Consider the following 144,179-nt stretch of genomic DNA (forward strand, 5'->3'; position numbering starts at 1 on the left):
GTTCCTCACACATTTTATTTGTTGAACGGTCAAATGCCATTAAAAAAAATTACATTTTTTTCTTATATAAATACAACCCCGTATACTTTTTACACACAACTCATGTTATATATATATTTTTATCTTTCCATATAAATTTCCTAACAAACATTTGTATGGATTCGTTTAACTCGTCGTTCGATGATTATATGTTTATTATCAATGATGTATGAGTATTACACTAACGAACTACTAGAAGAAGATGTAACCCCTCGACTAATAAGAATTGTGATGTTAAATAGAAATCATGAGGAAGGGCATGAACGTTACTTTGCGAATATTCATAATTGTGTACACCGGTCAAAGGATTTCAAACGAATGATTTATTGAATAGGAATATATTTGTACGAATAATAAACCCCTTGGAAAACAAATATTGTTACTTTCATTTTTATACATATTAAGTATATCTTTATATAAAATAAATACATTTTTTACCGATTAAATATATGTTTAGGTATCGCTTTTTTCCAACTGAGATATGATACTAGAAGTATGCGATGATTTACAGGGCTGTGGAAAATGTGTTGCGGAAATTCGTTTAAGATATGATACTAGAAGTCACTCGATTCCATTGACAATCATATGAGAATGTTTGAAAGAATTGCAAGAAAAATTTTGTATAGATTATCAAAAGGTGTTGTTGAAACATTCGGTGACGTTTATTTGTGAAAACATTCGTTGAATGATATGCAACAACTATATGTTGCACATGAAAAGAGACATGGTTTTCCTAGTATACTTGGAAGCATTGATTACATACATTGAGATTAGAGAAATTGTCCCAAACGTGGAGAAGGCAGTTTGCAAGTGGTCATCAAGGAACGTTGTAACATCCGTCTCTCGAGGTATTATTTAATTTATGTAATTAATATTAGTTTGAACTAATAATGGGACAAGTGGATTTTTGGAGTGGACCTTAGCATGTGGGCCAAGTAGTTGGGCTGCCCATAAGTCGTACGTTGGGTGTAACCTGGCGTACGCGGGGTGTAGAAGCACTTAGGATTCGGGGGGAGCATGCACCTACGCGCAGCGTACATGAGCTGACTCAAAACCCTAATTTTGAGGGTTTAAGCCATATAAATGCCCCATTATGGCTCAAATCCTAGCCTCCTTACCAGTCCCTCGCCCTTAGAAAACCCTAATATGCCCTCATACTCCATTATTGTGTGTGTTTGACCTTTTTAGCTCATTTTGGTGAAGAAAATCTTGGGGAAGAGAATGGGAGTTGATGAAGAAGAACTTGAGTATCTTGAGCTCACTGATTTGGAACCATTTCACCTTTTGGCACTCATAGGAGGTATAAAGCTTCCATCTTTCCTCTTAGAAGGTTAGATTTAGGATTATGGAGCTTTGGACCTTTTGAGGTCCAAAGGTTGGATCTTTTTCATGCAACTTCGTTTCTGAGCTTAGGGTTGCCACCCTTGGAGCTCAAAGCATTCCTTTAGCAGTAAAGTTTCAACATTTAAGGACTTTATGTAACCATGCATGAGATCTAGCCATATCCATGGAAGTTTATTGCTATTTTTCCAAGTTGGGTTCATTTGGTGATTTGCAAGCCACCAAGTGATCGACTTTATGGATCAAGACATTGAAGAGGACTCAGATCTGTGTTTTTAGCCTCTAGATTAAAGTATTAAGCACTTGATGGGAAAAGTGACTTAACAGTGAAGTACGTTGGGCGTACAAGAAGGTACGCGTAGCGTACATGCCATTAAGCCAGTACGCTTAGCATACATAGGAGTACGCCCCGCGTACTCAACAGGTGTGAGCTTGGTGTTTTGGGCCTCAGTTTGGCCCATACTTTGGGTCTTTGGGCCTTAGTGGGCAATCAGAAGTCAGATAATTTGGGTTACGAATATGTTTGGGCTTAAGGAAGGCCCTTTTGAGAAGTTGGGCCCAATTTAGAAAAATTGGTCAATTAATGGGCCTTTAATGGGCCATTAGTGGACTTAGAAAGATTAGATGGAATTGGGCCTTGTTTATGGTACAAATCAGAGTAGGGGTAAAATGGTCATTTTACCCTTAGAAGGATTCTCAGTTTGTCTAACTAAGTATTATTGTATAGAGTTAGCCTAGGATTCGTGGGAGTAGCTAGCAGAGATTCCTCACGCACGAGTTCAGCATTCAGTTTGAGAGGTGAGTCTTCTCTTATAGGAACGGGTCTAAGGTACCAAGGCCCGCCCGTTTATGTGTGATTGTATGTGTTGGGGTTAGCCCGATGTAAGTTTTATATTCCGGACTTTGGTCTGATGTCGGGCGGGACCCGATGTAGTTAGGTAGTGTTTGTTTTTTGTCTGCAAATCTGCGAGATGTCTTCTGTCTGCGCCGCGCAGACCACGCGCAGACATTAGTCTTCGTAGACTGTTTGTTTTTTTGAAGACTGCAGACCTAAAAATGTCTGCGCACCCTCTTCTTGGCGCAGATGTGGACCAGAGTCTTCTAACATCTTCAAACATCTTCTAGCTTAAAAAAACATATATATCTTTATTTTTTTTAAGTTTTTTTTTTAATTTATATTTTTTCCAACTTTATTAATGATAAACAATATGAAAAAAAAAATTACAAAACTTAAAAAAAAAAACATTTGACGATACAAACATGATATTTTTAACAAATTTATAAATAAAAATTTATTATAATAATAGTCGTTGAAGTTGTTTATATAAATATGAAAAAAAAAATCATAATATATTCTTATATTTTTTTGCCAAAATTTTGTAAAACTTTATTTAATAGAGTATCATCAATTTCTCGAGAAAATATTTATCGTATGTTTTTAATAGATTTATTTGAAAAAATCGAAGTTTATTTCCATCTATTTATGTATCAAATTCTTTGATCACTAATTATAATGTTTAGTTATAACTTTACAATCAAAGTTGTTGGTTTTTATCAAATATGTATATGAATTAATACCATTTTTATTTTTATTTTTTATATAATAATACATAAAAGTTGATCTAGATTCGTTATATATTTATAAGAAAGTCGTAAAAATATATAAAAAATTCGCTTTGAAATTTTAAAAAATCAGTTTATTTTAATAGCCCGCAGATGTTAAAAAAACAAACAATCTTCTTTTTTCAGACTGCAGACATTTGGTCCACCTCTTCTACTGCAGAGGTCTACAGATGTGGTCCGCAGACTGCAGACATTTTGCCTCAGAAAAAACAAACAGCGCCTTAGTATGCTTGATGTCTTCGAGATTATTGCATGTGTATGACTATGTCTTCGGACATTGGTTCGATGTCGGGGTAATCCCAAGGAATGTTAGCTTTCTTGTTAAGCTTATGTTTATGTTTATGCTATGTTGCTCATGATATGTATACCAAACTTCAGTCTGATGTCGGGCGGGGCCCAATGCAAGGGCTAGGCCCAAGTTATGCCGAACCTCGATCTGATGCCAGGCGGGGCCCGATGTCGGACTCGTCCGATGCCGGATGGGGCCCGAAGCAGTGGGCTAGGCCTAATTTATGATTTATGTGCATAGTATGTGGTGGCTTGGGGAGACTCACTAAGCTTTGTGCTTATAGTTTTTAGTTATGGTTTCAGGTACTTCCACTAGCAAAGGGAAGGACTCGGGATGATCGCATGGCACACACCACAGTTTCAGCCTAGGATTGTTTTAGACTCTGATGATTACTTATATGATTTTTATACAGTTTTTGACATGATGTTTTTGAGATACATGGTTCTTGATTTTTATTATGATGATGGATGATTTATGGTTTTATTAATGATTTAAAAAGGAAATTTTTGGTTTGTATTTTTGGGATGTTTCAAGTTGGTATCAGAGCCTTGGTTTGAGGGATTCGGGTACACTTCCAGGTGTGTCTGAACTCAAACTAAGAAATTGGTATATAAATTTTCAAAAGAAAAACCATTTGAACAAAAAGAATTTGAGAAAAGAAAAAGAGTTTTGTAAAAAGAGAAAAGAACTTAAAAAAAAAAAAAGAATAAGAAAAAGGGTGTGGTGCATGCAATCTGCCGAGCTCAAGTAAGTACTCCCAAATTACCCATACAAGATTATGTTATGATTGAAGGGATTTGAGCATTCTAACACACCTAAGGTGTACATGCAACCCTAGAAACCTTGGATCTATGTTTTACTAAGATACATGCAAATTTGATTTTCCAAGGTTCTTAACCTAACTAGCATGGCATGGGGAACTTTGAAACATAAAAGCTAATAAGAAAACATACCTTTCTTATTGCTTGGATTCCTTGAGAACCTTATGATCCTAGCACCTCGAGTGTGATGCCTCAAATGTTTCACACAACACCACAACTCTTGTAATAACTTTGAGAGAAGTTCAGTAACACTCAAAATCGACTATCCCTCTTGATATTCACTTAGTGACCGATTTTGCTAACCATGGAGCTTCTTATATAGTGTGCCACAAGTAGGGTTACTCCATGTAAACCCTAATGTGCATGGCTTTTCATATTCCATGATCTATGGGTTTATAACCTCCATGGACTATCAATGGAGCACCTTATGGGTTTTAGCCCAATTCAATAAACCATGGATCATTAGCCCACTATACAATAATTGATGATTTACAAAATCAACCCCATCTATTTAATTAGTCTCATTTTGATCACCTAATTAGTTCCATATTAATTCTTGATCAATACTAATTAAATAATATTATTAATATATTAGAACTTATAATATATTAATAAACCTTAGGTGTCCTTTCTCCCATTTAGTCTATCCAAGTGTTGCAATGCCATGCAACCCAAATGGACCATGCCAACCGGGTCAAGTACATCCTACAAATAGTTATGAACTTAGACACCTAATCCAACAGTCTCCCACTTGGATAAGTCTAGTAACTATAATTTCAAGAATAACTTCAGGAACCGATCAACAATCGTAGCTCTTTCAAGGTCTCGCGGAACTGAGATGATGATGATATGCCATTTAAGATAAGTGATCATATAATCATTTGTTCTAGATATTAGTCGGACAAATACATGGAACAATATCTTACTTATTGTCCAACAGTTTGTTTCCCGATTTCCCATTTGTTCGACATAGAACTTAATCGAACACATCGATTTAGTTCTGACCGGGCCCGGTACATAAGTCAAAACAAAATCATCGAGGGGCTCAGATATCGCTTCTAATCCAAGAAGGAACAGACAAACTTCGACTCATATTCTTGTTCTACTACTTGTTGAACTATATGCAAAGGCATGTTTTATAACATCGAATTACCAATACGTTTTTCGTGCAATCAATGTATAACCAACTCATAGTCAACAACTCATATCTCTAGGTTTGAAGACTTATATGATAATATCGTCTCACGATCACTCGAGATAAATTTCATGAAGTGATACAAGTGAGCGTGGATTGAATCCAATACTCATAACGTATGAGCACTCATGAGTGTTGTAGCAACTCTTGCTATGTCCAATACCTTAGACATCTACAAGCCAACTCATGATAGTCTTGATTCATATCTACTTCCAACATATTACCGACTGTGGAGAATTTGAATAATATGATTGTAACGACCCAATTTTTCAAGTCCAAAAATTTCATTTTTCAATTAAACACTTTGTAAAACATTTGTAAATAAACAACATTCGACCATATCATTTCTTAAAACATATTTCGTGTCTGTAACCCAAAACATAAATCATAATAATGTTAGAGTACAAATCACATAATATCTCATGATGCGGAAAACGGGAGTGTGTGTATGATGTGTCGCTACCACGCCAGCTCCTTCCCCTTCGCTGAAGAGGTACCTGAAACCAAATATGTAAACTGTAAGCACAAAGCTTAATGAGTTCCCCCATCATACCACATACCATACAATCATATAGCATACATACTATCGGGAAATTTTGGGGTGCCCGACCTACCCGGTACGGCCATTCTGGGGTACCCGACCTACCTGTGCGGCCAATCTGGGGTGCCGTCCTACCCGTGTCAAACCATTATGGGGTGTTGACCTACCCATGTCAGGCTATTATGAGGTGCTGACCTACCCGTCGGTCCTAACAACCGCACTTAGGGACTATTCCCCTCCTACTACCACTATCACATATAACATATCATGTCAGCATACAAACATACCATCACATACTGTCAGACATATCTCGGGTGCCTGACCTACCCTTCGGTCCTAACAACCGAAATCTACTGCTATCACATATAACATATCATGCCAGTATTTAACATATCAGGGTAAAATCCTAAGAAATAAAAAAGATAATGGGGATGGGTAATTGGGTTGATTGTTTGATGGTTGAATATAATAATTATATTATTGTGGGTCGAAAACCCTATATGCTCACCAGGCTCCTAAGCCTGACCCACTCAGTTTTCTTTGTATCACATGTATCAATACGAAGACATATTTCACTGAGAGATTAAAAGAGATGTAAATCATTAATGTAAATAAATGTAAGTTCTGCTTATGCTTATGTGTCTGTATCAGAACATGATATCCCGAGATTTTGTTATATAATGAAAACACATTTCTTTAAAGGAATGCTTTGATAAATTCTTATCATATTTTGTTTTGGGAACAAATTCCGCAACTGTTTTCTTTAAAAGATTAGTCTGATTTTAAAAAACAAAGCATAAACAAATCGGTCTTTTCTCGCCGTAAAATTGGAGATATCATATCATAGTCTTGGCTAAGGATCTTAAAGGGGACCAACATCTCATCTACTATGTAAGTAAAAGTCTCTTGGATCCTAAGACCAGGTACTCCCACCTTAAAAAACTCATAGTACTTGTTTTAGTAACTGCTTCTACTAAATTAAGACACTATTTTGAAACGGTGGCATCCCAGGATCAGTGGATTTGACATGCTTTTTTTTGGCTCTCCTGGATCCCTCAACGACATTAATGTTCTTAATCGGTCACCTATATTTAACAACATATACAATGGATCTGCACCAGATTCTTCTTTCCACTTGCGTGGAACACCATATAAATATGGTTATTATCTAGTTGATGAGATCTATCCTGAGTATGAAGTCTTTGTTAAATCGTTTATGTGTCCGAATGGTACACATCGGAAAAAATTCAAGAAAGCTCAAGAAAGAGCTATGAAGGATGTCGAGCGGGCTTTTGGAGCTCTCAAGAAACGTTGGTTTATATTGAAAAAACCAACAATTTTTTCAGCGAGGAAAAAATGTATGAAATCATGTATGCATGTATAATACTGCATAATATGATTATCGGAAATGAAGGAAGAGCGATATGTGATTATGATGAAGAAGAAACCATTCCCGCAACACAAGCAATATAAATTGGGGGCGATGAGTACATTGAAAAGAGAGCAGAGGTTCATTGCAATGAAACATTTCACTATCTTCTAATGGATTTGGTGGAACACATCTACGGGATGCAACACATTAACCTCAATTTAGATCCGGATGAGGACCCGGAAGACGAGTTCTCGGAGGACGACTTCATGTAGTGCATTTATTTTAAATCGTTTAATGTATGTTTTTTTGAGTTTGAAGGTTTAAAATTTCAAGTTTTTTTTTTTTTTTTTTTTTGAAGTTTGTAGGATTTTTATTTGGGCAATGGAATGTAATGTTATTTTTATTTTGAAGTAATGAAATGAATGGTTTTTATTAAAAATATAGTTTTTATTTAATTAAAAAAAAAGTGACACCACTCCTTGGGTGTGGTATGAGACCACACTTTTGTGGTATTGGGTGAGATGGCGCCTACGATTTCATGTAGTGCGTTTATTTTAAATCGTTTAATGTATGTTTTTTTGAGTTTGTAGGTTTAAAATTTCAAGGTTTTTTTTTTTTTTTTTTTTGAAGTTTGTAGGATTTTTATTTGGGCAATGGAATGTAATGTCCCATTATGGCTCAAACCCTAGCCTCCTTACGAGTCCCTCGCCATCAGAAAACCCTAATATGCCCTCATACTCCATTATTGTGTGTGTTTGACCTTTTTAGCTCATTTTGGTGAAGAAAAGCTTGGGGAAGAGAATAGGAGTTGATGAAGAAGAACTTGAGTATCTTGAGCTCACTGATTTGGAACCATTTCACCTTTTTGGCACTCATAGGAGGTATAAAGCTTCCATCTTTCCTCTTAGAAGGTTAGATTTAGGATTATGGAGCTTTGGACCTTTTGAGGTCCAAAGGTTGGATCTTTTTCATGCAACTTCGTTTCTGAGCTTAGGGTTGCCACCCTTGGAGCTCAAAGCATTCCTTTAGCAGTAAAGTTTCAACATTTAAGGACTTTATGTAACCATGCATGAGATCTAGCCATATCCATGGAAGTTTATTGCTATTTTTCCAAGTTGGGTTCATTTGGTGGGTTGCAAGCCACCAAGTGATCGACTTTATGGATCAAGACATTGAAGAGGACTTAGATCTGTGTTTGTAGCCTTTAGATTAAAGTATTAAGCACTTGATGGGAAAAGTGACTTAACAGTGAAGTACGTTGGGCGTACAAGAAGGTACGCGTAGCGTACATGCCATTAAGCCAGTACGCTTAGCATACATAGGAGTACGCCTCGCGTACTCAACAGATGTGGGCTTGGTGTTTTGGGCCTCAGTTTGGCCCATACTTTGGGTCTTTGGGCCTTAGTGGGCAATCAGAAGTCAGATAATTTGGGTTAAGAATATGTTTGGGCTTAAGGAAGGCCCATTTGAGAAGTTGGGCCCAATTTAGAAAAATTGGTCAATTAATGGGCCTTTAATGGGCCATTAGTGGACTTAGAAAGATTAGATGGAATTGGGCCTTGTTTATGGTACAAATCAGAGTAGGGGTAAAATGGTCATTTTACCCTTAGAATGATTCTCAGTTTGTCTGACTAAGTATTATTGTATAGAGTTAGCCTAGGATTCGTGGGAGTAGCTAGCAGAGATTCCTCACGCACGAGTTCAGCATTCAGTTTGAGAGGTGAGTCTTCTCTTATAGGAACGGGTCTAAGGTAACAAGGCCCGCCCGTTTATGTGTGATTGTATGTGTTGGGGTTAGCCCGATGTAAGTTTTATATTCCGGACATCGGTCTGATGTCGGGCGGGACCCGATGTAGTTAGTATGCTTGATGTCTTTGAGATTATTGCATGTGTATGACTATGTCTTCGGACTTTGGTTCGATGTCGGGGTAATCCCAAGGAATGTTAGCTTTCTTGTTAAGCTTATGTTTATGTTTATGCTATGTTGCTCATGATATGTATACCGAACTTCAGTCTGATGTCGGGCGGGGCCCAATGCAAGGGCTAGGCCCAAGTTATGCCGAACCTCGATCTGATGCCAGGCGGGGCCCGATGTCGGACTCGTCCGATGCCGGATGGGGCCCGATGCAGTGGGCTAGGCCTAATTTATGATTTATGTGCATAGTATGTGGTGGCTTGGGGAGACTCACTAAGCTTTGTGCTTATAGTTTTTAGTTATGGTTTCAGGTACTTCCACTAGCAAAGGGAAGGACTCGGGATGATCGCATGGCACACACCACAGTTTCAGCCTAGGATTGTTTTAGACTCTGATGATTACTTATATGATTTTTATACAGTTTTTGACATGATGTTTTTGAGATACATGGTTCTTGATTTTTATTATGATGATGGATGATTTATGGTTTTATTAATGATTTAAAAAGGAAATTTTTGGTTTGTATTTTTGGGATGTTTCAAGTTGGTATCAGAGCCTTGGTTTGAGGGATTCGGGTACACTTCCAGGTGTGTCTGAACTCAAACTAAGAAATTGGTATATAAATTTTCAAAAGAAAAACCATTTGAACAAAAAGAATTTGAGAAAAGAAAAAGAGTTTTGTAAAAAGAGAAAAGAACTTAAAAAAAAAAAAGAATAAGAAAAAGGGTGTGGTGCATGCAATCTGCCGAGCTCAAGTAAGTACTCCCAAATTACCCATACAAGATTATGTTATGATTGAAGGGATTTGAGCATTCTAACACACCTAAGGTGTACATGCAACCCTAGAAACCTTGGATCTATGTTTTACTAAGATACATGCAAATTTGATTTTCCAAGGTTCTTAACCTAACTAGCATGGCATGGGGAACTTTGAAACATAAAAGCTAATAAGAAAACATACCTTTCTTATTGCTTGGATTCCTTGAGAACCTTATGATCCTAGCACCTCGAGTGTGATGCCTCAAATGTTTCACACAACACCACAACTCTTGTAATAACTTTGAGAGAAGTTCAGTAACACTCAAAATCGACTATCCCTCTTGATATTCACTTAGTGACCGATTTTGCTAACCATGGAGCTTCTTATATAGTGTGCCACAAGTAGGGTTACTCCATGTAAACCCTAATGTGCATGGCTTTTCATATTCCATGATCTATGGGTTTATAACCTCCATGGACTATCAATGGAGCACCTTATGGGTTTTAGCCCAATTCAATAAACCATGGATCATTAGCCCACTATACAAGAATTGATGATTTACAAAATCAACCTCATATATTTAATTAGTCTCATTTTGATCACCTAATTAGTTCCATATTAATTCTTGATCAATACTAATTAAATAATATTATTAATATATTAGAACTTATAATATATTAATAAACCTTAGGTGTCCTTTCTCCCATTTAGTCTATCCAAGTGTTGCAATTCCATGCAACCCAAATGGACCATGCCAACCGGGTCAAGTACATCCTACAAATAGTTATGAACTTAGACACCTAATCCAACAGTCTCCCACTTGGATAAGTCTAGTAACTATAATTTCAAGAATAACTTCAGGAACCGATCAACAATCGTAGCTCTTTCAAGGTCTCGCGGAACTGAGATGATGATGATATGCCATTTAAGATAAGTGATCATATAATCATTTGTTCTAGATATTAGTCGGACAAATACATGGAACAATATCTTACTTATTGTCCAACAGTTTGTTTCCCGATTTCCCATTTGCTCGACATAGAACTTAATCGAACACATCGATTTAGTTCTGACCGGGCCCGGTACATAAGTCAAAACAAAATCATCGAGGGGCTCAGATATCGCTTCTAATCCAAGAAGGAACAGACAAACTTCGACTCATATTCTTGTTCTACTACTTGTTGAACTATATGCAAAGGCATGTTTTATAACATCGAATTACCAATACGTTTTCGTGCAATCAATGTATAACCAACTCATAGTCAACAACTCATATCTCTAGGTTTGAAGACTTATATGATAATATCGTCTCACGATCACTCGAGATAAATTTCATGAAGTGATACAAGTGAGCGTGGATTGAATCCAATACTCATAACGTATGAGCACTCATGAGTGTTGTAGCAACTCTTGCTATGTCCAATACCTTAGACATCTACAAGCCAACTCATTATAGTATTGATTCATATCTACTTCCAACATATTACCGACTGTGGAGAATTTGAATAATATGATTGTAACGACCCAATTTTTCAAGTCCAAAAATTTCATTTTTCAATTAAACACTTTGTAAAACATTTGTAAATAAACAATATTCGACCATATCATTTCTTAAAACATATTTCGTGTCTGTAACCCAAAACATAAATCATAATAATGTCATAGTACAAATCCCATAATATCTCATGATGCGGAAAACGGGAGTGTGTGTATGATGTGTCGCTACCATGCCAGCTCCTTCCCCTTCGCTGAAGAGGTACCTGAAACCAAATCTGTAAACTGTAAGCACAAAGCTTAATGAGTTCCCCCATCATACCATATACCATACAATCATATACCATACATACTATCGGGAAATTATGGGGTGCCCGACCTACCCGGTACGGCCATTCTGGGGTGCCCGACCTACCTGTGCGGCCAATCTGGGGTGCCGTCCTACCCGTGTCAAACCATTCTGGGGTATTGACCTACCCATGTCAAGCTATTATGGGGTGCTGACCTACCCGTCGGTCCTAACAACCGCACTTAGGGACTATTCCCCTCCTATTACCCCTATCACATATAACATATCATGTCAGCATACAAACATACCATCACATACTGTCAGACATATCTCGGGTGCCTGACCTACCCTTCGGTCCTAACAACCGAAATCTACTGCTATCACATATAACATATCATGCCAGTATTTAACATATCAGGTAGTAGCAAACCTAGATGATATCACAAAGACAATCATCTACCATACAACTCCTACTGGTGGGTTGGCATTATGGTCGTAGACCCATCGCTACTGGAAGGTAACTCACCTCGAAAAGTAGTTGCTGAAAGTCTGCTTGCTAGACGACTGATTGTTGCACCGGCAATCCTCCGGCTATAAATCCATAAGCATAGATTAGTTACTCCCAAACACCCTTAGGTCAAATAACTGACCTACCCCTGTTCCAAGGTCAACTCCTTGGTCAAAGTCAACTTCCAATTGATTGGACTCGCTGAGTCATGGCACAGACTCGCCGAGTCCCTCTCCTACTCGCTTCCAAATCCTCACCAGAGCATCCATCTTGAGGATTTGGGTTTCTGGGACTAATTCTACACGTTAAATTGCTCATCCCGCGTACAGCTACGAAGGGTTGGACCTTCTACACTTAAACCCCTCTTAACTCAGTAACAGTTCATATGACTCACCGAGTTTGAAGAACAACTCGTCGAGTTCCAGGCAATCTTCAAAGGATTCGCCGAGTTGTTCATCCAACTCATCGAGTCTAAGACCATCTTCATAGAACTCGCCGAGTCCAATTTGGAACTTGTCGAGTCCCTCCAACCCTCCTCCCATACATACCAAATTTGAGACGTGCAACAGTTCCAAACCATAGATCTAAGCTCCTAGAGTATGCTCATCACGTAAAGTTACAAACTTTACGTGCATGCATGGCCCTATGAGCTCCAAAAGGCAATTCCAAGCTCTTTATGAGGTCATACACTCAGTAGGGACCTCAATCACTTCAACCACAGAGACTTTACACTTCTAAGGTGTCCATAAGGTCCAGATCTGAAGTCCTTTCAGAACATAGAGCATAACTACATGGGGTTTGAGGTTTTAGGGCTTGAAAACCATCAATTAGGGACAAAAAGGGGATCTAATGAACTAGTGAATAAGGTAGGAACTTTTCTACCTGAATGGAAGCTTCTCACAGTGTAGATTTCGGATCTACTTCCCCTCCTTTCACTCTTCAACCTCCTCCTTTTTCTTCTAAGATCCAAACTTCCTTCACCAAGCCAAAAGTCACTCACAAGAAAAATATGGGGGCTAGGGTTTCGCTCTACAGCTCTCTGGAAATGTTAGGGACAAGGGAGGCCGAGTTAGAGTGTTTAAATAGGGTGCAAACACCCTGGTTAGGGTTTTACTCGTCCAACATGGACTCGTCGAGTCTAAGACCCGACTCGCCGAGTCCCTCACTTAAATCCAGTGCCAAAATCGCTCCTACTCGGCGAGTCGGGCCTCCAACTCGCTGAGTCCAAGGCAAAATGAGAAAAATACATAAACAGGAATCGTACCAGGAATCCGGTGTTACAAATCTCCCCTACTTATCTTAGACTTCGTCCTCGAAGTCTGCTGCTTGTTCCCGGAACTATTCCGGGTAATGCACCATCATTTCATCCACCGGCTCCCAAGTCCATTCCGAGCCCTTCTGGTGCTGCCATTGCACCTTCACCAGCTCCACTCTTTTGTTCCTCAGATCATTCGACTTCCTGTCGAGGATAGCCACAGGTCACTCGATGTAATTCAGGTTGTCATCAACCTGAATGTCCTCCAAAGGTATCATCGCTGAGTCGTACACCTGATGTAATTCAGAGTGTTCAAATTTGGGTCCATTGTTACCTATAAATGGATAGCAAAGAATTTCATGAATCATATACTTCAGAAACCAAAGATGTGTATACGGAAGTTGAAAGCTAAAGTCAACAAGAAATTTAATTTGATTGCAAGTGTTGGTCAATGTAGAAATGCAAGGAAGTATGCATTTCAGGAGATAGAGGGTACTTTAAAAGAGCATTATGCAAAAAACATGGAGCCATGCAAAAGAGATAAGAAGGACTAACCCTGGATCAATAGTGAAGATGGATGTAGATGTCATGCCTGATGGAACCACATATTTCTCGAAGTTTTATGTATGTTTCAAGGGATTGAAGGATAGATGGATTGAAGGTTGTAGGAGGGTAATTGGACTAGATGGTTGCTTCCTAAAGGGCATATGCAGAGGTCAGTTGCTCTCTACTATAGGTAGAGATGCAAATAACCATATATATATATATATATATATATATATATATATATATATATATATATATATATATATATATATATATCCCATTGCTTAGGCTGTTGTATCAATGGAAAGTAAATAAACATGAAAGTGGTTTATTGACCTTCTAATTGAGGACCTTGGAATGGGAGTTGGGCATGGACTAACCTTAATATCAGACCAATACAAAGTAATCAATTTCTATTATTTCCATATTTATTTTAGCTTATGTTATGTTTTTGTTGTTTAAGTTTTGTGTCTATTGCTAACAGGGATTACTTGAGGCTGTGAAGGAAAGGGTCCCAACAACAGAGCATAGACAATGTGCTAGGCACATATGTGCTAACTTCATGAAAAGGTTTAAGGGCCAACTGTTTAGAAAGCTTTTCTGGTATGCTGTTGCAGCTACTACCCCTGAAAAATTTGAACAACACATGAATGAAATCAAGAAATTAGAGCCACTAGCTTATGACCATAGCTTATGACCATTTGATGGAAAAGGACCCTAAAACTTGCAGTAAAACATTTTTTCAGACTGATAGGGCTTGTGATGCATATGAAAATGGTATATCTGAGAGTTTCAACTCTGTGATTGGAGTTGCCAGGAAGAGACCACTAATCACCATGTTAAAAGAAATTCGAATTTATATGATGGAGAGGCTTTATAGACAGAAGATTAAGGGGAAATCTTGGGATTTAACCATATGTCCTACCATTAGGCTGAAGTTGTCCAAGCTTAAGGATCTTCAAAGGTAAGTGCTTAAAAATGTTTGTCCTTATGCCTTTTAACATGTGTATATGGACAAGTTTTGGAAAGTAATACCATCTGGTTATCAATAGTATGAAGTCAAACTTGGGTATGATGCATATGTTGTGGATATTGGTAGCAGGACATGTGTCTGCAGAACTTGGCAGTTAACAGGTTACCCTTGTGTGCATGGGTATGCTTGCATTGCAAGCCTCAATAGGGATGTAGAGGAGTATCTGTCACCATGGTTTACCACATTAACGTACCTAAACTGTTACTGGTATACCATTAACCCACTAAATAGTAGTGACATGTGGCCTCATGTAGACTACATCAGCCCATTGCCCCCCAAAAGGAGAAGGCTACCAGGAAGACCATCAACAAAAAGGAAAGGGATTAGAATGAGAGGGAAAACCAATGAAAAAGCCATTCAATCACAAAAAGAGGTAATGTGATGAAATGCAACATATGTAGTGAAAGTGGACATAATAGAATAACCTGTCCTCAGAAACCAATTGGGGAATCATCAAATGCAAGTTCAAAGAAAAAGAAATCCAAGAAAGCTGGTATGTTTGATATATTTATTTATATATAACTTGTATAACTTAACATATTTGGCATAACTTAACTTTTCAAGTAATGCAAAACATGTAAAGTGAAGGTTGCATTGGCACATGAAGTTGATATTGATAGTGACAGTGAAGTTGAAATAGAACCTGAAAGTGATGTTGACTATTTTGATCTTGAATTTGAAGATGATGTGCAACTTGAAGTTGAAGATGGAGTAGAACCTGAAGTCCAAGATGGAGTGCAACATGAAGTTCAAGATGAAGTGCAAGTTGAAGTTGAACCTGAAATTCATCTTGAAGTTCATGATGCTAACCAAGTTGAAATTCACCCTGCAGTTCAAACTGAAATTGAACCTGAAGTGCAAGTTCAAGTTGAATATGCTAACCACATTGTAGTCCAAGATCAAGTGGAAATACTAGCTTTTCAAGTTGTAGTGGGAAAGAGGGCAAGGAAACCTTCAGAAAGGATTACAAAACTGAAGATAAGAAAGATGTGGGAGGGAAAATAGGGAAGCAGTGATGACCATCCGTATGAGTTGGATTAACTTCTAGCTTATTGTACTGTTGTTAATGTTTTTGGCATCTTTGACTGACATATTTTAACTTTGGAATCTTTTGGCACATCTTTTGAAAACTAGTTGGAATAGCTTAAATACATGTTTAAGTGTGTAATGTTTAACTTTTTGCACATCTTTTGGGTGTAATGAATGTTTAACTATGTTATGTAAAACTTTTGACACATCTTTTGAAGTCAATGTTCCCTGGAATGTTTATAGTGTATTACCATCTTTTGCATATCTTTCTAATACCATTTGTATTGTGTATAATTTATTACCATCTTTTAGAATATCAATTGTAATCACAATTCCATTACAATGTAATCACAATTCTATTACATTGTTTGAACAATTCCATTCCAATGATTCACAATAACATTACTAGTTTTGTACACTACCATTCCAATGATTCAATTCCAATGATTCAATTACAATGATTCAATTCCATTACAATGTTTTTTATTATCTTTTATACTACTATGTTTAATAACAATTCCATTCCAATGATAGAATATAACTTTTTTCATTGAAAACATCACAAAAGCATACATAATTTAGTCATACTACATCATAGTACATAATTTAAAACAACATTTTGACATACAAGAGAAACAAGAAAATTAATGCAAATCTATGGGCAAACAATTTCCAATTGACTTTGTCAAGTTCTTGTTTATTCATGTTCTTCTCTTCTTCAATCTCCATCCTTCATATGCTGATTTCATTCTCCAAGGTCCAAATTTTCAAGGTAAGATTACAGCTTTCTTTTGCTTTCATCTTGTAATGCCCTCTTCCATCCTTCCTCCCTTCATCATCATCCAACCATTGCCAAAATTTACAGCTTGAACTTTTTTCATTATTCAAGAAATTTATAAAAACATATTAAATTGAAGGATGAAGAAGAAGTAAAAATATGAATTACCAGTGAGTTTTGACAAACTCTGGATTTCCTTCCAGGATTGTCTGGGGTTCTTGATGTCTTCACACGAGATGGCAAGGCGCAATCACATGGATGATCCGGTTGCAATTCGTCTTGTCGTTTGGAAGAAAAAGGATGAGGAAGAAGATGCCATCGATCGATCTAGGGTTTTAATTAATAAGTAGTCGTATCTTACCCTTCTTATAATGTAAACACTTCTCAATGCCACGTAGGTGATGAGTATTGCAGCGTACAAGCCACGTAGATGTCACATCACCCAAAACCTACAATGGTCGGTAAAGTTGGTTATTTGTGAACGACTGAAATAAATTAGTTGGGTAAATGAGTAAAAAAAAAACAATATTACCAATATGTGAACATTTGAAATACTTAATTACCTTAATAAATCAAATTCCCTTATTTATACGGAACATTCATCTTCCTCGTTCTTCTCATTAAGGCATCACTTCTCATACTCGTATTAAGATTTCTTATATGAATCACCCGTCAAAATAATACGTTGATATGGGATCCTAGTAGGTCACACGAAGGTTTAAATTAAACATCATAAAATAATATATAAAATCAACAAAGTTGTACATGTATACTATATGGACGAAAACTGTAAATTACTATTTTTTTTTAAGGAATAGAAAAAACAAGATAATAATAAAACAGATCCTATCATGTAACTTTTAAAAAAGGGGTCTCTGTTAAAAAGTAAATATTTATTAAAATACATTAACTTTTCCAAAGTGTTTTTCATTCTAGAAGTATATAAACGTGGAGGCCACATGGCAACCTAGCTATTGGTTGGCAAAAAATACACCAACTATGAAACTTGTAATTTGACCCTTCAACTATGAGATATCGTACACAAAACGTCTTTATTCTTATTCATCTTTATGCCTTTGTAATTGCATAGGTCTAAAGCAATACCATGATAATTTTTATTTGTTTGTTTTATATGGTTTTCAAATAATAGACGCACATAACAACTGGATTAACGTAAATGCATACAGATTTTAAATCTTTAAAAACATTCAAAGTGTTGCATTAAAGTAATGCATTGTTTTAAAGATATTAGGTAGACTTAATTATTTCATCTCATTCATTCCATGAAACTTTGATACATAGTTTGATTAACTGAAATAAGAATAGTTGTCTTGGGACTTGATGGATTTGACTCATGCGAAGAAGAGTAAATCAAAGCTAACATTATGTTGTGTTTGGTTTAACACTTGAACGCACCATTGTATCTAGACGTGACAAAATCCTCAAGTATAGAAACAAGTAAAACCTATTTCACATCAATCACTAAAATATAAAATATAAGTTCGGTAAAAACACATTTGAGTGAGGTAAATTAACCCATTATTGCTATTTTCTCCACTTAAATATAAAATATTTTAAGTTCGCTAAAAACACATTTGATTGAGGTAAATTAACTCATTATTGCAATTTTCTCCACTTATAACGTTAAAAGTAAACAATACAAATATAAGTATTTACAATTCATATTAAAACAATAATTTGTTTGTAAGAGATCAATTTAAAAGTTTGAATGCATTTGAATATAATCTAGGTCGAAATGACATTTGTCATATTTGATCATTTTCATTTATACTTAATTTTTATGTTTATAAATAACATATAAGGTTAAATATACTTTCACACACATACCATTCTTATCAATCAATCAACATAATTTTTCTTAGTAATTTGATTCATTTTTTGCATTGTTTGTAAATATCACATTAGATGGCACTAGAAGTGATTCATAAAATTGTAATTGTTGTTACATTTTAATGTTTAAACTTTGGATAAAATGATAAGTTATTATCAGGTATATAAATTATGTTGCACAGATTGATAAAATAGTGAACATATGTTGCAATTTTAACAAATAACAACTTACCCCTATATATAATATGGGTTGAATTGTATTATCATGAATAAGTTAAACTGTTACATTTGATTGCACATATAAAAATGTTTATATCTTGTAAAAATTATGCTTTATATTTACAATGTTGATAGATAAGTTGACTTGCTTGAAAGACAAATACAACTACAATCATTATAGATGTTCTCATCCACTCGTAATGGTCGCTGTGCTTCCCATTTAGCGTTTTAACCTTTGAGATAAGAGGAGAGAGAGAGAGAGTGAAAAAGACTAGTATATCAACATACTTTTTAAACAGGGACTAATCATGCTAAACCCATATCTCAAAGACTCAACTATATTTGCTGAATAGTTGAAGGGTCAATTTGGTAAATGACTAATTCCTATCTTCGTTCAAAGAATTTTCAAAGTCAAAGCAGAGTAAAGACTGGTCAGAGATTAACAACCCATTTCCCCTTCAAATCCTTCCTCCTCTCATCTGTCTGCAAGACTGCAACTCCAAATCAATCGATCAAAATTCTTTCATTTGGATCCAATTATCAATCTCTACTCTGATCTATAATCTTCTGTATTATTTATAGTTGTTAGCCATGAATAGTAATCCAGCTACGCCGATGAACGCAAATGCTCCGTCGTCAAGCTCCGGTGGCGCTGGATCCCCCGATTCAACTGCTCCAAGGAGAAATTCGAAACGACCTAAATGTATATTCATCTTTTATCCTTGTTAGGTTTACTTTTCTTTTGCTGGATACTCCAAATTTCAGATGCAGTCCGTTACCTTTTAGCTATCTGATTTATTCGTTACTTTTGGTGTACTATATTATGTTTCTTTTAATCGGGATGAACAGTTTTTAATGCTACCTTTAGGTATTTGAATTGATTCAGCGCGTAAATCTTGTTGTTGATGTTGGTTGAGCTCTTAAGAGTTAAGAATTAAGAAACCCTAGCATCTTCATCCAGCTAAGTAATAAAAGGGGGAAAAGGGAATTAATTTAGGATGGGTAAAAGCAGCATGCTGCTTATGAATCACGTTTAGATCTTTCAAACAATGTAGAATATTGAACCATTTAGGGTTTGCTATTCGGTTTATGCTCTGTGTGCGTGTGTCTATTTGGTTTAAGATTTCTGTTTCTGTGCCTAATTTGATGCAAATACTAATTTCCTTTCTTATGCATCCCTTTCAGATTCTAGGTTTACACAACAGGAGCTTCCGGCATGTAAGCCAATTCTGACTCCAAAATGGGTGAGCATCTTCGTTTACCCTACCTTTATGCTTTTTCTCCTTCAATATATCAAAAATCAACAAGCTTTAATTCTCTTTATGTTTCGTACTACAGGTGATTTCAGCTTTCATGCTTGTAACCATTGTCTTCATACCAATAGGACTTGCTTCCCTCTTTGCTTCTCGTGATGTATGATTCAAATTTCAATCCCTCTAAATTCATGAACATTTCCTTTCTTTCTTTTTTTCTTTCTTGTATTGTTTATTGTTTATTAATTTTGGATTTTTGTTCATTCAAATAGGTAGTTGAAATCATTGACCGATACGATAATGCCTGCGTACAAGGGTCAAAAAGTCAAAAGGTGGAATATATACAATCCAATGCAAGTAAGACCTGCACAAGAACCTTGACAGTAAGTTCAAATCAACTACTTTCTTGATCATTGATGCATTTCTGCATGATTGCATACATATACAATTCAAATTCACATCTATAAGTCTTTCTTTTAGTGATATTTCTCAAATGAATGGAATTTTAGGTCACAAAGCGTATGAAGCAGCCTATATACGTGTACTACCAACTGGACAATTACTACCAGAATCATCGGAGGTATGTGAAGAGCCGAAGTGATCAGCAATTAAGAAACCGTGGTGATGAAAATGACACAAGTTCATGTAAGCCTGAACATAATGCAAATGGGATGCCAATTGTGCCATGTGGACTTGTAGCATGGAGTTTATTCAATGACACCTATGCATTCTCCACCAGAAACAACCAATCATTACCCGTAAACAAGAGACATATTTCATGGAAAAGTGACAGAGAGGACAAATTTGGCAGTGATGTTTTCCCAAAAAACTTCCAAAATGGAAGTCTTATTGGTGGTGCACATCTCAACGAGTCCATACCAGTAAGATCCTGTTTTTTACTTTTGTTTTTGACTTAATGGGTTAAGCACTTAATTTTGACAGCTATAAATGGCTGTTTCTAATGACTCAGCTGATTAAGCAAAAAACCTAGCTTAAGGTAAAATGATCATTTAGTATCATTCAGTGCTTGATCCTCTTTTCTAGACTGAATAAACTGTCTGAATGAGACTAAATTACCATTTTACTCTTTATTACCTATTTACCCAAAGTCTCACAAGCTCTATACAGTTTACTAATTACAAATGTAAAAATACCTGATGGGAATCTTTTTTTTTTTTTTATATAGTTAAGTGAGCAGGAAGACCTTATTGTGTGGATGAGAACTGCAGCTCTCCCAACTTTTAGAAAATTGTATGGAAAAATAGAAGTGGATATTGAAGCAGGAGAAACTATAACTGTTGTATTAGAGAACAACTACAACACTTATAGCTTTAGTGGCAAGAAGAAACTTGTGCTTTCAACCACAAGTTGGCTTGGAGGAAAGAATAACTTTATTGGCATCGCGTATCTTGCTGTTGGTGGATTGTGCTTCATACTAGCTACAACTTTCACTCTCATATATTTAGTTAAACCAAGGTAATATTAATTTATTAATTATATTTTTGGGGTGTTCACAAAATCATAAAATAGCATACTTTATACAATTATGACACTAATTTTTATTTCTATTTCAGGCATCTTGGAGATCCGAATTATTTGTCATGGAACAGAAACCCAGGTGGTCATTGATGTGGGATTCTGATGTTGTATGTATGTATGTAATCTATTGTTTTTTTGTTTAATTTTTTGTTTTTTGAGATAAGACTTGAAGATAGATAATTATTTGTATCATTGAGCACAAAATGAAACTTGTATTGATGTTATCTGAGAGTATACACTGAATGCTACTGTTGCCCATTTCTTGAATAATCCTCACAACTTCCATTGCATTTATTTCAAACATAGAAATTCTTGAGATACGAACATATTCTATCTCTATTTTGATTAGTTATACTTACAAAAAGCTGTCTCTAATCATGTAAAAGAAAACCCATTAGAAGTAGATGAAATGGCAGCCGTCATAACCTGTTACCACAAATCAACAAGTAAAGAGTTAGTGTCTTTATACATTAAGTCTATTTTTTTCTTCAATAAACCCACTAAGTGATTAAATCCAGATTAAGTAAAAAAAAGGAAACAACCCTATATAACTGTCCAGATTAAGTGTTTAACTCATTAAGCTTGTTAAGTAAAAAAGAAACAGTTTCTTACTTGGATCAGCGGTGACGAGCATGGCTGAGCCGCCAAATTCACAGGTGCCTCCGGCGACTTTTGTTCTTTGCCAGTAGCTATTAAACGCATAAGAAGCATGTGCAAACAATGTATCCGGTTGAAAACATTCACCATTTGGTTGCAATGACTCACAATCCGCCCCTGAACCACACGCGTAATTCATAGCTTCTTGGATGATTGGATCTGGTACAGACGGTTTAGCCACACACCACAGGGCGGATTCCGGCGAACTATGAGCTGGCGGTGATCGTGTCGGAGGTGGGTACACAATTGGTGGTTCGAAAAGTGGCGGTGCGGGTATGAACCCTGTAGGAGACGGAAACGTGAAAGTTGGTGGGCTCGGTTCGTATGAACCGGAAGGTGGATTGTTGTAAGATCCACTAGGGGTGGGTTCGTAGGTGGCGGGTGGGTTGGAAGATCCACTAGGGGTGGGTTCGTAGGTGGCGGGTGGGTTGGAAGATCCGCTAGGGGTGGGTTCGTAGGTGGCGGGTGGGTTATTAGATCCGCTAGGTGTGGGTTGATAGGTGGCAGGTGAGCCTGGGGTGCTGGTGGTGGTGGGTGGTGTGGGGAAAGTGAAAGGTGGTGTAGGGTAGGAGGAAGATGATGTGGCAGGCGGTGATGGGTTGTAAGATCCAATAGTTGGCGGCAGAGTGGTGGAGGAAGGTGGTGAAAAACCAGGGGGGCTTGAGCAATATGCCTCGGGTAAAACCGGAGTAAGTGGATCAACAGGTGGCAATGGTAGATCATCGTGATTAACAATATGATATCCATCTATATCCGTATCTGCAAACACATATGCATAATCAACCAACATTATAGCATAGAGAAATACTAGTAACATGTTGTTCGTGTTCATGTTTATGAGTGTTGTGTATACATACATACGCTTATGAGTTATGTAATTATGTATACGTGTATTAATTTGTGTGTATATATATGAGTGAGAAACGGGGGGAGATGGAGGTTTGGATACTTGGGAGATGGTGGTGGAAATGGGTATGTAAGAGATTCTTGGCTTAAGAATGGATTAAAGAACCATTTGGCATTTGCATTTGCCATGTAATGTAAAATGTAAAGTGGGACCTTTTATTTTGCTTGCTTTCTACTCAAAGCTACGTGACAGGCTCGTAGTAGTAGCAGTAACATACATGCTAGGCTAAAAGTGTCATACAACACCACAATCCACGATACTTTTAATGGAATGTAGGTTTCGGATCCATGGATGATGGGTATACTTGTTTCATAGTCAAAGACTTTCTTGGATTTGAATCTTTTAATAATTTATCAAATGTCTCTGTGAAAGTTGATAATGTGATATTGGAAAATTGAAATCAGATAATAACCGTAATAAAACTTTTCCAGGTTTCTTTATCATTGTTATTATTATTTTTTATCTTATTATTTTTTATAAAATAGCTAACACACGCACCGCAATTTTTTTATTATTGTTATTACTTTTTTGGATGGTCTCTATAAAATGGACAACTTTTTTCAATATACGGATCAATCAATCTTGCATTGAATACGATGAAGCCCGAATCAATATTCTTTGGATTGGATTAAGCCTAGTTCGAAAGTATTTTTTTTTTCCGACTTTTCAATCTACAATATTTTTTGATAATCATGTAATTTTGTTTGTTTGCTTTTTTTAAAAGCACATGATTATTGAAGTTTTTCATTTCTTGTACAAAATTCAAATTTAACATAAACTATATGAGATCAGTGAGACTAACGATATGGTTTGGATCTTATATTAGACCTTGAAAGTTTTGGATTGAGTTCACCCATAGTGGTAGATCTTATATTAGACTCTAAGGCTTGAGGGCGTGATCACGGTTTGGCCCTCGGTTTGCAACATTCGATCAGGGGAACACCGCCCCACCCTATGGTTTGGCTCCATGAGGTTAAAACTAGCTGAATCCTCTATTTCTCTATTCTTTATTCTTTTTCTTTTTTTTTCCAATGCTTTGAACGGTCAATATGTTTTTTTCCCAACAATCCAAACAACCAAAAAACATCCGCATGAAACACCTCAAATCATTCTTTTGATCAACCGACTTTTTTGTCTCTCATTTATCACTATGGCGGTATACTACCTTATTATCCATAACACTCACAACAATACCCACAACCACAAATCCTAACCGACACCAAATTTAATCCATTTGATTTTTTACCTCAACCTGAATTCATTCAAGAAAGTCAAGAGCAATTTGATTCCAAACCCGAATTCGTTTAAGAAACCAGATCCACCAAAGCACATAATAAAAGAAAATAGAAAGTGAATGCCAAAACATGGGAACCATGTGAATGCTAGCATTGGCACATGCATGGATCGATGTTTCTGAAAATGTGAAGGTTGGAAATGACCAAAAACATAATCATTTTTTTTAGGCGAGTTACAAAAAGGTTTCACAAAGGAATGAAGCAAGGAGAATATCATACAAAAGACCAAGTATATTCCAAATGGTGGAAGACAAACAAGGAAGCCATGTTGTTTAATGATTTGTATAACAACATGAAACATCAATGACAAAGTGGAGAAAATGATGATGTAATTTGAAGAAAACTCTAACAGTGTACCAACAAGAAAATAAGAAGGATTTTAAGTTTATTGAGTTTTGGAATGTCATGAAAGACAACCATAAATGGAAAAAGAGCAAAACATCCAATGAGCATATCGATAGTGGTTCTAAACACTCAAGAACATTCAAATGCGAATACTCTACATCAAATGCTCGTATTAGAATCGACCTCACCAGTGATGAACCCGTTTAAGTTACACCACCTTCCTGACGAATGGGAATGGAGAAAGTAAAACCCAAAGATAAGAGACAAAGCGATAGATTTAGATGACTTGAAAGTAATGCGAGAAAATATAAAGGGTTTAAACGAAAGAATTGATATGAAATAGAGCGTAGGCAACAAAGTGATAGTGACATGAAAATACAAACGCTCCACACAAGTCACATGACCATGAATGAGCTTGAAATTGTGTTGGCGATTAAAGCCGACCTTAAAAAACGTTATGTTAATTAGTTTTTTTAATCGCTTGCTGTGTATTTTTTTATGTTTGCATGTTTTAAAATTTATAGTTATTTTTATTTTTCTAGTTTTTTTAGGAGTTTTTTAATGTCATATTATGTTTTTTTCTAAGTTGTTTAGGAGTTTTTTTAATGTCATGTTATGTTCAATTTTTTATTTTTTAAGTAAAGAAATTTATGTTTTTTTTATTAAATTGAATTATTTAATAAAATTTTAGAAAATAATATGTTTGTCATGGTACCCACACCTAATGTGCGACAAGAAACCTTGGTTTGGTGGTAAAAATGAAGTGGCAAAGACAAAATATGTAGTAAAGATGACACTACATTCTGCAACCTAACACTATATACATCATCGTCAGTAAAATAAGACATATCCTAAATGGTCCCACGCTGTATCCATGACCCCCTTTAAACTTTCTCCCACGTCTACTTCCAATTCCCTTCGGTCCAGTCGGTCGCGATGTTGGCCCAAGAAGTCGTTAAACGCTTCTTGGGGTTGTAAGGGGCCTGAGAGGCCAATATAGGATTCTGGGTTAAGACTTTTTGAAAAAGTCGTAGACACTCATGTTTGCAATTCGTGAGATGGACATCTTGGTCATATAAATGTCTTGACACCCTGATTTTCTTTTCTCATTTTCGAACTTAAATCATAGAACTGATGGGTTTTAGTCATAAAAACATCCTATGTGCTCATACAAACCCTAATGCTTGGATCTAGGTTTCTCTATTGTACATGCAAGTTATCCAAGACTATAAACCCTAATTCTAGCATACAAGTAATCATATTAACATAAGAATGGGTTTAATACATTACCTTGATTGTTATGTAGCAATAACAATCCAATTCACCTTGTATTGACTTTAGAAAGCTTAGAGTCACAAATGTCACCCCTCTAATGGTTCACAAACACCAAGAGCAAGAGGATGAAGAGGAGAGAGGATGGAGGCTGCTCTAAAAGCTGTGAAACCCTAGAAGGATGCTTAGCCACGTTTTTAGGTCATAAGGGATGTATATATAGTTAGGCTATTAGGGTTATCTAACAAGGAAACCCTAAATTGGATGCTTAAGCCCTAAGCAACCCACAGATTCATTTCCTTAAGGCCTTGGACGATTTCTGTGACAACCTGATACTTCAACTCTTTGTAACGACCAAAGTGGGTCAAGTATTGTAACCGCTTCTGAGTAATAAAATTTACTTTCATAATAAAATGTACAAATAAGTCCTATTTAATTTCCTTCTATGATTAAATGTCTTTGAACCATGATCGTACGTGAAAAGAACGCCCAAATCCGACTTCATTTAGCGAAGTTATGATTTTTCCAAGTTCGACTTAGCAACAGACAGCTAAAAACTCGAATCAGAAATCGAGCGACTTTTGGCCGGAATGACCTAAACGAGAATCGAAGGTCTCGACAATGGTATTCCAGCGGTAAAAAGTCTGGCAAAACCGACATCAGATAAAGAAGTTACGAATTTTCAAAGAAATTCCTTAAACACGATAGATTTTTAATATTTAATAAAAAAATAATTTCGGAATTTGCCGACGGAGTCTAAACGAAAGTTGAAGAGCGTAGTCTCACCTACGCGAGGATATAAAGACCATCAAAAACGGAGTTCGTATGAAGAAGATATGAATTTTTAAAGTTTATTAAATAAATTAGTTATTTATTTTATTCAAAATTCGGATATTATCCGAAGGGGAGTCAGCATCCGAGTTACGCGCTGCGTACTCCTGTACGCCCCGCGTACCCGAGGAGCTCGGCCTCAAACCGTCCACGTCGCACGATCCGGAGAACCCGACCCGCTGTCCCATCCGACCCGCGTACCCAGGGACCCGTCCCATCTGAGGCCGAGGCAGTCGAGGCTTCGGTCATGCATGACGTACGCGTACGCGCTGCGTACGAGCGTACGCCCCGCGTACTGAGGCAGACCAGCCTCACTATAAAATAGGCTACGAGGGTTTCCAAAGAAAGGGCTCATTTCTCTCCTCTCTCTCACAACCTTGCCTCGTTTTCCGTGTCCGTTCAAACCCGAAGCTCTGGTCTTCTTGGCTCAAGTCCCGAAGGTCGATTTTACTCCCGAGATTCCCGAGAATCCCGAGGAAAATCCGTTTCCCAAGACGAAACTCTGCCCGGTTTTCCATCTCGCTATCTCCAAAACTTTCAAGTGAGTTTCATACCCCTTAATCAACCGTTTTAATTATTCTAAATACTTTTATATGCTTTCAAAGGGGGGGATTACAAGTAAAACACACGAATATTATCGTGTGTTACATAAAGAAACTCTTTTATATAATGTTAAATATTCAAATCACATTCGATTTATAAACTTTTAAAGGGACTTTTATATATAAATATATAACATATGTTACAATAGCATTCGATCTTTTAAAATATAAAGTTGTTGTAATACATGTATAAAACTAAACTATTCTTAAATTATTCTGTTCTATCTTAGACTCTACACCAAAAATATATGTTTTCATAAACAAATTATTCTTTTCCTAAGTATTTCTAAACAAACAAAGCACACTTTTTAAAACTATAATAGGTATAGTTTTACGAACAGATTTCTAACTCTTAGGTACTAGAAACATATATTTTCAAGAAGTTTACTTTTGTATACAAGAACAAACGTTACATTTTAACAAGTAGATCTGTTTTTATACCACGGATTTGTGAGACACTAACTTCATGTACGTGCGAGTACACATTTCAAGTCCTGTATTATATACTAGAATCCCTTGGAGGGGGAGCATGGTGTTTGTGTATAGATCTATACGGGCTTGACAACCCGCGCCTTGACTGTTAGCTGCAGTCCACCGTTTGGGGTGACAAACATCATAACATTCCAACGCCTGAAGAACGTTGTGTATAGGCATTTCGAGTCAATAGTATGGTTATAAAACTCACAAGGGGTATTAAAAACGCATTGATTTACAAGGTTTTCAAACTCATTTATTATTTTACCTTTACATACATTTTGGAAACAAACATTGGTCTTGAATGAAGGCTACTTTTATGCTAGTAGAAAATATAGGATTTTCTAAACACATACAAACAAAGATAAAACATTTCATTTCATTTAAACATTGTCATTTAAATACTTATGAAATTCACCAGCTTAAATGCTGATCTACTCTTTCAAAATTACTTGTATGTCCCAGGAATTCAGTAATTTCAGGTACTAATATGCTTTTGAAGAAGAGATGCTGCGGCGCCAGTTTAAATCTCATATTTTTGACATCATATTGTAATTGGTTTTGAACATGTAACTTTTGACAAATGTAAACTTTCAATTATATATATGATGGTTGTATTGCTTTCTTTACTATGTATTCATTTGTTACGCTACCACATGAAATCATCCGCCCCCGAACGTTTCCGCCGTTCAGGTTTGGGGGTGTGACAATTTCCTCATGGGATTTCCCATAGAATTCGTCCACTCCTTAATATAAGGCAATCCATAGCCCAAATTGCAATTATCTTATAATTACAATTCCATTCCCTTAAGTTTAATTAATCTCTTTTAGTCACAAAACTAATTACCAATTAATTCTTGACTAATATTAATTAAACAATATGATTTCTCCTTTAATATGTTATTCTCATAATATATTAATAAATCATATTTAATCCTTTCTCTCCATAATTCATCCTATCGAGTTGCTTTGGTAAAGGCAATCCAAAAAGACCATACACCATCGGGTCAAGTAAATACCAAAATAGTTATGGATTTAAACACTAATCCAACAAAAACACCAATAATCAAAACAATGTACCTAATTTTCAAAACACGACTTTCATTATAGAATTTTGTTTCCAACTGATTCACTCTCATTTAATGGTCTGTCGATCCTTCATTTAAACTCTTTCTAGATATGAGATTTTTTCCACATTTTCCAGCTAAACAAAATAGTTAAAGTATGTAGTTTTCTAAATTACATTATCCATAAAACCAAAATGAAATAACAAATGCATGAAATAATAATAAAGATAAATAGATAAACTAACTTAAATAGATAAACTAACTTAAATGTTGTGATTATAAATTTCAACAAATTATAACTTTAAGAGTACTCAAATATTATACAAAACAATTCTCATTTATTCATAATGGGCAAGCTCTATTTATATACACATCTAGACTCTTGGAGAGTCTGGTACACTTATGATAACAAACGATAAATTTACATTATTACAATTTATTATTACAAACTATTATTTTAAAACCACAAACATAATTATTCTTCTCACATTATTATAATTACAACAAAATGATTCACATGACTCTTACCCCCACTTTGTGCTACAAGGCGCTAGAGAGAGCTTGCCAAGGAGGTTACAAGAGGAGAGATGAAAGATAAAATAGGTAGTTGAGGTCTTATTTTTTGTATTCTTTTTTATTTTTTATTTTTTTTGCAAAAAAAAAAAATCTTATTAAAACAACTCCTTTCGTTATAAAACTCTTAATCGTACAAAAACCACTATAAATTGAAATTTATCGAGTTAAACCACCATGTTTTTTATAATACAACCATTTAAATTTTGAATTTAAAAAAGAAAACAAATTTAATCCACATGAACAAGAAAAAAGCCTAAGACTCCAACTCACAGCCTAGAAGCAAAATTGCAGCACATAACATCCCATGACTATTTGAGCCTTTTTAATTTTTTTTTAAGTATTTAATTATATTAAATTTATCCTTTTTGAAAAAAAATGGTAAATTCAAACAAAATAATAGTAAGAGTTTGAGACTACCACTAATTTTTAATTTGGGTAAATTACACCAATCGTCCCTCGTGCATATGCCAGAAAGCGTGTTCAGTCCATATTTTCAAAAATTAACTCGGACCGTCCCTCGTATCGTTAAAAGTTATACGTTTGATCCCTCATTAGTTTAAATTTGCACGTTTAATCCCTTATGACACATAAAAAGACTAAAATGCCCTTTTCCTTTACCTTTTCATTTATTTTTAACATTTTTGACATTTTCAATTATTAAATTTTATTTTAATTATTTTTCTGTTTTGTTGAAGACATGACCACCACCACCACATGTAATTTACACCACCTTCGGAAATTATAGCACCATCACTAACCCTTACTGGAAAATAGAGCATCACTGCCACCCCTCACTTCATCCCATCCACTCCTTCGTTCAAAGTAAGTGTTTCACTAAAAATAACTAAAAACTTCCACCTTATTCACTGAACTAGCAACCTATACTCAAACCACCATTGAACCATCCACATTTACTGTTAACACCACCAGCAGCCTCCATCGGAAAATCCATCAACAAATTAGGAAAGAATAATCAAGGCAGATAAAGAAGGAAGAATCAGGGTATGACAATGTTAAATTCGAAATCAGGAAAGGATTTAGGGTTCTTAACCTGAAAGCAGGCGGCGACAGAGATGGAGGAGGAGGAGATGAGCGACGGTGATGCAAATCTGATTACTACTGGATTGTCTTTGGTAAGGCTTCAACGAGACCTTCTTTGTTGCCACCATCATCATCTTCTTCCCTATCGATATTCGTATATGCCACCACCGTCTTAAACGAGTTTGAATAAAATAACCATACGCTCCTTTCTTTGATTTCAAATGACTCAATCTCGATTTCTGAAATGCCCCAATCAATGTGAGATAAAGAACCGTGACATAGGGTGTCGGAACCACCGTCTATGTAAAATTGGAGCTCTATTTGGGGATTTCATGTGTGATGGTACGAGAGAGAGGGTAAAAGAGATAGAAATTAAGGTTGGTGGTTGTTAGAAGATTGACGGAGATGAAGTCGTCATTGCCACTTTTGTGCTCTCATCTACACTCCTCCTGGTGGCCGGCAAAGGTGAAAGGGGATGTCGGGAAACTGAAAGGAAGCAGTAGGGTTGAACGCGTAATTAAGGCGGGGGGGGGGGGGGGGGTATTTATTTTATTTTATTCCCTTTTTAATTCTAAAAAATGATAAACAAATAATAAGAATATAAAAAAGAAATTACTAAGGGTAAAATAGTCATTTTATGTTTTCAGGGACTGCCCGAGTGAAAAAAACATAATACAGGGACGATCCGAGTTAATTTTTGAAAATAGGGACTAAACACGCTTTTTGGCATATACACAAGGGACGATTGGTGTAATTTACCCTTTTAATTTTTTATCTTTGCAAAATGGGAACTAATAAAAAAACAAATAAGAAAAGCCTAATTGGATATTCACCATACTAGGGTTTAAGCAATTTGGGTTCCGTTTAACTGCAACCACCGGCTACACGACGGTCGGTGAGTAAAACCCTTAAACCTCAGATCGGAGAACTAATTATTCTTCTTACTTCCGCCATGGACGTGATTTTTATCTTCTAGTACTTCTTTAATTCGCGTGTGTGGTGTTATTCGACTTAAGAATGAGTGCTCGCACGCGTTCGTTCTCCAGGTACGTCTTCAACAATCTTCAGTTACTCAGTTTACGTTCATCGAATTCCGGACTTAGGACGTATCCGGACCGCCGTTTTGTATCGATTCCCGGAAGAATTGATTCTGTTTTTGTACCAACTAATCAAAACCCTCATTTTTGTGTTCGGAGCTACTGTTCTGGGAAGAACAGCAAAGGGAATAATGAGTTCACCGATGAAATAGAGTATTTAGATGAATCAGGCAGTGTTATTTACACTGGTAAGGGTATAAGATCTGTCGAGCCAGGAGTGGATAACCATGTAATGGTTGGTGGCTTAAAACAGCCATTTTCGAACGCTTCAGCAGTTGCTAAGATTGTTGAGATTGTCAAAAGGTGGAAATGGGGTCCTGAAATGGAGACTCAGCTGGATAAGCTTCAGTTCGTTCCAAACATGATTCATATCACCCAAGCTTTGAAGATCACCGGAGATGGTGATGCATCCTTGAGTCTGTTCAGATGGGCAAAAAGGCAATCCTGGTATTCACCCAGTGATGAATGTTATCTTGCATTGATTGATAGGTTAAACCAGAGTAGAGATTTTGAAGGGATTCATTCGGTGTTCGATGATCTCATTTGTGATTCAACCAAAACAAAAGTTCCTGAATTCAATGCTTTCAGTAGAATCGTTCAATACCTTGCAAAAGCCGAAAAGTTAGAAGTTTCCTTTTGTTGTTTCAAGAAGATTCAAGAATCCGGTTGTAAAGTCGACACGAAAACCTACAACTCTCTTATAACCTTGTTCTTAGACAAGGGTTTGCCTTTTAAAGCATTTGAGATATACGAAAACATGGAAGATTCTAATTGTTCATTAGATAAATCAACCTATGAGTTAATGATCCCAAACTTAGCCAAATCAGGTCGAATCGATGCAGCATTGAAGCTTTTCCAACAAATGAAAGAGAAATCTCTCCAACCAGGTTTTACAATCTTTTCATCACTTATTGATTCTTTAGGAAAAGCTGGGAGATTAGACATGGCCATGAAAGTCTACATGGAAATGCAAGGTCTTGGAATCAAACCATCTGCAACCATGTTTGTTTCCATGATTGAATCCTATATAAAAGCTGGTAAGCTAGACACAGCTTTGAAGATTTGGGATGAAATGAAAAGAGCCCGATTTAGACCTAATTATGGTCTCTACACCATGGTTGTAGAATCCCATGCTAAATCAGGAAAGCTTGAAACTGCAATGTCAATCTTTCTAGAAATGGAAAAATCCGGTTTTTTACCTACCCCAAGTACTTACTCTTGCTTACTAGAAATGCATGCTGCTAATGGTCAACTTGATTCAGCCATGAAACTATACAACTCAATGAACAACGCAGGGGTAAAACCGGGAATGACCACATACACTTCTTTACTAACCCTCTTAGCGAAAAAGAAACTTCTAGATGTTTCCGCCAAGATTCTTCTCGAAATGAAAGCAATCGGATACTCTGTAGATATAACTGCTAGTGATGTTCTTATGGTTTTTATCAAAGATTCTTCCGTTGATCTTGCTTTAAAATGGTTAAGATTCATGGGTTCTTCCGGAATCCGAACGAATAATTTCATAATCAGACAACTTTTCGAATCTTGCATGAAGAACGGTTTCTACGAGTCAGCAAAACCGCTTCTAGAAACTTACGTTGACTCATCTGCTAAAGTTGACCTCATTCTCTACACTTCAATTCTAGCCCATCTTGTAAGATGTCAAGAAGAACAAAAAGAAAAACATTTAATGTCGATTTTAAGTGCAACAAATCACAAAGCACATAAATTCATGTGTGGGCTATTCACGGGACCCGAGAAAAGAAAACAACCCGTGTTGGCTTTCGTCCGTGAGTTTTTCCAAGGTATCGACTACGAAAACGAAGAAGGGCAAACTCGGTATTTTGTAAATGTTCTTTTGAACTATCTTGTGCTCATGGGTCAGATAAATCGGGCGCGTTGTGTGTGGAAAGTTTCATATGAAAACAAGCTTTTTCCTAAAGCGATTGTGTTTGATCAACATATCGCGTGGTCACTTGATGTTAGGAATTTGTCGGTTGGAGCTGCTCTTGTGGCAGTTGTTCATACGCTTCATAGGTTTAGGAAAAGGATGTTGTATTATGGGGTTGTGCCACGTAGGATTAAGTTGGTGACGGGGCCCACTTTGAAGATTGTGGTGGCACAGATGTTGAGTTCGGTGGAATCACCTTTTGAGGTTAGTAAAGTGGTTTTGAGGGCACCGGGGGATTCGGTGTCTGAATGGTTTAAGAAGCCGATTGTTCAGCAGTTTCTTTTGAATGAGATTCCATCAAGAGGTGATATTTTGATGCATAAGCTTAATATACTTTTTCCTAGCTCTGCCCCTGAGATTAGGTCGGTGACCCCACCGAAACCGCTTGTTGGTGGGAGGGCAATGTAGTAATAATGAGCATGCATATGTGTATGTATATGTATTGTGTTTTGTTGCTGGAAGGGCAATGTGGTAGTTTTATCATATTGGCATTTGTGTTTTTCAAGTTAAAGAATAGATTACAGATGATAGTTGTGTTCATATAATAAAGTGACCATCCTTTTGACCATTTTAACATCAAACTTACAATATGGATTTTGTGGTTTGCGATTTCTTTCAAATGGTTTTTATCATATAAAACCTTGGGAAAACGTTCACGTTTTGCAAAACGTATCATTTGTGTGAAGTGATGATTTCATATTGCAAAAAAAAATGTTAGTCTTGTTATAGATTAGATGAAATGATGATTTCATATTGCAAAAAAAAAAAAAAATGTTAGTCTTGTTATAGATTAGATGATGAAAAATAATATTTGCAATTGACCCGGTTGCAAAAATGGTGATATTTTGTGAAAGGGGAAATGATCTGTGGCCCATCGAATTTTCGACTTGTGGTTTAAATGGTCTCTAAATTATTTTTCTTATTGGGACTTGAATTTTCGACTTTATGTTTAAATGGTCCCTAAACTATTTATCTTATTGGGGCATAAGGTGAGTTTTGCCCTGCTTATTTGATCATTCTAACCTATAATAATCATAATCATTCTAACTTAGAATAATCAGTTTCATGTGCCTCGTCAGCAAGTTATCTCGAAAGTCAACATTTTGGACCTTAATTTTTGTTGGTTGACTAATTTTTAAGTCAACACAAGCTTCACACCTACAAATCACTTTCAAACCTGCAACCAAATGGATCACACTAACTTCAAAACTCATTTCAATCTTTCATACAAAATCAAAAGCCAAAATCCATTAAGTTGTATTTCTGTCAAAATCATTAAACTAGTTTCAAGACCCGTTCCTTCGAAAGCAACAAAAAAAAAAGTCAAACAAATTAAAGTCTGCGGATCACATCTGCAACCCTCTGCAAGTTGCAGAAAATGTGGATCAAATGGCTACACAATATAATAAGAAGTCTGTTTGTTTTTTAATGTTTGCAGATCGTTGTAATAAATTGAAATTATCATATAATAGTTATAAATATTCTAAATCATAAATTTATTACGTGGAATTATAGGCAAGTCAAATATAAATAACACTGTGATAATATGACTTTTGAAAGCGTTTATATAGAATAATTAAACATAATATTTGCTAAATAACAATAAATAAAATTATTAATTTAGCGAAAATGTTCATTTTGTTAAATTTTTCAAGACGATGATTATTTTTCTGGTTACCTTTAATCAATTTGGTAATTTTAGTAATTAACTATATAATTTATTAATATTTAGTTATAGACAATGTAACACCAAAAAATATTTATATAAAATTTACCGAATGGTTTTGAAATTATATAAAATATACTCCAATTGTTTATAATACCTTTCATAATATTATTAAAATAATAAACATGTTTAAAAAATTAAAACAAATCTATGTTGAATGAATTAAAGCAAGGTGTGAAGTGGTTTGAAGAGTAGAGTCAAGTGTTAAGCCACACAGCACACGTGTAACAATTTTTAAGTCAAAATTTTTCTAAAAAACAAACAACTGCGAAAGACTAAGTGTAACATCCCAAAAACCATGATAATTTTTTTTTTCATTTTTATAAAGCATTTCCACAAAAACCATAAGATTATCAAGTATTGTTTTCAAATCAAATCTATAGAAATCAGAGTAACAAAATGGTCCCTTAGAACATAATTCAACAGGAAGATGTGTAGGATCACGTCTTCCACTTGCCTCGATCGTACGATACACCTGAAAACATTGAAATCAATAAATGTAAGCCAAAGCTTAGTGAGTTCCCCTAAAAGATCCCACATGTAACACCCAATTCGAGGTCGTGACCCGAAGATCAAGTATCATAAGGCTTCGGGCTTTGGTAACGAAAGGTTTAGACCCATTTGGATGTGGGTAATGTAGATTGTGTGATCCAATAGTTCGGCTTGTGCTTTAGAGTCAAAGGGTAAATAGGAAAGTAGTGTTTCAGACTTCTTTTATGAATTATGGATTTTATTTCGATGTGTTTTAAGTCAAAAGTAATTAGATAATGTTGTAGATCTCCTCAATACCTTTTCGTGGATATAAAGATCATCGAAATCGGAGTTGAAACGAAGAAGTTATGACCGTTTGAAGTTTTGACAATTTTGGGTTATGCTGAGTATGTTGGGCGTACAAAGGGGAGTATGTTGGGCGTAGTAAGGCATCCTGAGTACGCTGGGCGTACCAAGAGTACACAGGGGGTATGTGATCAATGCTCAAACTCTATTTTCGTGGTTTGAGCCCTATTTAAGCTCCTAAACTCCTCGAAATCATTCCATTCTCAGCCTCCACCTCTCCAACACCCCTTCCATGAAATCTTTGTTGGGTTTTGAGCATTCTAACACTCCTATGGTGTACATGCAACCCTATAAACCTTGGATCTATGTTTTCTCTATTATACATGCAAATAAGAACTTTCCAAGGCTTTAATCCTAACTAGCATATCATGAAGATCTCATACTACAAAGTAGTAGTTAGATGACATACCTTTTGATGTAACATGATGTCTTCAAGCTTTAAGAGCTTAGCCCCAATAGTGTGGAAGCCTCAAGTGGAATCACAAATCACCAAAACACCTTGGAAGACTTTAGAGAATATGGATACTTGGTTCTCTCTAGTGAAATTGGCTAGCCCTTCTTAGTGTACCACACTAGTCCCCCATTTCACCAACCAAGGACATCTTTATATAGTATGGAGGATTAGGGTTAAACCATAATACACATGACCTTTCATTTCCTAGGATCCATGGGTTAAACACTCCATGGACTATCCATGAAAGCTTAGCCCAACCTAAATGAACTTGGCCCATTCCATATATATAAGAGTCCATATTTAATTAGTTCATTTTGATCACTTAATTAATTATAAATTAATTCTTGATCAATACTAATTAAATAATATGATTCCATATTAATATATTAGAACTTATAATATATTAATATTAATCATAAACATACTATTCTCAAAAGATTATCCATATAAATTGTGCCGGTGAAGTGCAACCCAAATGGACCATGCCGGGTCGGGTCAAGTACATACCAAATATAGTTATGGACTTAGACACTAATCCAACAGTCTCCCACTTGGATAAGTCTAAAACTATTATTACGTATGACTTCAGGAACCGACTGGCAATCGTAGCTCTCAAAAGCTTCTGTCGAACTCTGACCTTGTAGATGAACTTTGACCTTGTCAATGACTTAGTCCATTAGATAAGGGATCATATATTCCTCCATTCTAGATATCATATGGACTGAGACATGGATTATAATCATTCTCTCTGTCCATTTGTTGTTTCCCGATTTCCGATTTATGACGACTGGCTAATTGAACAAATCAAATCAGTTCTGGCCCGGCCGAGCACTTCCATTTGTCATCATCAAATCATCGAGGGTCCCACAGATATCGCTTTTATCCCAAAGGTAAAAGGAATGGATAAACTTCGACTCATATGGCTTGTTCTACTACTTGTTGAATCATACACAAAGGCACGTTTTATAGCACCGAGTTACCAAATGCGTTTTCGTGCAATCAATGTACTATCAACTCATAGTAACAACTCATATCTCTAGGTTTGAAGAATATAAGATATTATCGTCTCATGATCACTCGTGATAAAATCCATGAAGTGATTCCAATGAGCACGGGTTGAATCCAATACTCAGAACTTATGAGCACTCGTGAGTGTTGTATCCCTTTGTCCAACAACTTAGACCTCTACAAGCCAACCCATGACAGTCTTAATTCATATCTACTTCCAACATATGACCGACTGTGGATGGTTTGAATAACTTAGTCATTCCGGAAGAATAACCTAGTTTATTCGGGAAGTCAAAACATGCAAAGTGAAACACAATAATAATTGAATCCAATATGGTCTCAGAACTTATGAATATAAATAAAACACTTTTTATTTATCACCATATGATTACACATTATTCATTGTATACTGTTTCAGCTATCAACTTTATTCTTGAATTTAAAACAATAGTTGTCCCATGCTCCAAGCATGTACACTATGTTTTCTAAACACTAGTCATGCCATACACCAAGTATGCATACTATGTTTGTCTATGATCTTTACTTTGTGAACTAGATCAATCGAACATAACTTCAATGATTCTCTTTTCACACTCCCAAATTCTTACTGCAAATGCACGAATTCCAAATTCATGCCATTTATGAAATCTGTTAGATTCTAAACTTATATGCATTGATCCTCTTGTAATGATTATGCACAAATTCAGAAAGACTTGACAACAAACATTACAGAGCATTCCAAAGGAGATCAACTCCTTAGAACCATCCTTCTTGCATTAAGTTTCCTAATCTTTCACAGATTAAAATTCTAACTTTGAAACATTTCAATATTCCATTTTGACTATCACTTCTGAACAAGAGTTGTCTCCTTACAGATTATGTCAATATGGTCCTTCCAGAATTATCACTATACTTCCAACTGTCCTTGAGCAACCAATCTTTGGTAAACCTTAGATTGTCCTCGGCAATTGTTTAATCCTTTTAGTCATATCCAGTTCTAAACCTTTTCCCTTCTTAATGCCCCAGGCATTTGGAAAATTTTAGAAAGGATGAATATAGCACATGTAATCGATCCTATATCCGAAGCATATGGGACACGATTCATGATGTCTCACATAAAGACCAAACCAGTCTTTTGCTATAACATTTCCATTTCTATTTGCCAAGTTCTCATAATTCAGATTATGAAAAGGGATGCCGTAACCATAATCGAATTTTAGAACGCAAATAATGGACCCATATACATAATTTCCTTATGTTGAGCCATTCCAACATAAAATTCATATATATCCTTGACTAAATGATTAAAATCTCACGATCTAAGCTTATGGATTTGAGATGAAGTATAATTTCCTCTCCCTTAATTATAGCAAAACAACTTTTCCAACCCCTGCAACCTCACGAATTGAAACTTTTTGTTTTCTATAATTAACATTGCTAACTTGCAATACTTATCATAATTATCATGCTCCCACTAACATGATGATTATTAGCATACCACTTATGCTCCCACTAGCTTTGACATGTACTCAGAAAGCTCGACTTCTAGAAATCAATACTTTATTGACTTTCATACCAAAGTTCAGATTTCTGATACTAGATTGCTTTGATAAAACTTTATCAAAATCATACACCTTCCCTTAGATAGCACACTTGTGTGTCTAAACAATTATGAAGAGGTATGCCGTAATCATAATGGTTAGACCTTTTTTCCACTTCTCACAAGTCCAGGTTAGTGTACCGGTAAACCACACACGCTCCACTAACGACTTTGAGAATGCAAATATCACAATTGCTATCTAACTAAAATCTACTTAGTGAAAGTGTTTCCTCACCATCATTTTCATGAATCGGAGAGAAACCTTATGACACTTAGATTTAATGGTGTATGTGTTCTTATCCATGTGAATTGTCAAAACCATAGTCACAAGACAAGGATAATGACAAATCCAAACTCATATGGATTGAACTCAATCTTAACTTCTTGCCACCTGGCAGCTCAAGGGACTGCCATTGCTTCCAAGTTGTTGTGCAACAAATTAAGAACTCTAAGAACTCATATGTAAAGCCAACTTTAAGTGGAATGGGCACAGAATATGTCAACACGATAGGTTATAAACCTCAAGTCGTGTGCTAGTGAAGGACTTCAGGTTTTATTCTTGATTAGTTCTTGAGACTTTCAAGACCTTTAAAACTCCCACTGTTCTCTTGACCTATAAGACTCCCTTGTCAAACATCCAAGAGATAGTGTGGATTCTAACCAAGACAAACACTTCACATAGTTGGCCTAAGTTGGTCTTTGTTTTATCCAAAACATCACAACTTACCAACTTCAAATGAACAAGAGTAGGACACTTTTACTCTTACATTTGACACGTGTTTTAAATGTTCTTAAAGACATGTCACTCAAATTACAATCTTGGAGTATGACTCTAAGACTTGTTTTTGGAACAAAGTATGACTCATCTTCTTGATTTAACCATTTCAACAATTCAAGATCCCTTCTTCTTAGTCATAAGAATGCACTAAGACTTCCTTAGAGAACTAATTTTGATATGGTTCCTTAATCATTAAGATGATCACAAAAACTGATACTAAAGTACTCTCCCATCTTTTCAGATTTGAGAAACTTTTATCCTTCTGCCTAATTTGATTCTTCTTATTCGCTCTGTCATACATTGGAGCCTTTTCCAATGTCTCGGAATTACACTTAAGCTTGTAAGTATAATCATATTTACTGAGCTTTAGTAAACTATGACGAATAGTTTTATCAATCTTTTGTGGTGGACTTGACCAGTGCACATGACTATGTACTCGATCCCTTAGTCCATTACTTGACTCACACATCCATGTGAACAAGTAATTAGTCTTAATTTTCCAATACTTGAAAGTTCTCATTCATCATGCTATACAACTTGCATGATTCCAAGTTTCGATCCAAATGAAACTTTGGGTGATGAGAATCTTTTCTTTTTTGGTAAATCTAGACATTACCACAAATGAAAGAATCAATTTCATATTTCCACTCTTGCTATTAATGTAATCATATAAGCAACAATTTTTCCTCAAATGCCATTGTAAGGATATTTTAAAATAAATAAAATCAAAAATTTTCTTTTATTTTAAAACTTTGCGGAAAAACTTATCCTTACAATCCCTATGAAAACTTGTTGTTATCTATTCCTAAGCAATATCTCATAACTCCTAAAAAGTAGCTCAAGAATCCGATCTTCAAACTGTGCGATAGAAATCCATCTACGCGATCAGATTCAGCATATTCTTTCTTTAAGTTTCTTCACTTTTTCTTTGATTCTTAAAACGTCACCATGTGACCCAGTCACATCATGTATCAAGAATCTCATAATAGAAACTTAATAGAGTTAGATAGTGGACTTTACCTGAAGTAGAGTCAAACTTATTGACTTTAACATCCTTAGGTAAATCTGGCAGCTTCGCAACCAATGCCCCTTTCTTTGGAAATATAAACATATGGACCCTTTGATAATGGTACACGGGACTATCACAGACTTAGATTTTTCTCTTTACCATTTGGTCAACCGAGTTGAATATGGCCAATCCCTTTCCATTGGGAAGAGAATGCTTTACTAGATATCCAATGTCATCATTGTCAATGTCCATAAAGTTTTAGGAAGTTGATCTTAGCAAATAGATAAGATCATTAAGGGTCATGTCATAGTCTGTTTCATAGGTGTTCCAAAAGAACTCACTATGTGACTTAGAAAGTAGTTGAACCACCAACTTTCTCAAGACTTTGACACCCAACTCTCCCGGCTTGTCAATATGTGACTACATCTCCAAGATGTGATCACACCTAGACCTTGCCTTGCCAATAGGGCTTGAGTGACCTTAAACTTTTCAAGAACTTGTGGGTTTGGGAGAATAATTGGAGGAGGAGAAAGAAGTATGATATCCATGGGACATCATCTTCATTAGGAAAGCTTGTTTCAAGAGATTTGGGAAGATCATAAATGTCTAAACCAGACATGTTTTGGGAGATATTCAAGATAGTTGATCTTAAAGTCCTTAATATGACACCCAATATGAAATATTAAGGCTAGGACCCAACAAACTATTTTATAACTTAGAAGAGGTATGTCGTAATCCAAGCTATAAAACAATTTGAAGGTAGGTGAATGACGATTCACCAATTCCCACCAAGATAAACGAAATGTATAATTAGGTTTTAATTGGCTTTGAAACTCCTAGATCTTTGAGATTCATTGAACTGTTCAATAGCATGTTTCAATCTCGAGTGTGCCCTTCAGTTTTTGTGACTGGGATGCCGAGGATCACAAAACAAGGTGTGAAGTAACCACGCAAATTACTGGGTACCCTTAAGTGTTTACCCCTCAATCGATGTGCCGGTTAACCACACACGCTCCATCGATACTATGATAAACATTAAGTTACCCTTTGCCTACCTTGTTAAATACGAGTTAGTGTGCCGGTTAACCACACACGCTCCACTAACCGACTTAAACAAAGTGCAAAGTGTAATTTCATGGATTAGCACCTTATTAACATTTTTCCTAAGTAACTAAGATTGGGAATTATTAAGAGTTTAGTTACTTAGTATTTATCATTAATACTTTTAATGAAGGGAGAATTATAGTCCTGTCAAACCCGTTCAGCTAACGACCCTCCACCAATCAAGCAAGCGGTGGGTGAGAGTGGACACCCATTAAGTTGCCATTTTATAGGCAACAACCTTATACCCACCTTATAGACTGGCTTCGTGAATGAGGCGTACTAGCGGTAAGACTGACTTTACTCTTATACATATATATATATATATATATATATATATATATATATATATATATATATATATATATATATATATATATATATATATATATACTTATAATATTATAAAGTATAAGGGTTGAATTTTAACTTTTTAAAATTCTAAGGGCTAACTTGGAATTAAAGTATTCATAAGTGAAAACTTTTCAAATTCCAAAACTTGAGGGCAAGTTTTGAAACTATTCAAAACTAATTAATTCCATAACTTATGTGTTTAAAGTAGTTTTAATCCAAAAACTCTTCAAGTTCCATAACTTGAGGACAAGTTATGGAAGACTTTAAACTAATAAAAGAATTAACTTTTCTTTATTTTATAACTAATGGATTTAATTATGGTTACATATTTTATTTATTTATTTATTAATGAAGTGACTCTTGAACCTCCATAACTTAAGGACAAGACTCTTCATCTTTTGTAACCATTGCCAACTTTTATGAGTTTTATGAAACTTAAATGTGACTTTTCAAATAACTTGAGGACAAGTTACAAAAACACATTTTATAATCAACTCTTAGATTAATTTGGATTGAAAACAACTATTTCACTCAACTTATCTATTAATCTAAGCAACTCATAAGAACAAGATAATTCAAATCAAACTTTTTCATGTAATTAGTCTAAACCTTAAACTAATACAAAACATGAATCTATTGACAATTATCTTTGAAAATGGATTAGCATGAACATTACCAAATTAAAAAACAAGTTTATAAGTTCAAAAAACAACTTAGGGTAATGTTCCTAGTCCATTTCTAGCCAAAAACCTCGAAAATATGTTGTCTGGGGGTCCAACTCGTCGAGTGCATGAACCAACTCGGCGAGTTGGATCGAATTGATCACATTTTAGGCATGGACTCGCCGAGTCTCCTGATGGACTCGCCGAGTCTGATGATCAGACAGCAACAAATTCGTTTTTTCAGCTTCTATTGCAGGTATAACAAGAAAACAAGCCTAGGCTCTGATACCACTGTTGGGTTTTGAGCATTCTAACACTCCTATGGTGTAAATGCAACCCTATAAACCTTGGATCTATGTTTTCTCTATTATACATGCAAATAAGAACTTTCCAAGGCTTTAATCCTAACTAGCATATCATGAAGATCTCATACTACAAAGTACTAGTTAGATGACATACCTTTTGATGTAACTTGATGTCTTCAAGCTTTAAGAGCTTAGCCCCAATAGTGTGGAAGCCTCAAGTGGAATCACAAATCACCAAAACACCTTGGAAGACTTTAGAGAATATGGATATTTGGTTCTCTCTAGTGAAATTGGCTAGCCCTTCTTAGTGTATCACACTAGTGCCCCATTTCACCAACCAAGGACATCTTTATATAGTATGGAGGATTAGGGTTAAACCATAATACCCATGACCTTTCATTTCCTAGGATCCATGGGTTAAACACTCCATGGACTATCCATGAAAGCTTAGCCCAACCTAAATGAACTTGGCCCATTCCATATATATAAGAGTCCATATTTAATTAGTTCCTTTTGATCACTTAATTAATTATAAATTAATTCTTGATCAATACTAATTAAATAATATGATTCCATATTAATATATTAGAACTTATAATATATTAATATTAATCATAAACATACTATTCTCAAAAGATTATCCATATAAATTGTGCCGGTGAAGTGCAACCCAAATGGACCATGCCGGGTCGGGTCAAGTACATACCAAATATAGTTATGGACTTAGACACTAATCCAACAGTCTCCCACTTGGATAAGTCTAAAACTATTATTGCGTATGACTTCAGGAACCGACTGGCAATCGTAGCTCTCAAAAGCTTCTGTCGAACTCTGACCTTGTAGATGAACTTTGACCTTGTCAATGACTTAGTCCATTAGATAAGGGATCATATATTCCTCCATTCTAGATATCATATGGACTGAGACATGGATTATAATCATTCTCTCTGTCCATTTGTTGTTTCCCGATTTCCGATTTGTGGTTTACATGTTTTAGGTTTTATTATATTAAATGAGGGGCACGACTCGATTGCATCGCATCAATGGGGGACTTGTGTCCTTGATAACTTTTAATGATACTCTGATAAAATTTATAAGATCTTGCAATTGTGAATTAAATAAATACTTAAAGTTTTAATCAAAACTTCTGGGTTGAAATTTGGGGCGTTACACCACACGACAATATATATACAATGCATGCACACGAAGCCCATAGTATAACACTCGATTGCCCCCGGGCCCACAGTTATCGGACTGGATTGCCCTTGGCCCACAACACATGGTTGGAATCCCCAGAGTTTGTTGCCCTACAGCACAAAGTCGTACTGCCTCAACCCAATCGCATTATGTCGACATACGTAAACAGATAAACAATAACCAACAATACATGTAATCATACAGATTTACCAAGCTAACAGATCACTACAATATATCAACATGCTACACATAAGGACACATACTGTAGTACAAAGTACATTAAGGAAACTCACCTCGCAGTCTAGAAGATATCAGTAATGATCCTAGATCTAATAACCAGCTCTACAGGTCACCTATACAACAAACATGGACCAAAATCCTCAAACTACAACCGAAAACCTAAAGTTTGACCTAAAGTCACACTTGGTCAAATCAATGGTCCAATCAAAGTCAACACTCCAAAAATCATTCACTCGGTCGCCACGTTGTGACCACCTATTGGTTAGGTTGTGGTATAATGGAAACAAAATAGTCACAATGTAACATCCCCCTCCGGCACGTATCACAATATTGTCCGCTTTGGGCCACTCGGCACGAGGACTTCCCATGGGGTTACTTATCCCGGTACTACTCCCGCCCGAGCACGCTTAACTGCAGAGTTCTTATGGGATATGTGATATTGCCATATTTATACCTATTTTTAGGCAATATTTAAGTACATTTTTATTAATAAATTGATAATATGTTTAGAATAATGATACTTATGACTTTAAATTGTTATTTTCAGTCAATATAAAAGGATTTTCGAAGAGAGGGACCAAAAGTGACAATATGTGGAACGTGGGAGGTTTGAAAGGCAATAAAAGAAGAAAATCACGATAAACACTGAATTCACGACGTGGCAATCAAGCCCACGACGTGGCATGGGTTTTCCAGAAGATAGACATCACGATACGGAGGATTTCCTTGGAGGATACGGATAGCTTGAAGCGCACGACGTGGCACAGCTGGCCACGACGTGGCGCAGGTTTTTGGAGACTATTTAAGTGCTCGTGATTATTACGAAAGAGAACTTTTTGGGCAAGAAGAAAGGAGTTCCAGGAGACGATTCAGAGCAGAAGAAAGGTTCTGGAAGAGGCTTTCAACACCAAAAAGCATAGAGGTTAATATTTTAGTTAATTAAGAACATGTCTTTCATTATTTTTAGTTGTGTAGGTTTAGTTGCTATGATGAGCAGCTGAATCTAGCTACTCTTGTTTAGCTAGATGAAGCTTTAAACTTATGAATAGTTAAATGTTTATGGATAAATTTTAGTTGGTAAAAATTTCTTGTGTTTGATTTGTATAACCTAACATGCTATTGTTTGTTTCTCTAATTGCTTGATTGCATGTTCTGTGTAGCTTAGTGACCATGAAACTGCATGAACTTGTTTACCTAATGATTTAGTGAACATTGAATTGTTAGAGCTAGGATTGACCGATCTTAGTTAGTAATTAGAATAAATAGAGCTTAGCTGTGTTAAAGAGCGTGTATTGTGACTATAATTGCGTTTATATTACAAATCTTACATAGCATATTTACAATTATAACTAGTTATGTGTTTAATTATGTGTGAACATACATGGTTTGACATGAATTAGTTAATTATTGGTAAGTTAGAACTAAATTACTAATATAACTAAAAACCAACTTAATAATCTGTAATCATTAACTAGCCATAAGGGAGAAGTGGATTCAAACTAAACAAGAGTGTGCGTTTTATTTATTGAATTTGATTTAAGTTCATCTGATCTTGAAAAACCAGATAAAACACCTTTTAAACTTACTAATAAATTAGGTTAATTTAATAGTAAATATATTAAATTAGAACACTGTTCCCTGTGATCGACACCCGACTTACCTAAGCTATACTGTAATCTGACTAGGTACACTGCCTATAAGTGCATAGTTAGTCTAAGTTTGTTAGGTTATAAATATTAAAATTAGTGGGTACTTTTGTGCACATCAATATGCTGCCCTCACGACTTTAAAACGCGTTGTGATTGGGAAGGTATCCACAACATTTATAAGGAATGCCTAGTTCTTCTTCCCAACCGATGTGGGATCAGGTCTAAGTTAAGTGTGTGTGACCCCATGGGAAGTTTTAAAGCTGTGAGGGCAGCAGATCCCATAAGGGGTGTGGATACATTATTTGTCACAATGTGTTTTAAAGTCGTGAGGGCAACATATTCCATAATAACTATTCCATAATAACTCTACAGTTAAGTGTGTTCGGGCAAGAGCAATTCAGGGATGGGTGACCCCCTTGGAAGTTTTCGTGCCGGGAGCCCAAAGCAGACAATATTAGAGGGGGATGTTACAAATGGTATCATAGTTAGGGCATGGGTCGATGTATTCGACAAGGACGTCGAACCCTATAATGAGGGGGGGAATGAAGATGGGTGGTACTTGCACCTGATCCCACATCGGCTTGGAAGGATAATGAAACATTTCCTTATAAGGGGTGTGTATACCTTCATTGTCACAACGCGTTTTAAATCCATGAGGATTGAGGGCAGCAAATCCCATAAGAACTCTGCAGTTAAGCGTGCCCAGGCGAGAACAATCCCGAGATGGGTGACCCCCTGGGAAGTTTTCGTGTTAGGAGCCCAAAGCGGACAATATTGTGATATGTGCCAGAGGGGATGTTACATAAAGATCAGACGACCAAAGTGTCACATCGTTACGAGCGCTCTTGTAACAACCCAAAATTTATGACCAAAAATTTCATTTTTAATTTAATAATTATAAAACCATTTGTCTAAAAACATCATAAAACTCTCTCATATCAAAACCAATGTATCCATAGTCAAAACATGTCATGACAAAATAATATCAGAGTATAAATCCCATCGATCTCATGTGTGGAAATCCTGGTGTGATACGCTACAGTCATGCCGATTCCTTTCCCTTCGAAGAGGAAGTACCTGAAACCAAAACTGAAAACCGTAAGCACAAAACTTAACGAGTTCCCCCATCATAGCACATACCATACAATAAACATACTGCCAGACAAATCTGGGTGCCCGACCTACCCTGCTGAGCATATATGAGTGCTCAATCTAACCTTGTAAGGCATATCGGGGTGCCCGACCTACCCCTGTCAAGCATATATGGGTGCTTGACCTACCCTGTCAGGCATGTATGGGTGCCCGACCTACCCTTAGGTCTATTCCAACCGATTACGAGGACTATTTCACCCGTACCACCACCACATAATAACATATCATAACATACTGTCAGACATATATGGGTGCCCGACCTACCCCCTGGTTTATCTCCATAGGCTACAGGGTCATACCTACCCTTCCTACCACTATCACATAATATTATAGCATACTAACACATAAAGCATAACATATAGTGGCATACCAGACAATTATCACAAAGACAATCATCTCAACTATAATCAACTACTAGTGGGCCGACATTGGTGCCTTTGACCCACTACTACTGGAAGGTAACTCACCTCGATAACTGGGAAAAAGCTGCAAAGGCTCCTGCTCTGAAATCAACCCCCTCAAACTCCTACACATAAGCATTTCCTTTAATTACTCTTTTCATACTCATAACCCCTTTAAGGGTCAACTTTGGTCAAGGTCAAAGTCAAAGTCAACATCCTGGTCAAAGTCAACATCCTGGTTGACTCAACTCTACGAGTTGGTCCATCAACTCGTCGAGTTCCATGAATCTGAAAACTCTGAACTCGCGATCCAAATCGTCGAGTTCTTTCATAACTCGTCGAGTTCCTCCTATCCATGGTGTCGGGACTTTCCCATTCTACTCGTCGAGTCATCCTTGAACTCGTTGAGTTTTCCCTTTTACAAAATTGGGACATTTCAACCCAACTCGTCGAGTTCCTCTGTGGACTCGACGAGTTCTTTAGTCTATTGAGCCATCTTAATAGATTAAGCTCCTATCCTCCAGATCTGGACTCCACACTTCTTCTACACACTGAAAATGTCATTTTAAGGGTAAAGTTTCCAACTTTACACGTTAATAGTCCTTTTTAATGGGTTTAACTCAAACCCTAGTTCTTTAAGACTTAGATATTGGTCCAAAAGCCATAATACTCCAAACCAAAGCATGAAAACTGAGATCTAGGCCCTGGACACCAAATGAACACGTAAAGTCTCAAACTTTCCCTCCATGCATGGCCTTTTGGGGCTTAAAAGGCCAAAATGACACCTTAAAGCTTGGATGGGGCTTCCATGGTCATAAATTTTGCACCTTTATGCCATGAAACCCCTTCTAGACCCTATGTCTGAAAGGTAAATCACTTGGGACGTCCATTTCCCAAGGACCAAGCTACTTGGACCAAAAACTCAACAAAAGTGGAGATGTGAAGAGATCTAAGCACACAATGGACAAGTTAGGAACTTTTTAACTCTATTGAACCAGAAATGGAGCTTAACTTATGGATATACTCTCCTTCTTCAGGTCCTTGCTCTTTCTTTAAGGATTCTCTTCTTCAATTTCACAAAGAACACACAAAAATGGCACAAGAACACTCAAAAGTAGATTAGGGTTTCGTGGCTAGGGTTTGGGGTGATGGAGGTTGCAAATGAGGCCAACATTTGGAGGTTAAGGTGTTTAAATAGGGTGCAAAAACCCCGAAATTAGGGTTTTACTCTGGCAGTCCTACTCGTCGAGTTAAGGCTTCCAACTCGTCGAGTAGACTTCAAAACCTGCGTCCAAACCCGTTTCCTACTCGACGAGTTTGGGCCTCCAACTCGTCGAGTTCCTGACTAAAAATGAATAAAATTATAATTTAAAAACATACCAGGAACCGGGCATTACAGCTCTGGACAGATGATAGCTTCATTTTATTTACTTCTTTTTATAGTTTATTTTAGTACATTTCATTCGCATTTTAGTTAATTTCCATGCATATTTTCCTTTTTGTTATTTTATGACTATTTCGGGTACTTTCTAGTTTCTTGAGCATTATTGCAGTTTTTTTATGGAGACTAGCGAGGCGGGATTTTTGGGAGGCGATTGGACTTGAAGGGCAATATGATATGGAGGTGATTCACGGAGTGGGCTTGTCAACTGCTTGAAGGCTTGGAAGATTTGAATTTTAAATTACAAGGCGCGGGAGAATTTTCAAGTGTGAGGAGATCAATGAGCGGGAGTTTGCGGAAGATTTGAGTGATTTGGAGAGGGAATTGGGCTCAAAATGAAGATCAAAAGTGGAAGATTGGCATTTTTGAAGCGGCCCTGCTTGGTGTTGAAGGGTGAAAGGAGGTGATGATAGGTCTAGCGGTTCTCGACACGACCCACGACATGACCTACGACACGACACAAAATAAACGGATTTGGGTTGAGTATTTCAACCCGTCAAACCGGCAATCCGCCAACTTGTTTATTAAACAGGTCATGTATGAGTTTGCCAGAAAACATACGGGTTGACCCACTAACACGTTTAGAACTTTAATAAAAGAAATTATATATTTTTAAATGTATTAAGTATTATTCGTAGGAATGTAGGATTAATGTTTGTAGTAACGTGGCCATTACATTAGCACTTGAGTTTATCTATGTTTGTATTAATGTTTTAGTTTGAACATGTTTCAATGAATGTTTTTAATTTTCTTTTTCATCTAGAATTTATTCATGTTTAATTATCTATTTTATTTATGGAAACTGACCCACGAACACACGAACACAAATCTGACCCATGAATCTCCGACCTGTGAACCTGTATAAATAAGTGGGTTGACGGGTCGTATATGAGTTTATATTCCAAACCCGCCAACCCCATGACCTGTATAGTTAACTGGGTCATGTTCGGGTTGGTGTATTTTGACCCCCTAATCCGAACACGACATGATTGCCAAGCCTAGGTGATGAAGGCGGGTGATGAAACCCTAATTTCAAGTTTAAAGACTTAAATACGAAGGAAGCCCTAAAAAATCATAGGCTTGGGCTGTAGCCATCCTCACTACGTGACTATACTCATGTCACATCGTGACATGCTTCTTTGATATGCATTTTCCCATTTTACTCGTCACATCGTGACCTCCTTATGGTCACGTCGTGGCACCCATTTTCCCCCAAAACCAATCTTTTGATTCCTTAATGCCCAAAAACCAGTAAATCATTTACTTCATTGTCTTTGTTTCAAGCCAAAATCGGAAAAAAACCCAAAATCAAAATTGAAGCATCTGGCTTCATTACCGTCGTTTCCACCCAAATTGGAAACATCTAAAATCCAGAAATATAAAAGAAACAAAATGAGTATGGATTAAAAGAGTGAGAGGGAGAAAAAAAGGAGAGAGAGATGGTGCACCAGTCATGTTTGTAGTCATGTTTATCCTGGGAGGCAGAAGCAATTTGAGGTCGGTAAAGGAGGTTGAAAGGAACACTAACCAACATAGACAATACTGACACACAAAGCATAATAAATAAGCTGACACAAGGGGTAACCAGTTTACCCTCTGTTTTGTCCAAAGTGACTATTTGTGTAACGTCTCATTTTCATAACAATTTTTTTTCATTTTATTTAAGTAGAGCTTCCCATTTATAAATCCATCTTGAAGAAAACTATTTATTCCAAATACATTTATTGAAATTAGAGTAATATTAAAGCGTAAAATCTTCATTGTTGATGATGAATGTGTACAGTCATGCCTTCACTTTCCCATGATGACCGATGGTACCTGAAACAATAAACAACTTGGTAAGAACAAAGCTTAGTGAGTTTCCCCAAAATACCTCATACGATAAACATACAAGCATGCATCGAGTCCACTCAACCATCGGGCTGGAATACCCAAGGTTTGTTGGCCTACCGCCTCAACCAAACTGCTCTTCCCGAGCCTTCGTGCCTAGGGCTTACAGTCGTTTTGCACTGGGTATCTTGGCCTACAACACCAAGCAGGGCCGCCTCAATCCAATACTACCATATGTCGACATATAAACAAACAGGATCAAGTAGCCACATAATATAGACAAATAACAATCATACAACTCACTACCGCCTACTAGTCCTCATATCGTACACTCTCCCGCTACCAGTTATCCTCCATGAAATGCGTAACCATAAGTAACCAAAGGTGAGATAGCCACTCAGACAAATGATCCTAATTTAGAGCCACAACCAAATAAGGAACATGCAGTAAATCATAGATCGAGAGTTCTTAGGCTATATCCTACATGACCACATACAGTCCCTAGAGCACTCGACTAGATGATAGCTAGTAAGTACAGGTAAACATACATATCTATAAATCAGTACCACATAGCAACATCCTATATACCAAGATACAGATCTAACATATCACTACAACATAGCAAGATACTAAATACCAACAATCTAAGGAATGCATAACCGTATATACTCAGAGGTGAGATAGACACCCGGATAGATGATCCTACTCTGGAACCATAACTAAACACGGAACAAGTAAAAGATCCTAGATCAATAGTCCCCAGTCTATCCTACATGACTATATACAGTCCCTATGACATCCTTCTACTTAAGATAACCAAAACCAGTGGCCCGACGTTGGTGCCTTTGACCCATATGTACAGTGAGGCAAAACTCACCTGAATTGAAGAACCTTGAAACATTGCGATATGCTCCCTTCTGCATTGCTTGCTCCCACGAATCCACTAACACCATAACCAAATAAAATCTTAATCAATAGCCTAAAATCCTCAAGTATGACCCACGGTTAAACTTGGTAAAAAAGACAACGGTCAACGGAAGTCCATGAAAGTCAACAAAAGTCAAAGTACAAGGCAGCTGAGTACGCCCTACGTACACAGACTGATCCCACTCCTTCATTAAGCACTTAATCCCTTAAGGACTTTTCACCCAAACTCAAATCTAGCCTCAAAATATTGTCTTAAGTCATAAAGTTTCCACCTTTATGACTTTCCATGGCTAGGGAAGGTCCAAAAGCTAAAACCCTAACTTATTAATCCATTAAGACATCACAACTCTTCCATGGAAGGGATAGAAGGACCAAGATCCCATTTTTATGGTTCATAATAGATTCATAATGGATAAAGTTTTCAACTTTATCCATTATAATGGTCCCAACAAACAAGATCTAGTCGTTAAGTCGCAAAGGGACCAAAAATGCATCTTTTTTCAACTTAATCCATTAGGTCTAAGTTTCATACCTTTAGATCTAAATCAAAATGATGTTTAGATGGATAAAGTTTCCAACTTTATCCATAACAAGGTCACAAACTTTCAAGATCTAAACTTTATGCACTAAAGTGACAAAAAGTTCATAACATCCAAAACTAGCTAGATCTAACAAATGCATCATCAAGATTCAATATTTATACCTCTAAAAAAAGATCAAGGTGAACAAGGTCTAGATTTACAAGCTTTAATGCAACCAACGCTTCTTCAATGAGTTCCTATTTCTCCAAGGTGCACCACGAACACTCTGAAGCACTTAAAAGCACATTCTTTTTGCTCACATGGCTTAAACTATGGTTAGGGTTTCAAAGGAGGGTGTTGGAGAGGTGGATGCTGAGAATGGAATGAGTTTGGGGAAGTTAAGGAGCTTAAATAGGACTCAACCCATAAAAATAGGGTTTGGGCGCTAATCGCGTACGCCCAACATACTTAATTTCCTCCCAACGTACCTAGTACGCCAAACGTACTCAATTTATGCCCATCGTACCAGACTAAACCCAAAACCTTTTTAACTTCAAACAATCATAATTTCTTCGTTTCAACTCCGATTTCGGCGATCTTTAAATGCATATAAAGGTATTGAAGAGTTCTACAATATTATCTAAATATCTTGGACTAAAAACTTCTCGAACAAAAATCTATATTTCATGCAAGAAGACTAGAAAAAATAATTATTGATAATAATGTTATATATTTTAATAAAAACTAAATACCTTATATAAACACTCATTAATATTTTTTCATAGGATACATAGTTAATATTAATTATAGTGTTCTATTCTTTATTCAAATCTTCTTATTTTCCTATCAAATTTCTTAAAAGTTATTTGGTTTAATCTTATTATAATTATAGATTTCATAGTAATTTTGTTATATATTTTAATAAAAACTATAAATTCCTTGTATATACAACTCATCAAATCTTGACTTGGCAAACGTGTCGTGTCGTGTCAAGACATTAAACGGGCAGAAGGACTTGACCCTAACCTGACTCGTTTTAATTATCGTGTCATGTCGTGTCAACCCGTTTATTTTCGTGTCAGTTTCATTTCGGGTTTCGGGTTAAGGTTTAGACATTGTAAATATGTTGTGTCATGTCGTTTGAAACATTATAAAGGTTGGAAAGTAGGAGTTATGGATACAAAAATAAAAAAGTAAAACATTGGTGTTAGGAGATGGAGTGACAAAATTTTTAGTAAGTTTAGAAGACAAAATGAAAACAGTTTGGCCCACTACAAGTCTATAACATATAATATATTTATAAAAATATGAAATTTATAATAAATAATATATAATTAAGCGGGTCATATTCCAGTTATTTTCTAATTGAAAGTCTTTGACACTAACTATATTTGTTTAATTATTGTGTGAATCCGTTTACATAAACATGTCGAAATCTATGACCCGAACATGTTAATTTCATGTCGGGTTCGTGTCGTGTCATATTTTGCCAGGTCTAATCAAATCTAATATCTTTTTATAGGATGACATAGTTAATAATAATAATAATAATAATAATAATAATAATAATAAAAATAATAATAATAATAATAAAAATAATAAAAATAATAATAATAATAATAATATTATTATTATTATTATTATTATTATTATTTTTATATTCAGAAAAACTCTTATATTATTTTTATGTTCAGAAAAACTCTTATATTATTATTTACATTTCAAATAAAACTAAATTGTAGATTTTGAAGACAAACGATCAGCTAAAAATATAATATGATATATATATCCCTTATACTTCTTCGATTATATACAAAAACATATCAAACCGAAATACATTTCAATTACTTTCACTTGATTGTATTCTCTATATGGTTAATTTTTTCCTCCTTAACTAATTGTTTTTATCCCAATTAAAATCAGTGTCGTATTGATAAACAAAAATATAAGCGACATTAGATTTTTAGTTATCAATTTCTCTTAAAACCTTGTGTTTTTTTTTTTAATAATTATTAATATAAGGGTTTTTCTGAATATAAAAATAATATAAGGGTTTTTCTATATATACTGGTTGGGTTTTTTTATAATAATAATAATAATAATAATATTGTTTTATTGTTTATGATCACAAATTCAAACCATTTTGGGTAAAATTTGCGGGGTCCATGTGATATTCATGGGCGGTAGAAGCTGTGTAAAAAGAGCGATTTTGAAAACCTCATAACGCAACGGCTAAAAAAGGCGAAGAACCCCCAAATTTTAAATCTCTAAGATCCCTCCGTCAGAATCAACGTTTAGGGCTTTCTAGGTTAATCTCAGACCCCAAATTGAATTCAATCAATATCCATCCGAGTAATTCTACCATATCCTTACTCTTTGACAGATTGCGGATGCAGAGGAGGTGAAACAAAATGGTAGCTGTTAAGGTACGACTGAAACCCTGATAATTTCTGCTCTCTTCGTCTTATAATTACCTGCACTGAGTAGATTGATGTTTCTGTTCTTTAAATCAAGGGTTTAAGCACATTCAAGAGTAGGGTTTCTGGAGAACTTGAGACCAGGAAGAGTGGTACTTCAATTTCTCCTCACGCGACTTTTTTCTTTTCTACTTTATGCAACTTACGTTGTTCTTATTTTAGCTCTTAAATTGTTTCAGTAATAGGTGGAGTCAGAAGCTTCAAGGTGTATACAGAAAATGAAAAGGTTAAGGTTCATAGTAGGGATCATGCTGCTGCTGAAACTACGTAAGTTTTGATTCAATATTGCCTTTACTTGTAGAGTTTTACGATTGATTGCCGATCTACTTTTTTTGGCTGTATTCTGTACTTTGATCTACAAGGAACTAGAATCATGTAGGGTTTCCTCTGAAACAAATACATATTTCTGGGAACTAATGGGATTTTTTAACTGCATGCTATGTTGGACCTAAATGTTGATGAGAATTGTGCTAGGTTAAGGAGCTAATCCAATTGTCAAGACAATGTGATTGGTTTGTGTAGCTACAATTTAGAGTCAAAAAAAGTGTAGTTAGTTGATAAGATATCTAAGAGGAGGAGAGTGACTGGAGGGACAAATATCTAAATGTTGCCTATGATGAGAGGAAAGAAGACTAGGCTCCTTAATCAAATCAAATGATCTAAAGAAGTAAAGATGAGACCAAAAGGTTTTTTTTAAAGAGACTGATTAAAGACAATGTATGCAATACTTTGATTAGTTTTTCAACGAGGATAATGACTAACAAGGGGTGTATTAGAGACTTGCTGACCGTTTGAAAAGATAAAATGGGAAAAGGGACCAAAGTTGTAGAAAATTTAGGGTATGTTTTGATTAAGTGTTGTTTGGATAAATAATGTTTTAAAAATTATTCGAGAAATGACAGAATACTTGGGGAAATGGAAATTTGTGATTATTTAGGACTTAATGGGGAAAGCTTCCTTTCACCAACATTCTCTATTAAGCTTATTCTTTCTGCATTTATTTAGAAAGAAACACCCATACATAGCTTATCAGATTAAGATGTGTAACCATTAAGTGAAAAAGAAAAACAGCACCTCAGCCTCTTCATCTTTCCACAACCCACAAAAAGAATGTGCTAGTGGGAACTTGTTTCTTCTTAAATATATTAGCCTTTTTGATTCTCTTATAGTGGTTTCTGATATCCAACCTTGTTCTTTTTTAGAAGGAAGTCTATGCCAGTCAAAGCCGAAACCAGTCAAATTCAAGCCACTTGTCTAAAGGTTAACACCACATGAAGGGTCTATCTTAAATTCTTAATGTCAAAAGCATACATTATTTGGAAAATGCTAATCCCATGTTTTTATGTAATAATCATGAAGGGTGCTCTCAACAAATTGGACAAGATTCATGTAAAAAACATTAACTCCAGTAAGCATTACGCAACTTAACTTTCAGTAAAACAACTTTTCTTGTTTGTACAACTTTTTAACAAATTTATGCTTCATATCACAGCTCAAGGTAAAGCAGCAAGAAAAGTGCTGGGAGATATCAGCAATTCTCAGGGTAATCTTGAAAAGAATGAAGCTTTTAACGGCTCCAATTCTGGGTGAGTGGCATTGGTCTTAAGTTCTTCAGTTTTCTTTGTTTTCAACTAACCATAACAAATTCACTTTGTCTAAAACATTGCAGAAAAGTTAAAATGGAAAAGGTGGCATATTCACAACGGTATGCACACCAACATTGCTATTATTATTATTATTATTATTATTATTATTTTACCCTTTTTGTTACTCTAGTTTTCTATAATACACTATTTAATCTGGTCATAAGCATCTATTTGTGTTTATATTACTGTATGATGTGAATTTGTAGGGCTTCAATTGCTACAAAATCAAGGAATGCGAGTTCTTTATCAGGCAAACTTTCAATGGTATTCATTTAGTGGTTATGTTTAGATGTTTATCTTTGTTTGTTTTTTCTTTTTAATATCAATTATGAATTATCAAATCTAATTTCTTATAGGGAACACGTGTTGGAAGCCAAAGTGAAGCTGTTGAAGGCCGTGTTACACAGGGTAGAGGTAACATTTTGTATATAAATTCATATCTGATCTTATTATTGATTAGCATCTTAGGTTTTATTTTGTACCTAAAACATAGTTGGCAACAAGGATTCAAAGGTCTTTGATGGTAATACAAGAACAAGGCTACAAAGTAAAGAAGCTGTTGGTTATGTTCCAAGGTAATTGTAGTCAAAATCAGTATGAGGGCATTTACGTCTTTTGCACCTATTTTGTCCTGTCTTGTCATATCCTATTGTGATTGTTAGTAATCATTACTTTTAATTAATTTATTCAGGGAATCTACTAGGAACTATCGCCCACCACAAAGGTTTCTATTCTAATGGTGTCTTCTTGTTCTTTTACATTAATACCCCAAAATTCCTTTTGAATTAATGCTTTTCAAATGTTTCTTTTGAAAGGAAATCTTTTCCAGTTCTAAAGCATGTTGAGAAGACAGATACATGTGACATCAAGAAAGTATGATGCTACTCTGGTCTAGTGATTTGTATAGCTTAAACTTTTCTTGTGAATGCTTATTATCCTTTGTTTGCAGGGAAACTTGGGAAATAAAGCAAAGAACAAGGATAAATTTGGATTCTCTGGTGAGTTGACTTTTATTTCAAAGTCAATTACAATTATATTAGCAACATACTTACATTTTTTTTAACACTAATGGCAATGTGTAACAAATAAAGTACATTATCCATATTGGTAGGGAAATGTAAGTGTGTTGTTATTAATAATTAGGAGTAAAAATTGTAAGTATATTGCTATGAAGGGTAAAATCGTAAAAGAGAAAGTATGTTGCTATTCTTTGCGGTTTACACTCTTTAACTCTTTTTTTTTCCTTGAGTTTTCAGTTAAACCTAAAGTGGGGACAACAGTTGTACCACAAGTAAGCAATGGTAGGGACCACCGTTTAAAGAATAGAGTTAGTGATGGATCTATAAATATGTGAGTATCTTTTTTTTTTTTAATTATATATAAAAAAATCTATATATTTCATCTTAAATTATTATTTTATAGGGTGTCAGAAGATCCGTCAACAGGGAATACGAAGAGATTATCTAGGAGGTCAATGAAGGTATGTCAAATAACATTTTTATTAAGATAAATAATTTTTTATTAAAGATTTATACATAACACATTATTATGTTATTTCAGCCAACAGTGAAAACTACAATTGGCATTCCTAAAGTGTCAAGAAGAACCACTGTTTTTACCAAACCAATATCTTCAACCTCTGTTTTATCCAAGAAAAAGGAAGAAACATCAGCAACTTGTGTTTTATCAAAGAAAAATGAGGAAACATCAAATCCAACCGCTAATAATGGGAAATCTAGACGTCGAAAATCATACACATCTTTGCTAATCGAAGGATCAAAGGTTGATAAAATTTTCTTGAAAAATATATTTATTTTTGCAACACTGAGTGACAAAAATACGTTTCCCTTGTAGATGCTAAAGGATCTTGCCAGTGTCACAAAGGAGGAGATTTTGCCAAGTATATATGATGATCGCAATCAACTTGAAGTTTCTGAATATGTTGATGAGATTTATCAGCATTATTGGGTTACCGAAGTGAGTTCTACCATATCTTTTGAGGGCATTTTCGTCTTTTATGCATATGTGAGTCATGATAACAGACAGTGTTTTGAATTGCTTATGAATGCATTGCAGGCACATCATCAGTCACTGAAGAATTACATGGACATCCAAACAGACATCACGCCTCAAATGCGGGGGATTCTCATAAATTGGCTCATAGAAGTAACTACATAGTTGCCCTTATTCTTTTTGTACCTCTTTCAAAGCACAAGTTACAACTAGGTTTTTTTATAATTACAGGTACATTTGAAGTTTGATTTGATGCAAGAGACGCTTTATTTGATGGTGACACTGTTAGACTATTATTTGTCCGTTGTTAATATTAAGAAAAACGAAATGCAATTAGTTGGTCTCACATCGCTCTTGTTAGCATCCAAATATGAAGATTTTTGGCATCCAAAGGTAAATAAATGTTGCTATTGACTTGATTAATTTACATATTTCTTGTTTTTATTGTGTGTTTCTATCTTTTCCAGGTTATGGAATTAATTAGCATCTCAGCAGAGTTATACACGAGAGATCAAATGCTCAAAATGGTATACCTATATATTTTTTTTAACCATATAATTGTATTTCCACTGATTGTTACATTTTTTTTTTTTTTAATTTATCAGGAGACAACAATTTTACATAAACTCAACTTTCGTCTTAATTTGCCCACCCCATATGTTTTCATGCTGAGATTTCTTAGAGCTGCTCATGGAAGCAAAGAGGTGGGTATTTCACAATTTCTACATCCAAATAGTTTTAATATCAAATTAATTATATACTAATTTACAACCATTTTTGTTTTTTCAGTTTGAAAACCTAGCATTCTTCCTGATCGAGCTATCTTTGGTGGAATATGATGCTTTACATTTCAAGCCATCATTGCTATGTGCATCAGCTATTTATGTTGCTAGATGTACTCTCCATTTGGCCCCACCATGGACCCCACTTCTATCCAAACATTCTCACTATCACGAACATCAAATTAGGTACTATTCTTTCATCAAATTAACTGATAGTAACCTTACCTTTTTTTTTCATCTGATAATAATAATAACATTATTTCATATTTTATATAGAGATTGTGCGGAAATGATCTTGAGATTTCACCAAAGTGCAAGAAAAGCCGTGCTGAAAGTTACATTTGATAAATACATGAGCGATCATAACTACAAAGTTGCAAGTATCAGACCTCTCAACAGGCTTCCATCTTCTTGATTTTAGAACCAATATCTTAGTTGGATCTCACATCAGAGACCATTGTTTTTTTTTTTTTTTACATTATGGTCTGTAGTCATGTATCTTCTTCACAAAAAAAAAAAAGTGAACTTTTTTGAATCTATTGTAGTTTAACTCATCCTGTAATAGAAGAATTGAATGCATTTTGCATACAAATTTTATATCGTAAATCAAATGATCCACAATCAACTCTATCTATTGTGTAGTGTTGTTATATCGTATAATGTAGAGTATGTGTATACATAACAATAAATGAACACACTGACTATAAACAAGTGGCAACTAGCTGGTAATCTAGCAAACCGGAATAATCATAATCATAGGTATAGCTAGGATCCAATGTGTTCTTAACTGCACGATAGAAGTCTAGCCATGAAGAAGATGAATAGGTTGAATCTAGGGTAGTAGTAGTAGTCCATGAGAATGTAGGGTTAGGTGTAGCAGGAGGACAAACAGAGACAAAATCAAGAACAGATGTAGCTGGTTTTAGCTGTTTAGGGAAATTGAAAGCTAGATTATCGACTTTATGCTCGTAGATTTTGCCATTTCGATCCAGTTTGTAACGGGAAGTACCTTGGAACTCGCCTTTAGCTTCCCATGGGACACGAGGGGTTCCTTTGAGGTTCCATCGGATCAAAATTAGGTTCTCCGATGGCTGCCAAACCCTAAAAATCTCCAAGGAGATGTCTTTGAATAGGATACGGCCGTGAAAACGTAATGCACGGAAGATGAGCTTGTAGTTTTCGATTCCGGTGAACTTGTTCAGAGGATCAACGAAGGTGATATCGTCTCTGTAAAATTCAAAAATCGACAACGATTGGAGCAAAAGTAAATTCCAAAGAAATTCAAGTCTGCAATGGAGGAGTAAATTCGTACCTGTAGATTTCGTAATTGAGATCTGTAGAGAAGAGGAGAGGCAAGTCATGGCGGAGAGTTCGAACAGCTAAGCCGAGATTAACGTAGAAATCTTGTCGAGGATCGCTCGGGGGAGTAACCCTGACACGAACCGGCGGCGTTTCGACGGAGGATTGTAGACTGACACCGTTATGGTTGTGGTGAGTTGCGGAATGCGATGAAGATGGAGGTTTCTGTGAGGATTGATGAAGATGGAGACGAGTGAAAGTTGGAGGAGATAGATTGGGGATTACTGTGAAAGCCATAGCTTTATGATCGCAGAAGAAGAAATTAGGTTAACCTAATCCAGTAAAACGAACATGGGGTTGCAGATTGTTGTTCAACAATGTGTTGTGTGTGTAATGTGTGTTGTGGGTGTGTGTTCATCATCTTCGTCACGTAAATGGAGACACGTGGGTGTGTCTGTCTGGTGGTTGTGAATAATTGTGATCGTTTCCGGGATTTTTCTGATTTTTGTTTTATGGGTCGGATCGAAGCGGGTCGACTTGAACACGTTTTTTTGAATGATTATTAATAATATCATACATAAATACCTTATATACGTATTGATAATTTAACTAACAAGTAATATTTGTATAGAAGCTAATTTAATTATGATATTTAACCTATATGTAAGCTAATATGACAAATAAAATGATTTTGTAATAGCTTTGATGGGATACCTTTAGCAATAAACTTATATATATATTAACACTTTGTTATTTCTTATGTTAGAAATAAAACATAATCCACTTGTTTATCATATGCGATTTAATAAATCAAATTTGAGAGATAAACATTATTGCATACCGTATAATTTCAATGGTTCATGCCAATTCGTCTCAAGACCCATATGAAAAATCAATCACATAACACTAATAATATTTTGGACGCGAGAGCATGAAAAGTGTGATATTAAAATATATCAAATCAATTTAGATTACACATAGATTGCTTATGTAATTAAATATAAAATAATATCATATCAAATATGATAAGCATAAATACATTACAATTGAAATTGACACTATTTTACAAGTAGTCGTAGACTTCTATCAATTGTATCAAACATTTTTTATATAAATAAAATGTAACTATAAAAACAAAAGTTTTTTTCTCTTTTTGTTAGAGATTCTCTATGGAAGCAGTTTCGTTTGCCTACATCTTACCTCCCTCTATTGATTCTTCTCTTAGGGGAATCGAGTTTTTGTTATTATTATTGTTGCAATTATAAAAAAAAATTACTCAAACATTTCCCTTATGTTCAGGTGTGTGGGTGAATTCAAAATCGATATGAACGAAAGCTCGTTCAACTTCCGCCAATTGTTCTAATTTTTCTTGTAACATTTCACCAATATTATGTGCCTCGATGAGAATCATATCCTGTGGCAAAACTATGTCTACTTCCACAAAGTAATAACCCCCGAATGTGTAGGCTCTAACTGTATCAATGTGTTTTATTTCTTCATGATGGTTCCATACCAAATATATCAACTTTGATAAGAATTCTGGTGGAGCTGTTCTTCCAATTAAAGACCGTACATTCTCTATCACAGTCTTTGTCCATGTATTTATCGTGTACAAAGCAATCTACAATTTATCCAAAATGTGTAAATAAAATTTAGAATAAATTACATTTTTGAACCTAGGTATATAGCTGATTTCTTTAATTTTGGTCCCAAAAAGTGTTCTCTTGTAATTGTTGTTTTTAATTGACCTTAGTGTTTTTTTTTTTTGTCTACGTTCCAGGTAAAATGACTGTATTTTAGGATAAAAATTGCAAAAACGATCTATACTAGACCAAAAATGTTTCAAAAACTTCAAATGACGAACTTTTAGGGACCAATATTGAAAAAACAGCTATACTTTGGGGCAAAACTGTAATTACACTAAAATTGAATAGATGAACGATGTCTGTTAAGTTTGTACTCACAATTATAGCGCCAACAGGATCGATCCACCAAGAGTAACGTACGGCTAACACAGTCGCTGCTAATCCAATGGAATTAGTGATGACATCGAAGAAATGATCTTGAGCATATGCTCTCACGATTGCGTTTTCAAATCTTCGACAATACATCATCAGCATAAATTTCACGATTGTCACAGAAACCATGATTCCAATCACCCATTCTTCGTTCTCGTGGTTCTTGCTAGGGTGAGTCTGCAACCAACGCAATTTTACCGATGATCGATTAGATTCTCAACGATACTCCGATAAAAGAAAATTTTAGGGCAAATACCTCGGCAAGGATTTCTCTCGCAGATTCTAGAAGTATTTGGAAGCCAAGAGTTGCCATTACTGATGCGAAAACGATAATGCCCTGTGAATCAAATCAATTGCTGAGAACGATTGTGTGTAATTAGATTTTAGAAGGTGTAGAAGATTGAAGGTAAGATGAGAGCTTACAACTGGCTGCATCCGATTCTTCCCAATTGGATAGCGATAACGATTAGGGTTTCTCATGGCGTTTGAAGTGAACCATAGAATAAATCCAGATAACAGATCAAGAAACGAATCGAGAGTTGATGCGATAACAGCTAACGATCTGCTTTCAATTGAGGCGTAGAGTTTAGCAATGAAAAGAACCAAGTTAGCTACGTTGGATACGTAGATCGCCATTCTCTCACTTTTAGCAAGATTCGTCATTTCATCCTGAAAACAAAACAGAGTGAAAGTATTTGAGATTTTTGTATTTAGCGAATTGACGAATAGTAATGGCGGGAAAAGAAGCTGGAATACTAAGTACTAACCTCGGTTAGGGCTCCGGGCAAAGAACCTGATTTGGTTATTGTTTCCATTTCAGTGAACCCTTCACAGAGGCTTTCTTGCTTCTTGTAATATGCTTTTACTTTTCTCTTCCTTCCTGTGAGAATAAGTAAATAGATTATGATCTTCGATGAGTGAAATGCATCAGAAACCATACATCATAAAAAATGTGTGTACTGATGATGAATTAAGAATTTAAAATGTATATATAATAGCGTCGATGCAATTACTTAGAGAAGGGAGAAGCAGGCGGCTGAGAGCGGAAGATTGATTATCAGCAGCAGATGTTTCCGGTAACTTGAATTGGTTGATGTCGAGTCTCCAGGAGCGAGAATCAATTGCATCCACGGCGGAAGGTGATCGGTACTCTGTGAAATTCATCTTCCAATCGCTAGTCTGATCGGAATTCTCCTCCATCGATCGATCAGACAAAATCAGAATAAAAATCACGATCTATAAAGCTGTAGCTAAAAGCTAGGTACTGGTATATATATATTCCGAATTGATGTGATGCTGTTGGGATATGCGCGTATAAATACAAATTAAGAAACCACAACGGCATGCAGCATCAACAAAAAAACAAGAAAAACAAGATATGGCGATTTAATTTAGGGCTTACAGAGACATTGATACTCCATTGACATTGAAGAAGCTCGATTGAAGGTATATATATAACAATACAAGAGAACAAGGCCAGTCTAGGGAATAGTGAGTTTAGACGTCACCGAAGCTTTTCTCCTTTTTTAATATTTTTTTCATTGCAGTGAAGTGATTAATGGCAAGTTTCGGGTGTGTGTTCGTTCAATAAAAAAGAGAATCTAAAAAAGAAAAAGTCAACATCGAGGTTATTAGTTTATAAATAGCTTTTTTACAAAGTGTTTTGATGTCTTATTATTGATCCAAAAGGTTTAACTAAAAGTTTTTTATGTCATATAATGGTCACATTATCAATCTGAAAGGCTTAACTAATACATATAATTATATAAGAGCTTTTTCGTTTACTTTTTTATATGACTACTTGAATATGTTTATATCTGAATATTAATATTTTAACTAGCCGTAAAACTCATAATATATTATATGTGTTAATTTAAAAGAAAATTTTAATATGAAATTCTAAATATTTTAAAGTTTGAATTTATAAAAAAAATAGAAAAATATTGAATTATTAAAATTAATGTGTTTTTTTTCTTTTTTAAATTTAAACAAAATAATTTAGATAAATAAACAAAGAAAACTAATGAGATTTGAATTTATAAATTTTAAAAATAAAAGGAAAGTCAATTAATAAAATTGATATGTATTTATTATTATATTTATTATAATTATTATATTTAAATATTATGTGGAATTTCATAAAATGAAAAAAACCACAAAATGTCATGTAGAAAAAAAATAATTGAAAAATAACCATAAAATAAAATGTGACCAAATTAATAAGAAGGTGATACATGGAAAAAAGATTTTCATTTATTAGAGTATATATATATATATATATATATATATATATATATATATATATATATATATATATATATATATATATATATATATATATATATATATATATATATATATATATATGATAAATTGATGACTTGTTATTAGTTGAATAGATATGAGACCCATCATTTTAATTGATAAACTTTTATAGAAGAATTTGTTAATTAACAAGTTCTTTAAAAAGATTTAAATAAAAAAACTCTTAATCATAAGGAAGAATTTTGTTAATAGTTTTTTTTTTTTTAAATGAAAAAGCTTTGAAAAAAAAAACTCTTATTATATGTGCTCTAAGAAGTTTGTGTGAACTTAAGTTGATTCTTTTGAATTAATATATATATATATATATATATATATATATATATATATATATATATATATATATATATATATATATATATATATATATATATTAAAGTGAAAAAGCTTTGAAAAAAAGAAAACTCTTATTATAGGTTCTCATAGAAGTTTGTGTGAACTTAAGTTGATTCTATTGAACTGTTTATATCATGTATGTGCTAATATATAAGAAATAAAGATAATATTTCAATGAAATATCATTTTACAATAAATGAGTAAATAAAGCTACCATTTGAAGGCATAATTGACTTGACGTTCGCACCGGATTTTTCTTGTGTATGTGGGGAGATATTAAAGAACTCGGTTTTATAGCTCATGGCTCGCAGTGAATGATCTCATAGAACAAAAGGAAAATGATATACAAGCCCAACCAAGTTTCCAAACTCTTCAAAAAACTCCAATCATGTTTTATCTGTCCAAAAAAACCATACGAACTTAATATTTTATCTAAAAAGCCCAATTAAGTTACACTTTCCTGAAAGTCAAATAAGAGAAATAGATGACGTGGCTTATTAACGTATCGGAAAAATGACTTGTTAGACCAACAAAGTTTCCAAAACGTTTACAAAACTCCAATCATGTTTTAACTGTTCAAAAAAAACCCCAATGAACTTAAACAAAACAAAATTTGGATTTTTTGAACGGTTTAGAACTTTGTTGGACTTAGACAAAAAGTTAAATTCGTTGGATTTCTTTGAACAGACAAAACATGATTGAGATTTTTTGAATTGTTTGAAAACTTTATTGGCCTTTTAAGTCATTTTCCCTAGAACAAACGGCATACAGAATCACAAACATCAAACATTCAAACCTTTCATTTATATTATCCTCAATCTTGATAAACTCAACTACGTAATTAGTATGAAATGTTTGAAACCCATTGTACGAGGTCCGATGTGCTTGCACATATTGATGACACATCCCTATGCAAAATTGATAACCTTGTGTTGAGTAAATTCATTTAATTATCAATCCATATATTTACATTGTGATATTAAAATCATTCATTCAAATGTGTCAGAAGAAAAGAGTTGCTACTATGTGATGCGGAATATCCTTTAAGAGCTTTTTAGAGATGACAAATATGTGAGAGTTATTCAACTCAGTCGTAAATGAACTCACAAAAATCGTAATTGGGGATCTATCCATTATGAAAGATTGCAAAAGCATCCAAGCCATGGATGATCTCCTTTTAGGGAGGAAGGAGTCAATCCTTCTCAACCCACTAAACCCACTGCCACATCAGTTTTTCTCTTTTATTTTTCTTTATCTTTCCTAAACCACAACACACAGAAACTCTATCTTTTTGAACTCACCCAACCCATTCAATTAAACAAAATACAAAACAATCAAATGTAAGATCTTAATTAGCAATGAAGTTACCGGCGGTACCACTCCCGCTTCAACGAGTTCGTTAATTGGTTTCACTAACACACATCATCATATCTCTCTACTTTCTCTCTCTCATTTTCTCTTGTAACATGTGTTTTAAAACTTGTATCTTAGTAGTTTTGTATTTTTTTTTTAATTGAGTGAGTTGAAAAATATAGAATTTCCGTATGTTGTGGGTTGGGAAAAATGAAGAAAAAGAAAAGATAAAAATTGATGTGACAGTGAGTTCAGTGGGTTGGGAGGGAACGATTCCTTCCTCCTTCATAGACAACATTGAGGATCGTGTCTTATATAAAAGAACATTGGGACTACATGATATATGGGTCAACCGACAAGTACAAAGACATTGCAAGCTTCATGTGTCACTGCTCTCCTCCTACATCATTTCTGCAATCCCCACTCGTGCTTCTTCTCGATGAATAAAAATAATCCTATGGTACTGACATCGTGAAATATCCCATCTGATCGCTCAACTTCTTTGCTCATTTTGAACATTGAGGCCCTCATTACGAACCCAAACCAATAACAACAAATTTATGGATTGGTTAGCATAATGACATACCACATACGAGGAAACCAACGTAACAACTAAATTCGTATCTCTAATTCATTGTGTGTTTTTAACAAAGTAGATGGTTATTTTGTGATAGAAGTTGAAAACATAGTCCCCTTGAGCTATGTATTATTCAATGAAGGAGTATTATTAAATAGTTGTGACTTTTTTTTGAACGGCAGGATTAGTATATATCTGTTATTGATCAATGACTTTTTGGTTAGAAACTCTTAAGTGGACATCTTGTTAGCCAAGTGGGCTAGCCCCAACTTGTATTAAATAGTTGTGACTTGTGATGGTTATTCTAAGGGCAAATGTCATATTAACCCATCCAACTTATTGTATTTGCTCTAAAAGGTCACTTAACTTTTTTTTTGTACATTAACAAAATGAACTATTGTTTTCCTGTTTTAAAACATCATTATGTGACCTGATACCGGCTAAGCCTGTAAAATATGTCTTAACACTTTTAGAGCCCTGATACAAACTAGTTTGGCTAAGGATCTCGAGCATGGAGTTGTAGACAATGGGGGTGATGTTGGTATCACAATTGTCAATCGGCCCAATAATTGTTTCAATTCGCCTTCAAGGTTCAGAGTCCAATTTGAGCGTAAGTATAATTTCATCGCCATCGTTTTCAATCCTTTTGAAACCCTTTATTTCTTGAACATTCGCATTTACTCACCGCAACGGTGATGCGGTTTCACGAAACATCGCTTATCATTTAGCAAAACGCGGATGCAGGTATGTTTGTGCCTAAAATTTTGATTGGATTTCACCTCTGAAATCTAAATTGAACTAATTCTGATGTAGTTATTTCTTTGTTTAGGTTGGTGTTAGTGAGAGACGAGAAGGTCATCAAGGGCGTTGCGGATTGGATCACCAACGATCTGAAGGAAGTTGCTATTGAAATCGTTGGATTAGATATGAAATCAGAGAGAGGGTCGGTATTTGATGAAGCCGTGGAGAAAACCTGGAGTATTTTGGGGAAAGTGGATGCTCTAGTAAATTGCTATACTTATGAAGGTATATGATGAAAGTTGTTGCGAAAAGAATGAGGGATAACAAATCAGGAGGATCGATCGTATTCATGACCTGAATAATTGGTGGTGAGAGAGGAATATATCCAGGTGTAACTGCATATGGTGCTTGTTTGGGTGGAATTCATCAGTTGGTCAGAGTAAGTAACTTTGATCTTTGTATCCCTTTCAATCCGTTTTATAAATGATATAAAGAAGTAAAATTCTATGCTAAAATCCTAATAGCAACTTTGATTTGTTTTTGTATGATCAGACATAAGCTATGGAGGTCGGGAAGCACTAGATTAGGGTTAATGCAATTGCTCTTGTATTGCATATAGATGATGAGTTTCACATATTCCTATTTTATGAAAATGTTTTTCACTCGGAAATGGTCAGACTCGAATTTTAAAGGATACGGTTCCAATTGATTGAATGATTTGGATATAAGAAATTGAAATGAGGCTAGATTGAGATTAAAACATGTTGTAAAGGGTTAAGTGACTTTTTTAACAGGTTAAACGATAGTTCATTCCCTTAATATACCAAAAAAAAAAGTTTGATGACATTTTAAAACAAACACGATAAGTTCGATGAGCTAATATGACATTTATCCTTATTCTAAATAGCAATTAATATTTATAAAAATTCTTTATTTCATGTAATCTTGAAAAATTGAGTTATTTTGTGTAATCCTGGAAAAAAATTTATCTTGTGTAATCTTGAAAATTTGGACCTGCCCATATTACTGGTAACATTGACTAGGAATCATGTCATGTGTCTTAACTATGAAGCAAATATTTCAAATATTCAATTAACAAGTCAATCTCTTTTAAAATAGCATCAAATTAAATATTGCATTATTAAAACAAAAGTTGGGGAAATATTTTTCTATTAATAAAATTGTACATTTCGTACGTGTGAAGAGATGGTGGAAAATATTTTATTATTGAAAAGATTGTAGAATTGGTACATACATGAGGAAAGGTTGAGTTGAGTGGTTGTTTAGTTTAGTATTCCGCTAATTGTCTCCCATGGCATTTATCATGCATTGCGTGTGTCAAGCGTACGACCCATAATTTGAGATATGGTTATTTGAATTTGAATGCATATAATATAATAAAAAATTTAGTCCACAAGTTATTTAACCTTTTTAAATAAGTTAATTAACATTCGATGTCATGTAGCATGCTTGCTTTTCATACTTCTGTTTTTCTCGTCAATTTCAGGATGGTTATATATGCTCTCTTGTCACAAGTAGCATCTATTCATTTTCATAGTATTCACATCAATTAAATCAAAGATATTTAATCATTCCAATATGAATTTATAAAAATTGTCAGTGTTTTTTTATAAATATAACAAAATTATATTCCACAAAAACTAAACAGTTGAGTCGTACACATTACACATATGATATTCGTATGTAGCTCAATATCAATATATATAACTCCATAAATCAGTGGAAATATATTGAGTCTCATACTATCCCACACGATATAATAAACGCAAATTATAAAGGAAAAGACGATATAACAAAAAAGATGCCGATTAAAGAGAAAAAAATAACAGTAATAATCAAATTATATAATAATCTCAATATTTTAAAACTTTTAAGTCTATTAACTATATTCAAACACAATATGAATCTGCAATATATAATGAGTTTAGTACCTTTGTCATTCATTATCATAACCTTTAAAATGAAGCATATATGACTTGCACTAGCTTACCCATTTTATAGTATAATATCCATTATTAAATATTAGTTTGTAAATGATCATTGTGTCTGTATTCTCAATTTCTTTCATAACTCTCTATCATTATTTAGCATCTCTATAATTATTTAGCATTAGTAACAACCATTTCAATATGTTTTATAAGTGTAATAATAATGCATCATCATAATATACATTTATAATAATCTCAATATTTTAAAACTTTAAGTCTATTAACTATATTCAAACACAATATGAATCTGCAATATATAATGAGTTTAGTACCTTTGTCATTCATTATCATAACCTTTAAAGGGAACATAAAAAAATGTCCCTACCTCAATGGATGCCTAAACGTTACCCTTAACAAGTATAATAAATAAAATGAAGCATATATGACTTGCACTAGCTTACCCATTTTATAGTATAATATCCATTATTAAATATTAGTTTGTAAACGATCATTGTATTCTTAATTTCTTTCATAAATCTCTATCGTTATTTAGCATTAATAACAACCATTTCAATATGTTTTATAAGTGTAATAATAATACATCATCATAATATACATTTATCTTCCATCTTATTTTGGTTGGATAAATAGTGAGCCATATGTATTAAAAAGTTGATTGTTTCATCACAAGTATTGGAATAAAAGTTATCTCCACTCTCATATTTTTCTTTACTTTATAATTTATCTTGTTATTTGTGTTGAAAATCAAGCTAATAGACACGCAAGGAAACCGACAAATAAAATTGAGAATTATATGTCGATTAGTTGTGAATAATAAATCCAACTATTATTATTATTATATTTACCAAGTTTCGTCCAAACCATATTAATCCTTCTCGATTAGATATGATTATAAGAAAGGTAGAAGAAGATTGTCCTGTTGTTGGACGAAATTAAACGCAAGACATAAAAATAAAACTGACCTGTTGATGGCTACTTTGCGATAATTGCACCAACCTGATTTGCGAGTTTCCTCCTCAATGCGCAGGTGTTTCATCAGATCATCCAAGGAGTAGTCCTCAATGCGCAGGTGTTTCATCAGATCATCAAGTAAGTATTTCCCATAGTACCCATACAAGTTTATGTTATGTTATCAGCTTACGTAGAACTGCATGCTAGAATAGGCTAAGGATCTAGGAGTGATGCCTTATGTGCCTGCTTATGTGTTACAGCTTTATGAATATTGCATGCTAGAATTGAGTAGACAGCAGTAGGATAGCCTGTTTAGGTTATGCCTGAAAGTACGAGCTTAGCATCCTATGTTAAGTGCCGCTTCTTGTTATAAGAATAGTTTTGGCTTGAGTCTGTTTTTTTTTCCTTATCCGAATGCTGCTTGCTTCGTGCTTGGTGGGATTCTGAGTAATGGGAGTTAGCCACTAGGTAAACACGTCACACCACATGTAATCAGGGTTGAATAATCCCAAAGTATTGGAACTGGCCCTATTGCGCAGCTCTTGTTTGAGTCCAACCGTTGTAGGGACAGATCTTTCACTTGGAGGATTATCTGATCCTCATCACATGTGATGGTGTTTAGGTGGTGGCTAACTGGCATTATGAGGAGACCTACAGCAGCTGAGGACCAGTCGTGTGAACTTGAGTTTTCCCTAGGGCAAGCCTAGGATGAGAATATCAGAGAGTAGCAGTAGTAAAGGGGAGCTGGTGGAGTCGAGGAATTCCTCGGAGAAGGTACGGATAGATGTGGAAGGTAGTATGGGCCCGTACTACTGAAAGCAGAGGATCCGTACCCAAGCCGAGGAAGGCCAAGACGAGACCAAGGAACCTGTAAGTAGTTGAGATCCCTCAGAAAGTAGCAGTACCACTAATGATTATTATGATGTTTTACAGAATGGTGGTACTTCGACCGAGACCGACAGATGGCGGGTCAGGAGAGGGGTCCGGTTCGGGATCAGGCACCGAGCCGATTGATGAGAGGCTACGTGAGTTCATCACGTCGGAGATCACTAGGGGCATCCTTGAGTCGACCCCCATCATCTTTGGGTCGATCAAGGAAGGGATCATGGAGTTGATGGAGGATCACCTACGGGCATTCAGGAGCGACTTGGCCTCTAGCCAGTCGGGATCTCGCACACTGTCCTTCAAGGACTTCAGGGGCAGTGGTGCGCCGGATTTCCATGGGGTGAAGGACCCCATTGTCGCCAGGCGATGGATTGCGGATATTGAGTCCGTCCAGTTGACCAGCTTCTGCCCCGAGGGGTCGAAGGTGAGGTACGCAGCAGGGTGTCTACAGGACCGAGCCCGGAATTGGTGGGAGTCAGTGGGTGACTCGTTGGGAGCCTCGGCTATCGAGGCAATGACCTGGTCGGACTTTGTGGCTAGGTTCAGGGCAGAGTTTGCACCAGCGGTCGAGCTTCAGCAGCTGGCCAGGGAGTTTCTAGACATGAGGCAGACGACAGAGACCATGGCGGAGATCACCGCCAAGTTTCGGGAGAGGGCTTTATTGGTGCCCCAGTATGCAGGTGACGAGGATATGAGGAGGACTCGTTACCATGATATGCTACGAGCTGACATTCGGGAGCATGTTAGCTTTTCGGCTTGCCCTACCCTGGACTCCATGATTGCCAGGGCTAGGGAGAGAGAGATAGATTTGGAGCACATCCGGAAACGGAAACTTGAGGATGGTCAGGAAGCAGGGGCTTCGGGGAAGAAGCCCAAGGGATCAGATGGGCGGCCGAAAGGCCAGACGGGACCGAGCCGCTGCAGGAGGTGCGGCAGGCCGCACGAGGGGGCGTGCATGATGGGATCGTCAGGCTGCTACAAGTGCGGCAAGTTTGGGCATATTAGCAGGGATTGCACTGCTCCTGCGCCAGTTATTCAGACATCGGAGTTGCTGTGTTTCCACTGCAACCAGAGGGGCCACAAAAAGGCCAATTGCCCCATGTTGACAGTTTCAGCGCCAGCTCCAGCGACCCTGCGGATCACGGATGGCCGTCAGGGCAAGGCAGAGGCTCCAGTGGTAAGGAGCCGGGCATTTCAGTTGACTGCCGAGGAGGCACGCGCCGCGCCCGATGTGGTGACGGGTATGATTCCTTCCTTCTATCTTTTATTTTACGTGGTTATGATATTGATATGTGCTCCGTATGTATACATGTGTATTAGGATCGTTCCATGTGAACGGCATCCCGGTTCAGGTATTGTTCGACTCGGAAGAGCATCGGAAGAGCGAGCGTGTAGTGGGTCAGGTTTCCTCCTTTGATTATGATGGCAGAGGACTTTTGACATTACACCGTAGGGTGTGGGTGCCGTATCGCGGTGGCGTGCGTCAGATTCTGATGGAGGAGGCGCACAAGTCCCGGTTTTCTATTCATCCCGGGGTGATGAAGATGTATAGGGATCTTCGTCCGGATTATTGGTGGCCTTGCATGAAGCGGGATGTGGCATGGTACATCGAGCGGTGCTTGACCTGCAGGAAGGTCAAGGCCGAACATCAGAGGCCGCATGGCAAGATGCAGCCGTTGGACATTCCACTGTGGAAATGGGACGATATCACGATGGATTTTATCACAAAGCTTCCCAGGACCGCACGGGGAGTGGATTCGATTTGGGTCATCGTGGATAGATTGACCAAGAGTGCTCACTTTATTCCGATTCAGGAGAGCATATCGGCCGAAAAATTGGCCGACATCTATATCAGGGAGATTGTGGCGCGGCATGGGGTGCCAGTATCGGTAATCTCGGACAGGGATGTGCGTTTTACTTCCAGATTCTGGAAGAAATTTCATGACGAGTTGGGCACTCGTCTGCATTTCAGCACCGCCTTTCACCCGCAGACAGATGGTCAGAGTGAGCGGACCATCCAGACTTTGGAGGACATGTTGCGGGCGTGTGTACTGGATTTCGGTGGTAGCTGGGATACCTACCTTCCTTTGGCTGAGTTCTCCTACAACAACAGCTATCACGCGAGTATTGACCGACCCCCGTTCGAGATGTTGTATGGGCGGAAGTGCAGAACCCTGATATGTTGGGGGGAGGTTGGCCAGAGAGTCATGGGAAGCACCGAGGTGGTGCTAGAGACGACCGAGAGGATCCAGCAGGTTCGGAGCAGACTTCAGACTGCACAGAGTCGGCAGAAAAGCTACGCCGATAGACGTCGATCTGACTTGGAGTTCCAAGTCGGGGATATGGTCCTCCTGAAAGTCTCACCTTGGAAAGGTGTCATTCGATTCAGGAAGCGGGGCAAGTTGGGCCCAAGATTCATCGGGCCGTTCAGGGTTGCAGCCCGGGTGGGCAAGGTGGCGTATAGGCTGGATCTGCCAGCCGAGCTCAGTCAGATCCACAACACCTTCCATGTTTCGCAGCTGCGGAAGTGCCTGGTGGACGATTCAGCAGTAGTACCGTTGGAGGATATTCAGGTTGATGACAGCTTGAATTACATTGAGCGCCCAGTCGCAATACTTGACAGAAAGACCAAGACATTGAGAAACAAGAGGGTAGAACTAGTAAAGGTGCAATGGCAGTACCGCAAGGGTTCGGAATGGACTTGGGAACTGATGGACGAGATGATGGAGCATTACCCCGAGCTGTTTCAGGATCGGGCAGCAGACTTCGAGGACGAAGTCTAAAATAAGTGGGGGAGATTTGTAGCACCTGGTTTCCGGTATGTGAATTTTATTTGAGCATTGCCCTATTTTAGCCTTGGACTCGGCGAGTCACAAGGTCCGACTCGCCGAGTAGGGACGAGACTCCGGACACGTTTTAAGTGGGCGACTCGGCGAGTCCATATCCTGGACTCGGCGAGTCACCGCTGCAGGATGAAACCCTAAGTTTCAAGGGTTTGCACCCTATTTAAACCCTCATTCCGCCCCACCTCATCCCCATTCACCCCCAGAACTCCCCCAACATCGTGTTCCCCTATTTCCTTGAGAGATTGAAGTGTTCTTGGTGTGTTCTTGAAGGTTTTGAGGAGAAAGAGGAGTAGATCAAGAAGAGGAGAAGGAGATCAGCCATCTTTGTGTCATTTCAACATTTTCCTTGAGGTATATCTCGTTTTTCCCCTGTTTCTATGCTTAAGATTTCATTTGAGACACTCTTGAGCAATTCTTCAAGCTTGTTTGTGCTTAATGTTTCGTAATAAGTGGATTAACCTTTAGATCTAGGCAAGATTGAGCTCCAGGAGCTCAGATCTGTTAGCTTTATGGCCCCATGTGGCTTGTTCATCCTAGATCTACCCTTTTGGGGCATTTTGCACCCTAAAATCCATATTGGTGAATATCTACACGTAAAGTTGGAAACTTTACGTGTGATTTGTGTCCTAGAAGTCCAGATCTATGAAGGGCATGGACTGAAATCGAGTAAATCTGTGTATTTGGTGGGTGCATGGCTGCGACTCGGCGAGTCATCTATGTGACTCGACGAGTCTGGTCGCGAGTCACCAAACCGGTCCCTTCATGATGTGTCGAGTTGAGCCGTGAGTCACAGGGGGTGACTCGGTGAGTTGGGAGCTGAACTCATCCATGTTAGGACTCGGCGAGTCAATGCCCTGACTCGGCGAGTCCAAGGCAATCTTCATAGATTAAGAACAGACTCGGCGAGTTATTCATACAACTCGGCGAGTCTTAGCATGAAGTGTTCTTCGGATGAAGATGAACTCGACGAGTTGTTCATACAACTCGGCGAGTAGGATGAAGGAGTTGAATGACAGTTAGAAGATGAACTCGTCGAGTCATAGCCCAACTCGACGAGTAGAACCAGGGACCCAGGACAATGGTTTGCTTGGGACTCGGCGAGTGGAGATCCACTCGGTGAGTCGGGTCAACTGAAAGTTGACTCTAGTTTTGGCTTAGAGCTAGACCGGGGGTAAAATGGTCATTTTACCTAAAGGACAGTTAGTAGTGTTTGATTGAGTATGTTGTGGGAATTGCAGCCGGAGGACTCCCGGAGCAGCAGCAGTCAGTTAGTTCCCGATCAGTTCAGCAGCTACTTTGAGGTGAGTTACCTTCCAGTAGCGGTGGGTCTAAGGCCACAATGCCGGCCCACCAGTAGGAGACGTATGATAGATGATTGTCTTTGTGAAATCATCTAGGCTTGCTATTACCTGTTATGTTATATGCTATCATGATACGTTATATGCAATAGTAGCAGAGTTCGGTTGTTAGGACCGCTGGGTAGTCAGACACCCCAGAATTATCTGACTGTATGTGATGGTATGCTTGTATGTTGGTCTGTTATGTTATGCGATAGAGGTAGCGAGAGGGGACCAGTCCCCGAGGATCGGTTGTTAGGACCGATGGGTAGTCAGCACCCCAGAATGGCTTGACACGGGTAAGACGGCACCCCATAATGGCCGTATGGGTAGGTCGGCACCCCAGAATGGCCGTACCGGGTAGTCAGGCACCCCAGAACAGCCTGGCAGTACGTATGTTATGTATTTGTATGGTATGTGGTACGTTGGGGGAACTCACTAAGCTTTGTGCTTACGTTTACAGTTTTGTTTTCAGGTACCTCTGCACCGAAGGGGAAGGAGCCGGCGCGGTAGCGGCACGTCATACACACACTTTTCGGTTTCCGCATTTACGAGATTTCCTGGGATTGTACTCTGATATTTTGATGGGATGTATGGTTTGGCCTTTTAGAACATGGTTATGATGTGTTATGGTGTGATCAAACAATGTTTTTATTTATTAATGTTTTCTAAAGTAATATTTTAAAATGAAATTTTCGGACGTAAAATTGGGTCGTTACATTGTGGCTAAACAAAACAATGAGTTATTGATGAAAAATCATCAATCAATCCTGGCCGGGTCTAGTGCTTTCCCTGAAGTGAATGCAACATTATATAATCATAATAGTCATGGGTTTTGTGACATCCCCAAAATCACGGCAAAAAAAGACCGGTTTCATTTATGCTTTTAAAATAATTTCAGAGTAAATCCATTGATTTAAAACAGTTGCGGAATTTGTTCCCAAAAACAAAATATGATAAAAATAATATTTACCAAAGCATTTCATAAAGAAATGTATTTTCATTATATAATCAAAACTCGGGATGTCATGTTCCGATACAGGCACAAAAGCATAAACAACAACATATAGACCATACAACAGTTACATATAACAACTGGTCTAATAAACAAAATAACTTGATGATTCATCCATCTTATGCCCCCGCGCCACTACCTGTAATACAAATAAACTGAGTGGGTCAGGCTTGAGAGTCTGGTGAGCATATAGGGTTTTCAACCCACAATAAATAATTATATTTAATTTCACCAACCAACAATAATCCGATTACCCATTCCCGTTATCCTCACTTTACATCCCTAAAACAACATCTATTACCAAGGACCTAATATAGGATTTTCATCGAGACGGACATTGCTGCTAAGGGGTTTCCTCAACAATAGATGTCCTAAAGGCAACCATGAGGGGGATAGAGTACACCGGTGAACACATCGTTCACAACACCTACAGGTTATGTGTCTGTTAGCGTTCCATAAGACTGTCTAGAAAGAGTCTGTGGTCGTTATCCATACTCCGCTGAATAACTAGATCAACAACAACAACATCGAGGCCTCTCATCTGTTTATCACACTTCAACTATCTACCCATGTTCTACCCAACATATTAGTAGATAAAAATATATATTTTTAAACATAGTTTAAAACTTGTATAACATACTCATTCAATACATATTCCAAATAACAGATGAGACACATACACATAACACGTATATCATAGAGAATAAATCATATCTATGAGATAGAAGAAAGTGAATATGCATTCATACATATAACCAACAAAATATACACATGACACGTATTTCATATAAAATACTTTGTAATTATGCGTTAGAAGAAAGTAACTACACACTCACTTGATCAAAAGATGATCGGACAACACTACGACTTGTAGAACTACTATTCTTCGGTAGATCTGGAAGATCTTCACAAAAATCTGGCTTCTCGCGTGCAGAGCTTTGGCTCGGGAATTGCACTTCTCGGGATCTTCGGTGCTTCGGGACTTGCTTCGGGGCCCGGGAATGATACCGGAGCTTCGGGGTATAAGTTGCATGCAAAACGAGGTAAAAACGCGAGAGAAAGGAAGAAATGAGCAATACAACTCGGCTGCACTCGACATCTATTCATAGGGGACTGAAACCCTGAATTACGTTGGGCGTAAATTAAGTTATGTTGGGCGTAATGTGGATAAGGTCGCTGACTCCCCCCTCTGGATAATATCGGGTATTTATAATTAAATTTAATATTTTAATTATTTAATAAATTTCAAAAATTTATATCTTCCTCATACGAACTCCATTTTCGACGTTCTTTATATCCACGTGTAGGTGAGACTACGCTCTACAACTCTCATTTAGACTCTGTTGGCTAATTTTTAATTTATTTTATTTATTTATTTTTAGTAGACCGAGACAGGAAAACTCCGTTATTAATTCATAACTTATTCATCCGACGTCCATTTTCGTCTGTCTTTTTGCCGTTGGACTACTATCGACGAGATATTCGATTCTCGTTTAGATTGTGTCGTCTAAAAACCGCTCGATCTCAAATCGAGTATTCGGGCCGCATAGCACTAAGTCGAAACTTCAAAAAATCATAACTTCCTCATACGAAGTCATATTTGGGCGTTCTTTTTATGCACGCTCTTAGTTTAACGTATTCTACGACTTTAGTTTACATTACTAAGGCTAAATATTGCTCTATCTTAAATTCACTATTTACGTCATTCAGCGTTGTCGGTTCCGTCGCGAAACTTCGATAGGTCATAACTTCTTCGTTACAACTCGGATTTCGGCGTTCTTTATATCTCTGAAATCCGTGTTTCAACAACTACATCTTTATGCAAAGATATCGGGCTTATCTCACACTTTAATTTTGACGCTTATTTTATTCTTAATTCATTAAATTATAATAATTAAGAAAATAAACACATATATCACATAATACTCAAATATTTGATCATTAATACTTCGAAAAGAGTTACAACGGTTAACCTAGACTATTACATCAACAATAATGTCTAGCCTGGAAACGCGGGCATTACAGGTTTTACCGATGCCATGGAGGTTATCATAATTATAATAAAAATAACAATATTACAAGTAACCACCAAAAGTTAGAAAATTGCAAAAATCTACATCATAATGATAATAGTGGTCAAGGCAAAAAGAAAGTTGAAAATGTGTGTCACTGATGTGGAATGACCGGTCATTGGTCTTGTACATTCCGCTTACCAAAGCATTTTTTATCTTTATCAAGCTTCTCTAAAATCTAAAGAAAAATGAAATATTAAAACATATTTTATTCAAAATGATTTTCACGAAGATCGACCATAAATGAGACATTTGGATGTTGTCGATTTTCTTGTCTATCCAGAAGGGACAAGTGGTGCTATGGATGGTGATGTAAAAATAATATATAATAGTTTTGTTTCAAGTCATTTATTATGTTTTTATGTCATATTCATTTCATAAGAAATGATGTCATCACAATCTTCTTAAAGTAATAAAACATGACTATATTTCTCTAAGTCGAATGTTTCTTATGTTTTATTTATTTATTGAAGAGAAATATGAATATTCACAAAAGAAATGAGAAAAATATATGTCTTGCAGACAGTGCAATGACACATAGCATTTTTATTAATGAAAAGTATTTTACTTACTTATCAATTAGAGCAGCAAATGTTAATACAACAACGGGTAATGCAAAAATGATTGATGTAACATCCCGATTTTAGGGGTGCAAAGTTTAGGGTTTAAAGTGAAAATGTGAATGATCAACTCGGGTAGACTCGGCGAGTAGGGTCGCGATTCTGGTCGCGTGTCTAGTGGCCAACTCGGCGAGTTGGTGCTGTGTGGAGAAAACCCTAATCCTAGGGATTTGGCCCTATATAAAGAACATAATACCCTCTCCCTAGCCTCTTTGCTCTCCCTTAGAGTCCAGAAACCCTAATATTCGTTGTGAGAGAATTAGAGAACATTTGGATCTTGAAGGAGTGTTTGTTGGAGAGATCTTTGAAGATTAAGAGGCTTGGAGCAAGGGGATTTTCAAGGTTTTGACTTATTCTTCTGTTGGAGCCTTCTTTTGAGGTAATGATTCGTTGTGTGAGCTGTTATCCATCTAGATCTATCATTTGTGGGATTTTTGGGTGTATATCTAGTGCTATCTTGAGTTTGGAGGTTAAATCTGAGGTTGCTACCTCAGATCCAGAATAGTGATGATCCAAAATAGCATAAAGTCCCTGTTCAAGAGCTGTTGATGAAGTCTTTTAGCCCCAAACCTTAGCCCAAGAGTGTATTATGCTTAGATCTCCTTGGATTCACGTAAAGTTTACCACTTTACGTGATGGATGGCTTGTATAAGAGTAGATCTACGGATTGGAGACCTTGCATGGCTTGGGAAGCCTCTGTATGGGTTAAGAGCTAGTGGTACTCGGCGAGTCACATAGGTGTACTCGGCGAGTTGCATGAAGATAGGAAGAAACTCGACGAGTTGGAAGAACAACTCGGCGAGTTGGTTGAAGATAGCCTTGGACACAACGAGTCTGTTCTTGGACTCGGCGAGTCTGGTCTTGAGGTCCTAACCTTTTCTGGTTAAGCTGAGAATCGGTGAGTCAAGGGATGACTCAGTGGGTTGAGTACGGGTTGACTCAGAGTTGTGGGACTCGGCGAGTCTTGGGGCGACTCGAAGAGTTGAGTCGTGTTATGGGAGTTTCAGAGCAGGGGGACTCGACGAGTCAGCGGGTTGACTCGGCGAGTAAAGTCAGTAAGGAGGGTTGGCTTTAACTGAGGACTTTGACTTTGACCAAGATTTGACCAGTTGACTTCCATGGGTATTTTGGTTGTTATTGGTTTTGGTGATTCAGTGGTGGGGTTCGTGACGGTGGTCGGAGCAGCGTGATCTTGTTCTTCAGTCGGCAGTAGCAGGTGAGTCTTCTCACTATACTTTACCTAGAGTGGTAATAGAGTTATGTGACAGAGTTATTGTATGCTATCTATGCTATGTGTGGCACTGTATTATTTCTATGTAATTTATGTTGTGTGTATATCAGAGTTAGGACCGGAAGATCCACAAAGCTAGGACCAGAGGACCTACAGAGTTAGGTTTAGAGTTATGTGCCAGTGTAATTGTATGCTATTTATTTTATGAGATTTATTGTGATATGTGATATGAATGATTCTGAGTTATAAGAGTTAGGACCTTTGGATCCATAGAGTTAGGACCAGAGGGTCCACAGAGAGTTGGGACTGGAGGGTCCCACTGAGACACACATACCAGAGGGTCAACAGAGTTATAGCCTTGAGTGGCTAATATGTGTTAGAGTGGTATTTTGGGGAACTCACTAAGCTTCGTGCTTACAGTGTTTTGTGTTATGTGTTTCAAGTTTCTCAGGTTCACGGGACGACACCGACTTGATTGTACACACCGAGGGAAGCGTTTGTTTGAGGATCCTGGTTTATTAATTGATTGAACAAAAGAGTTATGTATTGTAAATTAAACAAATAGAATTTTTATGAAAAACGTTAAAGAGATAAACCATTTTAATTTAAAAAAAATTGTTGAAAAATTACGGTGTTACAATTGAAGGCTCCAGAAAAATGAATATAATATTACCACAAGGGACAATAATTATAATTGGTGATGCATTATTTTTATCAAAATTACCAAGAAATTTATTAAGTTTTAAGGATATTCGGTCTAATGGATATCAGGTTGAAAAAACTAATGACGGTAATAAAGAGTATCTCAATATTACAAAAATGATATCGGGTAAGAAAAGTTTTTTTGGAAAAATTATCCGTATTGTCCTCCAGATTGTATTATACAAATACTAGAATGATTGAATCTCATACTATTGAAATAAAAGGTATGATAACACCTCTAAAGTTTTGCATGACCGATTGGGCCATCCCTGATCAATAATGATGAGCAAAATAATTGAAACTTCAAGTGGTCATTCCTTGAAAAACCAGAAGACTATTCAAACTAAGGAATTGTCCTGTGGTTCATGCCCTCAAGGAAAATTAATTTCTCGTCCATCATTGATCAAAGTTGGGTATGAAAGTCCTAGTTTCTTAGAAAGAATTCAATGGGATATATGTGGACCAATTTATCCACAATTTGGACCATTTAGATATTTTATGGTTTTAATTGACGAGTCAACTAGATGGTCACATGTGTGCTTATTGTCTATTCGTAATTTGGTTTTGTCGATAATACATTTAAGTCTCTGTAGTTTTGCATGACAAAAAGAATGTCAAGACCCTAGGCGGGATGTTCGGCGATATTTATATCCCTATTGGGTGAATCGCCCTAGTGCCATGACAGTTCTTAGGTTACATGAACTGACAAGACCGACATGGAGACGTAACTGCCAACCACTACTCGGTGAATGAACATGGTCAGCCTGTAAAGGGTGACACCTGTCTTAACAGAGGATGACATGATAATGTATACAGTTTCATGTCTTCAATTCCTTAAATATAACAGTTCTTAGGAAGATACTGACAAAACCGACTAGAACATAAAAAGTTCCCATCTTATCTCGCTTATTGAGAGTGGGTGTGTGCCTTTCGGCTGTGTTGGATTAACCAAGGCAATTAAGCTCGGACATCCAGAGAAATTTGTAACAACGAGATCAAGAAACTTAAACAGTTTAGATCCGTAAGCTGTCAATTCCTTGTGAAAGTATTGTGAAGTAAAATGTCCGTCAATTCCTTTATAGGTCTCTTCTACTTGCTCATCCACGTTTCAAGACAAAGAAATTTTAGAAATAAAAAAATAAATAAAATTCAAATATGCTAAAAACAATACAATATTTTTGGATTTTTTATTTTTTTTTTTGAAAAAGAATTAAAAACAGAAATAAACATATTTTTGAAAATTTTGAATTTTATTATTTTTGTTTGGTTTTAATCCCCCCCCCCCCCCCCCCCCCCCAAAAAAAAAAAAAAAAAAAAAATTGCATAGAGGAGAAAAAAGATGTCACAGCTAACATTTTAGGGATAGGAAATTTTGTCCATGTGTAAATAACTCCTGGAGTATATTGTAACCCTAACTTTGATGTTATACAAGTTGTTCATTCAAAAATGACAATTCAAGTCGAAGCTTCCTCGTGAAAGCTCTAAACCAAATTCACTACGCTGCATTCACTCAACTTTGGGTTTTTAACCCTAACTTCCCGGTTCAAACCTCTTCGTGGACTAGGACTCTCTTATTGGGGCTAATGAGCCGGTAACCCCTCAACCTGGTTCTTTTGGGCCAAGACTCCACATTTGGGCCCTAATTGGATCGATATTCATTAAGCAATAGTATATTTGTCCATAAGACCCTCCGTGGGCCTTATTGGGCCGATAACCTCTCAATTTGATTCTATGGGCGAAAAACTCATTTGTTTAACCTTATTGGGCCGTAAACCCGTATGTGGGCCCACATGGATCGAAAAATCTTTAAATGGGCCAATACTTTTCATAGATTATTCATTGGGCCGAAAACCATTATGCTGGGCTTTTAAAACCGTAAGATTTCTAATGGACTAATGTAGTCTCATTTACACTTAAAAATCCAAGCCCAACACTCTTTATTTCCACCCCACTCAATTCTTTTCCTCTCAAGAAAACAAGAAATATCTTCATCCATCCCTTTAAATTTTCGAAGATTGTGGGTGTTTTCAAGGGATTTTCATCAAGTTTCATCCTCTTGGTAAGTTGTTATCATACTCAAGGTGTTATATTCCATTTTGTGCTAAGAATTTACTCTCATAACCACCTTGTTTCGTGTTCATGTTCCTATAAACCATCTAAGTTCAAAAACCTCTTCAAGAAGCTAGTTAAGGCCAAAAACACCTTCATTCCCCTTCATTTCTTCATCATAACCGATCAAAACTCAAGGTGAGCTTCATACCTCCTTTGTTTTTGAGTTTTACTACATTTTTGGGGGAGAATACAAGCTAGTTTTGTGGTTAATCTTAGTATTATGCATGCATGTGTATATTTTTCATGTTATGTTGTGTGAACATGCCATGAAAATATGATAAACACTCACAAATTCGAAATATCTTCCAAGATTTAGTGTTATTAGTAAGCAATCTACTTGAAGTAACTTTTTATGATGTTTGGAAAGATTAAACATGTTAGAAGTTACTAGAAAACTAAAGAAAGTGTACAAAGGGACCACACTTGACAATAAAGACAAACAAAATGGGCTTTTGGTGTTATTTTTGGTTTTTAATGGCCTAAATTGACAACTCACGTTATTTTGGGCCTAAAGTGTTAATTTTCCATAAAAATGGGCCTTATTTCACAACCCACGGTTTAGAGGGTCTAAAGTGTAAATTTTGATAAAAGTGGGCCTTACTTGACAACTCACGATTATTTTGGGCCTAAAGTGTTATTTTTCCATAAGAATAGGCCTTATTTGACAACCCACGGTTTAGTGGGACTAAATTGTAAATTTTGATAAAAGTGGGCCTTACTTGACAACTCACGATTCTATGCGCCAAAAATGTCATCTTTCATAAAAATGGGCTTTATTTGAACAAACACGGTTTTATTGGGCCTAAAATATCTTTTTTAACAAAAGTGGGCATCTATTGTAAAATTTCGGTTTTGTAGGGCCAAAATGGTCATTTTTAATAAAAGTGGGTCTTTTATAACACATTTGGTATTTTTGTTGTAACATTGTAACCGGAGCTACAATAATTAAAAGAAAACTCAATCCACCACCGTGAGGTGATGGCTGCCGCCATCAGCCGCCGTGTTGGGTGGCGGTGTGCTTTTGCTTGCGTGTAGTTGATTTTTGGATGCTTGGACAAAATAGAGTAGAAACCCTAACCACCACCGTGAGGTGGTGTCCGTCGCCACGAGCCATCGTTGACCACCACTAGCCGAGGTGGTAGCAGGTGATGCCCGACTAGCGAAACCCTAATGATCCTAAGGAACCCTAATTGATCAAAAGACCCGACTGGTCCTATTGGGCTATGATGGGGTTTGAAACCCTAACTAGGGTTTAGAAAACCCTAATTTTAGAATCACGGGCTTGGACTTATCGGGACCCGCATTTTGGGCCATTGGAATTGGATTATGTATTAAGCCCCATTACACCATATGATTTATCTAGTAGAGTGGTGAAGTTAATGGATTAAGTCCTTAATGGGTTAAGTAAGAAATACTTAACCTTAATTGTCATTTTATGTGAAACCCTAATTTCACTTGGGGTTTGAGTTGGACATTCCTATTAGGCTTTGGTGATTAGGCTAATAATGGGCCATCCAAGAACAACCAAATGGACTATAATAATTTAATAGGCTTTAGGGTAAGGCCCATATGAGGGGTTTAGGCCCAATTTAAAAAATTGGGCCATAGAGGGGCCATAACCGGGCCTTTATGATTATATGATATTAGGCCATTAGAATGTCGAATGTTTGGACTGGACTAAATGGTTGGGCCTTATGGTAAGACCTTGTAAAGGTTTAGGCCCAATTTGGAAAATTAGGCCATGTGTTGGGCTTTGACTCATAGTTGACTTTTAGGCCTTCGGATTGGGCCTTGGGCTTGAATCAAGCCAAGATAGGGGTAAAGCAGTCTTTTACCCCAAACATGGACTTATGGATATATGTTAGAACCCAATTATTAATTTGGTGATGTTTTGATATTGAATGTTCGAGAATTCGTCATCCAGTAGCTGGGATTGTGTATACGGGACTTCAACAGTGTGAGGTGAGTTACCTTCCAGTAGAAGTGGGTCTAAGGCACCAAGGTCGGCCCACTAGTGAGAGTTATAGTAGAGATAATGGTCTTTGTGATAATTATCTGGTATGTTGCTATATGTTATGATTGTGTGCTAGTTTGCTATGATGTTATATGTTATGTAATTGGAGGGGGTAGGTTAGACCCCAATACCGATCGAAAGACCGAAGGGGTAGTTAGTACCTAGTTATGTTAGATAATTTATGATATATGTGTTATGTTATTATGTGGTAATGGTAGGGGTGAAATACTCCAAAGTTACCAGTTAAAAGATATCGAATGGGAGGCCAGCACCCAGATATGCTAGGTAGTTACCGATTGAAAGATATCGAAGGGGAGACCAACACCCAGATATGCTAGGCAGTTACCGGTTGAAAGATACCGAAAGGGAGGTCAGCACCTAGATATGCTAGGCATTATGTGTTTATATGGTATGTGGTATGATAGGAGAAATCACTAAGCTTCGTACTTATGGTTTTCAGTTTTGGTTTCAGGTACTTCGTTTTCAAAGGAAATGAGTCGGCTCGATCGCAGCGCATCACACTATGTTTTCCGCACATGAGATCCTTAGGATTATACTCTGATATGGTTTTATGATGACATGCTTTGATTATTGACATACTGGTTTTGACATGATATGTTATTATGGATGTTTTCTTATACTGTTGGTTTTATAATAAATTAATTTAAAAATAAAACTTCCAACCTTGAATTTTGAGATGTTACATGTCTGTCTTCTTGGACATTTTTATTGCACAGACTAATGAAAAACATTCTGACGTGGTTGTAGCTTACATTGAGGTCCTTTTTATATATTGATTTGTTTACGATTGTTGATGTTTCCTTTTTATAATGTTTCCCCGTTGTTTTATGTTTTCCATTTCTTTCTTTTTTTAAAGTTATTGGATGAGTTATTAAGAATTTTTTAAAGCCCTTCGTGTTGGAATCGTTTTGGTAAAAACTTTAAATCATACTTAGTTGATGCTACAGAGAGATCAATTGGTGTAAATGGAAAATTTTACTTATGGATCTTGATGTTTCTGTGTTTCCTCTTACATGTGATATTCAATTATGGATTATGATGATTTTTATTGCTAATGATTGTTGAACGATTTATTCTAATTTGCACAGATTAACACCAACAACATTTGGAACTATATCGTTGGGTTTCACTTGTATTACCAATGTGGTTAGATTTGTAAATAACAATGGGTAATAAAAGAATATGAAATAACCCTCTGTAACTTCAACATCCGCAAGGGCGGGATTCTTTCCTAGTTAATCCTAATATGTTTGGTAATTAACCTTAATTAATAACCCTACACTCCTTGAGCATCATTAACCCTAAAGTTATGGATTTATGGTTTTTTTAAAATAAATAAATAAATAAATAAATAAAAGAAGTTAATAAACGAAACACAGCTACGACGTTGCTACTGTGCGTGCTTGGGACGAATTAAAGCCGTGGATGCTTCTGGTAGCCGAGAAAACACTCATAATTGAGAATCGGGGAAGATAGACTCACACAGTGGGGCTTCTATCAGCGAGATAGATTATTGCGTTTAGTGGCGGAGAGAGAATCATAAACCCTAGGATACGAAACCCTAATTTTGGTGTCATTACTTCTACAGATCATCGGGATATCTATTGGGTTAGGGTTTCGCCAGCAATCTCAAGATGGTTAGTCATTGTTCAAAAACATCATCTTCCATGCATACCTTACAACGCTGCACTTCTGTTGTTGGTTGCCTCTTTTCTCTTCATTTCTCAATAAAAAATTCTTCTGATTATTTCGATGTCGTAAATTAGTTCCTCGGGGTCGTAGATCACCGACTCTTTGATCGTAATTGAAGTTTCTGGATATGGGTGTAGCTCAGTTAGTGCTTCGTATTCCTTCCCGTAATCAGAGTGATTTTGAATCTAATATGCATTTGGTATTGAATATCTTATTATTGGTTTTAAATCTTTATTAATACCCCTTTTACTGGTTTTAAATCTTTATTAATACCCCTTTTACTGGACATTAATGTGGTCATCAATCCTTTGCTACTGATTCTAAAGTTAAAGCGATTGATTTCTTATTCACTTGAAATCATCTTACATATATTCCTAATCTCTAGTAGCCTCATAATCAATGTGTAAAAGCACTTAAAATCAGTCGGAGTCTCCATCCTTTTACAGTTTTGATATTTCATAATCCAATACCTAGCTCTTAATAGTTAATACATATACTTAGTTCCATAACAAACGCCCCTTTTCTATAGGTGGACATCAAAACTAGTTATTTGCAATTTTGCATGTTCAAATATATTTTTATATCAAAAGTTACCTTGTTTATCGATCTTGTTGTTAACATTCTGTTTTCATTATTACCAAAAGAACAAATTGGGCAGAGGACATCGCGACAAGGTTCAACAGTTCATGACAATCACTGGGGCAAGGTGACACACTTGTGTTAATTTGTTAACTTTTTACATTCATATTGACATATTGTCATCAGTTCTACAAAGTCAACCATTTTCAACATGTTATATGGAAACTTTTTATATTTATTATCATATGTTGCTTGTTTCTTTTCCATGTTTCTAAATGCAGTGAAAAAGTTGCTCTTCAATCCTTGAAGGCCAGTGATTGGCATCTTGATGGAGCATTTGATGTGTTCTACAGTCAGCCTCACCCCAAATCATTCACAGATACAAGACACTTAGAGGAAATGTACAATAGATACAAAGGCAAGTTAACTGTTAACCATTATAATTGTCATTTTTCTTTTATTTATAATATAGTTCATTATTTTTTAAACGTCTGTGCTCTTATGTTGCTTTCTAGATCCTTATGCTGATATGATTATGGCTGATGGTATTAGCACCCTATGCAATGACCTTCAGGTAACTCCCCAACATATTTGCTAAAATAAGTTGAAATTATTCAATCAATGATGGATTCTTTACAAATACTAAACTGATAACTTGTTATCTTTCTGACAGGTCGATCCTCAAGATATTGTTATGGTATGTCAAAGTTTATATTTAAAACATAAGTTTATTAATTTAAAGCACCAACTTACTATAAGTGTTGACCTGATAAATAAATAAAGGCGCATTAATGCATCATCACTATGCATATATATAAAGATCTTTTTTTTCCTTTTAAAAGAAAGACCTTTAAAGAAAAGTTTATTAAATAAATACATTTTTCTGACTGATTTTTGTGATGCTACTTCAGTTGGTTGTTTCATGGCACATGAAGGCTGCTACCATGTGTGAGTTCACAAAGCAAGAGTTTGTTGGTGGATTGCAGTCCCTTGGGTAAATGAATATTAAGATACATTTTGTAGTCTTTTTGTAGATTGAAATTCATATATTAATAATTTAAATGAATATTAATTTATACACCTTCTCATTACAGGATAGATTCACTTGACAAGTTCCGTGAACGGATACCATTTATGCGATCTGAGCTCAAAGATGACCGTATGTATCATTATTCATCTCACGTTAATATTCATGAAAATTGTATTTTTTTTTTTTTGGAATGTAAGGGTAAAATTGTCATTTATTCTCATGCAAATGGTTTATTCAGTCTATAAAAGAAACATAACTCGTGTATAAAACATTCTATTTGGACGACATCACTACCTATGCAAATCTTAATGAGAACAAAAAAAAGCACTTAAGATTACTAGAAATGTTGCATATTATGCTATTTTCTTGATCTAATATTTTATCTGTTATTAAATCAGAAAAATTCAAGGAGATTTATATTTTTGCATTTGGCTGGGCAAAGGAGAAGGTATATGAATATCCATAAACACACACACACACAAACATTCACATAGATATATGCGTGTTGTATGTATGTATGTGTATGTGTGTGTATATATATGTATTTAAGTTTTTGTATTGTATGCACATATGAATGTGTAGTTGACTATTTATTTGATTATTTCAGGGTCAAAAGTCTCTGGCATTGGATACAGCAATAGGAATGTGGCAGTTGTTGTTTGAAGAAAAGGAGTGGCCATTGGTTGATCATTGGTGCCAATTCTTACAGGTAATAAAAAAAAAGATTATTTATTTCATGATATAAATTAAAACATTAAATTATAATAAAAATAAATGCATTTTTGTTTTAACTTTTTCAGGCACGCCATAATAAAGCTATTTCTCGTGACACCTGGTCTCAACTGTTGGAATTTGCAAGAGTAAAGATCTATCTATATTCTATAGCCATTTTAAGTTATTTTATGTAGTGATAAAAAAAAAAAAGAATAATTTTTATGTATTAAATTGATTTTTGTGCAGAGTGTGGACCCCACACTGGCGAATTATGATGCTGAAGGTGCTTGGCCATATCTAATTGATGAATTTGTAGAGTATTTGATAGAGAATGGCATAATTGAAAAGGGTCGAGTTGTGTGAAGTAAGTAAGTCTCATGTTTTGTTATTTATTTAAATGATTTATGATTTATGATTTGAGGAAAAACATATTGTCGTATGTATAAAACAGAAAGCAAATAGGGTGGCTTATTGACATTCATGATTGAACCTTGTGCCATATCATATTAAATATTATATGTCAACTGCATAAATCACCTTAATTTATTTGAATTTTGGATTGTTTCTTGCAGTTTATTATTTTGTGTCTTTTATATATTTCACTAGAGTAATGTGCTGTGAACATGAGGTCTTGCTATGAATGTGATTTCAAGTTTCTAAATGATGGAATCCTACAATATTTCACCTGATGAAATCACTTTTTTTTTGGGAATCTTGACTGTGTGTAGCCATTGTAGGTTGACTCAACAAGATCGTGAGTATTTTGATATAATGAGAATAAAATACAAGATTAAACCACAACTAGAATATTATGGGGGTGTTTAGATTTTAGTTTCAGAACAAAAAAACAAAGTTTATTTGGTAGAAAAACAGAATTTTAATAAAAATGTTTGCATGAACTTATGTGCTGCCAAAAAGCTGTAAGTTGATCAACTCCATTTGACATCGTTTTCTTTAGCAATAGTTGTTAACAAAATACTATTATGATCTACACTAATCAGTCATAATGGTATTTTGTGAACGAGATAAACAAGCTTAAATGTCATATGTATATAAAAAGAAATATATTGAGTAAAGTTTGTTATCCTTATAAGTAGAGATGTTCAAAACCAGATATCTAAAAATTTAAATATTAATCAAATCAATCAATATAAGGATCAACCATTATAGGCATCAAGTATCCGTTCACATCATGCTAATTAATAACCAGTAAGTATCAAGAACAATCAAGCTCCATTCTTTAGCAACTAAAACAATTCACAATTAAAACGTTGTCCATATGAGAACAGTAACATTATTTATGTCAAAACATGGTTTAAATGAAAGCACCATCAATGTAAGGGATCGACATGATACCACCAAATCTAGTTGTTAAATGGATGCAGAAGTAACAAGAAGCTACTAGAATCAAAATTTTATTGAACAAAGATGAGATCAATGACAACTAATGAATAAAGAGTTCTTTGTAGGTGACATGTTAATGATCTTATATGCAATAAAAATATTAATCACTAAACATATAGAATCTAAAAATGAAATGTCACATGAAACTTAACTAGGGTCTATTAAACATAAAAAATATATAAGTGCAAATTTATGAAAATGTAATGTATTTTTGGGTTTTTTTTCAACAAAAAATATCAAATGAGAGGTATTTTTTGTATAAGTGGATGCCCAGGACGTGGGGTTAGTAAAAAATAAAGTTTTTAGAGGTTTTACAGTGCTAAATAAGGTGAGACTCACTCTCAAGTGGAATCCATACACCCCACTTAAATGGTCAGTCTGTCACTGCATCTACCTCAATATTGGTAGGGTCTTTCCTACACGCTTAACAACCATCATCTTCCACATAGAACCAACCTCATCCTACTTACAAGTCACTGCATAAACTCTTGATAAAATCATATAAACATCACTAAACTTACCCCCTTCTTCACACTCAATAATCTTTCTTGCAACTTCTCCACTTACTTTAGTTCCCATACTTTTCTTGGAAAAAGCATCAGGAATACTCCTCCAAATCACCACATTAGGCTTAATTACCATGTTGGAAAACACATCTAGTGCCTCGTAATGCGTAATGAGCCTAGATCTAGCCAGGAGGTCAACCAAAGACCCGTAATGCTCTAAAACTGATTCAATTCCATACCTTGTTGTCATAAGGGTGGAGGGAGTCTTTCCCTCCCAACCCACTCAACTCACTGTCACATCAGCTTTTCTCTCTCCTCTCACTCCCATCTTTTCCAACCCGAGTAATATTGTTATGGATAATTTTGGTATGACGAATAGTTTGGATTTTGAAATTCTAAAGAAGAAAATGTATATTTGTATTGTTTTATTAAAAAAAAGAGAGATGGATAAAACAATTAAATGTATTGTTCAATCAATTAATTCACATTGACTTTTGGTATGTTCAATCTATTCACATATTCTTTAATAAATGAAGGTTTTTTTTGCAACATATGAATTTCTAATAAGTTTTGATATTTGTTATTTTGTGATATTTCTTTAAATAAATAATATTCACGTCAATTTATGGTTTTTTTCAATTTTTAAAATTAAAAAGTCACATGATCTTATACTTATATATGTAAAGTATCAAATGTAATAAATATTATAATAAATTACACAGGTTTTTACACATAGTTTTAATTGTAAACAAAATAAAGGAAACATGCAGGGAGTCACATATAAGCTTTAAAACAATTCGCATACATTAACATCGGGTTCTCCAAATTGATGAGATGTCATTAACAGAGCCGCCAGAGAAGGAATCACATACCAGCGGTACCGCCACATCCCACTGGTCAATCCGCTTGTGACTTTGTCTTCCCTAACAAGAATCAAGTCTTGGCACCAACACTGGATCATTAGGATGTGTTTTATTACAATGTTGTATAAATCTTGATGTTTTCCTTTTGGTAAGCATTTTGAAAACTTGAAGCACTACCCAATGATTCTTCCTGCAAGCATACCATTGTTGGAGTGCAAGGCACATGAGGCCTGAGGATTGTTATGGCTGTTTGGATTAGGGATTTATCTTTGTAAGAAACAAAAAAGGTGTTAAATTTGGCAAACATCCATCTTGAACCAAACATGTAATTTACTCTAAAAATTTATATCTTTTATTTCCCAATAACTAGCCAAGCGACCACATCTCCTAGCCAAATCTTGTTTTGGCAAAGGATGAAAGCGACCAACAAATTACAAACAATAAAAGCACACAATGCCAAAATATATAATAACATCAGGTAAGCAAACGCCAACCATATATTATTTTTTATTATTTTTATATATCTTTTATTTGTAAACATTTCATCTCAAATTAACTAAACTGAAAACTACCCAAAAACAAGACAAGAACGCTCTATAAGAGATGGTGTCTAAAACAAAAAATCAAGAAAACTCCTTCCTTAATTTAACTACTTGGAAACTGCTGCCACCAACGCCATATGCTCTATCAGGTCCAACACCCGGTTGCTGCACACAACACAACACACATCGATCAATCAGTGTTAACTCAAACACAGTACAACCTGTTCTCTTCTGGTATGTCATGTCCGATCCAATGAGAAAGAGAGGCCATGTGTTTTTACATACCTGTAACCCCACTCGTTGTCATACCATGACACCAACTTCACAAATGACGTGCTTAGCCCTATCCCCGCTTTCGCATCAAAAATACTTGACCTACAAAATATATTTTTTTTTAAAGAAAAAAATGAGAAATATTGCTAATAATTTCAAATATGAAAATTAAATACTAAAAAAAAAAAATAAAGACCTGGAATCACCAACGAAATCATTGGACACAACGTCTTCATCAGTGTACCCAAGAATTCCTTGCATGGGACCCTCAGAGGCATACCTTCAATTTTCAATCACCAACATACATCATTTACAAATAACAGCAATCAACTTGCAAGGGTAAAAAAGACATTTCACGTCTCAAAAAAAAAAAACACCATACTTTATAGCAGCTTTCACATCTTCATAAGAAGCTTTCTTCTCAAGTCGACAAGTTAAATCCACAACAGAAACATTCGCTGTTGGAACCCTAAACGCCATTCCAGTAAGCTTTCCATTTAGCTCCGGAAGCACCTTCCCAACAGCCTGAAATGAAATTTTATAAAAAAGATTTACAAAAAAAAAAAAAAGAATATAAAAATTTACAATTCCATTTTATATAAAAATAAGATATACCTTGGCAGCACCAGTGGAACTGGGGATGATGTTTTGTGCAGCACCACGTCCTCCACGCCAATCCTTCATTGAAGGTCCATCAACCGTTTTTTGTGTAGCTGAAAACAAATAATATATAACAACATTTTAATAAATTTATATGAAAATTTTATATATATATATAGATAAAGAGAATGAAAAATGAGGGTTCAAATAAATGTAAAGACCTGTGGTGGCATGTACAGTTGTCATCAAACCTTCAATGATACCAAACTCCTCATGAACCACCTATATACATAAAGGGATTGGCATTATATAAAAAACATTAAGAGCTGTTTCTTTTTGAATTAAGCACTTAACCATTCAGCCATTTTATCCATACAGGAAAAGAAAAGTACCTTGGCTAAAGGGGCTAAGCAGTTAGTAGTACAGCTGGCATTGGATACAATATCCATATTTGGTTTGTATGTTGTCTCATTTACCCCTACAACAAACATAGGTGCATCAGCTGATGGAGCTGAAATCACCACCTTCTTAGCACCACCCTGCACATCAAGTCATTCACACAAACAAAATCAGACCAGGGGTATATACGTCTTTTGTATAACTTAAAACCAAGAACATTTAATGGTTTACCTTCTTATGTGCTGAAGCCTTATCAAGTGTTGTGAAAACCCCTGAAGATTCTACAACATAGTCAGCTCCAAAATCACCCCATGGAATTGTGGCTGGATCTCTGAACACAAATTGATTATTAGGTATTTTTTTTAAAAAATAAATAAATAAATAAATAAATATATACCTTTGGCTGGTTACTTTGATTTGCTTCCCATTGATTTCTAAAGTGGACTCATCAATAACCTTGATGGTTCCTTTGAATAAGCCATGAGTAGAATCATACTTCAACATGTAAGCCTAAAAAGGGGAATCATAAATCATCTCACACAGTTGTCTTTTAAATGAATTGGTGTATTTTTTACAAAATCATCATATGCTTAAACCCTTACCATGTACTTGGAATCAATAAAAGGGTCGTTGACAGCAACAACCTCAATATCATCTCTAAATGTTGCTATTCTCAAAACTAATCTTCCAATTCGTCCAAAACCTGCAAGGTTAATGTTCTTCGAATTATACCCATGGATAAACATATGCATAAACATCAAGACCATTATATTACTAATTTCATCTGACGAAGTAATTGTTCGAAAGTAAATCCGGAAACATAGCGTGAAAAACGTAATAATCTTGAGAAAGCATACCATTGATTCCAACCCTGGTCTTCCCTCCGGTACTGGTCTCTACGGAAAATCAAAGTAGGTAGAATTTGTTAGAGGAAAAAGTTAAATGGTAGCTTCAGCATAACATCGAACAGATACAAGGCATGCTATGAACGCTTATATATCTTCTTACTTGAAACAGCAGGAGGTGCCTGAGTGGCAGTGGCTTTGATTGATTGGATACGGCATGCATGCGGTTTCCTGCGTGATTAACGTGGAAAGGGATTAATTTCATGGAAAAGGAAATGGAAACAGATGACGAAAAAACCTTAAAACGAAAACAAAACTCAACTGTGAAGACGACGAAGAGTTCACAGAAACGGCAGCTCCAAAAACGGCGGATTGAAATTTTAAAGATGATACCTGCAAGAAGAGAAATGATGATAAGGAAGAAGGGGAAAAGGAAAAACCCCACAAGACAGAATTAGAAAGGTGGTGAGAAGAAAGTTTAGGAAAGAAATGCAACCTGCGATCTTGTAGGGGTGGGAAGCGATTGGTGGTGGGAGGATTGAAGAACTGGAGATGGGGTTGTAGATCTGAGAAGAGATGAGAAAGCCATGAATGTGGGTTGGTAGAAGAAGATCTCTGTTGCGTTGGGTATGCTTAAAAGGAGAAAAAACCCTAGCGAGAGAGAGAGAGAGAAATAAGGAAAAAAAATGTGGCTTTTGGGTTGAAAGAGCAGCCCTTTTGGGAGTATTTAAATGGTGGAAAGGGCAGGCGGCTGGCGATGGAAGACCTCACTGTTTAAGACGAACACTCCATGTCCAACAAGAAAATGGGTGTTTGCATTTTGCAGTGTTTATTATAAAATATTTGATAATACAATTAATTTTAACAAAATAAGTCCGACAATTCTAGAATGTGTTTTTGTTGTATAAATTTTTATAATCAGATAAACGATTTTTGTGACTTGGAAAACATTGGTCATTACCAAATTTATAAAACGGTTTTTGACATAAAAGTTTTTATAAATGTCAAAGTTATTTTACAATTGTTGTTTGTTAATGTTTAAAGTTTAAAGTTTTTTTTTTTATTTCTGTCGTTTTTTATTATAATATCGTTTTTCAAGTTATTGTCAAACAAAATTTGTAAACAAAAAACTTTAAATTTACAATCTTTTATATTTTTATCCTCAGGATGTTTTTTTTCATCATATATGTATTAATGTAGAAAAACATAGTTTATACACGAAACAAAGTTTAACAAAATATCATATAAATATATTTTTAGAAATATAAATACGTATTTTGAAGTATAGATACATAATTATACTTTATACTTCTAAAAAGACAAAATTACATATTTATATCTCTATACGTCTAAAAACATAAAGATATATATTTATATTTCTAAAGAAATATTAATATGTATTTATACTTCTAAAAAATAATTACACTTCTTAAAAATATAAAAATACATATTTATGCTTCTAAATACATATTTTTATGTATTCGTGCTTCTTAGAATTATAAATGCGTGTTTTTACCTTTTTAAAGTATAAATATGTATTTTTATATTTTTAAAAGTATAGATATACTTTTAGGAGTATAAGTATGTACTTTTATGTTTTTTAGAAGCATAAGTTTGTGTTTAAACTTCTATGAAAGTGTGTGTGTGTATGTGTGTGTGTATATATATATATATATATATATATATATGTGTGTGTGTGTGTGTGAGTGAGTGTGTGTTTTAGGTTTTTTGAAGTATAACTAAATTTTTACACATAAACACATTTTTTATTGATATGCTTCTAGCTATGTAAAAATATGTATTTATACTTATAAAAAACATATTAATATTTTTCAAAAATGTCATTATTTTGATTGATATATTTCTAGCTACATAAAAATATGTAGTATACATCGAAAAAAAGTATATTAATGTTTCTAAAAAAAGTAAATTGTATATTTTATACTCCTAAAATTGTATTTATACAACATTTAAAATAATGAGTCACACGATCAATACCTTAGGGTGCACATAGTTGTTCCGGTTGGAGAAAATGTATTGTAGGTACCAAAGTGGGTAAGGTGGTGTTCCTGCTTTTTCCCTCTATCAAGGTCCTTTTCCTTTTTTTTCCTCTTCAACTCTCCACCTCCATTGGAATAGTCATCTTCCTTCTTCCCTTTTTTCTCATCACTAAGTCCGAGCCTCCGTACTTGTCAACCTTGATACCTATTACAGCTTCGACCTCTCTTTTGACTTTTTCAAAGAAGTCATCATCTCAGTTTGTATCGTGTGCTTGATACCGACTTGAAGAACCAATAAAAAAGTTAATCCACACTTCATGAGAAAATTTATCCTCGTAAAGTCATTCATTATTGGAATTAACACCATCAAAATTCAATTTTAAGTCTAGTTACATCATTACCAAGCTTTTTTTTCCTTAAGTTCTAGTTATCTTCAAGTTATAGTATATCATATATACAAAATCGGTGATTTTTGTAATTGTAATCAATGTTCTCTTATAACCTCTAGGATTACGATTGAAATGGAAGTGTTGTAACTTATAAGTTGTCAACTCAAAAACACTCCAATTCCTTTCACAACCATGATTAGGAACATGCCAAGCTCAAATTCTCAAGGCAAAATTATCAACTAAGATATTCCATCCCCTCATGTAAGATCATATGGTAAGGTTGAATAAACTTTAGATGTTGCGGTTTTAGTCTTTTAGACACCAAACACCAAAATTAAGAGAACCAATGAGATCGTATCTATGCACGATCTTAAGGTCTATCATACTCCAAAACTAATTTTATCAGATTGTTTTTTACTTGTAAGATTATACAATCTTAAGTTCTTAAGTTCTATCTTACTCCAAAACTGATCTTATTATATTGTTTTTTACTTGTACGATCGTACAATCATGGTCTCAATCTTAACAATATTTTTTTGCATATATTTGTCAATATGCTTTTTAAAAGATAACCATATATGATTCCAACAATCAATATATATATATATATATATATATATATATATATATATATATATATATATATATATATATATATATATATATATATGGGAAAAATAAATATACCCTTAAGGGTATATAAGCGTACCCAAACTCACAATACTACATCGTTTTGTATCATATATATATATATATATATATATATATATATATATATATATATATATATATATATATATATATTGTAATTGTCTAATTATCTTATAATTCAACTTCTAACTTGATTTCATTCAAAAAAATTTATAAATTTCACATTTATTTTCCTCTTACATAATTTTCATTTTCAACTATAATATATATAGCCTAATTGATGTTCGTCAAAAAGATGTGATGTAAGAGGAAAATAATAATGAAATTTTGAAAATCTTGAAAGTAAATCAAGTTAAGGATTATATATATATATATATATATATATATATATATATATATATATATATATATATATATATATATATATATATATATATATATATATATATATAAAATCCTAAATTTAAGGTTAAAAGGAGGGTTAATATTGCAATTTTCCTTTGATTGTATATTCAGAAGTCTTCTATTCTTGCATTTGGCCCTAGACCCCCAAATAACCAGACAATCAAAATGACAAATCATTTTTACCCAAACACTAAAATTAAAATCGTTCTAATCATTCTTTTGTGCAAATTAAGTAAATGCAAAACAAATCTTATCATATAAGGACAAGTATGAAGTAGATAAATTTCTTTATTTCAAACATCAAGTCATCCATTCAATTCTACACTAGCTTTTTCACGGGAAAAAAAAATGCAACGAAAAGACATATTTGCCCTTGAAACAAACTCAGGCGGAAACCGCTGCCACCAACGCCATATGCTCTATCAGGTCCAACACCCGATTACTGCACATAATTAGATAAACCCTAATCAGTTAAAGTCAAACACAGTACAACATGTTCTGTCGTATCCAATTCTGTGTTATGTAACAAACAAATAGTGAAAAAGAGACAAGATGTGTTTTTATGTACCTGTAACCCCACTCGTTGTCATACCATGACACTAATTTCACAAATGACGCACTTAGCCCTATCCCTGCTTTCGCATCAAAAATACTTGACCTACAAAATATATTTTTTTAAAGAAAAAAATGAGAAAGATTGCTAACAATTTCAAATATGAAAATTAAATATTTAAATTTAAAAAAATAATAATAAAGACCTGGAATCACCAACGAAATCATTGGACACAACGTCTTCATCAGTGTACCCGAGAATTCCTTGCATGGGACCCTCAGAGGCATACCTTCAAATTTTCAATCACCAACAAACATCATTTACAAATAACAGCAATCAACTTACAGGGGTAAAAAAGACAATTCACATCTCAAAAAAAAAAACAACATACTTTATAGCAGCTTTCACATCTTCATAAGAAGCTTTCTTCTCAAGTCGACAAGTTAAATCCACAACAGAAACATTCGCTGTTGGAACCCTAAACGCCATTCCAGTAAGCTTTCCATTTAGCTCCGGAAGCACCTTCCCAACAGCCTGAAATGAAATTTTATAAAAAAGATTTACAAAAAAAAAAAAAAGAATATAAAAATTTACAATTCCATTTATATAAAAATAATATAAACCTTGGCAGCACCAGTGGAACTGGGGATGATGTTTTGTGCAGCACCACGTCCTCCACGCCAATCCTTCATTGAAGGCCCATCAACGGTTTTTTGTGTAGCTGAAAACAAATAATATATAACAGCAATTTAATAATTTTAAATGAAAATTTTATATATAGATAAAGAGAAGGAAAAATGAGGGTTCAAATAAATGTTAACACCTGTGGTGGCATGTACAGTTGTCATCAAACCTTCAATGATACCAAACTCCTCATGAACCACCTATATATAAAAATAAAAAAGAGTAGCCTTTTATTAAAAGATTGTTGATTTATAATAAATTTGATTTATAAAATTGACAAAAATAAAAAAAAACATGAAAGAGAAGAACTTAAAAGAATAGTACTCCAGTACCTTAGCCAAAGGAGCCAAGCAGTTAGTGGTGCAGCTTGCATTGGATACAATATCCATATTTGGCTTGTAAGTGGACTCATTTACCCCTACAACAAACATAGGGGCATCAGCTGATGGGGCTGAGATCACAACCTTCTTGGCACCACCCTGCACATTGAGTCATTGTCACCAAAAAAAAAATCAAATCAGACCAGGGGTATAAACGTCTTTTAGAAGAGTGAACCAAACTCGATGGTTTACCTTCTTGTGTGCTGAAGCAGTATCAAGTGTTGTAAAAACACCAGAAGATTCTACAACATAGTCAGCTCCAAAATCACCCCATGGAATTGTTGCAGGGTCTCTGAGCATATATAATTGATGTTTAAGGTCTTAAGGATCAAAAGGTCATTTCACTTTCACATGTAACAAAAGGGATAAATAAATAAATAAGCAAATACCTTTGGCTAGTTACTTTTATTTGCTTCCCATTGATTTCCAAAGTGGATTCATCAACAACATTGATGGTTCCTTGAAAAAGACCATGAGTAGAATCATACTTCAACATGTAAGCCTGAAAATTGCAATTAAGAATCAATATTATTTATGAAGGACTCAAATGACCTCATTCAAATCTTCCATTAAAATTGCAATTAATCACTAGTCATAGTTACATTGAAGCTCATCCTTACCATGTATTTGGCATCAATAAAAGGGTCGTTGACTGCAACAACCTCAATGTCATCTCTAAACGTTGCTATTCTCAATACCAATCTTCCAATTCTACCAAAACCTGCAATTTTGATCAAGTTTCAAGTTAACAAAGTGTTTCAAAAGTAAATCTTGAAACTTCAATTTGAAATTTGTAATACCCTATGGCTAAAATTAGCATGGAGATTGGCAGATGATATAAACAAACAACAGTAAATTGAGAAATCATACCATTAATTCCGACCTTGGTCTTGCCACTGGTACTGGACTCTATAGAAAATCCAAGTACATGGAATTTGTCAGAGAAACATTACATCGAACAGATACAAGGCATGGAATTCATGTTTATACATGTTCTTACTTGGAACAGTTGGAGGCGTCTCAGTGGCTGTGGCTTTGATTGGATTGATGCAGCGTGTGTGAGATATCCTGCGTGATTAGATAAACAAGAACCAATTTTTTTAATAGCGAAAGGGGAACAATTGGTCATATGATCATCGTAATAAATGAAAAGCAGGGAACAGAAATAAAACTCAACTGTAAAGACGAAGATTCTCCGGAAACGGCAGCACCAAATAAGGTGGACTGAAGCTTCACCGATGACACCTGAAGAAAGATAAAGGATTAAAAACGATGCAAAAGAAGAAAGTGAAAACTGGAGCATAAATCATCACGAAAAAAAATTCAAACAAACAAATAGAACCTGTGATCGGCTAGAAAATGAAGGGGCAGAGAGTGATTGACGGGATGCTTCAAGAACAGGTGGTGGGTTGGTCGATCGGAGAAGAGACGAGAAAGCCATGAATATGAATGTGGGTTTGGTAGATCTTTGCGTCAAGACCAAAACCCTAGAGAGAGAAAGAAGAGAGAGAATTTATTTATTTTTTGGCTATAGAAAGAGAGGCAAAGAGGTGGCTTTTTATGGAGTATTTAAATGGCGAAGGTTGACGGAGATGTTAAGGGAAGGTAAGCAGCATACTATGCAAGACTCTTGGTTTCTCTCCGTTGGTCTTTACAGCTGTTTATGCATAAACCTACCGTCGAGGAGGGTGCAATGGTGGTGGTGGAGGAGGCGGCGGTGGCAACGGCAGCGGCAGCGGTGGTGGAGGAAAGATCTCGCTTTTGTCGTTTCCCCGGTTTATTGGGAGTTGGCCGGAGTGACGTGGCCTTTGTTTCTGATGTCAAAGTTGTCGTCTTATGGAGTATCGCCTTAACATGCTCTTACTTTCACCCTTGTAAACGTCGCCCATTTTTTCGAAAAATAAAAAGATTTAATATAAATTTATTTATTATTAAACAGGTATTTTAAATTTATTTCAATTAAAATAAATATGTAAAATTTGGTATGGTATCTAAAAGGAGATTCTGTAAATATTCCGTTATAAAAAGAAAATAATTAGAAATTCGAAATGAAAAAATTTGAAAGGAGCTTTACTAATTCATATATGTACTTAATGAAGTTTTAATTTTTTATTCTATGAGCACTATGTGCTATTGGTTAAAATTTAAACATATTGAAAATATGACTATTACAGTTACACAAAATTCATTTTAATCTATTCTTCTATTCTATAAATAAAATAAACAATCTGGGAAATAACCTCCATGAATGAGTGTTTGTCTATTGAAAACAATATATGAGTTTATCATTGCTAATATTAATTAACATATATTTCTCAATTTATAATAGACAATCAATCATAAACTAGTCACCAATCTTATTTTGTAAATAACATAAAAACTATAATGACATATTAACTTATAGACAAATAAACCTTAAGACTATTTCAAAAGTGAACATAACCAAAAATTAAATAAATTACCAATAAGATATAGTTTTGGAAAAAGATAAATACAACTTTGCTAATCTATTTATTTTAAAACTTTTCTAATGTTGAATATTAATGTATAAAATTTCCAAAACTACTTAATTATTATTATTTTTTTTTTTTTGTATTGTCACCATTTAAATTTATAATAAGTGTTCATTAAAATTGTACAGCATAATTTATAGAAGATTTTCCAAAATCATGGGCGTCCATTACACCCTTTAGATGAATGTAGGCTCGCCGTTTGTATTTAGTAGAGGTAATGAGGTATATCATAATGTTTCGAGAGTAAGAAAATTAATATCGAAACTCAAGTATGATATCTTATTTAGGCTATGTGTAACCTACTTTTTCATTAAATTTTTTTCATCATTCTACTTTCACAACTAAAGCTATCAACCAGTGTCATTCTTTTTTTATCGTTTATCAAAAATCAAGGGCGATGGTATCAAGGTAGTAACATGAACCACCTGAGAATATATATATATATATATATATATATATATATATATATATATATATATATATATATATATATATATATATATATATATATATATATATGAATGCTTGTATATATCTACTATGATAAATGAAGGTTTTTTGTCACCTATCCTCTTATTATTCATTTGGATACATGACATTTTCTAGAAAAAATTTAAAATTTCTATTTTCCACTTGTCATTTTATTATATTTTTTATTTTATTAAATTAAAATTCCACATTTAATGTGTAAGCTAATATATATGTAAAGTATTTATTAGAAATGATTTATATATGTAATGTATTCAATACATTAAACTCTCATTAATTTTAATAATTCAAATTTTTCTTATTTTTCTTATAAATTCAAAATTTTCAAACTGTTAAAATTTTATATTTATTTTTTTAATTAAACTCATGTAATATATGGGTCTCACACCTAGTTTATGAATATTTATGAATCAACAGTCATATGGATTGAGGATGCAAATATAAATGTTGATATATATATATATATATATATATATATATATATATATATATATATATACATGCATTCATATTTGCATCTACAGTCCATATGACTACTAATCTACTATAATAAATGAAGGTTTTTTAACACATATCATCTTCTCATTCATTTGGACACATGGTATTTTCTAGAATTTTTAAATTTTCTATTTTCCACTTGTCATTTTATTGTATTTTTCATTTTATTAAATTAAAATTCCACATTTAATATGTAAGGTAATATATATGTAAAGTATTTATTAGAAATAGTATATATATATATATATATATATATATATATATATATATATATATATATGTGTGTGTAATGTATTCAATACATTAAAGTCTCATTAATTTTAATAATTCAAAAAAATTTCTTATTTTTCTTATAAATTCAAATTATTCAAATTATTAAAATTTCATATTTTTTTTTTAATTAAACCCATGTAATACATGGGTCTCACACCTAGTTCATAATATAAGCATGTATGTGTATCGACATATGTAGTCCATATGACTACTAACACATAGTTTTCAACTGCCGATCATTAGGTCGCAAGTTCTCACGTTTTTTTAATTCACACATTAACTCAATATATTTATATCAATGCTGTAAAAATCAGTCTAGAAGGCGATCTCTCACTGTCTACGATTAATGCTAGTCAGTCAAGTTATGCAGAGTCGGTCCTGGGCGGTTGTAGGATATCCTAGGCAGTTTAGACGGTCTAAGCCGATAAAAAAAAGTCAGACAGTCAAAATTTTCAAAAAAAAATACTCAATCAGTCAAATTCATGATATTGGGTGAGTAAATTATGATGATTCATGACTAAAACTATTAAAAACATTCTCAATTGGTCGAAAAATTATTATATACGATAATTTAAATATTTAAACGACTGAATGTACAAAGTTTTATGGTTTTTTACTTATTTTGTTATAATATAAGTAATATTTAATTTAAAATAAATAAGTTTTATTACAATTAATGGTCTTCACATAGGTGTTGATTAATCAACACCTAGACCGATTAGTCTTTTAACCTCAGTCGACCGTCCGACCATTGCCTAACGACTTATATATATATATATCTACCCTAATAAATAAAAATGATTTTGCCACATGTCCTTCTCTCATTCAATTTGCCACATGTCATTTTGTCATAATTTAGAGATATATTTATTTTCCACTTGTCATTTATTTCATTTTCCATTTCTAATATATTATTAATAATTAGCTTCCATAAATTCAACCTACCATAATGATATTAATTTCAAATTTTAAATTTCAAATTTTAATTTCAATTTCAAATAAATTTACAGTTTAAACCTTTGTGTTTAACATTTTGTTATAATTAACCTGTTTAGTATACGGGTCTGATAACTAAGCAGTAATTTTAATTTATTTATTTTTTGCATGTCTTTTTTTCTCATAATTTTTATTTATTTCAAATTTCAAATTCAAATAAACTTCTCATTTAATCGTTTCTATTTAATATTTTGTTTTAATCAACCCGTATAATATACGGGTTTCACAACTAATATATATATATATATATATATATATATATATATATATATATATATATATATATATACACACATAAGAAAGAAAATTATTCTCAAACATAGCTTATTATATAAGACCATATCTAACCCGTCTATATTTTTTTTCTCCAAAAATAAGTAAATAGTGTTTTATCTTCGACTCTACTCTGTTTTTTATTCTATTTTCTATCCCAAAAAGAATATTTCCTAGTAAATATTTCATTTTACAAATTATATAAATTGTCAAGTAATTTGGTTTTTGCAATTTGTTTTTTGCAAGATTACTTGCATAAATAATCAGCCTAAGGGCACATTTTTCTGATTACCCAATTATAAAAATTTGACTTGACAATGTTGGAGAATTTACATCATAAGCTTTTAATGATTATTGCATGTCGATTAGGATAATTATTAAACATCATGTTGCATATGTTTATACACAAAATGGTTTAGCTGAGTCGTTAATCAAACACATTTAATTAATTGCAATACCATTACTAATGCATTCTAAACTTCCTACATTGACATGGGGCATGCAATTTTACATGCAACATCACTCATACGCATCAGGCCAACCAGTTATCATTAGTTATCCCCAATTCAAATCGTTTGCGCCAGGAACCAAATATTTCCATCTAAGGACGTTTAGATGTGCAATTTATGTACCCATTTCTCTACCTCAAAGAATAATGAGAATTTATGTTGGATATGACTCTCCATCTATAGTAAAATATTAAAAATAATCAATTGGAGATCTATTTATAGCTATATTTGATGATTATTATTTTGATGAATCATATTTTCCAACATTAGGGAAAGAAATAAAGAAGCTGGAAAATAAAATCTCTTGAAAGGAATTATCATTTTTAGTTTTAGATCCTCGTTCAAGTCAATGTGAACTTTAAATAAAAAAAGATAATTCATTTACAAAATATAGCAAATCAATTGCCAAAAGCATTTACTGGCCTTAAGAGAGTAATAAAGTCTCAAGTACCAGCTATAAATACATCAATTAGAATTGATATATCATAAGGAAAAAATACAACTACAAATGAATCTAAGGTACGCCTGAAGCATAAAAGACCACCCGGTTCCAAAGATAAAAAAACTCTCGAAAAAGAAAGGGATCAAGTATAATTGATGGTCCAAAAGAGAAAACAAAATCTCTTGAACAGATTAATAAAGTTATAGAAGAGCCTAATGACATAACAAAAGAATATCAGGTACATGAAAAAAAATGAAAATGATAAGATCTCAATAAATTATGTCATGACAGGAATAAGATGAAATTGAAATAAGATAGACGTCGATGATAAATTTTTTTTATATCATGTTACGCGCGAAAGTATGAAGAAAATGAGGATCTTGAACCTAAATCCATTGAGGAATGTAGGAATAAAAAATATTGGTCAAACTGGAAAAATGAAATAAATAAAGAGCTTAATTCTCTTACTCAACGAAAAGTTATTGGACTTGTAGTCCGTACACCAAACAGAGTAAGAACAGTGGGATACGAATGGGTATTTGTGTGCAAAAGAAACGAGAAAAATGAAGTTGTGAGATATAAAGCAATACTTGTTGCACAACGTTTTACCCAAAGGCCCTAAATTGATTATGAAGAAACGTATGCTCCGGTAGTTGATGCAATTACATTTAGTTATTTTATAAGCTTAACAACATATGCAAAAGTGGAGATATGTCTAATGGATGTATTTACCACCTATTTATATGGTTCATGTAATGCCCCATTTCTGGTATGTAATTTAAATAAAGTATTTTCATTTCTTAAGGGGTACTCGATGAGTCTGTAGCCCAACTCGTTGAGTAGAGATGGGATGATCACGCGATTTAAGTTCACTACTCAACGAGTCCATATGTTGGGACTCGGCGAGTCTGCTTGTCTAGATGAAGCCCTAATTTCAAGGGTTTGCACCCTATTTAAACGCATTTATGCGTCCCAAACTAGCCTCCATCACCCTTAGAGCATCCTTTACTAAACCCTAGCCTCCCATTTAGATTTTTGGAGTATTTCTCACCTTGTGAAGGATTTTTGGGTGCTTTTTGAAGTTAAAAGAATAAGAGAGAAGAGAGGTTCTCAAGAGGAGAAAAGGAGATCTGAGTTTCTTGTGTCATTCCAGCCTCCATTAAGGTATAAAGCTTGAATTTTTGGCTTGTCATCATATAGATCTTCTTAAAGCTTGCTAGTGTTGCTTTTTTTGCTATTTTCTAGACATAGAGGTTGTTTTATGGGAAGTTAAGATGAATGCGTTTCGGATCTAAGCATTTATGGACTCTTTGAGCTCAAGGTTGCCACCTTTGTTGAGCTAAACACCCATTCCAAACCTATATCTCCTCTTTTAGCTTCTTATTGGGCCTTTTAGCTTCTTATGTGCTTGCATTAACGTAAAGTTGGAAACTTTATGTGTGAAATCAGTCATAGGAACCCAGATCTATGTATTGGATGCACTAGAATCAAGCAAAATCGACTGTATAGTAATGACATGCCTTGGACTCGGCGAGTTGTTCTTCAGACTCGACGAGTCGAGTCGCGAGTCCCCATTTTTCCCCGATTTGAGAGTTTATGGTGAATCAGTGAGTGGGGAAGGGACTCGGTGAATTGGAGTCAGATCTAGTGATGGAGGGACTCGACGAGTCTACGCCCTGACTCGATGAGTCCGGTCAACTGAAAGTTGACTTTGACCAAGGAGTTGACTTTGACCAGGGGTAAAATAGTCATTTTAACCTAAAGGCATTTATCAGTACCTGATCTAGTGTTTTTGGATTTGTAGCCGAACAGTTCCGGAGCAGCATTCAACCAGTTTTAGAGTTAGCATCTCAGCAGCCAGCGTTACGAGGTGAGTTTTCCTTCCAGTAGGAACGGGTCTACGGCCACAATGTCGGCCCATTTAATTAGAAGTAGTTCCGGACTTCGGTCCGATGCAGTAGTTCAGTGTGCTTGATGTCTTTGTGATTCAAGCATGTCTTTGTGTTATGTGTTCTGAACGTTGGTCTGATGCAGTATGCAGTATATTTGTTTATGCTAGTAGTTACGATTATGCTATGCTATGTTCAGTCAGTTCCGGACTTCGGTCCGATGCAGCTAGTTCCGGAATTTAGTCCAATGTAGGGGACAAGGTCCCAGTCATTTTCGGACATTGGTCCGATGCAGTTTCCGGACTTCGGTCCGATGTAGAGGGTAAGGCCCTGGTTAGTTTCGGACTTCGATCGGATGTAGTTTCCGGACTTCGATCCGATGCAGTGGGCATGGCCCAATAGTTGTTGATTTGTTATTGTATGATATGTGGTAGTTTGGGGGAGCTCACTAAGCTTTGTGCGTATAGTTTCAGTTTTGGTTTTAGGTACTTCCGTTAGCGAGGGGAAGAGCTCGGGTTGATGACATCGCACTCACCACAGCTTCAGTTTTATCCTGAGAGTTTTATTCAGATATTTTGATATGATTGATACAGATTTGTTTTGACACAATTACTATGACTTTTGAGTTGTTCATTTCATGGTTTTTATTATATATGACATTCGATGATGTGATTTTTAGTAATATTAAAACGAAAGTTTTGGGGTCATATTTTGGGTTGTTAGAAGTTGGTATCAGAGCCTTGGTTTGAGGGATTCAGGCATGCTTTCGGGTATGTCTGAACTCAAACTAAGGATTGGTATAGACATTTTCAAAAAGAAAACCAGTTTTGTAGGAATGGTTTTGAGGAAAGAAAAGATTTTTAGAAAAAGCGAAAAAAACAATTAGAAAGAAAAGAAATTTGAAAAGAAAAAAGGGTGAGGTGCATGTAATCAGCCGAGCTCAAGTAATTACTCCCAAATTGCCTATACAAGCTTATGCTATGTTATCAGTTTATGCGGGACAACATGCTAGATTAGAGCTAAGGATCTGCCTTGTATGCTTTTATGAGCTAGTAGACTTGCATGCTAGAATTGATCAGCCAGAGGTATGATAGCCTATTTAGGTTATGCCTATTATATGTGTATGATTTTTATGAATTGCATGTTAGTACAAATTCTTGAGTAGAGGATAGAACAGTTGATTGGGATATGTGGTTAGTTTTTCATTGTTCGAATGTTGATTGCTTTGTACTTTGTGGGACTTTTAGTGATGTGAGTTAGCTAGTAAATGAACATGCTAAGTCACATGTGACACATGTTGGATAATCTCAGAGTGATGGAATTGGCCCTATTACTCAACTTTTGTTTGAGTCCAACCGTTCTAGGGACGAGTCTTTTACTCGAAGGATTATCTGATCTCTATTGCATGTGGCTATGTTCATGAGGTAGCTAGTTGATATTGCTGGAGACTCCTCCAATAGTTGAGGATGGGGCGAGACAGAGATTTTCCCTAGGGTAATCCTAGGATGAGAGTAGCAGAGAGAAGTAGTTGTAGAATCGACTTTGTGGAGTCAAGACAGTACTTTATAAATGTACGGATAGATGTGGAAGGTAGTATGGGCCCGTACTACTGAAAGCATAGGATCCGTACTTGAATCAAGGAAGGATGAGACGAATCCAGGAAACTTGTAGTGTGTGAGATCCCTCGAGTATGATGGGTGTTATGATGATCAGGAGGGTATATTACCGAGTATAGTGACACTACGTGGTAGACTAGTTGGCAATACTAGTGTCAGCGAGGGATCAGGCTCGGATGTTGGAGCCAATCAACTTGATGATAAGATGAAGGAGTTTTTTTCATCTGAGAGTACGTGCAGTATCATTGACAAGACTCCTATGATCTTCAGCATGATTAAGGAGGCCATTTTAGAGATTGTGATTTGAGGATGAGTACATTCTGCACTCAGATAGCAGTCATGATAGGGATGCATACGTTGATGCTTCAGGAGTTCAAAGCTTGTGAATCTCCAGATTATCATGGGGCTAGAGACCCCATTGCTAGCAGCAGATTGTTGGTAGATGTTGCCAACGCTTTTAGTACCAGTTGTCATTTCAAAAAGGGGACAAGATCTGATTTACTTCCTATCTCTGGAAGTACAGAGCATGCGATTGATACGAAGAGGTTGGTAGTGAGTTGAGTGTTGATGCAGTTGATGCTATGTCATGATATGACTTTTATACCAGATTTCGGGCAGAGTGTATGAGACGATTAAGGCACAACAGTTAGCGCAAGAGTTGGTAGATCTACGCATGACTACAGAGAATGTGGCAGTGATCACTGCCAAGTCTCGGGAGAGAAATATTAGTTGGAGCCACAGTAGGCTAGCAGATAGGAAACAGAGAAGGTAAGATATCAGGACATATTGCATAATGATAGCAGTGAGACCGTGAGTATCTCGGGGTGCAAGACCCTGAGTGATATGACTTCTAGAGCCCGAGAACGGGATAGGGAATTAGGGCACATTGGTAAGAGGGAATTAGATCAGTTACTTAAAAAGAAGGGTCTTGGGAAAAGACCCAAGAATTCGGAACAACTTTTGAGAGACCGTGGGGTCAGATTCGGTACAGCACGTGCGGGAAACTGCATGGTAGAGCCTTGGGTTTCAAGGGTTTGAGTAAGTGCAATTCAGGTTTATCCGTTGTCTGTGTTTGAATTATATCCCTAAGAGATATTATATGCCAATTGCATACCAAGAATTAGTAGTGGATAGCGGGAGGTCGTTTCCCTAACTGAGAAATCGGGAAGTGCTTATCGAGTTCTTAGAAAATGTTTAAACTTCTAGAAGGGCCATCATTGAAGCACTAGCAAGGGTAAGTGTGAGTTCTAGCAGATTGGTCATAGGAGGGAATGAAGGATTGGGAATTCTTCCAATTCATGTGCTGCCAGGTGTTAGTTGAATCAAAGTGGGGGAGAATCGTCTAGGGATTTAGAAGTAGGATCAATTTGAAATTAGGATAAGTTCACATCCTTGTCTGGAAGGAAGATAGCCCAAGCGGCCGTATGGTTTGATGATGGTGCGAGATGGAAGTTAGGAAAATTGGCTAATGAGGAGATCGTGTTCTCGGAATGTTTGCTAGCAAGCCTTATGGAATCAGGTTGGGGATTCCAGTCAAGACACGGGTTCAATTTTGGATGTTAGCTCATGTGTATGGTCGATGTTAGATGTATTTGGATCAATAATCAGCGAATGAGATAATGTCAGAGTGTTGTAAGTCTACGAGTGTAGCCGTAGCATTCACTAGCATCCAGATGGTATTAGAGTGTTGTAACTCTACGGGTGTAGCCGTAGCATTCACTGGCAGCCAAATAGTATTAGAGTGTTGTAAGTTTGTGGGTGTAGCTGTAGCATTCCCTAGCAGCTAGATAATGTAAGAGAGTGTTGTAAGTTTGCGGGTGTAGCCGTAACATTCACTTGGTTGGTAGATAGCATGAGCGCGTTGTTAGGATGCGAAAGGGATAGTAGTACCCACTAGTTCGGTGTAGCAGTAAGGATATGGAAATCCATGGATTGGATTTCAGAATTATCTGGATGAATTAGATCTAGTTAAGCCAGTGATAGGACTGTAGGGACGCCACTGCAGTTTCGAGACCGAGGAAGCAATGAATTGCTAAAGGTTGCTTGTTATATAAGGCTACAATTGGTCATATAGCAATCATGTTTAGCTGTGGTTTGGTAACCTCAGGATTCGACATATGGAATCGATCAGTTAGATCAAAAGGCCACTAGGGCCACAATGACAAGATAACTAGTAGTTGTAGTTTCAGAGAAGGATTTCGTTCAGAAGTTGTGTGAGGCGACTAAGTAGGGAGTCCTTTGGCTCCGCATTCGGACTGGAAGCTGGGATTTCAGATGAATGATGAAGGAATTGAGACCAGGAAGGTCTCGATAGATGTTGGAAAGCAGCCATGTAGCAGTTCAGTATTCAGTCAGTTCCGTGTTTCAGGCAGTTCAGTATTTTAGGTAGTTCCACGTTTCAGGCAGTTTAGTGTTCAGGCACTCAGTGTTTCAGGCAGTTCAGTGTTCTAGAAATTTCAATGCTTGAGACAGTCAGTGTCTAAAGCAGTAATGGTATTTGGGGATTTTTGAGTCGTATTTTAGATTGTTACAAGTTGGCTTTGATACCAACTTGTAACAACCCAAAATATGACCCCCAAAATTTCTATTTTAATATTACTAAAAACCACATCATCGAATGTCATATATAATAAAAACCATGAAATGAATAACTCAAAAGTCATAGTAATTGTGTTAAAACAAAATTGTATCAATCATATCAAAATATCTGAATAAACCTCTCATGATAAAACTGAAGTTGTGGTGTGTGTGATGCCATCAACTCGAGCTCTTCCCCTTGCTAGCGGAAGTACCTGAAACCAAAACTGAAACTGTATGCACAAAGCTTAATGATCTCCCCCAAACTAACACATATCATACAATAACAATTCAACAACTATTGGTCCATGCCCACTGCATCAGATCGAAGTCCGGGAACTACATCGGATCGAAGTCCGGAACTAACCAGGGCCTTGCCCTCTACATCGGACCGAAGTCCAGAAACTGCATCAGACCGATGTCCGAAACTGACTGGGACTTTGTCCCCTACATCGGACTAAAGTCTGGAACTAGTTGCATCGGACCGAAGTCTGGAATTGACCGAACATAGCATAACATAATCGTAACTACTAGCATAAACAAATATACTGCATACTGCATCGGACCAAAGTCCGGAACACATAACACAAAGACATGCTTGAATCACAAAGACATCAAGCACACTGAAATACTGTATCGGACCGAAGTCCGGAACTACTACTAATTAAACGGGCCGACATTGTGGCTGTAGATCCGTTCCTACTAGAAGGAAAACTCACCTCGTAACGTTGGCTGCTGAGATGCTAACTCTAAAACTGGCTGACTGCTGCTCCGGAACTGTCCGGATACAAATCCAAAAACACTAGATCAGGTACTGATAAATGCCCTTAGGTTAAAATGACTATTTTACCCCTAGTCAAAGTCAACTCCTTGGTCAAAGTCAACTTTCAGTTGACCGGACTAGCCGAGTCAAGGCGTAGACTCGCCGAGTCCCTCCATCACTAGATCCGACTCCAATTCACCGAGTCCCTTCCCCACTCACTGATTCACCCTAAACTCTCAAATCGGGGAAAAATGGGGACTCGCGACTCGACTCGACGAGTCTGAAGAACAACTTTCTGAGTCCAAGGCATGTCATTACTATACAGTCGATTTTGCTTGATTCCAGTGCATCCAATACATAAATCTGGGTTCCTATGACTGATTTCACACGTAAAGTTTCCAACTTTACGTTCATGCAAGCACATAAGAAGCTAAAAGGCCCAATAAGAAGCTAAAAGAGGAGATCTAGGTTTCGAATGGGTGTTTAGCTCAATAAAGGTGGCAACATTGAGCTCAAGGAGTCCATAAATGGTTAGATCTGAAACCCATCCATCTTAACTTCCCATAAAACAACATTTATGTCTAGAAAATGGCAAAAAAAGCAACACTAGCAAGCTTTAAGAAGATCTATATGATGACAAGCCAAAAATTCGAGCTTTATACCTTAACAGAGGCTGGAATGACACAAGAAACTCAGATCTCATTTTCTCCTCTTGAGAACCTCTCTTCTCTCTTCTTCTTCTAACTTCAAAAAGCACCAAAAAAGCATTCACAAGGTAAGAAATACTCCAAAAAGCTAAAAGGGAGGCTAGGGTTTGGTAAAGGACGCTCTAAGGGTGATGAAAGTTTGTTTGGGGCGCATAAATGCGTTTAAATAGGGTGCAAACCCTTAAAATTAGGGCTTCATCTAGACAGACAGACTCACCGAGTCCCAGCATATGGACTCGTCGAGTAGCCAACTTAAATAGCGTGATCATCCCATCTCTACTTGACGAGTCGGGCTACAGACTCATCGAGTACCCCTTAAGAAATGAAAATACTTTATTTAAATAACATACTAGAAATGGGGCGTTACAGTTCACTTGAAAATGATATTTATATGAAAAAACCCATAAGGGTTTAAGGTGCCAGAAGCACACACCTCTAATTCTCGTGAAGTATATTTGGTAAAATTAAATAAATATTTGTATAGATTGAAACAATTTGGTTGTATGTGCTTCAATTGTTTTAGTACATTTCTGTTGAAAGAGTGCTATAAAAATGATTCATTAAGCCCTTGTGTATTCATAAAAAGATCCAGATAAGAATTTATCATAATTGATGTTATCGTAGATGATTTGAACATAATTGGAACTCCTAGAGAATTGGAAAAGATCACTTCTTGTTTGAAAGAAAATCTTGAAATGAATGATCTTGGTAAGATGAAATTCTGTTTGGGACTTCAAATTAAGCACACATAAATGGAGTTTTTTGTACATTAATATATTGAAAATGTGCTAAAAAGGTTTTATATGAACAACTCACATCCATGAGTAACCCGAAGGTGGTAAGGCACTTAGATGCCAAAAATGACCAATTTCAGCATCATAAAAAACATGAAAATTCTTCTTGTTCCTGAAGAACTATATCTTAGTGCTATTGGTGCACTAATATATCTTACTTTTAGTACAAGACATGATAAATCTTTTGTCGTAAACTTATTAGCAATATATAGTTCTTGTCCAACAAGAAGATACTGGAATAGAGTCAAACACATTCTTTGATATCTTTGAGGTACAATGGATATGAATTTATACTAATCAAATTCATAAAATGTGAAGTTAATTATGATGGGTTTTATACAAACAATCCTATGTGTGCATGCAACCCTAATTTGGATCTATGTTTTTCTATTAGATACACAACATTATGAACACAAGAATAAAACCCTAATGTAGCATGCTATTTTCTAAATTAATATACAAGGTTAGATTACATACCTCTTGTTGTTATATTGCAATAACAACTTAAATCTTCAAACCGTAAGTCTTGAAAGCAAGCACCACAAGTGTAGTGCCTCTAATGGCTCACAAACACCACAAGCAATTGGAGAGGCTATATAGAGAGAAGGGAGGAGGTAGAAATCGTCCTTAGATGCTCTAGGGATCAAGTGGACGAAATTCTAAGGCCTTAGGGGTCTTTATATAGGGTTGGGATTAGGGTTTCAGTCCTTATCATTATCCAGTTACTTACCCACCAAGCAACCACAATATAAGCCTTGAAAACCCTTATCTCTTGGACCTTGGACGATTTTAAGGATATCCTTATCCTTGAATTCGTCCATCCTTTACAAGGATAACCATTGCCCTATTTTGCAACTATCATATAATTACAATTCAGCCCCTCTAGTTTAATTAATTACACTTGATCACAATATTAATTCCTAATTAATTATTGACCAATATTAATTAAAAAAATATGATTTCTCCTTTAATATATTATTCTTATAACATATTAATAAATCATAATAACCTCTTTCTCTATTTATTTCTCCAGTCAAGTTGCTTTGGTGAAGGCAACCCAAAAGGACCATGCACAACCGGGTCAAGTATTTGCCTAATATAGTTGCAGCCGTAGACACTATTCCAACAGTCTCCCAATTGGATAAGTCTAGTAACTATATGCTCAAGCACAATCCGGTTTGCAATCGTAGCTCTCAAAGACACTGTTAAACTCTGATCTAATCAATCTTGTCCTTTAGATAAGGGATCGTACCGTCCTCTGTTAGATATCATGCTGACAATTTTATGGAATAATTAGTCTAGCATTTGGTTTCTCGATCTCTGATTTATTTGATTAGAACTTAATCGAACACATCAATTTAGTTCTGACCGGGCCCGACACATAAGTCAAATCAAATCATCCAGCGGACAAGATATCGTTTTTTCCTTCTTAGGATAAAAGTAATAGATAAACTTTGACTTATATGCATTTACTTATTCATTAATCAAATATACACAACAATGCATTTTATAACACCGAGTTACTGATGCGTTTTCGCATTATCAATGTACAATCAATTAACAAATAACAAACCATATATCTAGGTTTTAATACTATATGATATTATCGTCTTGCGATCACCTTTTATATCATATTCCATAAGGTGATTCCAGCAAGCGCGGGTTTGTTCCAATGCTCAAAACCAGTTCATAAACACTCATGAACGTTGCAGTAATATTTTGCTATGTCTAATACCATTTAGAAAATCTCCACACCTATTCATGAAAATCTTCATTCATATCTACTTCCGACATATGAATGATTGTGGACAATTTGAATAATTCGATTATTCTTAATAAACTCAATTATTCTGGAAGTCAAAACATGCAAAGTGAAACAATAGTTAAACAATTAACATAAGACAGTAACATTACTCATAAATAAAACTCCTTTATTTAATCATCAAATGTTAATTACATTTATCTATTACACGTTTCCACTACTATCTAATCTATGCTAATATCATCCTTCAGCCTAATACTCCTAGCATGTTGCAAGTGCTTAACCCTACTCAGTCCCTTCGTAAGCGGATCTGCTGGGTTATCTTCTGATGATATCCTCTTCACTACGAGTTGTCCTTCTTCTATACGATGTCTGATGAAGTGACATTTTCTGTCGATATGTCGAGATCTACCATGATCCCTCGGTTCCTTGGTCAAGGCAACCGCTCCTTCATTATCACATAAAATCTCCATGGGCTCCTTTATGGCAGGTACAACTCCAAGGTCACCGATGAAGTTCTTCAACCATATTGCCTCCTTCAACGCTTCGCTCGCTGCAATGTAATATGATTCGCACGTTAAATCAGCTACGGTTTCCTGCTTGGAACTCTTCCAAGTTACTGATCCTCCATTCAGGGTAAAGACCCAGCCCGACTGCGAACGGTAGTTGTCCCTGTCGGTTTGAAAGTTGGTGTCACTATACCCTCGAACCTTCAAGCCATCACTCCCTTCGAGGACTAAAAACCATTCCTTCGTCCTTCGAAGGTACTTAAGGATATTCTTCACCGCAATCCAATGGGCTCTGCCAGGGTTCCCTTGATATCTACTAACCATGCTCAAAGCAAAGGCTACATCAGGGTGAGTACAAGTCATAGCGTATGTGATTGAGCCAACTGCGGAAGCGTATGGAACTCGGCTCATTTCAACTATCTCAGCTTCAGTACTCGGACTTTGATTCTTACTCAACTTGGCATTACTTTATATCGGTAATTCTCCCTTCTTTGAGTTTTCCATACTAAAACATTTTAGTACCTTCTCTAAGTAAGTGTTCTGACTAAGTCCTATTAGTCTCTTACTTCTTTCTCTTACTATCCTTATTCCCAAAATATAGGAAGCCTCTCCGAGGTCCTTCATAGCGAAGCACTTCCCGAGCCAGGACTTAACTTCCTGCAGAGTCGGGATGTCGTTTCCTATGAGTAATATGTCATCGACATAAGGAAGCTTACTATACTCCCACTGGCTTTGACATATACACACGATTCATCTTCGCTTCGTACAAATCCAAACTCTTTGACTTTCTCATCGAAGCAAAGATTCCATCTGCGAGACGCTTGCTTAAGTCCATAAATGGACTTCTCAAGCTTACATACTCTATTCGGATGCTTCTGATCCACAAACCCCTCCGGCTGAGCCATGTAAACATCCTCAGCCAACTTCCCATTAAGGAAAGCGGTCTTGACATCCATTTGCCAAATCTCATAATCATGAAATGCGGCAATAGCTAGCATCACTCTAATAGACTTTATCTTCGCAACTGGTGAGAAGGTCTCATCATAGTCAACTCCAGGAGTTTGGATAAACCCCTTCGCAACCAATCGCGCCTTATACGTGTGTACTTTTCCATCCACGTCGGTCTTCTTCTTGAAGATCCATTTGCACCCAACGATCTTACGTCCGGGCACATTATCAACCAAATTCCAAACTTGGTTATCATACATGGATTGAATCTCACTGTCCATTTCCTCTTTCCATTTCGCAGACTCTGGGCCTGCCATGGCTTCCTTATAGCTATTAGGTTCATCAAGGCTTATTAGTGTACTATCACTAATATACGTGTCCCCTTCAGTAGTAATATGAAGACCATATAACTGGGGTTGAAATCTAACTCTTTCGGAACGTCTAAGAGGTAATGATATGTCAATCGGTTTAACCGGAGTTTCCTCCTCGGGTTGAGTGCCAGCGGTAGAGGTTCCTTCATCTATCGACTCTTGAATCTCTTCAAGCTCGATTTGTCTCCCAGTGTCTCCTTGGCCTATGAGTTCTCGCTCTCGGAAAACTCCTCTTCTCGCAACAAAGACAACATTGTCCTTCGGTCTATAGAAGAGATATCCAAATGATTTCTGCGGGTAGCCGATGAAAATACATCGCTCACTACGAGGTTCGAGCTTGTCGTGAGTATCTCGTCTTATGAAAGCCTCGCAACCCCAAACCTTGATATGTGCTAACGAGGGAGCATTCCCTGTCCACATCTCATGAGGTGTTTTGGCAACCTTCTTAATAGGTACTCGGTTAAGGATATGGGCGGCAGTCTCCAAGGCATACCCCCAAAAAGAGATAGATAGTGAAGCACGACTCATCATAGAGCGAACCATGTCCAACAAGGTTCGATTACGCCTTTCTGCCACACCATTCAACTGCGGTGTCCTAGGTGGCGTCAATTGTGAAACTATTCCACACTCCTTGAGATAATCGTGGAATTCAAGACTTAGGTACTCTCCTCCTCGATCTGATCGAAGCATCTTGATTTTCCTGCCCAATTGATTCTCCACTTCATTCTTGAACTCTTTGAACTTTTCAAATTTTTCTGACTTTGGCTTGATTAAATAGATATACCCATATCTACTATAGTCATCGGTAAAAGTCACGTAGAAGCGGTTTCCATCCTTGGTGATAGATCTAAACGGTCCACACACATCGGTATGTATGAGGTCCAATAGACCCTCACCCCTTTCGCACGTACCAGCGAAGGGTGACTTAGTCATCATTCCAAGTAAACAAGACTCGCATGTGTCATCTTCCCTAAGGTCGAATGAATCCAACACTTCATCCTTTTAGAGTTGGGCTATGCGTTTCTTGTTGACATGTCCAAGACGACAATGCCACAAGGATGCCTTATCCATACTATTGGAAGAATCCATGCATAAAACATCATTTCCTAAGTTATCAACAATCATAACAGTTTCATAAATTTCAATACACGGTATTGCTAAAAAATAAAAAACACCATTTAGATAATCCAAAATAGAACCATTCTCATTATTAAAAGAAAATCTAAAACATTGTCTAAACAAACCATGAAACGAAATGATGTTTCTAGCCATTTCTGGCGAATAGCAACAATTGTTCAAATCTAAAGATAAACCATTCCTAAGCACTAAAGAATACACTCCAATCTTGGTCACAGGCGACGATCTTCTGTTCCCCATGATTAAATTTATTCTTCCATGCTCCACATCCCTCTTTCTTCTTATTCCCTGCAATTCATAACAAATATGGTGTGACAACCCGATATTTGAGGCAATGAAATGTAACACCAGTCAAATATAGGTAAAATTTTAACTTTCCTAAAATCTTATTTGGGTTAAATAAAGTGGTAGGAATCGTATCAAGGTTTTCGTGCATATAAAGAACACTAAAATCCGAGTTATAACAAATAAGTTATGACAATCTAAGATTCGCAGCGAAAATCGGCAACACTGATAGACGTAAAACGCGAAGTTTCAATTCAATGATTTTTAGCCTTAGGTATCTAAATGAAAGTTTTAGATATCATTAAACCGTACACGTACATAAAAGAACGTACGAATCTGACTTCGTATGAGAAAGTTATGATTTTTCGAAGTTTCAGACATAGCAGTAGACAGCTAAAAACTCGAAATCGAGATCGAGCGGATTTTTGCCAACACGACCTAAACTAGAATCGAATATCTCATCAATGGTATTACAACGGTAAAAAGTCTGGCGAAAACAGACAGCGGATGAAGGAGTTATGAAATTTTAACGGGCTTTTCTTGTCCCGGCCTATTAAAAATATAATATTAAAAATAAAGTCACAATTAGCCGACGAAGTCTAAACGAAAGTTGTAGATCGTAGTCTCACCTACGCGTGGATATAAATAACGTCGAAAACAGAGTTCGTGTGAAGAAGACATGAATTTTTGAAGTTTATTAATAATTAAAATATAAATTAAATTCAAAATCCGGTATTATCCGAAGGGGGAGTCATCGGACCAATCCAGGTTACACCCAGCGTAATCGGATGCTAGGTTCCGGTTCGTCCACGTCACTCCGATGCTTCGACCGAGGATGCGGTCATCCATGACGTCGCGTACGCCCCGCGTACGAGCGTACGCCCAGCGTACGCGAGGCTTTCAGCCTCTATAAGAAGGATGCGAGGGTGTCGGTCATATTTGCTAATTTCCTTCCCTTCCCGCGTCGAAGCTCTGCGTTTCAACCCTCGGAGCCACCCCAAAGTCCCGATTTACATATCCAAGCTCGGAAGGAAGTTTTACGCTCCCGAGATTCCCAAGAATCTTGAGAAATCTGCTCTCTCGAGTAGAAGTTCTGCTCGGTTTTCGTCGCGCTTTCTTCAATCAATCATGTGAGTTCATACCCCTATAATTCACACTTTTAAATGTTTTATGAGTACTTTTATATGCTTTTAAGGGGGGAATACAAGTAAAACACTCGATTAATATTGTGTGTTATATAAACTTTCACTATACGCGTTTTATTAACAGAATCATATGTGATTTATAACTATTATAGGGAAAATTTCGTATGCAAAATATATCACGATAACATCATATCTTTTGAAATGAAAAATGTTGTTATATATGTATAAATCAAACACTCTGCTTATACTGTATGTGAAATGACCCAAAAACACGACCCAAAAATTTTCGTTTTTCCATATAATCAAAACCATAATATAAGTATCATAACATAAACACATGCGATGTATCCCCAAAACATAATAAAGTATTGTGCGGAAAACTGTATCATACTACATTAACTCAAAACATCAAGAGACATCCCCAGGATAAAAGTCATGCTGCGGTGTGTGCGATGCTGTCACCCCGAGCTCTTCCCTTTGCTTGCGGAAGCACCTGAAACCAAAACTGAAACTGTAAGCACGAAGCTTAGTGAGCTCCCCCAAACTACCACATACCATACAATAACATATAAACACATATTGGGCCTTGCCCACTGCATCAGGCTGAAGCCCGGAAACTGCATCGGACCGAAGTCCGAAACTGACTAGGACCTTGTCCCCTGCATCGGACCGGAGTCCGGAACTATTGCATCGGACCGAAGTCCGGAACTGACTGCATCGGACCGAAGTCCGGAACTGATTGGGACCTTGTCCCCTGCATCGGACCGAAGTCTGGAACTAACTGCATCGGACCGATGTCCGGAACTGACTGGGACCTTGTCCCCTGCATCGGACCGAAGTCCGGAACTAACTGCATCGGACCGAAGTCCGGAACTGTCTGACTAAACATGGCATGCCATAACACATCAACTAGCATAACACATATACGACATGCTACATCGGGCCATGACCCGGAACACATAATACTTAACACATAAAACATAGCACACAAATCCTGTTCGAACCACGAAGGCATCGAACATACTAACTGCTGCATCGGACCTAAATCCGGAAACTACTGCTAACTGAACGGGCGGGCATTGTGGCCTTAGACCCGTTCCTACTGGAAGGAAACTCACCTCGTAGGCTGGCTGCTGAGTGTGTGGCTCGGAAAGCTAACGGCGGCTGCTCCTGAATCTCCTCGGCTACAAGTCCATAAACACACTCAATCAAATACTAAACACTGCGCTTGGGGTAAAATGACTCTTTTACCCTTGGTCAAAGTCAACTCTCTTTTGGACTGACTCGCCGAGTTGGCCACCCAACTCGCCGAGTCCTACTCTCACTTTTCACTTCTGCTCACTGCTACTCGTCGAGTCTGGCATCGACTCGACGAGTACCCTCTTGATCAAAGAACTCAAACAATCTTCATCCGACTCGTCGAGTCGTATGAACAGACTCGACGAGTTGTTCTTGATTCCCAAGAAGATTGCCTTGGACTCGCCGAGTTGTATGAACAAACTCGCTGAGTCCCTCCATCACTGTGTTCACCCTCAACTCGCTGAGTCCACTCTCTAACTCACCTCTTCCACTCGACACTGATAAAACTGAAGGACTCGGGACTCGCGACCCGACTCGTCGACTCGTTCTTCCGACTCGCCGAGTCGCCGCCATGCAACTGATTTTTACTTGATTTTGTTTGAACCCAATGCATACAATTGATAGATCTGAGTCCAATAAGCTGTTTTACCACGTAAAGTTTCCAACTTTAAGTGCACAACCTCATGAATAAGGGAAATAAGGCTAAAAGATGCATAAAATGGATAGATCTATGGTTATCATGCAATATAACTTCAAAAAGACAGTAGATCTGGGCTCTACAACACCCCAACATTCAGATCCATAGATATATCGACTTAATAAGACGTTCATGCAAGTGTAAGGCTTGAAACAAGCACCAACTAGCTCTTAGGAGAGCTCTAATGGAAGTTTAAAGCATAAATTAAGATGGAACTCCGAAAATACCTCAATAAACTCTGATTTGGCCTTGGATCTTTGCACTCCAACCCTTCTCCTTGCTTCTTCCTTCTTCTCCTTCTTCACACCTTCACAAAGAGGTCACCAAACACAAATAAGCTCTTCAATGGAGGTTTGGGGCTCTAACATTGTGTTCTCAGGGTGAGGGAGGCGAGAATGGGGGCTATAAGGTAGTATAAATAGTGGGCAACCCGGGGATTTTAGGGTTTCACCCAGACAGATGGACTCGCCGAGTCGGGGATATGGACTCGTCGAGTCCCCGGCTCACGCGTGCCCACAGACGCGACCCGACTCGGCGAGTCAGGCTAGAACTCGCCGAGTCCCTCTAGAAAACTCACTATAATTACCAATAAATCAACATACCGGGAACGGGTCGTTACAATTCTCCCCCACTTGTCTCAGACTTCGTCCTCGAAGTCTGCTACGGTTGGATCTGCAAATAACTCCGGGTAGTGCGCTCTCATCTCCTCCTCAGTCTCCCACGTCCATTCAGACCCCTTCCGGTGCTGCCACTGCACCTTTACTAGCTGAATTACCTTGTTCCTCAAGGTCTTGGTTTTCCGCTCCAGAATCGCGACCGACTTCTCGATATAATTTAAGCCGCTATCAACCTGAATGTCCTCTAAGGGAACGACTGCTGTCTCATCCACCAAACACTTCCTCAACTGCGACACGTGGAAGGTGTTGTGTATCAGACTAAGCTCCTCAGGAAGATCTAACCTATAAGCAACCCGACCCACCCGGGCCAAAACCCTGAAAGGACCAATGAATCTGGGGCCCAATTTGCCCCTCTTCCGGAACCTGATGACACCTTTCCAAGGTGAGACTTTCAGAAGAACCATATCTCCCACCTGGAACTCCAAGTCCGAACGCCTCCTGTCGGCGTAGCTCTTCTGCCGACTCTGCGCAGTCTGCAACCTACTACGGACCTACTGGATCAACTCAGTCGTCTTGAGCACCACTTCGGTGCTCCCGATGACTCGCTGACCGACCTCGCCCCAACAAATCGGGGTCCTGCACTTCCTGCTATATAACATCTCAAAAGGAGGTCGATCAATGCTCGCATGATAACTGTTGTTATACGAGAATTCCGCTAACGGAAGATACGTATCCCAACTGCCCCTAAAGTCTATAACACATGCCCTAAGCATGTCCTCGAGAGTCTGAATCATCCTCTCGCTCTGCCCATCAGTCTGAGGATGGAAAGCGGTGCTGAAATGGAGACAAGTACCCATCTCGTCGTGGAATCGCTTCCAGAATCTGGACGTGAAACGAACATCTCGGTCCGACACCACCGATACCGGCACTCCATGACGTGCCACAATCTCTCGCACATAGATATCGGCTAACTTTTCCGTCGATATACTCTCTTGAATCGGAATAAAATGGGCACTCTTCGTCAACCGATCCACTACTACCCATATCGAGTCCACCCCGCGTGCGGTCCTAGGGAGTTTGGTGACAAAATCCATGGTGATATCCTCCCATTTCCACACGGGAATGTCTAACGGCTGCATCTTGCCGTGAGGTCTCTGGTGCTCCGCCTTGACCTTCCGGCAGGTCAAACATCTCTCCACATACCAAGCGACATCTCGCTTCATGCAGGGCCACCAATAATCCGATCGAAGATCTCGATACATCTTCGTCGCCCCTGGGTGGATAGAAAACCGAGACTTATGAGCCTCGTCCATCAATACTTGCCGTACCCCACCCCAGTACGGTACCCACATCCTACCATGAAGTGTCAACAAACCACGAATGTCGTAATAAAATGAAGCTACTCGGCCCACTATCCTCTCACACTTCTGCCTCTCCTCCTTGAGACCCTCCATCTGAGCCTCCTTGATTCGCTCCAACAAAGGAGTGATCACTGTCATCCTCATACACAGATCTCTGATAGGGGCCGTCGACACCTTGCGGCTCAGGGCGTCGGCCACCACATTGGCCTTCCCTGGATGATAAAGGATCTCACAGTCATAGTCCTTCAGCACGTCTAACCATCTCCTCTGTCTCATGTTCAAACTCGGCTGATCCATAAGATATCGCAAACTCTTGTGATCCGTGTAAATAGTACAGCGGACCCCATAAAGGTAATGTCTCCAAATCTTGAGGGCAAACACAACCACCCCCAGCTCCAAATCGTGGGTAGGATAACTAACCTCGTGAGGCTTCAACTGTCTCGAGGCATAAGCTACCACATGGCCTCGCTGCATCAATACTGCTCCTATACCTGTGATCGAAGCATCACAATAGACTACGAAATCCTCTACTCCCTTTGGCAAGGTAAGGATCGGAGCCTCGCACAATCTCTGCCTGAGAGTCTCGAACGTCGCCTACTGCTCAGGCCCCCAACGAAAAACCACCGACTTCTTGGTTAGTCGGGTGAGCGGCACTGCTATCTTGGAGAAGTCTTGAATAAATCTCCGATAATACCCTGCCAACCCCAGGAAGCTCCGAATCTCAGATGGAGACCTCGGGACCTCCCACTGCATCACGGCCTCAATCTTGGCCGGATCTACCAAAATACCCTTCTGGTTGATGAGATGACCAAGAAACTGCACCTCGCGCAACCAGAACTCACACTTGGAGAACTTTGCGAAAAGTCTCTCCCTCCTCAAAGTCTCCAACACCTCCCGCAGGTGCTCCTCATGCTGCCCCTGGGTCTTGGAATACACCAAGATGTCATCTATAAACACTATCACTGACCGATCCAGCATCGGTCTGCACACGCGGTTCATGAGATCCATGAACGCGGCTGGGGCATTGGTGAGCCCAAATGGCATCACCACGAACTCATAATGACCATACCGGGTCCTGAAAGCAGTCTTCTGCACATCCTCATCTCTAACCCTCATCTGATGATAACCGGAGCGTAGATCGATCTTGGAGAACCAAGACGCTCCCTGAAGCTGATCAAACAAGTCATCTATCCTCGGAAGTGGGTAACGGTTCTTCACCGTTACTTTGTTCAATTCCCGATAATCAATGCACATACGATGCGACCCATCCTTCTTCCTCACAAATAAGATCGGCGCTCCCCAAGGCGAACTGCTCGGCCGAATGAAACCCTTGTCTAACAGCTCCTGAAGCTGTGTAGACAACTCCTGCATCTCAGGGGGAGCAAGTCGATACGGTGCTTTGGCTATCGAAGCCGCACCAGGAACTAGGTCGATCCTGAACTCAACCTGCCTCTCTGGAGGTATCCCCGGCAAATCCTCGGGAAACACATCCGGGTAGTCACGAACAACAGGAACATCATCAATCGCCGTCTTGCCCTTCTCCCGGGCATCCAAGACGTAAGCTACAAAACCGGTGCAACCCTGCTGAACATAGCGCCTCGCCCTCGCGGCGGAACAAAAGATCGGTCCTCGCTGGGGCCTCTCGCCCTGAATCACTATCTCTCCCCCACTGGGAGTGCGAACCCTCACTAGCTGTAGCTCACAATCAATCACCGCCCCATTGGGGCTCAGCCAATCCATGCCTACAATAACTTTATTCCCACGCAGGGGAACAGGGACCAGGTCCACTGAAAAGTGCTCATCAAATATCTGAAAGGAACACCCTCTATGTACTCTGCCGACCCTCACGGTCCTATCATCTGCTATCTCAACCTCTAGTGGACAATCCAGCTCCCCTGGAGTTCTGTTAAATCTCTTGCTAAGCGCAAGCGATACAAATGATCGGGTAGCCCCCGAATCGAACAATACCAAAGCAGGGATGCCGTTCACCGAGAACGACCCTAAATAAAACATATCATCAAGTAATATTCAAGCAATATAATAACAAAAGATGAAGGAAAGATTCATACCCGTCACCACATCAGGAGTCGCTCGCGCCTCCTCTGCTGTCATCTGAAATGCCCTGCTCTTCGCCACCGGCGCATCAGCTCGGCCCTGCCGGCCATCCGTAATCCTCAGGGTGGCAGGGGCAGGTGCAACCACCTTCCCTGCTGCAGCTAAACTGGGACACTGGGACCTTTTGTGTCCCCTCTGATTGCACTGAAAGCAAATCAGATCTGATGCTGTAACCGTAGTAGCAGGGGCTGTACAATCCCTACTCATATGCCCAGTCCGACCGCACTTGTAGCGGCCGGAACTCCCTGCCTTGCACGCCCCCTCGTGCAATCTCCCACACTTGCCACACCGACCGTGGCTCTGCTGACCCCTGGACCTGTGATCTGAAACCTTGGGCTTTTTGCCCACACTGCCTAAACCCAAAACCGCCTCCGGTTTCCTCTTCTTCTCCATCTCGAGATCAATCTCCCTCTCTCTGGCTCTAGCAATCATGTCGTCCAGTGTTTTGCAACTGGACCGGCTCACAAACATACGAATATCACTCCGCAACATCTCGTGATAACGGGCCTTCTTCATCTCCTCATCGGTCGCATACTGAGGAACAAGAAGGGCCCTCTCCCTGAACTTGGCGGTGATCTCCGCCACTGTCTCTGTAGTCTGGGTAAGATCCTGGAACTCCCTAGCTAACTGTTGCACCTTGATGACCGGTGCAAACTCCGCTCTGAACCTGGTAGAGAAATCAGCCCAGGTCATGGCATCCAATGCCGCATCATCCCCAATGGCATGTCCGACCTCCTCCCACCAGTCTCGTGCCCTGTCCTTCAGAAGACAGGACGCCAATCTGACCTTGTCCCCCTCGGGACATCTGCTAGTGCGGAATGCGTTGGCCACATCCGCCAACCACCTGGTACTCGCTATGGGGTCCCGTGCCCTATGATAGTCAGGAGCCCCGCATGCCCTAAACTCCATGAACGTAAGTGTGCGCGACCCCATCACGGCCGCCATCTCAGCACGGAAAGTACTCAATCTCTCATCCATCAGCTCTAAAATACCCTCCTTGATCGAACCGAAGATCACAGGAGTCTGCTCTAGTATGATGCGGGTAACCTCAGAAGAAAGGAACTCCCTAGTCTGCTCATCCATCTGCCCGGCCTCCGGGCCTGATCCCGATCCTGATCCCCCTCCGGCATCTGAACTGCCGGCTGCTGGCCTCGGACGCAAAACTACCATTCTGAAACATATCATAACAACATCAGAACACTGAAATATCTCAAGGGATCATGATACTACTACTAGCTTCCCGGTCTTGTCTTGGCCTTCCTTAATTCGAGTACGGATCCTCTGCTTTCAGTAGTATGGGCCCCTACTACCTTCCACATCTATCCGTACTTTCCTCAAGAACTGCCTTGACTCCACCAAGTCACTTCTACCGCTGCTATTCTCTGCTACTCTCATCCTAGGCTTGCCCTAGGGAAACTTCAAGCTCAACGCGACTGGTCCTCAGCTGCTGTAGGTCTCCTCATAATGCCAGTTAGCCACCACCTAAACACCATCACATGTGATGAGGATCAGATAATCCTTCAAGTAAAGGATCAGTCTCTACAACGGTTGGACTCAAACAAGAGCTGCGCAGTAGAGCCAGTTCCAGCACTCTGGGATTTTTCAAACCTGATCACATGTGGTGTGACGTGTTCACCTAATGGCTAACTCCCACTACTCAGAATCCCACTAAGCACGAAGCAAGAAGCATTCGGACACGGGAAACAGACTCAGGCAAAACTATTCTTATAACAAGAAACTGCACTAGCATAGAATGCTAAGCTCGTACTATCAGGCATAACCTAAACATGCTATCCTACTGCTGTCTACTCAATTCTAGCATGCAATACTCATAAAGCTGTAACACATAAACAGGCACATAAGGCATTCTCCTAGATCCTTAGCCCTATACTAGCATGCTGTTCTACTGAAACTGAAACTGAACAATAACTTGTATGGGTAATTTGGGAGTACTTACTTGAGCTCGGCTGACCGCATGCACACACCTCTATCTTGTTTAAAAACAATTCTTTCTTTCTAAGTGCTTTCAAAATTCTTTTTGTAAAACTTTTTTATTAAAATCTTTTATTTCCCTTAGTTTGAGTTCAGATACACCCGGAAGTGTATCCGAATCCCTCAAACCAGGGCTCTGATACCAACTTGAAACGACCCAAAAACACGACCCAAAAATTTTCGTTTTTCCATATAATCAAAACCATAATATAAGTATCATAACATAAACACATGCGATGTATCCCCAAAACATAATAAAGTATTGTGCGGAAAACTGTATCATACTACATTAACTCAAAACATCAAGAGACATCCCCGGGATAAAAGTCATGTTGCGGTGTGTGCGATGCTGTCACCCCGAGCTCTTCCCTTTGCTTGCGGAAGCACCTGAAACCAAAACTGAAACTGTAAGCATGAAGCTTAGTGAGCTCCCCCAAACTACCACATACCATACAATAACATATAAACACATATTGGGCCTTGCCCACTGCATCGGACCGAAGTCCGGAACTGACTGGGACCTTGTCCCCTGCATCGGACCGGAGTCCGGAACTACTGCATCGGACCGAAGTCCGGAACTGACTGCATCAGACCGAAGTCCGGAACTGACTGGGACCTTGTCCCCTGCATCGGACCGAAGTCCGGAACTGACTGGGACCTTGTCCCCTGCATCGGACCGAAGTCCGGAACTAACTGCATCGGACCGAAGTCCGGAACTGTCTGACTGAACATGGTATGGCATAACACATATACGACATGCTACATCGGGCCATGACCCGGAACACATAATACTTAACACATAAAACATAGCACACAAATCCTGTTCGAACCACGAAGGCATCGAACATACTAACTGCTGCATCGGACCTAAATCCGGAAACTACTGCTAACTGAACGGGTCGGCATTGTGGCCTTAGACCCGTTCCTACTGGAAGGAAACTCACCTTGTAGGCTGGCTGCTGAGTGTGTGGCTCGGAAAGCTAACGGCGGCTGCTCCTGAATCTCCTCGGCTACAAGTCCATAAACACACTCAATCAAATACTAAACACTGCGCTTGGGGTAAAATGACTCTTTTACCCTTGGTCAAAGTCAACTCTCTGTTGGGCTGACTCGCCGAGTTGGCCACCCAACTCGCCGAGTCCTACTCTCACTTTTCACTTCTGCTCACTGCTACTCGTCGAGTCTGGCATCGACTCGACGAGTACCCTCTTGATCAAAGAACTCAGACAATCTTCATCCGACTCGTCGAGTCGTATGAACAGACTCGACGAGTTGTTCTTGATTCCCAAGAAGATTGCCTTGGACTCGCCGAGTTGTATGAACAAACTCGCCGAGTCCCTCCATCACTGTGTTCACCCTCAACTCGCTGAGTCCACTCTCTAACTCACCTCTTCCACTCGACACTGATAAAACTGAAGGACTCGGGACTCGCGACCCGACTCGTCGACTCGTTCTTCCGACTCGCCGAGTCGCCGCCATGCAACTGATTTTTACTTGATTTTGTTTGAACCCAATGCATACAATTGATAGATCTGAGTCCAATAAGCTGTTTTACCACGTAAAGTTTCCAACTTTACGTGCACAACCTCATGAATAAGGGAAATAAGGCTAAAAGATGCATAAAATGGATAGATCTATGGTTATCATGCAATATAACTTCAAAAAGACAGTAGATCTGGGCTCTACAACACCCCAACATTCAGATCCATAGATATATCGACTTAATAAGACGTTCATGCAAGTGTAAGGCTTGAAACAAGCACCAACTAGCTCTTAGGAGAGCTCTAATGGAAGTTTAAAGCATAAATTAAGATGGAACTCCTAAAATACCTCAATAAACTCTGATTTGGCCTTAAATCTTTGCACTCCAACCCCTCTCCTTGCTTCTTCCTTCTTCTCCTTCTTCACACCTTCACAAAGAGGTCACCAAACACAAATAAGCTCTTCAATGGAGGTTTGGGGCTCTAACACTGTGTTCTCAGGGTGAGGGAGGCGAGAATGGGGGCTATAAGGTAGTATAAATAGTGGGCAACCCGGGGATTTTAGGGTTTCACCCAGACAGATGGACTCGCCAAGTCGGGGATATGGACTCGTCGAGTCCCCGGCTCACGCGTGCCCACAGACGCGACCCGACTCGGCGAGTCAGGCTAGAACTCGCCGAGTCCCTCTAGAAAACTCACTATAATTACCAATAAATCAACATACCGGGAACGGGTCGTTACAGTATGTATATGTGTCCATCTTAGGCACTACAAAAATTATACTTTTCATAACAAGCGAGCATTTCACCTAGGGATTTCTATACAAGCGAGACATACTTTTAGAAAACTATAATAGGTATAGTTTTACAAGAACATCACGAACTTTTACATACTAGAAATACTATTTCAAGGAGATACATTCATATACAAGAACAAACGAACATTTTCATATGTACTTCAAATAGTTTTCACAAACGTTTTTACATGTTAAAACACTTTTAGAAACTGTCTTACAAACTGTATGTTTCCTTTGTGAATATGTTATAGTTGTGCATCAAACAAAGGTTTTCTTACACTTAAACTGTCTTGTCAACTATTTTCGAATCGTTTTATAAACTGACATCAAGTCACAAATTCTTTATTAAACTTTTCAACGGTTTTACAAAACTTAATTCTTTTATGCTTTTATATTATAAATTGCATGCCTCTATATATATAGTTATATAAGAAATGATTAAAAGACTTAGGAAGGCTATCCATCCTGTTTCCTTTTCCTCAATTTGGATGTGGTCTGGTGGGATATCGGGTAACCGTCCGAAGGTCGTTTAAATATTAGTTATATATCATGTGTACATATATAGTTATAAATGTTCCATCAGTTAATTCTGTTCTGACGCTCTTAGGTAGCAAGGGTGTATAAACCTACTTGGACACTCATCGATTACATTCTAGTAAACTATTATAGGAATAGTTTAGGGGATACAAAACATTATCCCTATTACAAGAAATTACACCAGAGTCAGTTCATTCATGAGTCTAGACTACATGCTATATGAAGGGATACTCTTACAGAGATTCCTCTTACATGGATATATTTATAGGGATACTCTTACATAGATACGCTTACATGAGTACGTTTACATGAATACTTTTACATGAATACTTTTATATGAATACTTTTACATAGATATTATATGGCAAATTACTATTACATATTATATGTCTAGATACTGTTATATAGTTCTCCTTTCTATCTTTACCTTGTGATACAATCACATCATCGATGAGATAGATTGGACTTTATATCCTAGTACCAAAGGATACTTTACGGGATTAACCATTCCTAGAATCTCTTTTAGCTACAAAGGTAAATGCACATCCACGGATGTCTTCGGTTGATACCATTACAGGTATACTTTAATTGACTAACTATCCCTACACCCAGCTGTTAGCAACAAAGGTAAATGTACATCTACGGATGTCTAAAGTTAACAATGTTAGTTATCCTAGTATAAAGGGATAATACGTAAGTTAGTTATATTATTACCATTATCTTGTGACTCATCCACATAACCAATGAGGTGAATTGTATTTGAGCATCCTAGTACCACAGGATACAATTTCTTATATTAATAATAATTGTCGAACAGTCGGGTCTTGGTTGAAGACAACTTCAAAACAATCGGGTCTTGGTAGAAGATTTCATCTATACTAATAGGAATCATAGGGATTTCTAGGGTTTACCAAACGGTATTGATTACTTACAAACATTTTCACACTTATACGTACTTTCTTTCAGAACAATATCAAGTCTTTCATTACAAGTTTTACAAATCAAAAACACATTAATACTTATGAATTCACCAGCTTTTTGGCTGATACTCGCTTTCAAAATAACTTGTATTCTCAGGTCGCAAATAGACATGTACGACGAACAGGTTTTTGGTGAAGACGGAGCAGTCCAGACTTGTCTTATTTTCTAATTATTCATTTTATTGTTGTATATTATGAAAGAACACACTTGTAATTAAAATTATACCATTAATGAAATGGATGATGTTGTTGCTTGTTTACTACTTTACATTGTTGTGATACATTACATGATGTCCTCCGCCCCAGAACGTTTCCGCCGTTCTCGGTTTTGGGGTGTGACAGATTGGTATCAGAGCATTGTTTATAGCGAATTAAGTATATCAACCCATAAAAGATATACTAACTATAACTACAATGGGATTAAAAATAATCTGACCAAGAGTTTATACTTTTAAATAATAAAATATTTAATTAAGTATACGTGCCTGCATTCATACTAAAATCAGTGTCACAATGACAAGAACAAAAGTAGTACGATTGTTGAATATCACAAGTAAGTTTGGGGATGTATGGTCAATCCTGGGAATGGCATAGCCTGATCAACTATGTTGGTCCGAGGAGCGGTTAGCATATGCCCAAGAATGGTTGTGATGTGGCAACAAGTCTAAAAACTTACCAACACTACCACAATAAGAACATTATAACAGAACCTAAGTCTAAAATACTATAGGAGTATTTTGTGTTACTATAATTACTTGCGTGAGAACTAAAAAGGATCTTCATTACTAAGTTGATAGTTGCTAAGTGGATATACTAAGGTTATCTGTAACTAGGATGTCATAGACTTAGAATCTGTGAAATTCTGCTTTACCCCGGTTCCTTGTGAATTTGGAGTTGAGTTCACTTATTCAAAAGCCTATCCTGTTTTGATTACATATAACTGGTATGCACTTTATAAATAATGATGTAACTAATGGAGGTTATTTAATAATTATCTAGATAGTTCGTCTAATAATTATTTCTTTACCTAAATTCTCGTATAGATAACATGGCTGGACTCCATCCCCACGACAACCCGTACTTCCTGATCAAAGGCAGTGCTGGATGGTTCAGAGAAGAACCAGAGAATGATCATCCACTCCCTTTTGAATGATCACCATGCTGAAGACCTTTCGGATGATGATAACTCCGAACTCGAGGATGAGAACCTACCCCCAGTAGCTCCCAATTCAAACCCTAACCCTCATCCAACTCTTCATGGCCCGACGCCTCCTTGGGTAGAATGCTTGGAAACATGGAGTGAAGAGCAAGATCAACCTATGCCATTTAATGGATACCGAAGCTTCAACCACTCAAGTGAAGGAATATTAGCAGATAGAGTTCTACAAATCATAATCCGTAGAGTTTCCCGAAATGAAATTCAGGGCAGGACGACTTTTCAACGTATCGAAGAGGTTAATGCCAATGCAAGAATGCAAACAATTCGCACCAATCACCTTGATCACCAGTGAGAGATCTGAGAGAAACCATGAGACCCTGCTGCATGCACTAGCTGAAACCTGAGCCGAAGTCATAGAGCTCCAAGTACGCGAGAGGGTGTACGAGAGATAGCTGCTTGATATGAAATGTCAACTAACCGAACTAAGGGTTCACCATAGGGGTGACCGTTGCCAGTAGGAGATACCTTACTTCCTTCTTTGTTTTAAAGAACTTTGTTCCTGTCTATGTTCTGTGTAGTACTTTTTATGTGACTACCTTGTACTATAAGTACTTTTAGTTAAGTCTTTATGCTGTCAAAGACTTTTCTACTCCGAATATGATGTATGACCTACAACAAGGTCAATTTCCCCAAACCTATTACATCTTAAACATCAATGATATCGAAAGTCGGCTAACTTCTGTGTTACTCTTTGTTTAAATACCTTCATTTTACTACCGTTGGAGTCTATCTGAAACCCCATCTAGTCAAGTTATTGGACTATGGTAATTTAACTCCAAAACCATTTTCAAGCCTCTTTTAAAGGTTGGATCATATTATCCACCAACCTATAATACCTCAGCTTGAACGACAAACATTTAAAGACCATTCTACAAACATACTTCTACTCTGAACTAGGACTGCATTATAGGGATGTAGGTCAAACTATCATGAACATACTACCAATCCGTACTAGGACTGCATCATAAGGATGTAGGTCAAACTTTCGAGAACATAGTCTTACTCTTTACTTGAACAATCGAAGTACATCTAGAGTCAACCAGAATCGCTCACAAAATCTTTATTTTTCGTGTTACAGAATCATGTCGTCATCCGGAAACAATCAGCCGAGAAACGAAACCCCTATCCTCCATATCAATGCCGCTACATTACAAGCTGCAGGAGCAGCTGTTGTAACAAATTTCCTTACACACATCAACTCAGGCAACACAAGCAAGACCGAAAAAGGAGTCGAGAGTTTCGATGGTAGTACCAAACCGGGAAACCAACAAATGGCAACAGTCATAGACTTGCGAAGCCATAAGACCGAAAGGAAGAGACGATATCGTCAAGCCCTAAAGGAGCGCAAGAGATCTCAAGGACTTGCCATGCCACAGCAACACGTGGCAACTCCTGCAGAACGCTTTAGGAAGCAATTTCCAAGGTGGTGTAATGAGGAAGGAACTCGTGTCCACATAACATTGGCTAAACACCTCACTCCCTCCACCAAGGCAAGTACTAGCCAGTCATGCCACCAATGCGGGGAGATAGGGCACCTCAAGAAGGATTGCCCTATAACAAAGAACTCTGGCGCAGACGGTAGGATTCTCAGGATCACAGCTGCAGGAGAACCTACCTCGAACCCACGTTAATGTAATTTATGCGTTTCGTTGTAACATACTTATAAACCATCCAAAACTAGTGCAACCAGAGTCTTATCTTTTGCGGGATCCCGTCGGTATAAGGATGCTCGTGCTGCGTATACTTGCCTTTTGTAGTATACCATATACGCAACAATAGTCTTGTAGTAGTCTAAAGTATTGTAACTTTGTTGATGGTTTCACGGTTGTGTTTTGTCTGTAAACATCTTATGTTCAAATCTAATGTCTTTAAGTTTCCTTATGATTCCGACATTATCATACGACTTGATTCAATTTGATCCTCACAAAAACAGCTTCATACGTACATCTCTTTCTTCGAAATCGCCTTTCCAGCGAAGCCATCATATCTGAACACCAAGTACTCATGAATGGAGTACCTCATAGTTCTTTTCCTTTCCAAAGAAATCCCCAAAGTACCAGTCGTACAGTACGTCAAGTTCAAATCCAAAGATCCATACGATTGATTTGTCGCTGATGAATGTATACATAGGGGTGATATATAATCAAGGTTTTGACTTCATAATCAGTATGAATTGGTTGTGTTCTTATGCAAGAGGAAAGGTCACTGCCTATACCTCAAGACAGCTTAAGACACAGGAAGTTAACTATACAACACATGATCTTGAGTCAAGAGCAGTGATAACTGCTCAGAAGATCTGGAGACACTACTTGTAGGGTACAAGGTGTACTAATTTCACAGTCCACAAGACATCCAACATACATTCGACCAAGAAGAGTTATCACACCAGTAAGGCAAACGAAAGAAACAAAGTCGTTCCCCGATAGTGAAAGGTTTGCTGGAAGGCCATGCGAGGATCTTAATTCACTTAGGAATGCAAAGATCAAATAAAACTTCTACTCATAGTGTAGTATCAATTCTGCTTAAACTCTAATTTCGGGACGAAATTTCCTCTAACGGGGGGATGATGTGACAACCCGATATTTCGAAGCAATGAAATGTAACACCAGTCACATATAGGTAAAAAATTAACGTTCCTAAAATCTTATTTGGGTTAAATAAAGTGGTAGGAATCGTATCAAGGTTTTCGTGCATATAAAGAACACTAAAATCCGAATTATAACGAAGAAGTTATGACCAATCTAAGATTCGCCGCGAAAATTGGCAACACTGATAGACGTAAAACGCGAAGTTTCAATTCAATGATTTTTAGCCTTAGGTATCTAAATGAAAGTTTTAGATATCATTAAACCGTACACATACATAAAAGAACGTTCGAATCTGACTTCGTATGAGGAAGTTACGATTTTTCGAAGTTTCAGACATAGCAGTAGACAGCTAAAAACTCGAAATCAAGATCGAGCGGATTTTTGCCAACATGACCTAAACGAGAATCGAAGATCTCATCAATGGTATTACAACGGTAAAAAGTCTGGCGAAAACAAACAGCGGATGAAGGAGTAATGAAATTTTAACGGGCTTTTCCTGTCCCGGCCTATTAAAAATATAATATTAAAAATAAAGTCAAAATTAGCCGACGAAGTCTAAACGAAAGTTGTAGATCGTAGTCTCACCTACGCGTGGATATAAAGAACGTCGAAAACGGAGTCGTATGAAGAAAATATGAATTTTTGAAGTTTACTAAATAATTAAAATATAAATTAAATTCAAAATCCGGTATTATCCGAAGGGGGAGTCATCGGACCAATCCAGGTTAAGCCCAACGTACCCTCGTACGCCCAGTGTACTCGGATGCTAGTTTCCGGTTCGTCCACGTTGCTCTGATGCTTCGACCGAGGATGCGGTCATCCATGACGTCGCGTACGCCCCGCGTACGCGAGGCTTTCAGCCTCTATAAGAAGGATGCGAGGGTGCCGGCCATATTTGCTAATTTCCTTCCCTTCTCGCGCTGAAGCTCTGCGTTTCAACCCTCGGAGCCACCCCAAAGTCCCGGTTTACATATCCAAGCTCAGAATGAAGTTCTACGCTCCCGAGATTCCCGAGAATCTTGAGAAATCTGCTCTCTCGAGTAGAAGTTCTGCTCAGTTTTCATCGCGCTTTCTTCAATCAATCATGTGAGTTCATACCCCTATAATTCACACTTTTAACTGTTTTATGAGTACTTTTATATGCTTTTAAGGGGGGAATACAAGTAAAACACTCGATTAATATTGTGTGTTATATAAACTTTCACTATACGCGTTTTATCAACGGAATCATATGTGATTTATAACTATTATAGGGAAACTTTCGTATGCAAAATATATCACGATAACATCATATCTTTTTAAATGAAAAATGTTGTTATATATGTATAAATCAAACACTCTGCTTATACTGTATGTATATGTGTCCATCTTAGGCACTACAAAATTATACTTTTCATAACAAGCGAGCATTTCACCTAGGGATTTCTATACAAGCGAGACACACTTTTAGAAAACTATAATAGGTATAGTTTTACGAGAACATCACGAACTTTTACATACTAGAAATACTATTTCAAGGAGATACATTCATATACAAGAACAAACGCACATTTTCATATGTACTTCAAATAGTTTTCACAAACGTTTTTACATGTTAAAACACTTTTAGAAACTGTCTTACAAACTGTATGTTTCCTTTTTGAATATGCTATAGTTGTGCATCAAACAAAGGTTTTCTTACACTTAAACTGTCTTGTCAATTGTTTTCGAATCGTTTTATAAACTGACATCAAGTCACAAATTCTTTATTAAACTTTTCAACGGTTTTAGAAAACTTCTTTTATGCTTTTATATTATAAATTTCATGCCTCTATATGTATAGTTATATAAGAAATGATTAAAAGACTTAGGAAGGCTATCCACCCTGTTTCCTTTTCCTCGATTTGGATGTGGTCTGGTGGGATATCGGGTACCCGTCCGAAGGTCGTTTAAATATTAGTTATGTATCATGTGTACATATATAGTTATAAATGTTCCATCAGTTAATTCTATTCTGACGCTCTTGGGTAGCAAGGGTGTATAAACCTACTTGGACACTCATCGATTACATTCTAGTAAACTATTATAGGAATAGTTTAGGGGATACAAAACATTATCCCTATTACAAGAAATTACACCAGAGTTAGTTCATTCATGAGTCTAGACTACATGCTATATGAAGGGATACTCTTACAGAGATTCCTCTTACATGGATATATTTATAGGGATACTCTTACATAGATACGCTTACATGAGTACGTTTACATGAATACTTTTACATGAATACTTTTACAGGAATACTTATACATGAATACTTTTACATAGATATTATATGGCAAATTACTATTACATATTATACGTCAAGATACTGTTATATAGTTCTCCTTTCTATCTTTACCTTGTGATACAATCACATCATCGACGAGATAGATTGGACTTTATATCCTAGTACCAAAGGATACTTTACGGGATTAACCATTCATAGAATCTCTGTTAGCTACAGAGGTAAATGCACATCCACGGATGTCTTCGGTTGATACCATTACAGGTATACTTTAAGGGACTAACTATTCTTACACCCAGCTGTTAGCAACAGAGGTAAATGTACATCTACGGATGTCTAAAGTTAACATTGTTAGTTATACTAGTATAAAGGGATAATACGTAAGTTAGTTATATTATTACCATTATCTTGTAACTCATCCACATAACCAATGAGGTGAATTGTATTTGAGCATCCTAGTACCACAGGATACAATTTCTTATATTAATAATAATTGTCGAACAGTCAGGTCTTGGTAGAAGACTACTTTCAAAACAATCGGGTCTTGGTAGAAGACTACTTTCAAAACAACTAGGTCTTGGTAGAAGATTTCATCTATACTAATAGGAATCATAGGGATTTCTAGGGTTTACCAAATGGTATCAATTACTTACAAACATTTCCACACTTATACGTATTTTCTTTCAGAACAATATCAAGTCTTTCATTACAAGTTTTACAAATCAAAAACACATTAATACTTATGAATTCACCAGCTTTTTGGCTGATACTCGCTTTCAAAATAACTTGTATTCTCAGGTCGCAAATATACAGGTATGACGACCAGGTTTTTGGTGAAGACGGAGCAATCCAGACTTGTGTTATTTTCTGATTATTCATTTTATTGTTGTATATTATGAAAGAACACATTTGTAATTAAAATTATACTATTAATGAAATGGATGATGTTGTTTCTTGTTTACTACTTTACATTGTTGTGATACATTACATGATGTCCTCCGCCCAGAACATTTCCGCCGTTCTCGGTTTTCGGGTGTGACAGATGGTAACCACACCCGGTATCGAGGACCCAATAAATAGCATAAGATGAATCACTAGATTTAATTGTATATATACTTGCAAAAGACGGATTGATCTTTCCTTCCTTGATAGCTTGCAGGTACTCTGGGCAGCTTCTCTTCCAATGCCCTATTTTGTGGCAATGGTGGCACTCTGCCTCCTTTGGGTTAGAAGTAGGCTTAGCGGGATCAACTTTTATCCCACTAGAAGAGGAACCATCTCAGGACTTTCCCTTGCGGTGGCTCTTAGACGGAGCCTTCCTCTTCTTGCCTCTTCCTTGCCCAATGGCCAAAACAGGAGCAGCGGGTGGATTGGGAGTAGGTGCAACGGACTTGTCCTTGAGATTGCTCTCAGCAACCCTAAGGAGACCTTGGATCTTACTTAGGGTGACCTCTTCTTTGTTCATGTGGTAGGTCATCCTAAATTGGTTGTAACACGGAGGCAATGAGTGAAGCACCATGTCGATTGCTAAGTCTTCCCCAAAGTCAACATTTAACTTGCGAAGACGATCGACATACCTTTTCATCTTTTTCAGGTGCACAATAAGAGATTCTCCATGACCCATTTTGGCGGAAATCATGTTAGTGAAAATCTCGTAACGCTCTTGTCTCGCATTTTTATGGTATCTCTCCAACAAATCTTGGTGCATTTCGTACGGATACATGTCCTCGTATGACTTTTGGAATTCGGAGTTCATAGTGGCTATCATGACGCAATGAACCTTCGTTGCATCACGCTCATGAGTTTCAAAGGCGGTGATTTCAGCTGGAGTAGCGATTTCAGGATTGACCTTCTCATTATCATCGAGGACATACTCCTTGTTCTCATAGCGAGCAATCGTGCGAATGTATCTTATCCATTCGCTAAAGTTCGTTCCATCGAACGTCACCTTTTGGCAAAGGCTCATCAATGTGAATGAGCTTGCAACAGCGTTCTTCGCGTTCGACATCTACAAATAGAAAGGACAAAGATAGATTAGAATATGGATCCCTAATTATCACCCAATAAGAAAATTAGGGCTAGGATCCAACAACAATATTTACACATTAGAAAAGGGATGTCGTAATCTAATATGCAAACAATTTGAAGGTAAGTGAATGACGATTCACTAATTCTCCACCATGAGAAACATAACTCTAAGTCCTAAATGTTTTGAGAATTCCTAGGTTCGGATGAGATTCATTGAAACTTTTCAATGGCATGTTTAAATCTCGATATGCCCCTCTCGTTTGTGACTGTAATACCGAGGATCACAAAGCAGGTGTGAATTACCATGCAAATTCACATGGTGCCTTCATTGTAACGATCACCTATTCGATGTGCCGGTAAACCACACACGCTCCATCGAACTATGATAAACAATGAATCACCCTTTGCCACCTTCGCTTAGAGCCAATTAGTGTGCCGGTAAACCACACACGCTCCACTAACTTCTTAGCAAGGTGCAAAGTGTAATTTCATGGGATTGCATCAATTCACTTTTCCTAAAGTAACTAGGATTGGGAAAAAATTTTAAAACTTGTAGTTACTTTGTATTTCATATTATACTTTTAATGAGAGGATGAGGTTGCCCTATCCTACCCGTTCGGCTAACGACCCTCCACCGATAAAGCAAGCGGTGGGTGTGAGTGTACACCCATTAAGCGTCATTTTATAGGCAACAACCTTATACCCACCTTATAGTCCAACTTCGTGAATGAGGCCTACTAACGGTAAGACTAGCATATTAATTATACATATATATATATATATATATATATATATATATATATATATTAAACTTGTAATAATATAATAGTATAGGGTGTATTTTAAACATTTCAAAAATACTAGGTTTTTAATCTCCAATTTAAAATTTTTGAAATTTAATACCATTTAAATTAAAATTTTAAATATTAAAACTCTTGATTTAATAATTATCACAAATTGAACTCTTAATTTAAATTATTAAATCATAAGGGTTTATCTAAATCATGAGGATAATTACCATTTAAACAATTCACTTATCATAATCCTTTTATCCCTCTAAATTTCGAAAATAATGGGATGGGATAATTCAAAATCTTTAATTACCATATTTAACCATTAAAAGATAATTACAAGATATGAGATTATCCAAATCCCTAAAATTTAGGATCTTATCTTGGGGAAGGAGGAAAATCTCGAAATCTAAGGGTTTGCAAACCCTAGATTTTGAAATCTTGGATTAAAAGGAAAGGATTCAAAAACCCTTTCAAGATTTTCGCAAATTAGGGTTAGGAAACCCTAATCTCGAAATCTATGGCCTCCTAGGATTTATTGGCTATAAACCCTAATTTGTCAAGTTCATACAATTGAATAATACTAATTGAAAACAAGTTAACCAAAGGCTCTGATACCACTGATGGGTTTTATACAAACAATCCTATGTGTCCATGCAACCCTAATTCGGATCTATGTTTTGCTATTAGATACACAACATTATGAACACAAGAATAAAACCCTAATGTAGCATGCTATTTTCGAAATTAATATACAAGGTTAGATTACATACCTCTTGTTCTTATATTGCAATAACAACTTAAATCTTCAAACCCTAAGTCTTGAAAGCAAGCACCACAAGTGTAGTGCCTCTAATGGCTCACAAACACCACAAGCAATTGGAGAGGCTATAGAGAGAGAAGGGATGAGGTAGAAATCGTCCTTAGATGCTCTAGGGATCAAGTGGACGAAATTCTAAGGCCTTAGGGGTCTTTATATAGGGTTGGGATTAGGGTTTCAGTCCTTATCATTTGTAACGCCTGTGTTTCTGGGCTTGCCATTTTTAGCAATGTAATAGTCTAGGTTAACCTTTGTAACCCGTCTTGAAATAATAGAAGTGTATTATTTGAGTATTATGTGTTTTGTGCTTAATTGCTTAATTATGTGGTTTGATTAATTAAGAATAAAAATAAGCGTCAAAATTTAAGTGTATAATAAACTTGATATCTTTAGATAATGTTGTAGTAGTTAAAACAAGGTTTCCGAAGATATAAAGAATGCCGAAATCCGAGTTATAACGAGGAAGTTATGACCTGTCGAAGTTTCGCGACAGAACCGACAACGCTGATTAACGTAAAAAGTGAAATTTACGTTAGAGCGATATTTAGCCTTAGTGATCTAAACGAGAATCGAAGATCTCGTTGTTAGTATCAAAGCGATAAAAAGTTAGGCGAGAACGGACGTCAAACGAAGAAGTTATCAATTTATAACGAAATTTTCTGTCCCGGCCTATTAAAAATAAATAATAAAAATAAACTCAAAATTAGCCGATGGAGTCTAAACGAAAGTTGTAGAGCGTAGTCTCACCTTCGCGTGGATATAAAGAACGTCGAAAACGGAGTTCGTATGAAGGAAATATGAATTTTCGAAGTTTATTAAACAATTTATAATTAAATTTAATTATTAAATATCGGCCTTATCCGAAGACGAGTCACCGGACTCATCCGGAGTACGCCCAGCGTACTCGAGTATGCCCCGCATACTCGAGTACGCCCCGCGTACAACCAGAGTGTCGACACTTCGGATGACGCATGCAGTGACGCATTTCCGGGCCTGTGCGCCCCGCGTACAGGCGTACGCCCCGTGTACGAGGAGGTTCCAGCCTCCTATAAATTGGATGCGAGGGGTCCGGGTTTAATTGCTAATTTCCTCTCGTTTTTGTGCCGAAGCTCTGCGTTTTTACCCCCGAAGCCATCCCGAAGCCCCGGTAATATTCCCGAATCCCGAGATCCCGAAGATCCCGAGAAGTGCGGTTTCCGAGCCGAAGCTCTGCCCGCGAGAAGTTCGATTTTTGTAGAGATCTTCCAGATCTGCTGAGGATTACTACTTTTGCAAGTCATAGTGTTGTCCGATCATCTTTTGATCAAGTGAGTGTATACTACCTTTCATAAACGCAATAATAATACAAGTATGGTTTGAATGTATTAAGTATATTGTTGTTTATACGTGTGGATGCGTTGTTACTTTCTCCTAACGTATAACTATGAAGTATTTTATACGAGATACGTGTTATGTGTATATTTTGTTGTTAT

The 144,179-nt window shown here is 36.8% G+C and overlaps 9 protein-coding genes and 1 pseudogene across 9 annotated transcripts; 5 read left to right on the forward strand and 5 right to left on the reverse strand.

Annotated features, from left to right (window-relative positions):
- The first annotated feature begins 19,345 nt into the window (after positions 1–19,345).
- LOC145004334 (ALA-interacting subunit 3-like) lies at positions 19,346–21,960 on the forward strand. Its single transcript, XM_078963225.1, has 7 exons — positions 19,346–19,601; positions 20,084–20,142; positions 20,237–20,311; positions 20,424–20,534; positions 20,661–21,032; positions 21,338–21,627; positions 21,726–21,960. The coding sequence occupies exons 1-7, from the start codon at positions 19,490–19,492 to the stop codon at positions 21,778–21,780; spliced, it is 1,074 nt and encodes a 357-aa protein (XP_078819351.1). The 5' UTR covers positions 19,346–19,489; the 3' UTR covers positions 21,781–21,960.
- LOC145004335 (Carbohydrate-binding X8 domain superfamily protein) lies at positions 21,925–23,290 on the reverse strand. The gene is made up of 2 exons (XM_078963226.1): positions 22,303–23,290; positions 21,925–22,116 (listed from the first exon to the last, which is right to left on the reverse strand). Exons 1-2 carry the CDS (start codon positions 23,204–23,206, stop codon positions 22,085–22,087), a joined length of 936 nt encoding a protein of 311 aa, XP_078819352.1. The 5' UTR covers positions 23,207–23,290; the 3' UTR covers positions 21,925–22,084.
- Positions 23,291–31,573: 8,283 nt separating this feature from the next.
- EMB2217 (Pentatricopeptide repeat (PPR) superfamily protein) lies at positions 31,574–34,373 on the forward strand. Its single transcript, XM_078964293.1, has one exon. It carries the CDS (start codon positions 31,775–31,777, stop codon positions 34,211–34,213), a length of 2,439 nt encoding a protein of 812 aa, XP_078820419.1. The 5' UTR covers positions 31,574–31,774; the 3' UTR covers positions 34,214–34,373.
- Positions 34,374–55,181: 20,808 nt separating this feature from the next.
- Positions 55,182–60,549, forward strand: CYCB3;1 (cyclin b3;1). Its single transcript, XM_078963809.1, has 24 exons — positions 55,182–55,305; positions 55,381–55,423; positions 55,512–55,566; positions 55,654–55,741; positions 56,677–56,734; positions 56,834–56,882; positions 56,967–57,060; positions 57,144–57,179; positions 57,327–57,384; positions 57,477–57,534; positions 57,614–57,695; positions 57,812–57,844; positions 57,936–57,993; positions 58,070–58,118; positions 58,377–58,470; positions 58,543–58,600; positions 58,681–58,902; positions 58,975–59,097; positions 59,197–59,286; positions 59,365–59,526; positions 59,601–59,660; positions 59,739–59,837; positions 59,923–60,101; positions 60,192–60,549. The coding sequence occupies exons 2-24, from the start codon at positions 55,409–55,411 to the stop codon at positions 60,328–60,330; spliced, it is 1,959 nt and encodes a 652-aa protein (XP_078819935.1). The 5' UTR covers positions 55,182–55,305; positions 55,381–55,408; the 3' UTR covers positions 60,331–60,549.
- Positions 60,475–61,658, reverse strand: LOC145004811 (uncharacterized). Its single transcript, XM_078963811.1, has 2 exons — positions 61,228–61,658; positions 60,475–61,142 (listed from the first exon to the last, which is right to left on the reverse strand). The coding sequence occupies exons 1-2, from the start codon at positions 61,509–61,511 to the stop codon at positions 60,617–60,619; spliced, it is 810 nt and encodes a 269-aa protein (XP_078819937.1). The 5' UTR covers positions 61,512–61,658; the 3' UTR covers positions 60,475–60,616.
- A 550-nt stretch (positions 61,659–62,208) lies between these two features.
- LOC145006299 (metal tolerance protein 10-like) lies at positions 62,209–64,665 on the reverse strand. Its single transcript, XM_078965394.1, has 6 exons — positions 64,246–64,665; positions 64,000–64,112; positions 63,656–63,901; positions 63,489–63,569; positions 63,179–63,409; positions 62,209–62,835 (listed from the first exon to the last, which is right to left on the reverse strand). Exons 1-6 carry the CDS (start codon positions 64,430–64,432, stop codon positions 62,491–62,493), a joined length of 1,203 nt encoding a protein of 400 aa, XP_078821520.1. The 5' UTR covers positions 64,433–64,665; the 3' UTR covers positions 62,209–62,490.
- Positions 64,666–68,346: 3,681 nt separating this feature from the next.
- On the forward strand, positions 68,347–69,367 carry LOC145007498 (uncharacterized; annotated as a pseudogene).
- An 18,365-nt stretch (positions 69,368–87,732) lies between these two features.
- Positions 87,733–90,916, forward strand: LOC145005998 (defective in cullin neddylation protein). Its single transcript, XM_078965096.1, has 11 exons — positions 87,733–87,974; positions 88,674–88,735; positions 88,890–89,026; positions 89,124–89,182; positions 89,282–89,305; positions 89,520–89,602; positions 89,703–89,767; positions 90,037–90,086; positions 90,246–90,347; positions 90,439–90,498; positions 90,599–90,916. Exons 1-11 carry the CDS (start codon positions 87,972–87,974, stop codon positions 90,713–90,715), a joined length of 762 nt encoding a protein of 253 aa, XP_078821222.1. The 5' UTR covers positions 87,733–87,971; the 3' UTR covers positions 90,716–90,916.
- A 2,538-nt stretch (positions 90,917–93,454) lies between these two features.
- On the reverse strand, positions 93,455–96,512 carry LOC145004849 (glyceraldehyde-3-phosphate dehydrogenase GAPCP1, chloroplastic-like). Its single transcript, XM_078963855.1, has 14 exons — positions 96,281–96,512; positions 96,107–96,177; positions 95,948–96,015; positions 95,797–95,835; positions 95,542–95,642; positions 95,337–95,449; positions 95,171–95,270; positions 94,933–95,079; positions 94,762–94,822; positions 94,556–94,653; positions 94,323–94,465; positions 94,137–94,220; positions 93,953–94,042; positions 93,455–93,832 (listed from the first exon to the last, which is right to left on the reverse strand). Exons 1-14 carry the CDS (start codon positions 96,371–96,373, stop codon positions 93,775–93,777), a joined length of 1,266 nt encoding a protein of 421 aa, XP_078819981.1. The 5' UTR covers positions 96,374–96,512; the 3' UTR covers positions 93,455–93,774.
- Positions 96,513–99,462: 2,950 nt separating this feature from the next.
- LOC145004848 (glyceraldehyde-3-phosphate dehydrogenase GAPCP1, chloroplastic-like) lies at positions 99,463–102,652 on the reverse strand. Its single transcript, XM_078963854.1, has 14 exons — positions 102,189–102,652; positions 102,024–102,091; positions 101,847–101,914; positions 101,717–101,755; positions 101,467–101,567; positions 101,236–101,348; positions 101,039–101,138; positions 100,799–100,945; positions 100,606–100,666; positions 100,406–100,503; positions 100,174–100,316; positions 99,988–100,071; positions 99,798–99,887; positions 99,463–99,671 (listed from the first exon to the last, which is right to left on the reverse strand). The coding sequence occupies exons 1-14, from the start codon at positions 102,285–102,287 to the stop codon at positions 99,614–99,616; spliced, it is 1,269 nt and encodes a 422-aa protein (XP_078819980.1). The 5' UTR covers positions 102,288–102,652; the 3' UTR covers positions 99,463–99,613.
- Positions 102,653–144,179: the final 41,527 nt, after the last annotated feature.

This window comes from Lactuca saligna, chromosome 7 (assembly GCF_052625555.1).
Source record: "Lactuca saligna cultivar CGN05327 chromosome 7, ASM5262555v1, whole genome shotgun sequence".
NCBI classification, from domain to species: Eukaryota; Viridiplantae; Streptophyta; class Magnoliopsida; order Asterales; family Asteraceae; genus Lactuca; species Lactuca saligna.

What these genes read in the sequence shown, in the direction of transcription:
- LOC145004335 (XM_078963226.1), bottom strand. Translation starts at nt 23,206, where the DNA reads ATGTATGTATACACAACACTCATAAACATGAACACGAACAACATGTTA. An exon ending in GCTCGTCACCGCTGATCCAA is followed by an intron (nt 22,117 to 22,302) that starts GTAAGAAACTGT and finishes TTGTGGTAACAG; the next exon opens with GTTATGACGGCTGCCATTTC.
- LOC145005998 (XM_078965096.1), top strand. An exon ending in CCCTATGCAATGACCTTCAG is followed by an intron (nt 89,183 to 89,281) that starts GTAACTCCCCAA and finishes TCTTTCTGACAG; the next exon opens with GTCGATCCTCAAGATATTGT. An exon ending in GGTGGATTGCAGTCCCTTGG is followed by an intron (nt 89,603 to 89,702) that starts GTAAATGAATAT and finishes TTCTCATTACAG; the next exon opens with GATAGATTCACTTGACAAGT.
- EMB2217 (XM_078964293.1), top strand. Translation starts at nt 31,775, where the DNA reads ATGAGTGCTCGCACGCGTTCGTTCTCCAGGTACGTCTTCAACAATCTT.
- LOC145004848 (XM_078963854.1), bottom strand. Translation starts at nt 102,287, where the DNA reads ATGGCTTTCTCGTCTCTTCTCCGATCGACCAACCCACCACCTGTTCTT. An exon ending in TTATTGATGCCAAATACATG is followed by an intron (nt 101,349 to 101,466) that starts GTAAGGATGAGC and finishes TGCAATTTTCAG; the next exon opens with GCTTACATGTTGAAGTATGA. An exon ending in GACAACGAGTGGGGTTACAG is followed by an intron (nt 99,672 to 99,797) that starts GTACATAAAAAC and finishes AATTATGTGCAG; the next exon opens with TAATCGGGTGTTGGACCTGA.
- LOC145004849 (XM_078963855.1), bottom strand. Translation starts at nt 96,373, where the DNA reads ATGGCTTTCTCATCTCTTCTCAGATCTACAACCCCATCTCCAGTTCTT. An exon ending in AACTCTTCGTCGTCTTCACA is followed by an intron (nt 96,016 to 96,106) that starts GTTGAGTTTTGT and finishes TTAATCACGCAG; the next exon opens with GAAACCGCATGCATGCCGTA. An exon ending in GCTTAGCCCCTTTAGCCAAG is followed by an intron (nt 94,823 to 94,932) that starts GTACTTTTCTTT and finishes TTATGTATATAG; the next exon opens with GTGGTTCATGAGGAGTTTGG.
- LOC145006299 (XM_078965394.1), bottom strand. Translation starts at nt 64,432, where the DNA reads ATGGAGGAGAATTCCGATCAGACTAGCGATTGGAAGATGAATTTCACA. An exon ending in CGAGAGAAATCCTTGCCGAG is followed by an intron (nt 63,410 to 63,488) that starts GTATTTGCCCTA and finishes CGTTGGTTGCAG; the next exon opens with ACTCACCCTAGCAAGAACCA. An exon ending in ATCCTGTTGGCGCTATAATT is followed by an intron (nt 62,836 to 63,178) that starts GTGAGTACAAAC and finishes GATAAATTGTAG; the next exon opens with ATTGCTTTGTACACGATAAA.
- LOC145004811 (XM_078963811.1), bottom strand. Translation starts at nt 61,511, where the DNA reads ATGGCTTTCACAGTAATCCCCAATCTATCTCCTCCAACTTTCACTCGT. An exon ending in CTCAATTACGAAATCTACAG is followed by an intron (nt 61,143 to 61,227) that starts GTACGAATTTAC and finishes TGAATTTTACAG; the next exon opens with AGACGATATCACCTTCGTTG.
- LOC145004334 (XM_078963225.1), top strand. Translation starts at nt 19,490, where the DNA reads ATGAATAGTAATCCAGCTACGCCGATGAACGCAAATGCTCCGTCGTCA. An exon ending in AAATTCGAAACGACCTAAAT is followed by an intron (nt 19,602 to 20,083) that starts GTATATTCATCT and finishes CATCCCTTTCAG; the next exon opens with ATTCTAGGTTTACACAACAG. An exon ending in CAATTCTGACTCCAAAATGG is followed by an intron (nt 20,143 to 20,236) that starts GTGAGCATCTTC and finishes TTCGTACTACAG; the next exon opens with GTGATTTCAGCTTTCATGCT.